We start from the raw sequence: 144,179 nt of genomic DNA on the forward strand, positions 1-144,179 counted from the left end.
TACATGGACCAAGTTTAATTCAGTGGATCTGTGATGCATGTGTCTCTACTCTCTGTTCTCTCTTTCTCAGCCTTTCTCAAAAAGAAAGAAAATGGAGGGCAAGTAAGATAATATAAACTCCAAAGTCCCAGGTACAATCCCCAACACCACTCACTATAAGCCAGAGCTGAGTAGTGAGTGCTCTGGTAAAGAATAAATCAATAGGGCAGGGGCAAGAAGGGGTGCACTAGGTTAAGCACAAGTACCCTAGCAAGGATCTGGGTTCTAGCCCCAATCCCACCTGCAGGGGGAACTCTTAAGAAACAGCAAAGCAGGTTTGCAGGTCTCCATCTTTCTATCTCCCCTTCTCGTTCCTCTTACCTGTCCCCTCTCAATTTCTTTCTGTCCTACCCAAAAATAATAATGTGAAAAAAATGGCCACCAGAATGTAAATTGGTACAGCCTCTGTGGAGAGCAGTCTGGAAGACTCTCAGAAGGCTAGACATGGACCTTCCATATGACCCAATAATTCCTCTCCTGGGGTTATACCCCAAGGACTCCGTAACACCCAACCAAAAAGAGGTGTGTACTCCTATGTTCATAGCAGCACAATTCATAATAGCTAAAACCTGGAAGCAACCCAGGTGCCCAACACCAGATGAGTGGCTGAGAAAGCTGTGGTATATATACACAATGGAATACTATGCAGCTATCAAGAACAATGAACCCACCTTCTCTGACCCATCTTGGACAGAGCTAGAAGGAATTATGTTAAGTGAACTAAGTCAGAAAGATAAAGATGAGTATGGGATGATCCCACTCATCAACAGAAGCTGACTTAGAAGATCTGAAAGGGAAACTAAAAGCAGGACCTGATCAAATTGTAAGTAGGGCAGCAAAGTAAAAACCCAGTGGTGAGGGGTAGACATGTAGCTTTCTGGGCCAGTGGGGGGTGGGAGTGGGCGGGAGGGATGGGTCACAGTCCTTTGGTGGTGGGAATGGTGTTTATGTACACTCCTAGCAAAATGTAGACATATAAATCAGTAGTTAATTAATATGAGAGGGGGAAATCAATTGTATGTCTCAAAGTTTCTCAAAAGACAAACTGAATCTTTTTAATATATAGGCTATGTATTTGATATGCGAACTCTCTCAAGTAGATTAGACCAAGCAGATTAGAAGCTTCCAATAGCACAGCTATACACAAGATACTGAGTACTGTACAGCAAACCATAACAAAGGGACTTTTCAAAGTTAACCCAATTAACAAATAATGTGATGATAATATTAACTATTGATTGTCTTTTTGAACCCTAAGACAGCAGGAACCTCACATCTTCACTATAGAGCCCCTACTTCCCCCAGTCCTGGAACCCTTGGATAGGGCCCACTTTCCCGTACGCATCTCCCAATCCAAACCAAATAATATCGCATCCGCCGATCACAACCTAACCAAAGCAACGATTGCCATCTCAACATGCTTCACCTCAGACTGTATCCAGAGACTTCACGTGTGGAATGACAACCCTTCAGCTTCATTACTCGGGTGAGACCTTTCCTTTAATAGTACACTCTAATTTCATCTCAGGTAGTTCACTTTCTAACAAAGTCCCATAACCTAGATATACACCAGTTTCTGTGAGAGAGAGCTTATGTGCACACGTATCCATAAACTACTGCAAAATATATACCTGAAAGCAGAAGTACACTAGAGTTTGCAGTGAGTACCTCCCTAACACTTCCTCTCCACTATTCCAAGCTTGGGATCCATGATTGCTCAACAAATTGTTTGGCTTCATATGTTAACTCTCTTTTCAATCACCAGGTTCCAGATGCCACCAGGATGCTGGCTAGGCTTCCCTGGATTGAAGACCCCACCAATGTGTCCTGGAGCTCAGCTTCCCCAGAGACACACCCTACTAGGGAAAGAGAGAGGCAGACTGGGGATATGGACCGACCAGTCAACGCCCATGTTCAGCGGGGAAGCAACTACAGAAGCCAGACCTTCTACCTTCTGCAACCCTCAACGACCCTGGGTCCATGCTCCCAGAGGGATAGAGAATGGGAAAGCTACCATGGGAGGGGGTGGGTTATGGGGATTGGGTGGTGGGAATTGTGTGGAGTTGTACCCCTCCTACCTTATGCTTTTGTTCACTAATCCTTTCTTAAATAAAAAATTTAAAAAAAAAAAATTGGCCACCAGAGTGGATTAGTAGTCCAGGCACCCAGCCCCATCAACAACAACAACAAAAAGAATATTTTTAAAAAGAAAGAAAATCTCATTGCTGTCTTTATTTGCATTTCTCTGAAAATCAGTGACCTGGAGCAACTTTTCACGTTTGTTGACCTTTTGGAATATATATAAAATAGACCTACTAGCTTTTTCCAAAATGGAGACCCCCAAATCTTCATCTGCATTATTCTTCCCTTTAGGTTCATAGTCAACAATTTGTTCTGCTTTATATCTTAACTCTTTTTCAGCCACCAGGTTCCAGATGCTATAATGATGCCAACCTGACTTCCCTAGGCAGACAACTCCACCAATATGTCCTGGAGCCTCACCTCCCCAGAACCATGCCCCACTAGGGAAAGAGAGAGAGAGGCTGGTAACATGGACTCGTCTGCCAAAGCCCATATTCAGCGAAGAAGCAATTACAGAAGCCAGACCTTCCACCTTCTGCACCCCATAATGATCTGGGTCCATACTCCCACAGGGATAAAAACTAGAAAACTTTAAAAGGAGGGGATGGGACATGGAGTTCTGGTGGTGGGAAATGTGTGGAATTGTACCCCTTCTTATCCTATGATCTTGTAAATATCTCCATTTTATAAATAAAAAAAAAATTAAAAGAAAATTGAAAAAATGGCCACAGAAATGGTTAAGCTGTGCAAGCACCAAACCCCAGAGGGTAATCCTGATGGCTAAATTAAATACATACATAGATAAATAAAGAAGAGACAAAATATTATGTATTATACACACATATATGAAATATTTTTGAAAACTAATTCATTTTGGTTTTATGAAAATATAATCTAAATCGATGTACAGTAGGACATGGGGTAGTAGCATGTTATATTTATGCAACAAGCTTTCATGTGTGAAGCTCAGAGATACCATGTTCATTCCCTGGCACCACAATAAGCCAAAGCTGAGAAGTGCTTCTACTCAAAAAATTTAATTAAATGAAAAATAAAAGATTCAAAAAAGAAAAGAAAAATATACATCCGTTAAAATTAAAACAGAATGTGATATTTAATTTAAAACAGTAAATTCCAAATGCATTTTGTGGCACAGACATTACTAGTATAGGGAGTCAGGTGGTAGCGCAGTGTGTTAAGTGTACAGTGGCATAAAGCACAAGGACCAGTGGAAGGATCCCTGTTTGAGCCCCGGCTCCCCACCTGTAGGGGAGTCACTTCACAAGTGGTGAAGCAGGTCTGCAGATGTCTGTCTTTCTCTCCCCCTGTCTTCCCTTCCTCTCTTCATTTCTCTCTGTCCTATCTAACAACAACGACGTCAATAACAATGACTACAACAATGATAAAAAGCAACAAGGACAACAAAAGGGAAAATAAATAAAATATTTTTAAAAAAGAAATTACAAGTATATAATTATCTCTGACAGGTTTTTTTGTGAAATAAGTTTGGGAAATACTATACTAAAAATTAAATAGGATTAAATAGGATTGCATTGTGTACTGATATGTTTCTGTATACTGTGAATCTCTCTGAGTAGCAACATAATGTATATTTTCCTTAAATCTAACCAGACAAAATTTTAGGATACTGATTCCTAAAATTAGATACCCAATTCATCTGGGAGAAGTTTAATCAGTATCACTAAACTATTTACACATTTTAAAAGATGTCAGTTCTTGAAATGGCTCCAGCAAGTTTCCTGAGTGCTCAGCAGTTCATCTGCAATGGAATAGACTTGGAATTTTTAAAACAATCCCTAGTACATATAAGCTCCTGTTAAAACAAAGTTAGAAAAGTAACACAATACTAAAAACATATCCAGTTTTCATATAAGTAACATGCACTACCAAATACATAATTTAGTCTAGAAACTAAAGAAGAAATCATCTGACTATAAATCAAGAAAAGAATACATTCCATTCAGACTTATATTAAGAAAAAGTAAGTTAAGTGAATCCTATCACCACTTTCCCCTCTCCTAGATTTTTTTCTGATAACTTGGACATTTTTTTCAAGATTAAATGCCTTTTAAATTTTCTTTTATTTCACATTCCCATGGCAATAAGCACAGACATCTCCAACTTTTTCTTTTCCGTTCTTTTCTTTTTTAACGTTTCCTGAAGTGAGGGGTTGTGGCCATTCGTGGTGTTTTGTGGAACTTCTGCTTATAGCCTCTGGATGGTTAATGCCATAATAGCCTTAGGTCCCAACTCTTAAGAAGCAGGACTCACAGTTGAGGCTGCTGGTTGTTGTGGTCCAAGCTAGTTGCTAAGGACTCTATGGGAGTGGCTCTTACATCCCCAAGGAAGTTCTTAAAGCATCTCCTGACTAGAATTTAACTAATTAGGACCTGTAAGAGTAATTGTGCCTTCCTTTTCCTGTCTTCCCACATTCAAGCTAACTGATGAAATACTATGTGGAAACCATTATTAACTTTGAAATACAATCACAAACCACAAAATCATTATTAGTTTATTTTTAAAGAAATCATTACAAATACCATGGTGTATTGATAATACTGTACATACATTGGATATCCTGCCACAGGAAGCTACTGAAAAGTAGTTTACTATGAGATATTGTATTCTAGCACTGTAAACACCTTCTCCAAAATGCCTACCCACCCCACACACCAGTAATCTAACTTAAAAAAATTTTTTTTAAATCATGGTATCTATATAAAGGTAATTAACTATGCTTTTTGATCAAACTGTTGTTAGTAAATTTAGATTAGCAAATCTGGGCCCTAACCATTCTTCATTAGTACCTAAGCATCCAGGGTGTTTTGTATGTACAATTCAAGGGGGTGAATTTAAACAAAGCAGAGGACATAACAGCATCCAACTAGATTATATATATATGGATATATATCCAATAACATATAATAATAAAACAAATAAATATAAATACATTTAATGTATATAAATATATACTATATATATTGTTGGACAGATATGGAGAGAAATTGAGGGGGGAGAGGAAGATAGAGAGGTAGAGAGACAGAGACATATGCAGCTCTACTTCATCACTTATGAGGCTTACCCCTGTATGTGGAGACCAGGGGCTTGAACCTAGGGCCTTTGCACACTGTAATGTGTGCACTTAACCAGGTGTGCCACTGCCTGCCGCCCCCCGCAACAATATATTCTAATTTAAACACTTTTAAAAGCAGATTACCAGTGAGAGTATATTTGTTGGGAAATAGTGCAGATGTGGTTGAACATTGGCAGGGCCCACAAACCACCATTATTTCCATGCAGGTATTATTATTTACATAACAATCTTCTACTTTGTCTTAGAAATGACTAAAGGTCTCCCCACCACGTTATCCCCTCAGGGTATAGGTAATTCCAGTTAAAACCATCACAACAGTTGCTAAGGAGGCTTCCACCTTCCCATCATGCCTGTTGCCTCTCTCCACCCCCTTTCCTAGCCATCTCCATTCCGACTTGCCACTTAGGGTTTTTGTTTTTAATATTTTTATTTTATTTATTTATTTTCCCTTTTGTTGCCCTTTTTATTGTTGTAGTTATTATTGTTGTTACTGATATCATCGTTAGATAGGACAGAGAGAAATGGAGAGAAGAGGGGAAGACAGAGAGGGGGAGAGACTTGAAAGAAGTGAAAGACTTGTATACTGAAAACTATGAGTCGCTACTCAAGGAGATAGAAACTGATACCAAGAAATGGAAAGATATCCCATGCTCATGGATTGGAAGAATAAATATCATCAAAATGAATATTCTCCCCAGAGCCATATACAAATTTAATGCAATACCCATTAAAGTTCTACCAGGCTACTTTAAGAGAATAGAACAAACACTACAATCATTTATCTGGAACCTGAAAACACCTAGATTGCCAAAACCATCTTAAGGAAAAGAAACAGAAATGGAGGCATCACACTCCCAGACCTTAAACTATATTATAAAGCCATCATCATCAAAACAGCATGGTACTGGAACAAAAATAGGCACACAGACCAGTGGAACAGAATTGAAAGCCCAGAAGTAAATCCCAACACCTATGGGCATCTAATTTTTGATAAGGGGGCCCAAAGTATTAAATGGAAAAAGGAGGCTCTCTTCAATAAATGGTGCTGGGAAAACTGGGTTGAAACATGCAGAAGAATGAAATTGAACCACTTTATCTCACCAGAAACAAAAATCAACTCCAAATGGATCAAAGACCTAGATGTCAGACCAGAAACAATCAAATACTTAGAGGAAAACATTGGTAAAACACTTTCCCACCTACACCTCAAGGACATCTTTGATGAATCAAACCCAATTGCAAGGAAGACCAAAGCAGAAACAAACCAATGGGACTACATCAAATTGAAAAGCTTCTGCACATCCAAAGAAACTATTAAACAAACAGAGAGACCCCTCACAGAATGGGAGAAGATCTTCACATGCCAGACATCAGACAAGAAACTAATCACCAAAATATATAAAGAGCTCAGCAAACTTAGCCGCAAAAAAGCAAATGACCCCATCCAAAAATGGGCAGAGGAAATGAACAAAACATTCACCACAGAGGAGATCCAAAAGGCTAACAAACATATGAAAAACTGCTCTAGGTCACTGATTGTCAGAGAAATGCAAATTAAGACAACACTAAGATACCACCTCACTCCTGTAAGAATGGCATACATCAAAAAGGACAGCAGCAACAAATGCTGGAGAGGATGTGGGGACAGAGGAACCCTTTTACATTGCTGGTGGGAATGTAAATTGGTACAGCCTCTGTGGAGAGCAGTCTGGAAAACTCTCAGAAGGCTAGACATGGACCTTCCATATGACCCAATAATTCCTCTCCTGGGGTTATACCCCAAGGACTCCGTAACACCCAACCAAAAAGAGGTGTGTACTCCTATGTTCATAGCAGCACAATTCATAATAGCTAAAACCTGGAAGCAACCCAGGTGCCCAACACCAGATGAGTGGCTGAGAAAGCTGTGGTATATATACACAATGGAATACTATGCAGCTATCAAGAACAATGAACCCACCTTCTCTGACCCATCTTGGACAGAGCTAGAAGGAATTGTGTTAAGTGAACTAAGTCAGAAAGATAAAGATGAGTATGGGATGATCCCACTCATCAACAGAAGCTGACTTAGAAGATCTGAAAGGGAAACTAAAAGCAGGACCTGATCAAATTGTAAGTAGGGCAGCAAAGTAAAAACCCAGTGGTGAGGGGTAGACATGTAGCTTCCTGGGCCAGTGGGGGGTGGGAGTGGGCGGGAGGGATGGGTCACAGTCCTTTGGTGGTGGGAATGGTGTTTATGTACACTCCTAGCAAAATGTAGACATATAAATCAGTAGTTAATTAATATGAGAGGGGGAAATCAATTGTATGTCTCAAAGTTTCTCAAAAGACAAACTGAATCTTTTTAATATATAGGCTATGTATTTGATATGCGAACTCTCTCAAGTAGATTAGACCAAGTAGATTAGAAGCTTCCAATAGCACAGCTATATACAAGATACTGGGTACTGTACAGCAAACCATAACAAAGGGACTTTTCAAAGTTAACCCAATTAACAAATAATGTGATGATACTATTAACTATTGATTGTCTTTTTGAACCCTAAGACAGCAGGAACCTCACATCTTCACTATAGAGCCCCTACTTCCCCCAGTCCTGGAACCCTTGGATAGGGCCCACTTTCCCGTACACATCTCCCAATCCAAACCAAATAATATCGCATCCGCCGATCACAACCTAACCAAAGCAACGATTGCCATCTCAACATGCTTCACCTCAGACTGTATCCAGAGACTTCACGTGTGGAATGACAACCCTTCAGCTTCATTACTCGGGTGAGACCTTTCCTTTAATAGTACACTCTAATTTCATCTCAGGTAGTTCACTTTCTAACAAAGTCCCATAACCTAGATATACACCAGTTTCTGTGAGAGAGAGCTTATGTGCACACGTATCCATAAACTACTGCAAAATATATACCTGAAAGCAGAAGTACACTAGAGTTTGCAGTGAGTACCTCCCTAACACTTCCTCTCCACTATTCCAAGCTTGGGATCCATGATTGCTCAACAAATTGTTTGGCTTCATATGTTAACTCTCTTTTCAATCACCAGGTTCCAGATGCCACCAGGATGCTGGCTAGGCTTCCCTGGATTGAAGACCCCACCAATGTGTCCTGGAGCTCAGCTTCCCCAGAGACACACCCTACTAGGGAAAGAGAGAGGCAGACTGGGGATATGGACCGACCAGTCAACGCCCATGTTCAGCGGGGAAGCAACTACAGAAGCCAGACCTTCTACCTTCTGCAACCCTCAACGACCCTGGGTCCATGCTCCCAGAGGGATAGAGAATGGGAAAGCTACCATGGGAGGGGGTGGGTTATGGGGATTGGGTGGTGGGAATTGTGTGGAGTTGTACCCCTCCTACCTTATGCTTTTGTTCACTAATCCTTTCTTAAATAAAAAATTTAAAAAAAACAAAAAACAAAAAAAAAAAAATTTTTGTTCCTGGTTTCGCTCTCTTCCTCTCTTCTTCTTCCTCTCTTTCCTCTCCAGCGTCCAGACCTGGAGAAGGGCAGGCATGCAGAGCAGGAGGCGGCCATTGTGGTCCACGTGGCTTAATCAGCTGCACTCACACCCACTCTGGAGCACCCACATCAATAAAGAATCATATTACCACTCTGCCACAAGTCACTGGATCCTCTCTCCCACCCACAACGCTAGCCCAGCATATATTCAAGAAGTTATCAACTCTTTAAAATGGTATGGTAAACTGGGAAAGAGAAATTTTAATTTAAACTGAAACTAATGTTTGTTTTTGTATTTTCATCCCCTACTTAAAACTTTACTAATAAGAAAAAAGACTGGGAGCCTGGCACCGCTTTAAGCATAACCCACTCAAGGATCCCAGTTGAAGCCCCAGGCTCCCCACCTGCGTGGGGGAGGAGTCGCTTCACAAGTGGTGAAGCAGCTCTGCAGGTGTCTATTTCTCTCTCCCCCTCTGTCTTCAACTCCTCTTTCAGTTTCTCTCCATCCTATCCAGTAGCATCAACAGCAACAACAGCAGCAGCAACAAAAAACAATAATGGAAAAATAATGGCCACCAGGTGTTGTAGATTAGTAGTGCAGGCACAGAGCCCCAACAATAACCCTGGAGGCAAAAATAAATAAATAAATTACAAAAGACTAAGATATATTAAAGGAGTGCATGACTTCATCAAAGGGGAGTTAAGAGCCTTAAAACACATGAAGATAAATCAAGGACCACAAAAGGTGGATAAGGGCAGGAGACCAGAATACTTTTAATGATGGCTCTTTTGGTCACTACCAGGCCACCCCATCACTTGGGACCCTAGTCAGGGAATCCTGGGATTCTCACATAGATATGATGGGCTCAGACGTCTAACAGATCCCTCTCTCCACCGATGCTGGTCATCTCCATCAAGAACAGCATTGTGGACCCGCTTGTTCTCAATGTGGAAAAAGAATAGTAGAAACTGCCCCATTCTCTTAAGGGAGGTGGGGTTAGAGAAAGACTGGTCCTGAAATTAGCACAGCATAGAATATTCCTAGCTATGACAACAGAATGTGAGCTCAGACCTACAGGGATGCAGAGATTACACAGGCTCCAAATCAGATCGATGGGGTTTACAGTTAACAGTATTTATATATTTTTTTCCATATTTGGGAGCTACTCTCTTCCCTGATCCAGCTCTCTAGTCCTACTTGCAACTCTTGACACCATATCCCCAGACAATGTTTAGTCCATATGCATGTTAGCTGTTGAGATCAGGCTAAAATTAATAACATCATGGACCCCTTGGAATATACCTCAAATAGACTTTCTAGCTTTTTCCAAAATGGAGACCCCAAATCTCATCTACTCTATTGTTACCTTTAGATTCCTAATTATTAAATAATTTATTCTGCTTTCTTTTTTATTGTTGTGGTTATTGTTGTTATTGATGTCATCATTGTTGGATAGGACAGAGAGAAATGGAGAGAGGAGGGGAAGACAGAGAGGGGGAAAGAAAGATAGACACCTGCAGACCTGCTTCACCGCTTGTAAAGTGACTCCCCTGCAAGTGGAGAGCTGGAGGCTTGAACCGGATGTCCTTGCACTTCATGCCACATGCCCTTAACCCACTACACTACCGCCCGACTCCCTTGTTCTGCTTTCTATCTTAATGGTTTTTAACCACCAAATTGCAGATGCTACCATGACCACCAAACTGACTCCCCTGGGCAGACAACCTCACCAATGTGTCCTGGAACCCTACCTCTCCAGAGCCCTATCCAAGTAGGAAAAGATAGAAACAGGCTGGGAGTATGGCTCAACCTGCCAATGTCCATGTCCAGTGGAGAAGCAATTACAGAAGGCAGACCTTTCACCTTCTGCACCCCATAATGATCCTGGATCCATACTCTCAGAGAGATAAAGAATAGGAAAGCTTCCAGTGGAGGGGTTGTGACATGGATCGCTGGTGGTGGGAATTATATGGAATTGTACCTCTCTTATCCTATGGTCTTGTTGATCATTAGTAAATCAATAAAAAAAATAAAGATAGTTAACATCTAAGATTAACACAATGTTCAGTGGAATCCTTAAGGTCTGGAGCACTGTAAAAATATAGGTGATACTGTCTACAGACAGTATCAACAGGGTATTGTCTACATGTAAGTCCTGACACTTACTTTGGTGTATAATAGTGAAATATGTTGATTAAAAATTAGTAATTTCAGAAATAGATTTTAAGTGATGTAAACTTAAAATATGTCAGTCATGAATTATTTCTATCCACAGTAAAAGCCAACTAAGTATTTTGATTTCTTTAGTACATTTTGATATTATATTCCAGACAATAGATCATTGGAATGTTTGTTGACTGAACTCCTGTGGAAACTATGAGAATGATGTGCCCACTCAGGGCCATCAAATGTAGATGTATCACTCTGGTGGAGGATATTGCTAATAGAAGAGGCTATGTATATAAAAGGAGGGACTCTAAAGGACCCTTTCTTGTAATTTTTTTTTTACCTAAAACAAATAGATTTACTTATTGTGATTAATAGTGGCTTACAAGATTATAGGGTAAAATTATAAAAATGTACTCACTAACAAAGTTCTGTGCCCCCACCTCCACAGAAGTAATCACCATAGTTCTCACAGTCTTAAGAAATTTGTTTGCTTCTGATTTTTTTTTCAAAAAATATTACTGTGAACCTACCTAATGCAGTTCTAAAATTTTATTTTTTAAAAAAAGTAAATTAACTATTTTGTAAGCCTCCTCACCTACAGACATCTAATTTTTTATAAGGGGGTCCCAAACATTAAGTGGAGAAAGAAGAATCTCTTCAACAAATGGTGTTGATGAAATTGGACTGAAACGTGGATAAATGAAACTGAACCATCACATTTCACCACATACACTTCAGATGGATCAAATATTTGGAATTTAGACCAGAAACCATCAAATATTTAGTGAAAAAAATATATCAGAACTCTTTTCATTGTAACTTAAAAAAAAAAAAAACATTTATCATAGCTTCTTTGACAGCTCAAGTCCAACTGGAAGAAAAATGAAAAAAAATAAAAATAAACCAATGGAACTACATCAAACTGAAAAGCCTCTGCACAGCAAAAGAAAGCATCATCATAAAACAGAGAGACTCTCCATGGGATGGGGGAAGATCTTTACATGTGGTAGATCAGACAACGATTAGTAACCAAGACATTTAAGAACTCACCAAACTCAAAAATAAGAAACTAAACAATCCCATTGAAAAAAGGGGAGGAGACCTGGATAAAATCTTCATCAAAGAAGCTATCTAAAAAACTAACAGATATTAGAAAAAATGCTTAAAGTTATGAGAGAAATGAATATAAAGATAACAATGTGATACCACTTTACACCTGTGAGAATGTTATATATTAGAAAAGACAGAAAGTGGTCTGGGAAGTGGTGCAGTAGATAATGCACTGGACTCTCAACCATGAGGTCCCGAGTTCGGTCCCGAGTTCAATCCCCAGCAGCACATGTGTCAGAGTGCTGTTTGGTTCTCTCTCTCCTCCTATCTTTCTCATGAATAAATTCTTAAAAAGCAAGAAAGAAAAGAAAATATAAGAGCAAGTTTTAGTGAGGATGTGGACAGCTAGGAACCCTCCTTCTACACTACTGATGGGAATGTAAATTGGTCCAACTCCTGTGGACCCCTCTTATCCTATGGTTTTTGTCAGTGTTTCCTTTTTATAAATAAACATTAAAAAAATAGAACAACAAATACCAGTTGATCTTGCTCATAGGTGGAATGTAAGCAACTAAGATAGAAAAGGAAATCACAAAATAAAACATGAACTGGGTATGGTGTATTGCACCAAAGCAAAGGACTCTGGGGGAAAAGAGAAGATGAAGAGGGGTGGGAGGGGCACTTTGGGGTCCTGGTGCATGATGGTGGAAAAGGACCTAAGTGTTTGGAACAGTGTTCTTCCAACACCAATACAGGGACAGAAGAAATTGTACCAATCTGTCAAAAACTGTACTGTGATCCATTAATTCTCCAGTAAATAGAAAGGAAAACTTTAAAAAAGTAAATTAACTAATTTTTAAACTAACAGTTATTTAAAAAAAATAAAATTTAATACTTGATCCTAGGCCTCTCTGAAATCCAGTCTAAGAGATGAATAAGTTGAGAACAAAAATAAAAGTGAAATTGAGAAAAATTTAAAAATTTATCTTAGCAGATTCTGGGGTATCAACACATAGAATATACTCAAAATAGAAAGAAAAAAAATAAAGATATGGTAAATATAAATAGGATAAAACTTCTGTTTTTCACACACAAGCACACACACAGCCAGGCTTATCCAATTTTCTTTTTGGTTCTCTAGAACAGTATTTGGGGGTGGGGTGGGGAGGAGGTTCTATTTTTGAATTGGGTCTTCCAGCTATAAGCTAAGGGTATCCTTTTAAATAAATCCCCTTATTAAAAAAAAAAAGATTACACAACGTATGCGTGTATGTTATTTTCTAATGCAAGAATTTTCTATGTGATATACTCATTTTTGGAATCACTTCTGGCAGTCTTCCTCTACTGGTTTTCCTCTCTCTTAGGGTAACTTAAGGGTCACGTTTCCTTAGCACAGTGAGTAACATTCTTACATAGATAACATTTATCAAATAGTACTTAAATGTATAATTTATATATTGAGTGTTCACTAGCTAGTTATTAGAGAGACAATGAAATCAAACATAATCATGGTGCCTAGTATCACATAAAGGCAAACATTGTCACACAAGCTTTTGCATAAAGCGAAGAATGCTCATTTAATTGTTATTTGAACCTTCAACAGAGGCAGGAGTTATAACTTAAATCAACCTTCCTGATCCTCCAAGAAGAGAACAATAGTTTATACCAGAAGTGGGAGTGACATGGAAAACCAGGATCTGGATTTTGGGACAAGTGGGAAGGCTCAGAGGGCTTCAGATCTTCTTTTTTCTTGGAGTATAGCCTCATTATTCTTCATTATTTCAAAAAGTTAAGGTCATTTACAAAGTTAGAAACCTGAATTTCTGGGAATCGGGCGGTAGCGCACTGGGTTAAACGCACGCGGTGCAGAGCGCAAGGACTGGCATAATCCCGGTTCCAGCCCGCCTCCCCACCTGCAAGGGGCATGGCTTCACAGGCTGTGAAGCAGGTCTGCAGGTGTCTATCTTTCTCTTCCCGTCTTTTCCTCCTCTCTCCATTTCTTTCTCTCCTATCCAACAACGAACGACATCAACAACAATAACTACAACAACAACCGCAACAAAAGTGGGGGGTGGGGGGGGTGGGAATGGCCTCCAGGAGCAGTGGATTCATAGTGCACGCAAGCCCCAGCAATAATCCTGGAGGCAAAAAAAAAAAAAAAAGAAATCTGAATTTCTGATGCTGTCCTTCTATCTCCAAATTCAGTTTTAACTAACTGTTGGCAGAAAACAGTCCCTTACCCCTACCTCTCAGCTACACCAGAGAGCCCCATCCTTTTGAAGCCTCAGTTTCAATGAAACAATGAGAAGTTGAACCATTTTAAAGCGCATATTTATTTTCTTAATCATATGCCTCAAACTTTACTATATTCTAATCAAGAGCATGAGCATCTTCACTGCCTTATTTCAAACTGCACTCATCTAAAATATTCATTTTACCAGCAAGTTACTTTCACATCATGTGTAATTTGATTTATATTTTATGTGTTTATTTGTGTGATAGTTTATTTATTTATTTATTGTCAGCAGACTAGGCCTCAGTGTTTGCTTGCATCATGACCTCTCTACAACTCCCACTTACTATATATATATATAACTTCTCTTTTGGTAGAGGGTAAAATAAAGAGAGAGGGAAAGAGACAGAAATAATTAAAGACATCTACAGCACTGCTCTATCACTCACGAAGCTTTCCCTCTACCAGGTTCAATATAGGTTTTTGTTTTCTAATATCCTATAATGAATATTTAAGAAATAAAACTGAGGAAAGAAAAATCGTTCACCTGGAGAGTGTATTTGCTTTGCCTTGCCTGTGACCCATGTTTGAGCCTGACACATGCCAAGTTGGAAAAAAACTTCAGTACTATGGTGTCTTTCTCTTTCTCCCACCCTCTTTCTTCCTTCCTCTTTCTCCCTCCCCTTCTTCCTCTCTTCTCCCTATAGAAATTATCCCTGCAGTGGTGAAGTCTTTAGTGATGACTAAATAAATTAATTGTATGTGAGAGCTCATCCAGGTTTGGTGCCCAGCGTTGCTTAAGACTGCTCTGGTGAAAAAAACATCAAAATGGACCAATTAAAAGTCTGCATATTGCAGCACAAGAGGTTGAATAGCTGTTAGTACTCTGGACTAGCATGAATGGGGGTTAGGGGGAGTAGGAAGATGGGGGGGTGGAACCGGGATCCTTTGGAGAGCGGTGGAACTCGGATCCTTAGGCCTGTCTTTGTGCTTTGTTAACCCCTTTAACAAGCTGTGCTACCGCCCAGTCCCCACTAGATTCCTTTTTTTTTTTTTTTAAATTTATCAAGCTGAAAATGAAATTTAAACATGGTCAAACTGATTAGTTATTTTCACATATGGCTTTAAACTTTGCTGACATTTTTTTTAAAGCTTTTCATTTCACTCTTAAGAAATATTCGCCTATTGTTTGCCTTTCTTTCTTTCTTTCTTTCTTCCTTTTTCTCTTTCCTTTCTTTCTCCCTTCCTTCCTTCCTTCCTTCCTCCCTTACTTTCTTTCTCTCTAGGGTTATTGCTGGGGCCTGATGCCTGCACTATGAATCCACAAATATGGCTATTTACTTTTTCTTTTAGATAGGAGAGAGAAACTGGGAGGGGATAAGAAAGTAAGGAGAGAGAAAGACACCTGCAGGCCTGCTTCACTGCTTGTGAAATGACCTCCCTGCAGGTGAGGAGTCGGAAGCTCTAAGCGGGATCCTTGCGCTTCACCTATTGTTTTCTTCTAATATTCAATCATTAAAATATAAATAATATATTTATATAAATAGAATATAGTCATTAAAATACAAATATAAATATTAAAATATAACACAGCTTTAACTTATTTGGATGTGAGATGATGGACTGTCATTGTTTCTTTCCCAGTTTACTCAACTGCTTTCCATAGTCTACTGGTGATGCAGTGTAATTGTAGGATTCCAGAGCTTTTATACTAAAGCTTGCACTTACGTTTTTTTCTCCTTTTCCTATGAATTAACAATGTTTTCAATCTGAGTCAATTTTATCCGAGTCAATTATTCCTAAATAACAGGAAAAAATATTTTAATTACCTAGATCAGAAACCAATTTGGTATTGATTATCCAGTACTTTAGTATTAGTACTTGAGTAGTACTGGGATACACTTAAGAATTTCAAGACACAGGGAATCGGGCGGTAGCACAGTGGGTTAAGCGCACATGGCGCAAAGCACAAGGGCCTGAGTAAGAAACCCAGTTCGACGCCCGGCTCCCCGCCTGTAGGGGAATCACTTCACAGGCGGTGAAGCAGGTCTGCAGGTGTCTGTCTTTCTCTCCCCGTCTTCCCCTCCTCTCTCCATTTCTCTCTGTCCTATCTAACACGATGACATCAATAACAACAATAACTACAACAACAATAAAAAACAAGGGCAACAAAAGGGAAAATAAATAAATATATATATATAAAAGAATTTCAAGACATTTGCCCAAGCCCCATCATAATCTGATTTAAGAATGTCAATCCAATCAAAACTAACTTGATTATCTCTTTAAATAACGGTCCCCTTCTAGAAGGCTGAGAACAAATAGTACCTAAGTGTTCTTTTCTGAAAGCTCTCAGAATCCTGGGTGTCCAGTGGGGAAGAAGGGGAGCAGGAAGAACCCATGGAAGGCTCCATCAGATCTAAGGAGGTCAACTTGGCTCAAAGAGCTCATGGAACTCATGAAAACAGGTAGTAGAAGTCTCTACACAAGTTTATACTTAATTTTAACCAAGGTCTCGATTTTGTACCATACTGCTAGGATTAAAGTGGCCTGAATGACTGGCAGGTGCACCACACACACACTCTTACTTATGGTTGCTTTCTAGTCTTAAAAAGCAAAATGTTTAATTTCTAAATCAAAGAGAGTTGTTTCTAAGATGCAGGTGGCAAGAGAGGATTGTTTTTCCCTGGTCACTTGAGTTTTTCTAATGCTTGCCTGCTGCAGTCTTCCAGCACATCGCTGCTCACAAGTTGAAAACGTATTTCCAAAGACTGTACTTAGAACACTCAGTGCAGGAGACTAAAACTAGATATTTTATGCACACTGCGATATTAACTTCAAACAGTCCTCTTTTGGGAAAGGAGGCCCCAGGCCAATGTGGCATAAGACCCTGATATGGGATCTTTGTGGACAGAATATGGGCCTGAGTTCTTACCGAGTCAGTAACGCAGGCCTGTTGTCTTCTACATTCAAACATCATTCATTATGTGTCTTATGATCTAGGGGGATGCCATCCCAATTATGGAATCCTTTAAGTACTGCGTCCCGTTACCTCTACAGTTAGTTTGCCACCTTTTCTTTCACTGAGACAGTTTTAAAGTTTGGTCCTTTGAGTCAAGTTGCCTTAGCAACCGTGAAGCTTAAAGTCACCGGAAGAGGAAGTGACCGCGTGACCCGAACACTTCCGGATCTATAACGTGATTTCCGGTTGTCAGAATTTCTCCAGACGCGGCCGCGGCCCAGCAGAAGGTGTACTCCCCGCCCTAGGTGGCCGGGGCGCCAGCGGTGTGGGGCTCCGGGTGGACACGCCTCATCCTGCCCCGACTGCAATGCATCCGCGACGACCGGATGGGTTCGACGGCTTGGGCTATCGGGGTGGGCTCCGGGACGAGCAGGGTTTTGGCGGCGCTTTCCCTGCAAGGTCTTTCAGCTCCGCCTCGGACCTGAGCCACTGGGTGACCACTCCTCCAGACATCCCGGGTAGCCGCAACCTGCACTGGGGCGAGAAGAGCCCTCCCTACGGCGTGCCCGCTCCCTCCACCCCGCTCGAGGGCCCTGCGGAGGAAGCCTTTCCTGGGGGCGGCAGCAGCAGCGTGGCGGGAAAAAGCAGCGGTGAGGGGCCGGTGACTGGGCTGGGGGCTGGGTGGAGAGGCGAGCCGGATGCGCGGGACCTGCAGACCCCGGAAGCCGTGTGGAGGGTCCCGCCCCCTGCCCGCTGGGCCAATCGCTCGCCGCACCTTCTGCCCTCCTCCTTGCGTCCTCTGCCCCTGCAGTGGCCTTCTTCCTCTCCTCTTTTCTAACGTTTTCTCTGGGATCGTTTCCAAAAAAAAAAAAAAAAAAAAGCCTCCAGCCCTAGCTAAGGGTACATGATCGAAATTACGAAGGGTTTGGGGTATATTAAATCTCATGACCCGAGTTGAAATTAGGTTCGATGTTTGTTAGGAATCGGAAATGGAATCTGATTCATTAGCAGCTGTGTTTCCTTGATTTGATGTATTTGTGTTCTGGAAAGAGTTTTCCACTGTGAGCAGACGGGGCCTCAAACCTGTCTCTTGCATTCACAAAAGATGAAAGACTTTAAACAACAGCTCTCAGGCTTCTCGTGTTGAGGTAGATAGGAGACTAAGGCTTCATTGTTTTTAAAGTATGGAATGTAGTTCTTGCACAGTGCAGCACCGAGCACATGATAGGCAAACACACACACATTTTCTTTCTTTCCCCCTTTTATTCATAGTTGTGTCTATTTTCTAAATCACAAAACTGCTACCGTACATCACTCCATATCACCCACCCTGTTTTTTTTTATTTTATTCACCTAAAAGCCCATAGAGTACAAAACACTGGTAACATTGCAAGATAAAACTCTGAAATCAAGATGTCGTTATTCTCTGTAGAGAATATCAGAAAACTAGTGTTTTAGCTGCGTGTTGTGTCATCTAAATATTCTGAATATATTTAAGATGGAAACATTGGCTACCTCATTCCATTCTCCTGAAGTTATTAGAATAATAGATCTATTATTTATTATTTTTTCAATTTTTGTTGTTGTCATCAGGGCTTCGCTTTCCCAGTCAAGAGTTTTTTCATATAGAAAGAGGGAGATGGGGAAAGATACCACAGCACTCAGGCTTTCTGAAGAGCAGTGAGGGCCATACTCCAACCTTTGAAGGTTACACTATCCAAGTGAGCTGTTTTACTAACCTATGAAGTGTCTAAGGAAGCAAATGGGGAGGTGTGTGTGTGTGTGTTTCCTACTCTGTCACACAATTCGCTTTTTTACTGTTAGATTTTTCTTTTTGTTGGACCCCAAAGAAGTGAAAGATTATAAATTAAATCATTCAAGGTATATATACAGTTGCTACACAATTACTTTATCTTTTCATAAATGTTTTGATGGTTTTAATTAGGAAGAGTTCTTAAAATCAAGAGGTTTTGCAGAAGTTACTAGTCTGATAAAGAGGGCTAAAAGTCTGACAGATGTACACAATTGGTGATAGTAAGCCTTCCCATTATCTTGCAACAAACACCAGTATTTTCTGTTAGTTTTAGGAGATGATTTGTACATGCACAAAGAGGAACACTGACAGTAGCTTAATGGGCCAAATGAAACTACTCTTTGGCTTGTACATTTTTCAAGGTAAGGGTGAACCAAATACTTTCCGCCAGAGACATTGACTACATGACCTTTTTCTGACTATAGGGAAGTTGTAAGATCATTTGTTTCATTTGAAAAATAACAGATGAGGATGGGGAGATAGAAGACGTGAGTAAGAAAAGTCATGTTTTGTGAATATTGTGTGACAGCTGAAATGTAATGTCTTTTCCCTTGTAGTTGTGATATTTCTCCACTATGAATTTGAATTATTTAGTCAAGAAGATACTTTTTTTCCCTTCTGTTTTGAATTATTTAGTCAATGAGAAGATACTTTTTTTCCCTTCTGTTTTAACTTAAACATTGGAATGTCACTACTAGTAAACTTTTGTAATAACAGAAATGCCATCAACATAGTACTCAGTAGGCTAGTACAGAGACCCAATAAGTTATAGCTACTCTAAAAATATTTACAGCTTGAAATAGAGAAGAGAGCTTTATTATTATTATTATTGATTTATAAAATTTCAAGTCAACAGGTATAATTCCACACTGTTTCAACCACAATAGTTCTGAATCCCTTGTAAGCTATAGTTTTCCTAAGGTTGCAGATACAGGTTAACTATTATTTCTACAGCTATCTGTCTATATTTGTATATAACTAACTGCCCCCCCCCCCCTTTAAGTTCCAGTCTTCTCTTCCTTTCCAAGTAACACATAACTCTATTACTACATCCAAATGTCCCTCACTTTTTCCTTTTCTGTCTCCGGATCCCGATGGAGTTGGAGTCTAGAGCCCTCATATCCTCTACCCTCAGCATATTTCCCCCAGTGGGAGTATGGATCAAAATTATTTTTGGAGTGTGATGGTGGGAGTTCTGGCTTCTGTAATTGCTTCTCCACTGGACATGGGCATTGGCATGTTGATCCAAACCCCCATCCTGTTTCTATCTTTCCATAGTGGGGTAGAGCTCTGGAGAGGTGAAGTTCAAGAAAAGAGCTTTTTAATTTTCATTTTTATCCATTTTGATTACCCCCAAGTATTTTTTTAGTATAATAATTTTGAGGTGCTTTATGTGCAACTATTTGTTTAACACAGAAGTTCTACATCGATAATGGCAAGTGATTTAATTTTAACAACATGGGCATACCACCCTGAACACACCTACTCTGTTCTTGTCACATCTCAGAAGCTAAGCGGGGTTGTACCTGATTAGTACTTATATTGGAATAACCATATAAAGAATATCTATTTTTTAAAGTGCTTATATAGTCAGAAGTTGAAAACTGGTATCCCTTGAGTTAAGATAACTTTGTTAAAACAAAGCTTAAGCCTTTTAAAAATGGTTACTGTTGTTTTTAAATCGAAAGATACAATATAGAAATGATTTTTTAAAAGAATATCACAGCTTGGAAGCCTTGGACCAGACTGGAGAACTAGCGCAGCAGTAGTACAAGAACTTGCTTGGAGAGGTCCAAGGATATATGAGAGATCTCAAGCTAGATCCTTTTATCTCTTTCACCAGCATATGCCAGAGCTCTGATTAAAAGTGGAGACAAAAAAAAAAAAAGTGGGGAAGAAAGTAAACACTGAGCTCACCATCTCATATGGCTAAAAGAGCAGTTACACATTTTGTAATTTGCCACAAATCCAAATATAGCCCTTCACTTATTTAAATGATCTGTCTGATCTGTATCACACTTTAACTTTGGGACCTGTAATTTATCATGTGAAGGTAATTTTTTATGTGTTTTTGCAGTGAATCTACATATTGATTATGAGTAATCCTATTTCTTCTCTTTTTAGAACAGTTGAATAGATTTGCTGGATTTGGCATTGGACTTGCGAGGTAATGTTTTTATCTAAACATTTTTAACTTAAGCTTTTTCTTCATTTTAATTTATAATATTAAATGATTAATATGCCTTTAGATTGATTCTTTTGATCAGCATATCAAATATTGCATAATGTTTTGAAAAAAGTCTATAATTTGATTTTTCTTTCTAGAAAGAATATAGAATAGTCAGTCAGTCGATTTTATAATAAAAGTTGTGTTAAGGAATGTTGTAACAACTTTCTTTTGTCTATCAAATCTGATCTTACCTTTCCATACAAAACAGATTGTGCGTTGAACCTTGTACTTTTAATAAGCCATTTAACAACCTAGATACTAGCTCTCATTTTACAGTGAGCAATTAAGACACATCGTCATGTTAACTTTTCTCTAATGATTAGTTTATGTCTTGAAAAAGTCTTTATTTTTATTACATCATCTCCGGTGTACACTGTTTCAAAACTATCTAAATTGAACAAAGGTGTATATTTAATGCCAGGACTCACTGCTTTAGATACTTTAACCTAGAAAAAAAAAAGCATATTTGCATACTTAAGCTTGATTATTCTGTCAGCAGAAAAACATTGGTCTACTAAATTTTCCTTTTTGTCAGAGTTAATTTTTCTTTAGCTTTAGTATATATACTTAATGCACTCCTTTGACTTACTAATGATGTACATATGCATTTGTATGTGTAAGTGCATATACATCACTGTCAGTGCTTAAACTCATCCTTGAGTTTAAAGCACTATCAGTGCTTAAACTAATAAGTTTGTGGAAAGATGCTTTCAGGAGAAATAAATATTTGATGTATAAAGTAGTTCATTAACATAATCATTTGAATCATTTCAGTGTAAAGTACATTTAAAACAAGTTTAAGTGTAGAAAACATAAAGAATAGAGCTCTGCTGATAGAACTTTTACTCAGAATATCTTCTTTTAAAAATGGGAGTTTTAAATTGTTTAGGAAAGGAATTTCCCATATTAGACATACAGAAAGGCAGTTTCATCTTTGTGTTATCTTTATATTGTACATACTGACATTTAGTGTTGTTTTCTTTTCATAATGAATTTTGTTATTGATAGGTTGATTTGCAAACATGTCAGACTTTAAGCTTTTTTAATTCTTAAAAATGGGAAAAATAAAATAATGTATAATTAATGACATGTATATTGCAAATTAAATTTATCTAGATAATATACAGGTATATGCATATATAAATTATTCTCATATAGTCTCTTTACAGAGAATGTACTGGCCCATCCTTGCATTGTTTTACGTCGCCAATGTCAGGTAAATGAAATCTCTGTGACCTTTTAAAAAGTAATACTAACTTTGATTTGATATCTAGAACTCAGGCTGAGACCATGGTAGGTACTTTATTTTATGTATATATTTATTTTGTTTTCTTCAGAATTTCACCAATGTGGACCAACTTTTTTATTTTTTCAAAGAGAAAGAGATCCAGAGAGAAAGAAATGAGACCATAGTACAAAAGCTTCACATGTTATAATACTCCCATATGGTGTATTGGGGTGTATGGTGTATGGTGTATTGGGGGACTTGAACCTGCACTGAATACATAGCAGAGAAGGTGCCCTCCCAAGTGAACTATGTTGCCAGACTCTGGATCATAGGCATCTTTTTTTTTCCTTAACAAAATTTGTTCTTTTTTATTATTAAAAACATTATTGATTTGTAGTACTGTAATATTTTTAAAAGTATGGGAATATGTGACTTATCAGAGCCAACAAAGAGGAAAGCCGGGCCAGGTGGGCATGATTAGTAGATGTCCTTAGAATAGGCATAACAACTCTAGAAGTGTTAACTCAAGAAAACCTTTGATGAAAACACTTCCTTTCCCCCATTTTGCCTTTTCTGTCTGGCTCTGGCCCCTTTGCTCTCACTGGATCCATACTCACCTGGGTTCTGGGAATGCACGTGCTTGACTGAAGATAAAACAAAGACTAGTGATTTATGAAGCATGGTAAATTTAAGCCTTTTTCTCAGTGTAACCTAGTGTTATTTAGGAACTTAATAAGACTGCTGATTTTAAATACCCCCCAAAAGGTCTTTTTAATTCTTTTTTAATATAAGTGTCTATACAACTTATCAGATCTGCCACCAAAATTCCTGTCCCTTTATACCAAATAGAACCCTATAGCTATGTACCATTCTCTCCCTCACCCCAATTTTCCCTGCTATAATCACCACCATATGAGTCAGTTTGGTTATTATTTTTTTGTAAGTCAGTTTGTTTTAGCTAACTATATTCTGCATTTGAATGGAATTACCCTGTAGTTGGCTTTTTACTTAATTATCTTCAAAAACTGGGGCAATAAAAACATTATGTATTTAATTTGTCAGAAATAATCAGTGGGGCAGGCAGTAGCACATCTAGTTGAGTAAACATGTTACCATGCACAATGACCTTGGTTCAAGACCCTGGCCCCCACCTATAGGGGAAAGCTTTAGTAATGGTAAAAATAGTACTGTAGGTGTCTCTATATCTTCCGAGGGCCCTCCTCTCTCAATTTCATACTGTCCTATCAAGTAAAAAATAATAAACTATTAGATGTAGTATTCATATTTTTATGAAAAATAAGTATTTTTCAAATATTTTCAAGTAGTTGGCACAACAGAAGATACATTTTAATATCTGCTTTTGTATTGTTATACTACATTGTTTATGAAGAGCAAAAAATGTCTAGCATTATATACATATAAACTTGTAAAAAAAGGTATTTTATATCTTTTTTTTCAGATAATCAGTTATTATTAATACATGAAAACACACACAAAAAAATAATTTCTTAAGTGTTATTTACAGTGTGAAAACTGAAACCAGATCAAGGAACTTTTTATATTGTGTTACATTTAAAATGTATTGCCTTTTCTTGAGTAGATTTTTTTATCCATGTCAGTATTTTTAACTTCTTGATTACATTGCTTATTTTATTTTAAGAATATTAATTTACTGGGTACGTAGATTTTCTAAATGTTAAAATACTTATATAATTTTTAAATAAGAAACACCATCACTAAAATCACTACTGATTTTATCAGAAAAGTACTTAACTTATGACAAGCTTTTGATTATGAACATAGGTTTTTCCAAATTTTATTTTTTGCTTGTAATCTAAAATTATCATTAGCAACAAATATTGCTATTTAATGTTTAAATCAGCAACTGTCTTGTTCAATTTTAAATACAAGTCTACGTTGAGAGTGAATGCTTACAATCCTGTAGAAATGCAATTTATAAAGATAGTATTTTAGTTTGCAACTCTGCCATGGAAATACAGAATACTAATTAGAAAGATGATATATACTCAAGGGAAGATAGTTAATAAAATTAAAATCTTTTGGGCTGGAGAGTTAGCAACAGAGTTATGCAAAAAAAAGAAGAAGAAAAAGAAAAATTCATACCTGAGGCTCTGAGGTCCTAGGTTCAATACCTAGCACCAACATAAGCCAGTGCTCTGATAATGAAAAATGCAAATTGTGCTTTGGAATCATTAAGAAAATCTGAACTTTTCTATCCTTAACAAGGCTAAGGAGATCCTAGCTGTAGGGTATCATTGGACCATACTCTGGTAAAAATGTCTGTATTGTAACTTTATCTTCTTTGAAAATTGAGCTAAAAACAAGGTAATCTTATACTTATCAAAATGTGTGTGTGTGTGTGTGTGTGTGTGTGTGTGGTGTAGGTATCTAGAGAGAAAGGCAGAGTGAATAAGAGAGAGAATTCTAAGTAACCGTTTAAATAGAATGGCCAATGGCTTGGGATGTGACCCAACAGTAGAAAACAGAATTTGAGTGCATGAAGTCCTAGTTTTAATCCCACGTAAAGTAAGTAAATACGTTTGGGGGGAGGGGAGAATAAACTTTAAATTAAATAACATCGATAGTGTTAGGTTCCCTAAATCATATATGAATGTCTATGGAGATATGTAATTCTCAAAAGTGTTCTATGAAATAGTATCTTTGCCATGTGTGATGTGTAGTTCTTTATTTTTTTTATTTCACTTAATAGTTATGACCCCTTTGTATTCATAATTTATCAGTTGATAATAACTTGTAGTGTGAAAAATATTGTTGTTAGAAATTAATCTCTGAGTTCTCCCTAGTTTGAGTTCTCAAATGGAGTGTCAAATGGAATGATGATTTTGCCACAGTGAATATAATGTTGAATTATTTAAGGAAACATCAATACCAAACAGCAAAACCTTCTTTGTTATATGTTCCATATTACTGTGCATATTGTGTACTACTTTTTAGGAGTATGCATACTTTTAATAGGTTACGTAAGTCAATTTTTAGACTAATTTTACTTATTTATAATTTATATTGATGTTATCATTTAGCTTTTGTTCATTCTTTGATTTCATTAGAGGCCTTTCATGACTTTATCTCTTGACAAATCAGCATCAGAAAATAATCTCGAAATTTATTTTTCACAGGTTAACTACCATGCTCGGAATTATCATCTCACTCCATTTACAGTTATAAATATTATGTACAGTTTTAATAAAACTCAGGTAAGAATTTGTCAGTCTAAAAGATTCTAGTCCAGTTATATTGAAATGCCACTTGGTGTTAATAAATAAATGGAACAAGAATGATTTCTTTTAATAGAGCTAGTAAACTTGTCTTTACTCTTATACAAAAACTTGTAACTAAATTCTGGTCATTCTTGCAACATACTAATACAATACATGTATTATAACATGTATGCTATATTAGGTATGCCACTGCCCAACCCCTAGGGTTATTTAATTAAAGTCTTTGTTTTGGTCTAAATATAGGCTACATGCAGATATTTTAATAGTGGTATGAAATACCTTAGTAACAGTTCTCTGTGGAGTTCTTTGAGTAGTCTCTTATTGGAAATAATCAGTAGTTATTTGCTATCCAGATTTATTAAGACCTTTATTTTGGTATTATCAGAAATAATACATTTTGTTCATCTTAGGGACCAAGAGCCCTTTGGAAAGGAATGGGAAGTACATTTATTGTACAGGGAGTCACACTTGGAGCAGAGGGAATAATCAGTGAATTTACACCTTTGCCAAGGTACCTTTTTTCTTTTTGGCATTTCTTCAATGTTAGCTTCTTACTAAATTTAGGAGAATATGCTTGTTTGAAAAATATAATGAACCAAATCATAAAGTTAATTAACTATGACTTATTTAAGTAGTATATGACAAAATTTTTCTTAGTCTCATGTTTATCGTATTTTATGACTCCTTTTTTTTTTTTTTAATTTTTTATTTAAGAAAGGATTAGTGAACAAAAACATAAGGTAGGAGGGGTACAACTCCACACAATTCCCACCACCCAATCCCCATAACCCACCCCCTCCCATGGTAGCTTTCCCATTCTCTAGCCCTCTGGGAGCATGGACCCAGGGTCCTTGAGGGTTGCAGAAGGTAGAAGGTCTGGCTTCTGTAATTGCTTCCCCGCTGAACATGGGCGTTGACTGGTCGGTCCATACTCCCAGTCTGCCTCTCTCTTTCCCTAGTAAGGTGTGTCTCTGGGGAAGCTGAGCTCCAGGACACATTGGTGGGGTCTTCAATCCAGGGAAGCCTAGCCAGCATCCTGGTGGCATCTGGAACCTGGTGATTGAAAAGAGAGTTAACATATGAAGCCAAACAATTTGTTGAGCAATCATGGATCCCAAGCTTGGAATAGTGGAGAGGAAGTGTTAGGGAGGTACTCACTGCAAACTCTAGTGTACTTCTGCTTTCAGGTATATATTTTGGAGTAGTTTATGGATACGTGTGCACATAAGCTCTCTCTCACAGAAACTGGTGTATATCTAGGTTATGGGACTTTGTTAGAAAGTGAACTACCTGAGATGAAATTAGAGTGTACTATAAAAGGAAAGGTCTCACCCGAGTAATGAAGCTGAAGGGTTGTCATTCCACACGTGAAGTCTCTGGATACAGTCTGAGGTGAAGCATGTTGAGGTGGCAATCGTTGCTTTGGTTAGGTTGTGATCGGCGGATGCAGTATTATTTGGTTTGGATTGGGAGATGCATACGGGAAAGTGGGCCCTATCCTAGGGTTCCAGGACTGGGGGAAGTAGGGGCTCTATAATGAAGATGTGAGGTTCCTGCTGTCTTAGGGTTCAAAAAGACAATCGATAGTTAATATTATCATCATATTATTTGTTAATTGGGGTAACTTTGAAAAGTCCCTTTGTTATGGTTTGCTGTACAGTACCCAGTATCTTGTATATAGCTGTGCTATTGGATGCTTCTAATCTACTTGGTCTAGGCTTTTGAGAGAGTCCGCATATCAAATACATAGCCTGTATATTAAAAAGATTCAGTTTGTCTTTTGAGAAACTTTGAGACATGCAATTGATTTCCCCCTCATGTTAATTAACTACTGATTTATATGTCTACATTTTGCTAGGAGTGTACATAAACACCATTCCCACCACCAAAGGACTGTGACCCATCCCTCCCGCCCACTCCCACCCCCCACTGGCCCAGGAAGCTACATGTCTACCCCTCACCACTGGGTTTTTACTTTGCTGCCCTACTTACAATTTGATCAGGTCCTGCTTTTAGTTTCCCTTTCAGATCTTCTTAGTCAGCTTCTGTTGATGAGTGGGATCATCCCATACTCATCTTTATCTTTCTGACTTAGTTCACTTAACACAATTCCTTCTAGCTCTGTCCAAGATGGGTCAGAGAAGGTGGGTTCATTGTTCTTGATAGCTGCATAGTATTCCATTGTGTATATATACCACAGCTTTCTCAGCCACTCATCTGGTGTTGGGCACCTGGGTTGCTTCCAGGTTTTAGCTATTATGAATTGTGCTGCTATGAACATAGGAGTACACACCTCTTTTTGGTTGGGTGTTACGGAGTCCTTGGGGTATAACCCCAGGAGAGGAATTATTGGGTCATATGGAAGGTCCATGTCTAGCCTTCTGAGAGTTTTCCAGACTGCTCTCCACAGAGGCTGTACCAATTTACATTCCCACCAGCAATGTAAAAGGGTTCCTCTGTCCCCACATCCTCTCCAGCATTTGTTGCTGCTGTCCTTTTTGATGTATGCCATTCTTACAGGAGTGAGGTGGTATCTTAGTGTTGTCTTAATTTGCATTTCTCTGACAATCAGTGACCTAGAGCAGTTTTTCATATGTTTGTTAGCCTTTTGGATCTCCTCTGTGGTGAATGTTTTGTTCATTTCCTCTGCCCATTTTTGGATGGGGTCATTTGCTTTTTTGCGGCTAAGTTTGCTGAGCTCTTTATATATTTTGGTGATTAGTTTCTTGTCTGATGTCTGGCATGTGAAGATCTTCTCCCATTCTGTGAGGGGTCTCTCTGTTTGTTTAATAGTTTCTTTGGATGTGCAGAAGCTTTTCAATTTGATGTAGTCCCATTGGTTTGTTTCTGCTTTGGTCTTCCTTGCAATTGGGTTTGATTCATCAAAGATGTCCTTGAGGTGTAGGTAGGAAACTGTTTTACCAATGTTTTCCTCAAAGTATTTGATATTTTCTGGTCTGACATCTAGGTCTTTGATCCATTTGGAGTTGATTTTTGTTTCTGGTGAGATAAAGTGGTTCAATATCATTTTTCTGCATGTTTCAACCCATTTTTCCCAGCACCATTTATTGAAGAGAGCCTCCTTTTTCCATTTAATCCTTTGGGACCCCTTATCAAAGATTAGATGCCCATAGGTGTTGGGATTTACTTCTGGGCTTTCAATTCTGTTCCACTGGTCTGTGTGCCTATTTTTGTTCCAGTACCATGCTGTTTTGATGATGATGGCTTTATAATATAGTTTAAGGTCTGGGAGTGTGATGCCTCCATTTCTGTTTCTTTTCCTTAAGATGGTTTTGGCAATCTAGGTGTTTTCAGGTTCCAGATAAATGATTGTAGTTTTTGTTCTATTCTCTTAAAGAAGCTTGGTGGAACTTTGATGGGTATTGCATTAAATTTGTATATGGCTCTGGAGAGAATATTCATTTTGATGATATTTATTCTTCCAATCCATGAGCATGGGATGTCTTTCCATTTCTTGGTATCAGTTTCTATTTCCTTGAGTAGCGACTCATAGTTTTCAGTATACAAGTCTTTCACTTCTTTGGTCAACTTTATTCCTAGGTATTTGATTGATTTTGCTGAAACAGTAAATGGTAGTGACTTCTGGATGTCTTCTTCTTCAGATTTAGTGTTTGCATAAAGAAATGCCACTGATTTTTGTACATTGATTTTGTAGCCTGATACCTTGCTATATTGCCTAATAACTTCCACTAATTTTCTACTGGATTCTTTAGGTCTTTCTATGTATACTATCATATCATCTGCAATAGTGAGATCTTGACTTCTTCCCTTCCAATCTGTATCCCTTTGATTTCTTTCTCTTGCCTGATTGCTATGGCAAGAACTTCCAATACTATGTTGAAGAGTAACGGTGACAGTGGACAGCCCTGTCTAGTCCCCGATCTGAGGGGGAATGCTTTCAGCTTCTGTCCATTGAGTATGATATTGGCTGTAGGTTTGCTATATATAGACTCCACTATCCTGAGGAATTTCCCATCTATTCCCATTTTTTGTAGAGTTTTGAGCATGAACAGGTGTTGGATTTTGTCAAAGGCTTTCTCTGCATCTATTGAGATAATCATGTTGTTTTTGGCTTTGCTTTTATTGATGTGGTGAACGACATTGATTGACTTACGGATGTTGAACCAGCCTTGCATTCCTGGGATGAATCCCACTTGGTCATGATGAACAATCTTTTTGATGTGTTGCTGTATCCGGTTCGCCAAGATCTTGTTTAATATTTTGGCATCTATGTTCATCAGAGATATTGGTCTGTAGTTTTCCTTTTTTGTTCTGTCCCTATCAGCTTTTGGTATCAGGGTGATGTTGGCTTCATAAAAGGTGGAAGGGAGTATTCCTGTTTCTTCAATCTTATGGAATAGCTTAAGAAGTATGGGTATTAACTGTTTCCTGAAAGTTTTGTAGAATTCGTTTGTGAAGCCATCTGGTCCAGTACTTTTGTTGTTGGGGAGATTCTTAATAACGGTTTCAATTTCTTTGTCTGTGATTGGTGCATTTAGATTTTGTAGTTCTTCTTGGTTCAGTTTTGGAAGTGCATAGGTTTCTAGGAATTGTTCCATTTCTTCCAGATTCTCTAGCTTGGTGGCATATAGTTCTTTATAGAAGTTTCGCAGGATTCTCTGGATTTCTGTGGTGTCAGTTGTGATATCTCCTGCATCGTTTACAATTCTATTAACTTGAGTCTTCTCTCTTTTTTGTTTGGTGAGTCTGGCTAGGGGTTTGTCAATTTTGTTTAATCTTTCAAAGAACCAACATTTGGCTTCATTGATCTTTTGTATGGTTCTTTTATTTTCGATGTTGTTTATTTCTGCTCTAACTTTAGTGATTTCTGTCCTTCTGGTTGCTTTAGGGTTCCTTTGTTCTTCTTCCTCTATGTCCTTGAGGTGTGCAGTAAGGTCGTTCATTTGGGCTTCTTCTTGGTGTTTAATATGTGATTGTATGGCTATAAGTTTCCCTCTCAGTACTGCTTTAGCTGTGTCCCAAATATTTTGATAGGTTGTGTCTTCATTTTCATTAGTTTCCAGGAACATTTGAATTTCCTGTTTGAGTGAGTCTCTGACCCAGTGGTTCTTAAGGAGCATGTTGTTTAGTTTCCAAATTCTATGTCTTTTAATAATTTTCCGTTTGTTGTTAAATGTTAGTTTTACTCCACTGTGGTCTGAGAAGATACTTGGGATGATTTCAATGCTCTTGAATTTATTGATGCTGTCTTTGTGGCCTAACATGTGGTCTATCCTTGAGTATGTGTTATGTGGATTTGAAAAGAAGGTGTATTCCAGTTTTTTGGGGTGGAGGAGTCTGAAAATGTCCAAGAGGTCTAGTCTGTCAATCTCTTCATTTAATTCTCTTGTATCTTTATTGGTTCTCTGCTTTGTTGATCTGTCTAAGTGTGAGAGTGGGGTATTGAAGTCTCCCACTATTATTGTATTACTATTGATGTATTTTTGAAATTCTTTCAGTAGATGCTTAATGTATTTAGATGGTCCCTCGTTGGGTGCATAGATGTTAATAATTGTTAAGTCTTCTTGGCTGATTGATCCTCTAATCATTATGTAATGTCCTTGCCTATCTTTTATTACTTTATTTAATTTAAAATCTATCGTGTCTGAGATGAGAATGGCTGTTCCTGCCCTTTTTTGTGGTCCATTAGCCTGTATGATAGTTTTCCATCCTTTCACTTTAAGTCTGTTTATCTTGTTGTGACAGATGGGATTCTTGCAAGCAGCATATGGTTGGGTTATGTTTTCTGATCCATCCCCCCACCCTGTGCCTTTTGATGGGTGAGTTTAAGCCATTGACATTTATTGATATTATGTATTGTAGTGCCATTGATATTATGTATTGTAGTGCCATTGTTCTAAAAAACAATTTGTTTACTCTGATATATTGCAAGTATTATAGTGATGTTCTTGTTCATAAGAGGTCTTTTAGTACCTCTTTCAGGGCCGGCTTGGTAATGGTTGCCTCCTTTAACTGTTGTTTGTCTAAGAAGGTTTTGATCCCTCCATCTAGCTTGAATGAAAGTCTAGCAGGATATATTATCCTTGGTTGAAACCCTTTTTCATTCAGGGCTTGATAGATATCTTGCCACTCCCTTCTGGCTTTTAGAGTTTGAGTGGAGAAATCTGCAGATAATCTTATGGGTTTTCCCCTGTATGTGACTTTTTGTTTTTTCTCTTGCAGCCTTTAGGATCCTTTCTTTATCCTTACTTCTTCTCATTGTGACTATGATGTGTCTTGGTGTCTTCAGGTCTGGGTTGATTCTGTTTGGTACTCTCTGGGCCTCTTGAACCTTGATATCCTTTCTGTTATTCAGGTCTGGGATGTTTTCTTGTATTATTTCCTCTAGAATGTTTGCTTCCCCTTCCTCTCTTTCTTCCTCTGGCAGGCCAATTATGCGAATGTTACTTCTTTTTATATCATCCCATATGTCTCTGTTGTTGTTTTCAGTGTCTCTCAATCTCTTTTTAAGCTCTTTCACCTCTTTCTTAGTTTTCTCTAACTCATCCTCTGTCTGACTAATTCTGTTTTCTGCTTCTGTTAGTCTGCTTTCCCTTTGCTCAGCTTCTTTCTTCATTACAGCTATTTCAGCTTTCAGTTCTCTAATTGCCTCAAGATAATCAGTATTTTCCTTGGGGGTCACAACTGTTGTTTCCCTAATACTGCCATTCCTTTCCTCCAATGTTGTTTTCATTTCTGTGATTAATAAGTTTATTATTGCTTGCATACTTTTCTTATCTATGGTTACTTCTGACTGATTTGTGGTTTCTTCTGGGCTCTTGTCTTCATTCATTGGGATAGCAGTTTTATTTGTTTTTAATCTACCCATTTTTTTTATTTATGTGTTTCTCTCTTTTTTTTTTATGCTCTGTTGTTCCTCAGTTGTTGTGTCTTGAGTACAAGTAACACTGTACTAAATACCTTTATGACAATTGCACTCACCAACCTCCGGAATTACAGTAGCAACTGAAGTAAGTATTGAAGTAGTTTAATCGTTACCAGTTAGCCAAACAATTTCTCCAGTCCGTGAAAAAATAGTAACCAAATCCCAGTGATAAAGAGAAAAGAAAGAGAGGATAGCAAGAATAGACAGTTATGCAAATCTACTATCCAATGTATATTCTAGGGGTAACAAGAGGGGAAAGGGAACTAGAGCAGAGATACACACATAGAGAGTCCACTCTGAGTCAGATTTCTTCCCCAAAGTAATTCACAAATTCAGAAAGGCAAAGAAGAAAGAAGTGTATGACAAGATTAAAAAAAAAAAGAGAGAGAGAGAGAGAAAAGGGAGAAGATAAGAAGAAGAGTTGTAATTAAAGAGCAGTGCAAGGAACTTCCCAAATGTGTATCAGTGAATTCAAAAAAAAAAAAAAAAAAACCCTGTTTGGTGGTATGGGGTATCCTGCTAGGAGCTGGTCCCAGGGACTGCTTATGGGGGGGGGGGGCAGCGGGAAGGATGTATGCTTGAAAATTAAAAGGAAGAAAAAATAATTTTTTTCCCTACTCTAATTCTTAACCCAAATTAAGTTATAGTCACCTCCTTGGTGTCTAAGGACACCTTATTGGCTGGCCTGCTAAAGGCAGAAAATCCTATTGTCTCCAGGGGAGTGTGTTTGGAGCTCAGCGGCTAGCAGCTTCTCCGTCCGCCATCTTCCGGGAAACCCCCCCCTCCAGACTTTTTTAAAGGATTTCTCGAAAATGAAAACTAGCTCCAAGTCCTTTGATCCAATGAGAGCTATACTCAAGAAGTCTTTGGATCCGCCCTCAGGGTCACGGTGGACCCTGGAGACTCCCAAGAGAAAGCCCCCGAGCTAAAGTGCTCTCTCTCTCCGGGTCCTCTGCCCGCCGTGCTCTGCAACCGGCGGAGGAGCCGCCTTCCCAGGCGGAGGACAATGCCCGGCGCACTTGCCTTGCCCGGCACCGCCTGGGAATTCTGGAGCCCCGCTAGTCCGTGTCACCTTTACTCTAATTCTTAACCCAAATTAAATTATAATCACCTCTTTGGTGTCACCCCTTATTGACTGGCCTGCTAAAGGCAGAAAATCCTACCGTTGCCGACGATGCGATCAGAGCACTCGCTGTTAGCAGCTTCTCAGTCCGCCATCTTCCTCCTCCCCCCCGTATTTTATGACTCTATATCAACATTCATAAGCTAAGGTATATACATGAGTATGTGAGCAACTCCAGCTCTTAAACAGCCACTTTATTGGAAAAGGCACATATGAGCAAGTTAATTGTATATTTTGATTTAGTTCTAAAACCCCTTTTACAGCCTCACTTTACATGGGGTTACTGGCAAGAATTCCAAAAACTACTGGAATCCTGATTTTGAATTATGAGTAGGAATTGAATTAACAGATTTTTCTTTCTGTTTTGAAAATATTTATTACTAAAAGCTGTCTTTTTTAATTTTATAGGACAGAGAGAAATTGATAGGGAAGGGGAGATAGAGAGGAAGAGAAACACCACTGCAGCACTGCTTCACCACTTGTGAAGCTTCCTTATACAGGTGGGGGCTGGGAGGGTTTGAACCAGGTCTTTGTGTATTGGTAACATGTATGTTCAGATTCGGAGTTGGGAGTGTAAGGGTTTTGTTTGTCTGTTTGTTTTAAATAGGTGCTTTAATTAATTCAAGGATATATTTAAGGATATATTTAATTTAAGGATATATTTAGGGGCCAGGTGGTGGCGCACCTGCTTGAGTGCACATGTTACAGTGCACAAGAACCGGGGTTCTAGCCCCCCAGTCCCCACCTGCAGGGGGAAGGCTTTGCGAGTTGTGAAGCAGGTCTGCAGGTGTCTCTCTGTCTCTCTCCCTGTCTGTCTCCCCTCCTCCTCTCAATTTCTGGCTGTCTCTATCCAATAAATAAATGAAGATAAAAAAAATTTAAGAAAAGATATATGTAAGTAGCAGTGTAAAAAATAGATTAGTATAGACAGAAATTTGTGCATAATGTTATAAGCCACACTGAAAAGGGTCAGACCTATGAAATATAAAAGAAAGAAAGCAGTTGGGTAGTCACTCTGAAGTATTGATAATTTGTTTTGTTTTGATTTTAATAGTTATTTACTGGCGTGAAACAAATTGAGAAGGAAGGAGGAGATAGGGCGAGAGGAGAGAGACCTGCAGCAGTTTCACTGCTTGTGAGTCTTCTCCTCTGCAGGTGGTGCCTGGGGACTTAAACCTGAGCCCTTACACATTGAAATGTTGTACTCTACCAAGTGTGCCACCACCCAATCCCAGTCCTGGTCATTTATAATGAGCAAAGAACGGGGGTTCCTATGAAAGAATGAAGCGTAAGCAGTGATTGAGATTTTTAGATTGGAATCCAGTTGGAGATTCAGGAGGAAGAATTTGGTGTAAGAAGAAAGATAAAGAGGACTGGGTGGTGGTTTGCCTGTTGGGGTGCACATGCTACAATGTGTAAGGGCCTGGGTTTAAACCCAAAGTTCCCGTCTGCTGGGCAAAAGTTTCACAACTGGTAAAGCAATGTTCTATCTCTCTCTCTCTCTCCATTTTCTATTGATTTATGTCTGCCTCTACCCTATAAATAAATAAATAAGAAAGAAGATAAAGAATTTAACTTTCAATGATGAAATGAGTCTTAGACACTGAGGGAAATATGTGTAATAAGTGGTTGAAATCATGAATCAGAGTCTTATAGGAAAGTGAGGGCATAGGTTTACATGTTAAAAAAATGTCCTCACCAATGTATCCTGGAGCCCCGCTTCCCCAGACCCCTGCCCCACTAGGGAAAGAGAGAGACAGGCTGGGAGTGTAGATTGACAAGTCAACGCCCATGTTCAGCAGGGAAGCAATTACAGAAGCCAGACCTTCCACCTTCTGCATCCCACAGTGACCTTGGGTCCATACTCCCAGAGGATTAAAGAACAAGAAAGCCATCAAGGGAGGGGATGGGATACGGAGTTCTGGTGGTGGGAATTGTGTAGAGTTGTACCTCTCTTATCCTATGGTTTTTGTCAGTGTTTCCTTTTTATAAATAAAATTTTTTTTAAAAATGGGCCTGTGTGTTAGAGGCAGTCGAGAGTAGTAAGAGATGCTCAAAACAAATTGAAAATAGCAGTAACATATAGGAAAAATGTTCAAAAATCAACATATAGAGTTGACATATAGAGAAATTAAAACTGAAAATAATAAATTGATTTATGATTTTTCTCTCTTCCTACTGCTCCTAGTGGCAGTTTTAAAAAAGAAAAATCCTAATAGTCATGTGCATCACTGCTTTACCACTAGTGAAGCTTCCCAACTGTAAGTAAGGACAGGGAGTTAAACCCAAAGAATCAATCCTCAGGCATAGTAATACTTGCTTGCATTCTGTGGAGGGTCACCACCTGACCCAGGTCTGCTAGATTTTAAATGTGATAAGATTGCCCAGGAAGCCAGAGTGGCTTATACAGTAAAAAGAGGTCTTTAGGACTTTTAAAATAGGTGGACAGGTTGAGAAACAGGCTTTTGACAAAAAGTAAAAAAACAGAACAAAAAGGAGGGGGAAAAGTTTGAAGTGGGATAGAGCCCAAGGGTACTTCAGGAAGAGAGAAACATGGGCATCTGGTGGCTGCTGAAAGGGCAGATACGGTACTGACTTAAAAGTATCCATTGGACTTTGTGGCATACAAGTCACAGGGAACTTGGCAAGTACTGTTTTGTAGAATCATAGAGTAGAAGCCAATTTGGAGTGGGTTCAGAAAAAGAGTGAGAAATTAGGACATGGAAATGGCCAGCATTGAAAGTTGGCTATGAAGAGGAAAGATGAAGGGAAGTAGCTGGGAGATAAGACATTTGGGTTGAAGTTTTTTGTTTTTTTTTTTTTTTTTTTTTTTTTTTTTGAGAAGCTTTGAGCATATGAAAATGAAAAGCAAATGTAAGTAGAGATTCTTTAAGTATAATTATTTTAAACTGTGCTTTTGAAGGCCAGGAGATGGCTTACCAGATATATACCAATACATTTTACTGTGCAGAAGGACCTAGATTTGAGTCCCTTCTACCTACTACATGGGAGTACAGGCAGTGGAGAGTGTCTCTTCTGTCTTTCACTCTCTCTTAAAAAAAAAAAAAAAGAAAAAAAGGAAAAGAAAATGTTTACCAGGAGTGGGAAAGATTGTGCATGAGTACCATCTAGAACATTGGAAGCAAAATAGAAACAGTTTTTTTTGTGTGATTGTGCATTAGGATATGTATATTAATATAGTAGGTAGGTAGATAGCTATTTTAAAAACAAGCAAGTTACTTAATCTTTGGTTCATTGTTGGAGGAGTGGCTTTTTACTTGTGAAAATAGTGAGCTCAAATATTTTTTTATACTATCCTCTTTCCTGAAACACTAAAATGGTCTAACTTAAATTTCTAGAAACGTAGCAGTAAGTTTTACTCATTTTACTAAGGAATAGAGACATATATAGGAAAAAAAATTGACAGCCATATTCTGACATCATAATAAAATGATAGCAGTGCCCACGTGATTTATAAACCATCTAGCTTAATCATAAAGTCACTAATAAGTCTAATCACTTAAAATTTTTCATCTTAATCATTGAATATTATTTTAACTATATTTTTTTCTGTGACTAGGTCTGGTTTACTACTCAAGTATTTATTTAATCAGAATGTGACCCAGAAAGTTCTTTTTTAAAAAATTATCTTTATTTATTTATTTGAATAGAGACAAGCTCCTTGAAATTGAAAGGGAAGGGGGTGATAGGGACAGAGACAGAGAGACACCTGCAGCACTGCTTCACCACTTACGAAGCTTTCCCCCTGCTGGTGAGGGTATGGGGGCTCGAACCCAGGTCCTTGCACATTGTAACCTGTGCGCTCAACCAGGTGTGCCACCACCCAGCCTCCAGAAATTTCTCTAAAATGTTATAAATTAGAGATGGTTATTGTATTTTTTTTTTGTTTGTGTGTTTGTTTTGCCACCAGGGTTATTGCTGGATCTTGGTGCTGGTACTGTGAATCTGCTGCTCCCGGCAGCCATTTTTTTCCATTTTATTTTATTTTATTTTATAGGACAGAGAGAAATTCAGAGCGGGGAAACATAAAGGAAGAGAAAAAATCATATACCTACAGAACTGCTTCACTGCTCATGAAGTACCACCCCCCTCTACCTGCCGCTCAAACCTGTGTCCTTGAGCATGGTGTTATGTGCAATCAACTGGTGTGCCACTGCCCAGAATCACCACCAACCTCCCCCCCAAAAAATGGTTATTCTATATTCTATTGTATAAAAACTTTTCTGCAGGCCTATTTGTCTCCTGAAAAAATATGGAAAGCTTACCTACCACCTAAAGCTGTAATTGTACTTTTTTTTTACAATTGCTCATTTATCTCCTTGGAAGGAGCTTGTCATATGCACTCAGATACAATATGTTTTTTCTCAGCTTCTTTTGCTGTCACCTTCATGCAATCGATGCGCATTTCATACAGACAACTACTGCTCCTTTATTATTTTGCTTTCCTCTTTTCTCCACCCTCCCCGCCCTCCTCTATTTTCATTTTCTTTTCTTCCTGCCTCCTTACTTACTGTATTTGTTACTCTTCACATTCTTTTCTTTTCCTTGATTTTCCCGTTGATGTGACTTAGAACCTTTTTTGTTCTTTTTTTCAGCTTGCTTCTGTTTTCTCCACTCTTGTCTAGATTCTTAAAAAAAAAAAAGAAGTAAACAGAAAGAGCCCACTGTCCTAAACCTTAGCTCCATACCTAGTACTTTGCCTATTTTTTAACATGTCCAAGATATTTCTGTCACTATCATTTTTCTCAAAAATAAAACAAATATGACAGTACTTGCTTTGTTTCTCTCATGGGATGCCTTGTATCAAAGGTGATGAGAGACAGTATAGGTAGAGGCTACAGACTTAAAGTCATAGAGACTAGAGTTTAGGTTCCATTTCTATACTAACTAGTTGCATGCCTTTGAATAAGTCACACAACCTTGTTATGCTCAGTTTCACATCTGTGAAATGGGGTAGTAGGTTTTCCCTGTTATGATGGTCAAAAATCATTCATTCCAAACACTTTTCTCATGCTTAGTATACAGTAGATACTCAGAGATAACAGAATATATAATAGAGGCCACAAAATGTTCATAATATGTGAAGACATTTGGAAATTAGGTGCTGCACAAATCTAGTGTATCATTCTGCATAGTTACCTAATTTTGTTGGCTTTTTAAGTTCTCATTCTTATGTATGTTTCAATGATTTTCTGTGTTGTATTTCTTGTTTCCCCATTCATTGTTATATTAGCTCTCTTAATTTCTCATGCTTATCTTTGTACTTAGTTATAACTCTTCCATCAGCTCCTTCTGTCAGCACATACAAAAAACATTTTTCTTTTCTTTCTTTTGAAGATTTTTTAAATTTTGTCTAATTTGATAGGACAGAGAGAAATTGAGGGAGAAGGGGGATTGAGATGGAGAGACAGAAAGATACCTGCAGCACTCCTTCACCACTTGTGAAGCTTCCCCCATGCAGGTGGGGAACAGGGGCTTCAACCTAGTTCCTTGTGCTTTGTAACGTGCACTTAACCAGGTGTGAAACCATTCAGCCTCATTTTTTTTTCTCTTTTCAAACCCAGTTGTTTGAAGTATATACCCGAAAGGAAAATATTCACCACTAGACTATATCTCTTTATATCTATGGGAAAAAATTACTATATTTCTGAAAACTGGGCTAATTTCAATTTGTCTTCACTGAGTGATACGTATTGCATTGGATAGAGCTCTGATTTGGCAAGCTTGAGGTCTCATATATGCCAGTGTAATGATCTGTTTTTTTTCTCTCTTTAATGTTTAAATAAATCTTCAAAAATAAATTTGTTTTTATTTTTAGGGAGGTCTCACATAAATGGAATCCTAAGCAAATAGGAGAACACCTTCTGTTGAAATCGTAAGTATCAAAAATGACATTTATATTGAAAAATTTCAATAAGGTGTTAGCACCGAACAAAAAAAGCTTTAAAAATAAATTAAGTGAAATAAATTAGAAGAAATACTTTTAAGATTACTGCTTCAAAAGACAGCAAATTTGGAATAAAATTCTGAATCGAGTATTTGAGCTATATTTTTGAAATAAAGCTTTATAGTTTGAAATTTCAACGAGAGTCACAACTTGAGTTTTCTTTGTCTTCTTACTCATCATATTTTTATTTTTTTTATCTTTATTTACTTAAAGGATAGAGAAAGCTAGAAATTGAAAGGAAGAGAGAAGTAGAGAGACATCTGCAGCCCTTCTTCTTCACCACTCGTGAAGCTTTCCCCCTGCAGGTGGGGACTGGAGGCTCAAACCTAGGTCCTTGCATACTGTAGCACGTGCGCCCAACCAGGTGCGCCACCACTGGCCCTCTGTCTTATGAAATTAGCAAAGATCTTCAACCTGTTCATCCAGCAAAAGTATTATTATTTTATTACAAAACATTAAAAATTATTTTTATGGTTGGTAATGAGCAAACTCAAAACTTTAATGTCATTAAAACATAGTCATAAAGGTACTTAGTGTTTTTATAACACACCATTTTTGTAGATTAGAATTTTACTCTTTACTTTTTAATTTTTTTTTTTTAAGATTGTGAATTGGAAACCCCCCAGCTTGCTGGTTCCCTCTGTGGGACATTCCAGCATAATATTATTTAGTGATGTTCCATTCACCTTGAAAACCACTACTTACCAGGACCTGGCCCATAGGGTTAGGTAAGTCCCACCTTGACCTCATTTTAAATAACTATATTTTGCAGGATTGCAAAGTTGTAATACTACTATGTCTAAATGTGTTAGCAAACAACTTTGCAAAGCTGTACAATATTGTTTTTTAATGAACAGGGGACTTCACTCCCATTGATGTTGCAAACTAGGTTTGCAAACTTAGTTTTATAGGTGGGAAATCTGGGAGTAAATAATGATAATAAATAGGGTAGTAGCAGATACATTGTACTTATTCAAATATCACTGAAAGGCAAGTAATGAACTAGACCCTTCATCCTAAATTTTTAGTATCAGATTTCTAGGCTGCTATTAGCTGTATTCAAGGTAGATATCTAGATAATGAATCATAAACAGGCTTACATTTTATTGGTTTAAGAATCTAATTTCTTTGAAGACAGTCCCTGTATTATTTTCATCTCTATTTTTTTAGTAAAACATCCTATGTTATAAGTCTTTGAAATAAGTACCTTTAGGCTATAAGTTTTAGTAGCTAAAAATGTTAAAAAATACTGCTCAGATTTTAATATAAATTGTATGTTAAAAAAGATTTTAAAATTAATGTACACATCTTGATTATGTTTATTGATGCATTTGTTTTAATTTTCACAGACTAACTTATATGGTGGCAATGCCTTTTTACTCAGCAAGTTTAATTGAAACAGTACAGGTAAACTATTTTTAATTTAATTATCTTTTTAACATTTTGGGAAGATTTTATGTCTTATTGCATAATAGACAAATATAGTATCCCACAGTATTCACAGCTTCTGGGTATGTACTAAAAATTTTAATTTAGTGACATTGCTGGTGTGTAGGTTTCCTTTGCAAATCTATTTCACATTTCTGGTGTTAATTATTTTATCTCATCCATAGACAGCTATACATTTTCATCAGATACTCAAAACCCCAAGTATAACTTTTCTCTGAATGCAAAGATTCTCCACTTTTTTTTTTAACCTTCTTTAAAATTTATTTATTTATTCATTTATTGGATAAAGCCAGAAAGAGACTGAGAGGGAAGGGGGGAAGGCAGGGAGAGAGAAAAAGACATCTGCAGACCTGTTTTACCACTTGTAAAGCTTCCTCCCTACAGGTAGGGAGTAAGGATTTGAACCTGAGTCCTTGTACATAATAAATAGTGTGTTCAAATAAGTATGCAATCACAGCCCCATTTATCAAACATTTTAAAAGACCCTATGTAAAACTAAAATGATTACAATTTATCAAAGAACAACAGTTAGTAATAATATAAAAACATTTGTAATGAACATAAAAATTTTTAAGTTATCCTTATCGGTATTTTACTAACACTCTTAAAAAAAAATAAAGGGTGGTTGAAACTGTTGGTAAGTACTGCAAAATAGGAATAAATTGCCTCCTATAAATTTTAACTTTTCTAACCACATGGTGGCGCCTCAAGTACATCAAAGTAATATTTCTCAGCATATCATTTCGACACTTAAAACTAAGATGTATGGGAGGTGGGAATTGTGTGGAGTTGTACCCCTCCTACCTTATGCTTTTGTTCACTAATCCTTTCTTAAATTAAAAATTTAAATTAAAAAAAAAAAAAAAAACTAAGATGTAGAGTTTTAACTTCTCCCATACAAAAATTCCAATTAATTGTATACCACCTGTCTTGTACCTCCAATATCAGATGCTCTAACATATTTTTTAAAAATGTTAGATTTTCTTCTATATAAAATATTACTGGAGGACTGGCAATTTAATACTGTGTTGCTTCATCACATTGATCATATTGATGGAAGCTTTGGTGCTGTGGTCCCTTTCGCTTTCTGTCTGCCTCACTACCTTTTCTATCTTAAAAAAAAAAAAAAGAAAGAAAAAGAAGATGAAGAACACGGACGGGGAGATAGGATTTCACTGGATCAGTCTTTTCTTTTCATGTTGCTTTGTTCTGCCTCATTGCTTTTGTGGACCCATTGTTGATTGACAAAATATGCATATATCCATATATAAATGCTTGTTAATTAGGATTAACTTGTTAGCTGAAATGAATATCTTCTTACCCAGATATATTTTCCTTTCTTGTTGTATTTGGCATTGTGTTAAATACATGATATGGCCTTTGTGTGGTTTTGTAGCATCATAATAGCTAAACATCATGTTACATTCTGGAAAAGCAAAATTTTGCTTTGAACAGGACTATATAAAAATTACATTTCCCTACTTAGATTTGTGACTTTAATCACAAATTAAATGCCATCTGACATTTCTGAATCTGAATATTTTTATTTACAAAGTGGTAATAATAGTTTACTAATTGATTAAATGAGTTATTAATGTGCAATATCCAGTTCACTGTATGTTGGCTTTTTGATCCAGTGTCTAGTATCTTCTCCATATTTACTGTTACCCCTAAACCTAACCCTTTTTTTGTATCATTTGTCTTTTTTTCTATCTTTTAACTCTATTTTCCTTTTTTAAACTTCTACTCTTTGGAACAGTTTCCTTATCTTCCTTAATTAACCTCTTTACCATCTCTACTGTACTTCAGGTTGCAAACTCTATGCTGTTTAATTTGACACTAAAATCAATTTATCCTGTGAGTACAAGAACTAGAGAATTCATTTTATCTCATGATTGTTTTAATTTTTATTATTTTTAAAAGATTTATTTTACTGTTTGAGAGAAAGACAGGATAAAAGAGGGGAAAGAAGAGCAAACAGATGAGCCAGAATACTCCTTAGCCCTGGCATAAGGTGATACCAGAGACTAAATCTGCAATCATGGGACCTCAGCCTTACAAGTTGGTATACTAACAGGTTGAGCTCTTTTCTTTGTGCCATTCTGCCAGTCTTTTTGTGAATTGAATTACTGTTAACTCAAACTCATGTAGTAAGACAATCTCATATTATTCTCTTGGAAAGTAGCTTCCTTTCAAACCTCTTTTCTTTTCACTGTCAATGATATTGTTTTCTGTAGCCAAAGATTCAAAACTTTAATTATACTTTTTTTTTTAGAAAGTCTTAGTATTTGTATTTCTTTTATCCTTTCTAGTTCTAATTCAATAAGTATCTAAGGTTTATAAAATGTTTCTCCCTACTAATAGCCATTCTTGTTCTGTATTTACCATCCCTGCCCCACCTTGTTAATTTAGCGTCTTTTACCATCCCTGCCCCACCTTGTTACTTTAGCGTCTTTCTATTCCATGTTCATTGTTCTTTGACCTTCTGAGGATTCTCAGATCTCTAAGAACATTCTTTCCTTTGGAAATGTGTTCGGTTATGTGTAGGCCTTTGGAAGAATACCTCTAAAGCCCTTGAATATGAACTCCCTAGTTATTCATTAAGTCTTCGTTAAGAATCCTTATTCTTATTTTATCACTTTATTTGAGGCTTAGTTGTTTGTAGTATATTTAACACCTGGATACTTTCTCATCTCCCTGTGATAGGTGTCTACAGAAATGTTTCACTCCCAACTTAGGGCCTTTTCCATCATCATGCACCGTGACCCCAAGACCCCTTTCTCCTACCCCCCCCCCCCAGCTCCCTCCTGCCATTCTCCAGAGTAGTTTCCTTTGGTGCAGTACACCAGCCCCCCCCCAAAAAAAAAAGGAAGGAAGGAGAAGAAACATATTCATTCAGTTTCCAAGATGGCTGGAAAGTAGGGGTATATGCAAAAATATTAATCCTTCATTGATGATTATTGATGCTGAACATAACATATATTGGGTTCATTGTGCAATTCTGTCTGGTGGTATATAAATTTAGGAATTTCATCATTAGTTTTTACTGTAAATATGCTATTGAAGTTGGGAGTCAGAAAAAGAAAATCATTCTAGACCCTACATTTTCTCTCTTTCTCTCTCTCTCTTCTTAATAACTATATCGGAAGCTTAGCTTAATGGTTTACAGTATAATTGCTGAAGCATGGATACAGTTCCTCAGCTCCCTGTGATAGGTGTTTGCAAAATACCCTCACCTCCAACTTAGGTTCATTGTCATAATTACGCATTAGGACCCCAAGACCCCTTCTATACTCTCTCTTCCTCTCCCTTCCCAGGTTAATTTGCTTTGCTGCAATACACTGTACCCAGTTCAAGTTTTATTCTGTTTGTCATTCAGTCCTTGTGTTTTATTTTTTAAGTTCCATCTATGAATGAGGCCATCTATTACCAAGCCCCCTCTTTTTTTACTTACCTCACTTAACTTGATTCCTTCAGGTGCCATCCAAGATGAGACACAGAAGATTATTTCATTTTTTTTTAAACAACTACAGCGTGTTTGGGGGGGTGCGGTGGGGGGTGGAGGGTAGGAGGAGGCTATCCCAGCCATTTTTATCTGTAGTTGGGCATTTGAGTTCCTTCCCAGTTTGGACTATTGCAAATTGTGCTATTATGAATATAGGTGTACATAGTCTATTTTTGAATAGTTATTTTTACTTCCTATGTATAAATCTTCAGGAAAGAAATTGCCAGGTTTTCCACAGGGTTGGGATGATTCTACATCTCCAGCAGCAGTGAGGAAGGGTTTCTTTCCCCCCATATCCTCTAAGGCTTGTGTTTTGTTATCTCATTGTTATCTTACTTGCACTTCTCTGATACAAGCAATGACTTTGGGCATTTTTTTTTGTCTGTTAACCCTCTGCATCTCTTCTTTGTGAAGAGGTTTAGCCCCTGCATTTTAAAGTTTATGCTCAGGACTCAGTAGAAAGTTAATGTTATTAAGTTCCAATGCTTATACTGTTATATTGAGTAAGGATTCATGTGAACTCGTATTCCCTAAGATCAATTTCAAATTTCACAATAGTATTAAATCAGGGTTCTTACTGCCTTCACACTACCTTTTCAATTAATCTTAAATGCTAAATTTATTTTTAGTTTATTAAATATTTGTTGAATACCATCTTATATTAGCACTGTTGTAAACTTTAGGAATAGAAGAGCAAATAAAAAAAAATACTCTGTCCTTAAGACACACACACTTGTGGAGCAGTTAGATGTAAATAAGACATAAAAAAAATTGCTATATATTAGATGGTGCTAAGTTCTAAAGAGACCAAAATAAAGCAAGAAAATTAAGATATGTAAGGAAGGATATGGAAGTAAATAATAATAGCTATTATTACTAATTTTAAGATTAGGAAGCCTTCATTAAGAATGACATGGGGGGGGGCAGGTGTTGGTGCACCTGGTTGAGCACACATGTTACAATGTACAAGAATCCAGGTTCAAGCCCCCAACCCCCACCTGCAAGGGGAAAACTTTGCAAGTGGTGAAGCAGTGCTGCAGGTGTCTTTTTCTCTCTCCCTATCTATCATCCCCTTCCTTCCCTCTCTATTTCTGGCTGTCTCTATCCAATAAATAAAAGATAGTAAAAATTTTAAAAAGAATGACATCTCAGTAAAGCTCTTAAGACTAACAACTACATGGGTATTAAGAGACAAATATTTTAAACAGAGAGAAAACAAAAACAGATTCTATCTTAATATATGTGCATAACAGAAAGGAAACCCATATAGTTAGAGCTAACTAATTAGCAGAGGAGAGGCTTAAGAAAAGCTGAGGCCCAAGAAGTAAGAGGGGGAGAGATCATACTAGGACACCAAAGATCATGTAATTGTTTTGACTTTTACTTTGAGAGAAATGGAAAGTATGGTGGGTTTGAGCAGAAGAGTCATGTGATTGGACTCAAGTGTTTATTAGGATTTCTTTGGCTGCTCTGTTAAAGATAGACTGGAATGGGAAAGGGGCCAGGGTCTGAGGCAGGGAAATGGCTTCATAGGATAAGTGAGCTTATTCTAATCTTAGAGGTTTTAAGTATAATTTGTTTATGGAAAACTAACATAATATATACAGCTTAGACTTCTTCCTTATAATCTTGACTGTAAGCACCATTTCGTTTTTTTTTTTTTTTCATTTAGTGTTTCACTCCTTAAATTTAACATTTCTGAACACTGACTCTTTTCCTCTAAAATAATGCCCTAGCAATATTTTTCAGTTTAGTAAAAGGCATTACTGTTCTTGTGCTCAGTAGCTTTGAAATCATGCTTGACTTTTTCCTTTCATACTTCAAATTCTGTTTACCTTCCTTTAGTACTCCAAATCAGTCCACCCCCGGTGCTTGTATTTCAGAATATAAGCACAAGTGAAGCACTTTACTTCCATGCTGCCTGCTAGCCCAATCGACTGTCATCTCTTTTCCGATTATAAAGCAACTTTTTCTTGGACTTTATTTTTATCCCCTTCTGCACAACATGTCTGTCTTCTGCTTAAAACCAATCAGTTATTTCTCTGCTGACTAGAAATAACTAGTATCTAAGCACTGACATGATACCCCCCCAACTACCATTTTAACTTCATTTTATACCATTTTCTTCAGTTCATCACTCTTATCATGCAAATGGACCTCTAAGCTACTCCTTTGATGGCTCTCCCTCTACATACTCTATGACAAACATTGTGCATGTGCCCCTGTCAAAAGGCAGATACGTTGTAAATGATGATGGCTAATATTTATTATCTACTGGGTGCCCAAGCTTCTTTATTAATACTCTCAGCAACTGTGCATAAAAATTAGGTAGTACTAGTTATCTAAAGTATTAATATTTTATAATGGTAAACTCTTAGTTGACGCTAGCTTACTCATGATCACACAGTCAGTAAATAGTAGAGGCATGGTTTAAACCCATGCTTTAAATTCTAAACATACGCCTACCACCTCTTTATGTGTCATGTAGTCGTTATTTTTGAAAATGACTTCTAAGGAGCATCTTGATGGTGAAGAAGCCAGGATGTCCTCATGACATTTTCCATTTCCATTCCCCAATTCAGAATCTTGCCTAAGTAGTACTTGAAGTGTTCTACAAACTACTGATGTTTTCCCTCCATATTTAGTAAATTAGGATTTAAAGTACACCTAACTAAAGTTATTTCTATAGAGAAGCAACTGCTAACTTTTACTCATTTTATTTCAGAGTGAGATAATCCGAGACAATGCTGGAATTTTGGAATGTGTTAAAGAAGGAATTGGAAGAGTGATAGGCTTGGGAGTGCCTCATAGCAAACGACTACTTCCACTTCTTTCCTTGATCTTCCCCACGGTGCTGCATGGGGTTCTTCATTACATCATCAGCTCAGTCATTCAGAAGTTGGTCCTTTTTGTTCTAAAGAGAAAGACTTATAATAGCCACTTAGCTGAAAGCACTAGCCCTATGCAGAGTATGCTGGATGCTTATTTTCCAGAACTCATTGCTAACTTTGCTGCCAGTCTTTGCTCTGACGTTATACTTTACCCATTGGAAACAGTCTTGCACCGCCTTCACATTCAAGGAACACGTACAATAATTGACAATACAGACCTTGGCTATGAAGTACTTCCAATTAATACACAATATGAGGGTATGAGAGACTGTATCAATACCATAAGGCAGGAGGAGGGAATGTTTGGTTTCTATAAAGGATTTGGTGCTGTTATAATACAGTACACACTGCATGCAGCCGTCTTACAGATAACTAAAATTATTTACTCTACGCTTCTTCAAAATAGCATTTGAAATTTAGGTTAAACTAAAAAGATATGATTTATTATGAAATTATGAGAGATTAAAATTAGATACTGTGGGAAAGATGAATTAGAAAGTGAGAATGGCTAAAAGAAAAACAAAGTCTATGCTGATTATATTGACATTTTTTTTTAAGGGCATGGACATATATTTTGGGCCAGAAATACTCCAAATTTGAAGACTCAAAAATAAAACTCATATGAATTGAATTTTAGCTATTGTAGCACTTTTGGAGAGCTAAAAATAAATCCAGGAGCAGCAAAATATTGTCATCTATTCCATCTGACTTCAATATATTTTTACATGTTGATTTCACCTATTGGTTTGATAGTGGTGTATCATCTTAATAGTGTATGATATCAAGGAGTTAGTTTGCCTTAAAGCAAATAAATATAAAATCAACAATAAAGACTAGGAGGGTTATATTTGGCAGTCAACAAGGAAACATTAAAGAGTTTTAAATTGCATTCTCCCTATATAATTATTTTTAATTGTGTACATTTATTTTATGAAGTCATAATGTACACACAGAGGACTTGGAATTTCCTTCATCCCTACACATTTCCTAGTTTTACATCAGTTTGTTGCATAAAATACAGTCATGCACTTTCTGTTTGAATATCAGAATAACACATTAAAAGCCAAGGTATAAAAGATTTAAAACAAACAGCATACTTGTTCATGTCTAAACCCAGCATTCAGTGCTAGCTAGTAAGTTACAATTCATTGTATGTTTATAAAGTTTGATTTACTTAACTAGTTATGTGAATCACCAAGCTATTTTTAGAGTGACTCTTAAGACGCAGTATATAAAATAATCATGACAACTATTACTGTTACCATGTTTACAACTTGTGTGCTAAAAAGAACGTCATTTGCCTTTTATTTCTGAATGACTTGTCTTAGAAGAGACACAATTAAAATCCACCCAGGAATTTGTGCCTATTGCCTTCTGTATAGTCGTGATTAGCTAATGACTTCAGCTTTTATTTAAAGTTTCCATTTTCCAACCTTCATAAACATAAAGGGAAAACAGGTTTATCCTTCCTTGTTTGGATGAATGTTGAAGAAATTATGCAAACCTGAAAGAAGATTGGCATTGTTTTGTTTCATTATGAATGAGAAAAAACAGTTCATGTCAAAATGCATTAGATAAAATTTTTCAATCAGTTTCATAAGAAATTATATCTTCCTACAAATTCAATTTTCTGGGGAGGCTTTTTGTATATTAAAATGATATGCATTTGACTGACCCGTCATTAAACATTTTTTAAGTTTTTTCTTGTATGTGTGACCATAGTCTTAATACAAATCTTTCAGTATACTAAGTATAATGATTTGACACTAATATTGTCCCACCTAAAATATATACAAAGAATTATTTTGCTGGCCAAGTGTCAGAAAAAAAAAAATAGGTTCTGTTCTGTGATGAATATTGTTGGAAACAAACATGTTAGCCAAAAAGTATAAACCAGTATAGAAGTAGCAACCCTCTTGACTTTTTTATGTATGGTCTGTTGTTTTCAAGCACTAAGACATCAGTTTTCCATGTTTTCATTTCACCAAAATGGGGGAAATAAAATTAAACACACAGATCATATGTTTTTATTTTGTGATCAGTCTTTAAGATTCAATGGTTTGTCTTGCTCAGCTTATGTCATTTAAATTTCATTTAAATGGCTAATTTTCATATGCCTATATATATCCAGATTCCTAAATACCTTCATTTTTTTCATAAATAAGATGGTTTCAGGCCAGAGAGAAGCCAAAAAAATTCTAAAACAGAATCTGCATTAAATTTTCTAGAATCAGAATCATGTATAAATGAAAAACCTATGGGGCGGGTCCCTTATCTGCCAAAAAATTAGGTGTTTCAAAATTTAATGGAAGTTGGCATAAATATCTAGTTATATAAAAATCTGTTTCATCGTGGATTATTACAAGACTGGTAGACTGAACCACATACAAAGGTTGACTTTATTTCTCTTTGGATAAATAATACATGCAGATGCACACTAAAAAAACCATTTATCTCTTAATCCCATTTAAAATTACTTCAAATGTCGAAATCATTTAAAAGCAGGCATTTAAATGTTAATCAACTATATTTTTAAATTTATTGATTTAATAATGATTGGCAAGACCGTAGAATAAAAGGAGTACAGTTCCCACCACCAGAATTCTGTATCCCATCCCCTCCATTGGAAGCTTTCCTATTCTTTATCCTCTGGGAGCATGTACCAGAATCATTATGGGGTGCAGAAGGTAGTAGGTCTGGCTTCTGTAATTGCTTCTCTGCTGGACGTGGACATTGGCAGGTCCATACTCCCAGCCTGTTTCTCTCTTAGAAGGCCATCATAATCATAACCAAATATTTTACTGGTCTTAGAAATAAATGAAATAAACATTGAACACACTCTCTTAAATATGCTGTTTCTTTAGTAAGTATCAAAATTAAATCTCCATGTACTACATTCCTTAAAACAATGATAGCTCATAATATTTTAAAAATTCAATATAGTTGATAGAATTGTGTACAAGATTGTATTTAAATGTTCTAAGGGTCCAGTGATTATTTTTTCAAAAGCTGAGCTTTGACATTATATGCTTTCTTTACATTATATAGTTTCTTGATTTGAGTTAAGTAGTTTGAAAATAAAAACTAAAAAGAAGTGGCAAATTCTAAGTTACTGTGTTATATGAAATTATGAGTTGATTTGCTAAATCTGTATTAAGTATTTCCCTTGAGACATCTTTTTCTATATTATGACCCCGGGGGGAGAGGGGGTTGGGAGGACTCCCTGGGTTTATAAGACTCAAACTTCCCAACTCTTAGCACCGGATATTATAAAATAGAGGAAACAAGCTAATTTCAAAGTGGCCTTGGACAGAGAGATTTAATAACTCAGCTAGAGGTTCTAGAAACAACACTGGTAGAGGTCCAGGTCCTTTTTGCAAACTTGCATAACTACTGACAACTGTCTTTTAGCACTGGTTACTAATTACAGTCAGTTTTACTGATTGGTTCTACATTCTTCAATACATCTCTGCACTCACACATTTGGTCAGAAAAAAATAAAAGGAAAAAACAAAAGCATACTACTTTGACTTTTTTCCTAACTAAAATTGTAAGATATATTTGCCTTCAGATGGCTTACTTGTCAATCTTTTGGAATATAAATGACTAATCTCCCATTTCTTCAGTCTCTTGAATGTTGGGTTTGAATTAATATTTCAACAGTATATAATTAAATAAAATTCCCTTTTAATTCATACTGCATTAGAATTTGAATGATACTCTGGCATACCTGTTCTCTTTTGAATACACATTTATCTTGTGCTCTTTCTATCATAAACTGGTTATATAATGTCTTCAGGTACTGAATATCATTGGTATGGTACCAAGTTGTATAGTAAAGTAACAAAAAGTTATGATTTGACAATGAGTCTAATAATACAGTATTACCTCAGATGAGATGTTTTGTCTGTATGTGTGTGTGTGTGTGTGTGTGTGTGTTTTAAGTTGTTTTTGTCTCAATGTTTTCAGTAAACTGTATAGATTCAATAAAGTGTTGAAGTAAAATGAATATTTTTCTCTTCCTGATGCTAGACAATTCAGATAAGGTTTCTTAATAGTAATTTTGTTTATTAAGCCTTTTGGATATTTTGAGTAGTGTTATTTAGGGAATGACTAGACGTAGCCTGTGGTTTACCTAAGCAGTGGAGATAGTGATGATTATAAAAACACAAGTAGGTAGCTCTTAATTTGTATATCCCTTCATAGAAACAGGAAAAACAACAACCACCAGAAAGTACTCAGAGTTGTTTGGTCAGAACTCTGGGAAACAGGTTTACAAAAATTTAGTGAATGGGTCAAATGAAAGACAACTTAAAGTTAAGAAAACTGTTGTAGTATTCTACTTGTCTTTGCCCCCAGTCTTTCACAATGTGATAATCTTGAAAACCTAAGCCCTTGTGCTAGTGTGAGGCCTAGTCCTTGGTTCTGGAAGGAGCAGAGCAGAGATTAATCATATATTGTGTTCATTTGTACTATCCTCTCTAGAAGGTACCTGTAAAATAAATGCAAAGTGCTAACCTCTCTTGTCTAACTTTATTCAGGAAAGAAAAGTGATGAGCATTGCTTGCAAATATTTTAAGGTGGTAAGAAAAACTCCCAGTAGTCTACAACACAGAATTGTGAGATGTACAAGGAACTGCCTAAAGACAGGCAGGGAATTTGGAATTACAAAAGTGGTATCCTTGGGGATTTGGGAAAACATACACATTCCAAAGACAGGAAAACAAAACTAAATTTTCATCACTGGCAGATCTACAAACTCTGGCACCTGACACCCCAAGCATTCAAGCCCTGTGCTCTAAGACTGTCATTGCTGCCAGCAAGAAACACCACTATTCTCACTGATTGTTTCTCAGAAGTGTGAGAGCTCTTAGGCTGCTCATCCCACAGTCCTCACCATTCCTATCCTCCAGAATGAAAACAAAGTCTCAGTTTTTCCTTATGCTTCCATAACTTTTTAAGTTTTTTTTTCTTGTGATACTTGAATCCTTGTAGTTATCTAAAAGCATTTCTTAAATTCTATAACTTAAATTAGAGATTGTTATCTCCCCACTCCAATTGCACAGGCATAGTAGACATAATTTATACAGATGTAATATATATTGAATAATAAATGTATTTTGTAACAGTCTATGTAAACTTGTCTATATATTTTGAAATATATTTACTGTGAGCTTAGAATTTCAACTCTGAAAATGACCTTTGGAAATCCTCTTCACTAAACCTTTCATCCATACATTTGTTAAGTAAGTCCTAGACTTGTTTGGTGATTTTACTAAGCCACAGAATGACAGCTGGTGCCACAACCTAGCTTCCCAATCCTAAGCCATTCCCCCCACCCTAAACCACCCAGCTGCCTTTTCTTCATTTAATACGGATTTCCTCCTTTTCAGCTACACATAACTACATATGAAAACCTAAAACCCTTTGAGCTTTATAAGGACTTGATATACTCTACTTAAAAATGGGAGCTCTCTGCACCAGTTGAGAGGATGTTACCATGCACACAAGGACCTAGGTTTAAGCCCTTGCTCCCTACCTGCAGGGAGGATGCTTCAGGAGTAGTGAAGCAAGTCTACAGGTGTCTATCTTTCTGTCTTCCTCTCTACCTCCTTCTCAATTTTGTTCTGTCCTATCAAATAAAAAAAAAAAAAAAAGAAGAGGAAAGAAATGGAAGGGAAAGAAAATGACCACCTGTGGATTTATATTGCTGGCCCAAAGCCTCAGCGATAACCCTGGTGGCAAATAAAATCTACTTGCATATTTCTTATTTTACTTGTCACTTTTTGTCCTGCTTTGCCTTTTGTCTTTAATAAAAAAAATTTATTTGGATAGAGAAGAGTGACATTGAGATAGAAGGGGGAGATAGGAAGAGAGAGAGGGAGAAGAAAAAAAAAACACCTGCAGCACTGCTTCGCCCCTCTTGAAGCTTACTTCCTGCAGGTGGGGACTGGAGGCTTGAATCCAGGTCCTTGCACATTGTAACATGAGCTCTACCAGGTACACCACCACACAGCCCCCTTCCTTAGAAGTTTTATAATTCTGTTCAAATGCTTCACTTTTGTGTACCTAGGACATGTTATCAATTGCTAGTTTTACTATTGGCTTTTCAAGGTTTATCTTCAGTCCTCCTTTTCCTGTAAGCTCCAGACCCACATCTCTAATTATCTCATGTAGTGACATTTATCTCCTCTGACCTTGCCATTACCTTGAATTCAGTGTATTGAAAGTTAACTTCAGTATCTTTTGCAAATTGGTTCTTTCCTGTCAATGGTGTCTATTTTTGTAATCATATTCAATAAATTTGAAATCATCTTATTTCTCCCCAAACATTTTATGCTTATCAAAAGCCTATCAGTAAAGATGATGTCAGGAATCTGGACATCCTGGTTTTGAATCCTAGTTTTGTGGCACACTAATAATTCCACTGAGCCTCAGTTTTTTGCTCTGTGAAATGAAGATATGCTTTTTGTCACTGAAGGTTAGATGAAATAGTGTCTTCAAATAACCTGCGACAGTAACAGGCACCTCTCTGTGCATCGCTGTACTATTTATAATAATCAAAATACAGAAGCAAATTAAATGATCAACAGAAAAGTGGATAAGGAAGTTATCGAACACATTCAATGGTACAACGAAGGTAAGAGTGAAACATTTGGGACAAAATGTCTAGAACTAAAAGTAATTATGCGAAGTGAAATTAAGCAAGAGGTAAAATACAACTACTGATGATTTCAGTTATATATGGACCAGAGATAGCTAAAACAAGTGAACTTATAATGAAAAAACAGTGGCTAAAAAAAAACTCAGAAAAGTCTGAGTAGGAACTATAATGGTAATGATGTGGGGAACAGGACTTTGGTGGAGAGTGCAGTACTTAAACACGCCAGATGTGAGTGTGAAACGATACTCCTGGAGTCCTAGAAGTTTGTAAATACCTGTGGAATCTCTAGTAATAAAAATGTAATTAAAATAGGGCTCTAATCTCCTTACTACTACTGGAATATACATCCTCATCTCACAGATGAGCAATAGTTTTTTCCTATCACCTTAACTTTTAATAACTGCATGACTATGAGGTTTTACTCAACTCATTTTATGAACATTGCTTCCTTGCTTGCTTACTTTTAATCACCATCAGTTATAAAAATTAAGCCCCAACACTAGTTTGCCAACGGCTTCCCATCTCTTTTTTCTGATTCCTTGCTGCACCACATGAGCAATGGTTGCTTTCTTCTTTTGTCTTCCCAACATTTGTACTTTTGTTCCTCTGCATCATTGCTCATTTTCTGTTTTACCAAGATTGTTTATTCTCATCTTCCCTGCACAGAACCCAGGTATCTCTGGAATTCCTAGCTTAAGCCCTAAGTCACTCAAAGAACTGCTACTTAGGAAGCACATTTTCTAAGTTCAGTGTCCTCACATACTAGAAGAGAAGCTCTGAATGAGGCATGGTCAGTGCACAGGATATGTTAAGCCAAGCTTTCTCTAACTTCTCCCATATCTATCTGTCCTTGTTGGGAGTCTTATGATGGTATATCTTTGAGCAGGTATCCTTCCCCCTCCAGGGTTATCACTGGAGCTCAGTGCTGGTACCCAAAGTCCACTGCTCCTGGCAGCCATGTTTTCCATTTTACTGGGTAAGACAGAAATATAGGGTAGGGAGACAGAGAAGGAGAGAGACACCTTCAGACTTGCTTCCCCACTGGTAAAGCATCCCCCTGGTGAGGAGCCAGGGGTTTGAACCCAGGTCCTTGCATTTTGTACTATGTGTACTTAACCAGGTGCACCAGCTCCTAGCTCACAGATACAATTTTTAAAAATTCAGTAGCTCTGATTCTACCTCAAGAAGACTGCAAAGTCCAAATTAATAGCTGTTAAAAATGGACCAGAAGTGTAGCTCACTTGGCTATTACACTGCTTTGTTATGTGCAGGGCCTAGTTTTGAGCCCAGTACACACTGCATTCATTGGAAGAAACTTCAGTGCTATAATTTCTTTCCCTCTCTCTGTTTTGTGTGTGTGTGTGTGTGTGTGTGTGTGTGTGTGTGTGTGTGTGTGTGTCTGACTGAAAAGGTTATACTGGAGAAGTGAAAACCTGGGGTAATGAGAGAAAAATTTTTTTTAAAGGCTAAATTTGTACTGAATGTTGAAAGTGTTCTAAACACTTGTCTAAATGTTTTGCAAATATTATTTAATGTGATGTCAGCATATAAACCCAATCTTTCATGCATGTGTACCACCACTTATTTACAACTATTATCTCCCTATTAAAGTTAAAACCTCATTTATAAATTTACAGTTAACCCTTATTTGATATCTTCTGAGTTACTTTCCTCAATTTTACACACTGTTATATAACACTATAACTTCACTGTAATATAATGGTTTTATTGATGTAATATCATATTGGGATAATTTATGCTTACCTCACTGTAAATAAGAAACTGAAGCTTAAAATACTGTTTATTACTTTGTGAAAGTAACATACCTGGCAGGACCTCCAGCTAACTAGTTGCAACTACATTATTATTACTGTTACTGTTAACTTGGGAGGCTGGAAAGGCCTCTTACTTATTTTGATTGTAGATATGTTTAGAATTTCATCCCAATTCAATATCTAGCACACTTATATATTTCAGTATTTATGTATTTATATTATTTTTATTAGTGATTTAATACTGATTTGCAAGATTATAAAGTAATAGGGGTATAATTCCACACCATTCCCAGCACCAGAGTTCTGGTTATTTTTATATACTTTATTTGTTGTATTATAATGACAGAAATACATAGAGAGATATAAAGAGAGGAGTGAAAGAGAGACTAGTGTACTATCCCGCTCTGGCTTATGGTGATGTGAGGGATTGAAACTGGAACTTTGGAACCTTAGGCATGAAAGTCTTCTTGCATAGCCATTATTCTATCCACCCCATTGTCCATATTTTAGTATTTAAAAATACAAATTATATTTATTAAATTTAAATAACCACTTACATTAAGAAAGGATCATAATTTTACAGCTTAGAAAAGACCCTTTAGGGAGTCGGGCTGTAGTGCAGCAGGTTAAGTGCAGGTGGTGCAAAGCACAAGGACTGGCATAAGGATCCCGGTTCGAACCCCGGCTCTCCACCTGCAGGGGAGTCGCTTCACAGGCGGTGAAGCAGGTCTGCAGGTGTCTATCTTTCTCTCCTCCTCTCTGTCTTCCCCTCCTCTCTCCATTTCTCTCTGTCCTATCCAACAACGACAACAACAATAATAACTACAACAATAAAACAACAAGGGCAACAAAAGGGAATAAATAAATAAAATAAATATTTTTTTTAAAAAAAGAAAAGACCCTTTAACAATCAAATTCTTACATGTAGAAAATGAATTGGGAATTTCTATGGTTGCCAATTAGAAACCCGAACCTAAACTCAGACTCTATCTTGAGGAATTGTTGGTATGCATGAGACCCTTTCTGTTTCATTTGGTTTAAATCCCCCCTGCTTAACACTATTCTATTTACATAACCACTTCATTTTATTTACTGTTAACAAGTTCCACCCTCCCTCCAGGGCATTTGTGGTTCAGTGATAGGATTCTCGCCTAATCTGCCCCCTCTTTGTCACACTCTGATTTTTACCAGTCACTTTTTTCTCCACCCTCTCTATGTCACATCTTGTTTCCACCCTACTTGGCAAGTATATATAAAGACAGCATTGTGAGTTTTACTATACTTTAGTTTAGCTTAGCTCGGCTTAGATTGTGCTGCGTCCTGCATGAATAAAGAGATACTGCCTACAGCTCAACTATGAGTCCCTGGTCGTCTGTTACCTGCCCGTGAAGCCAGCCCGGCGAAAACAACCTAACCCGTCGAAAACGACAAGGAATGACTCACCATCTCAGAGCAAATCTTAACTTTTAGGACTACTACTCTCTACCCCTACAAATCAGATTCTGTTGGAACCAGTTGAAACTATTTTTAAGCAAATGTATAAAGTGTGCTAAACAAAGTCTATTTCTGGCTGTTGTAATACTTATTCATCTGAACTAACCTGTTGATAGAAGAAAACTTTCCATGCCTCTATCCAGCATGCAGTGCCCAGGGAAAATATGTGTTTGAAATACTGACTTCCTTAACTACTGATGTAGTCACAAGATTTCTGAATCCAACAATGAAATCACATGACCCAAGTGTATTCTGTTTCTTTAAATGGCTGGGAAATGCCCTGCAACTAATAAGCAGCTACTTGTGTGTATGTGTGTGTGTGTGTGTGTGTGTGTGTGTGTGTGTGTGTGTGTGAAGAGCTATGATTGGAGAGAAGATAAACTTGGCACAGTAAAGTCTTAGGAAATGAAAGATGCCCATTTTGAGTCACAAAGTTTGTCATCATTGCTAGTGGATCCATAGCACTGATACCATATCCAACTTTGAATAGACCACAGACTAAAGACAAAATAAATAGAAAAACTGTCTTAGGTGTAATTTTAAATATTTCATTTCCTTAAATGACACCCAAAACTGTTGACCTTAAAAAGGACAACAAAATGATTCTCTTTATGGTTCTACAAAGCTATCTAATCAGATAAAATAAAATTGAAATATTTACAGTAGTGTGTCTATGTACATATTATCCATGTACACATGTACACACACATATATAATCAATCAACAATTGTTGCCAACCATAGGTATATATGAACACACATACTTCTCTTATACATCCTTTTACCTCTTTGCTGCCAACTTAATGTACAAATGTTGATGTACTACTTGGATTTGTCAAGAAAGAGATATGTTCTTTTTCTTTTTTTTAATTTATTTTTATAAGAAAGGATAAATTAACAAAACCATAGGGTAGGAGGGGTACAACTCCACCCAATTCCCACCACCCAATCTCCATATCCCATCCCCTCCCCTGATATCTTACCCATTCTCTATCCCCCTGGGAGCATGGACCCAGGGTCACTGTGGGTTGCAGAAGGTGGAAGGTCTGGCTTCTGTAATTGCTTCCCCACTGAACATGGGCGTTGACTGGTCGATCCATACTCCCAGTCTGCCTCTCTCTTTCCCTAGTAGGGTAGGTCTCTGGGGAAGTGGAGCTCCAGGACACATTGGTGGGGTCTTCAGTCCTGATGGTATCTGGAACCTGGTGGCTGAAAAGAGAGTTAACATACAAAGCCAAACAAATTGCTGAGCAATTATGGACGCAAAGGTTGGAGTAGTGGAGAGGAAGTGTTAGGGGGGTATTCACTGCAAACTCTAGTGTACTTCTGCTTTCAGGTATATATATTGCAGTAGTTTATGGATATATGTGAACATATGCTCTCTCTCACAGAACCTGGTGTATATATAGGTTTTGGGACTTTGTTAGAAAGTGAACCAATGGGATAGAATTAGAGAATATTATGAAAGGAAAGGTCTCACCCAAGTAATGAAGCTGAAGGGTTGTCATTCCACACGTGAAGTCTGCGGACACAGTCTGAGCTGAAGCATGTTGAGGTGGCAATCGTTGCATTGATTAGGTTGCGATTGGCAGATGCAATATTATTTTATATGGATTGAGAGAGGCATGCAGGAAAGTGGGCCCTATCCTAAGGTTCCAGGAATGGGGGAAATATAGGCTCTATAGTGGAGATGTGAGGTTCCTGCTGTTTTAGGGTTCAAAAAAACAGTGGATAGTTAATGTTATCACATTATTTGGTAATTGGGTTAACTTTGAAAAGTCCTTTTGTTTGGGTTTGCTGTATAGTACCCAGTATCTTGTGTGTAGCTGTGCTATTGGTTGCTTCTGATCTACTTGGTCTAGGCTTTTGAGAGAGTCTGCATATCAAATACACAGCTTATATATTAAAAAGACTCAGTCTGTGTTTTAAAAACTTCGAGACATGCAATTAATTTACCCCTCTCATATTAATTAACTAGTGATTTATATGACTACACTTTACTAGGAGTGTACATAAACATCATTCCCACCACCAAAAGACTATGTCCCATCCCACCCACCCACCCCCAACCCCCACCAGCCCAGGAAGCTGCATGTCTAAACCTCACCACAGGGTTTTTACTTTGGTACCCTACTTTCAAATTAGTAAGATCCTGCTTTTAGTTTCCCTTTCAGATCTTCTTATTCAGCTTCTGTTGATGAGTGGGATCATCCCATACTCATTTTTATCTTTCTGACTTAGCTCACTTAACATAATTCCTTCTAGCTCTGTCCAAGATGGGTCAGAGAAGGTGGGTTCATTGTTCTTGATAGCTGTATAGTATTCCATTGTGTATATATACCACAGCTTTCTCAGCAACTCATCTGTTGCTGGACACCTGGGTTGCTTCCAGGTTTTAGCTATTATGAATTGTGCTGCTATGAACATAGGAGTACACACCTCTTTTTGGTTGGGTGTTATGGAGTCCTTGGGGTATAACCCCAGGAGAGGAATTACTGGATCATATGGAAGGTCCATGTCTAGCCTTCTGAGAGTTTTCCAGACTGATCTCCACAGAGTCTGGACCAATTTACATTCCCACCAGCAATGCAAAAGGGTTCCTCTGTCCCCACAGCCTCTCCAGCATTTGTTGCTGCTGTCCTTTTTGATGTATGCCATTCTTATAGGAGTGAGGTGGTATCTCAATGTTGTCTTAATATGCATTTCTCTGACAATCAATGACATAGAGCAGTTTTTCATATGTTTGTTAGCCTTTTGGATCTCCTCTGAGGTGAATATTTTGTTCATATCCTCTGCTGATTTTTGGATGGGGGCATTTGCTTTTTTGTTAGTAAGTTTACTGAGCTCTTTATATATTTTGGAGATTAGTTTCTTATCTAATGTATTACATGTGAAGATATTCTCCCATTCTTTGAGGGGTCTCTTTGTTTGTTTAATAGTTTCTTTGGATGTGCAGAAGTTTTTCAATTTGATGTAGTCCCATTGGTTTGTTTCTGCTTTAGTCTTCCTTGCAATTGGGTTTATTTCATCAAAGATGTCCTTGAGGTGTAGGTGGGAAAGTATTTTACCAATGTTCTCCTCTAAGTATTTGATTGTTTCAGGTCTAACATCCAAGTCTTTAATCCATTTGGAGTTGATTTTTGTTTCTGGTGAGATAAAGTGGTTCAATTTCATTCTTCTGCATGTTACAACCCAGTTTTCCCATCACCATTTATTGAAGAGAGCCTTCTTCTTCCATTTAATCCTTTGGGCCCCCTTATCAAAGATTAGATGTCCATAGGTCTGGGGATTTATTTCTGGGCTTTCAGTTCTGTTCCACTGGTCTGTGCCTATTTTTGTTCCAGTACCATGCTGTTTTGATGATGACGGCTTTATAATATAGTTTAAGGTCTGGGAGTGTGATGCCTCCATTTCTGTTTCTTTTCCTCAAGATGGTTTTGGCAATTCTAGGAGTTTTCAGGTTCCATATAAATGATTGTAGTGTTTGTTCTATTCTCTTAAAGAAACTTGGTGGAATTTTGATGGATATTGCAATAAATTTCTATATGGCTCTGGGGAGAATATTCATTTTGATTATATTTATTCTTCCAATCCATGAGCATGGGATGTCTTTCCATTTCTTGGTATCAGTTTCTATTTCCTTGAGTAGCAACTCATAGTTCTCAGTATACAAGTCTTTCACTTCTTTGGTCAACTATATTCCTAGGTATTTTACTGATTTTGCTGAAACAGTAAATGGGAGTGATTTCTGGATGTCTTCTTCTTCAGATTTAGTGTTTGCATAAAGAAATGCCACTGATTTTTGTATATTGACTTTGTAGCCTGATACCTTGCTATATTGCCTAATAACTTCCAGTAGTTTTCTGCTGGATTATTTAGGTTTTTCTATGTATAATATCATATCATCTGCAAATAGTGAGAGCTTGACTTCTTCCCTTCCAATCTGTATTCCTTTGATTTCTTTCTCTTGCCTGATTGCTATGGCAAGAACTTCCAATACTATGTTGAAGAGTAATGGTGACAGTGGACAGCCCTGTCTAGTCCCCGATCTGAGGGGGAATGCTTTCAGCTTCTGTCCATTGAGTATGATGTTGACTGTAGGTTTGCTATATATATATTCCACTATCTTGAGGAATTTCCCATCTATTCCCATTGTTTGTAGAGTTTTGAGCATGAATGGGTGTTGGATTTTGTCAGAGGCTTTCTCTACATCTATTAAGATAATCATGTGGTTTTGGCTTTGCTTTTATTGATGTGGCGAATGGCATTGATTGACTTACGGATGTTGAACCAGCCTTGTATTCCTGGGATAAATCCCACTTGGTCGTGATGAACAAGCTTTTTGATATGCTGCTGTATCTGGTTGGCCAAGATCTTGTTTAATATTTTGGCATCTATGTTGATCAGAGATATTGGTCTGTAGTTTTCCATTTTTGTTGTGTCCCTATCAGCTTTTGGTATCAGTGTGATGTTGGCTTCATAAAAGGTGGAAGGGAGTATTCCTGTTTCTTCAATCTTATGGAAAAGCTTAAGAAGGATGGGTACTAACTGTTCTCTGAAAGTGTTATAGAATTCATTTGTGAAGCCATCTGGTCCAGGACTTTTATTGTTGGTGAGATTCTTAATAATGGTTTTTATTTCTTTGTCTGTGATTGGTCCATTTAGGTTTTGTAGTTCTTCTTGGTTCAGTTTTGGAAGGGCATACGTTTCTAGGAATTGTTCCATTTCTAACAGTTTCTCTAGCTTGGTGGAGTATAGATCTTCATAGAAGTCTCACATGATTCTCTGGATTTCTGTGGTGTCAGTTGTGATAGCTCCTCCATCGTTTACAATTATATTAATTTCAGTCTTCTCTCTTTTGTTTGGTGAGTCTGGCTAGGGGTTTGTCAATTTTGTTTAATCTTTCAAAGAACCAACATTTGGCTTCATTGATCTTCTGTATGGCTCTCTTATTTTCGATGTTGTTTATTTCTGCTCTAATTTTAGTGATTTCTGTCCTTCTGGTTGCTTTAGGGTTCTTTTGTTCCTCTTCCTCTAAGTCCTTGAGGTGTGCAGTAAGGTCGTTCATTTGAGCTTTTTCTTGTTGTTTAAAATGTGATTGTATGGTTATAAGTTTCCCTCTCAATACTGCGTTAGCTGTGTCACAAATATTTTTATAGGTTGTGTCTCCATTTTTATTTGTTTCCAAGAACATTTGAATTTCCTGCTTGAGTGACTCTGACCCAGTAGTTCTTAAGGAGTATGTTGTTTAGTTTCCAAATTCTGTGACTTTCATAATTTTCTGTTTATTGTTAAGTGTTAGTTTTACCCCACTGTGGTCTGAGAAGATACTTGGGATGATGTCAATGCTCTTGAATTTATTGATGCTGTCTGTGGCCTAACATGTGGTCTGTCCTTGAGTATGTGTTATGTGGATTTGAAAAGAAGGTGTATTCCAGTTTTTGGGGGTGAAGGACTCTGAAAATGTCCAAGAGGTCTAGTCTGTCAATCTTCATTTAATTCTCTTATATTTTTGTTGATTCTCTGTTTTGTTGATCTGTATAACTGTGAGATTAGGGTATTAAAATCTCCCACTATTATTGTATTACTACTGATGTATTTTTGAAATTCTTTCAGTAGGTGCTTGATGTATTTAGATGGTCCCTCATTGGGTGCATAGATGTTAATAATTGTTAAGTCTTCTTGGCTGATTGATCCTCTAATAATGATGTAGTATCCTTGCCTATCTTTTATTACTTTATTTAATTAAAATCTCTTGTGTCTGAGTTGAGAATGGTTGTTCCTGCCTTTTTTTGTGTTCCATTAGCCTGTATGATAGTTTTCCATCCTTTCACTTTAAGTCTGTGTTTTTCTTGTTGTGTCAGATGGGATTCTTGCAAGCAGCATATAGTTGGGTTATGTTTTCTGATCCATCCCCCCACTCTGTGCCTTTTGATGGGTGAGTTTAAGCTATTGACATTTATTGATATTATGGATTTAATGTGTTGTAGTGCCATTGTTCAACAAATTTTTGTTTGCTCTGATACATTGCAAGTATTATAGTGATGTTCTTGTTTATAAGAGGTCTTTTAGAACCTCTTTCAAGGCCAGTTTGGTGATGGTTTCCTCCTTTAACTGTTGTTTGTCTAAGAAGGTTTTGATCCTGCCATCTAGTTTGAATGAAAGTCTAGCAGGGTATATTATCCTTGGTTGAAACCCTTTTTCCTTCAGGGCTCGATAGATATTTTGCCAGTCTCCTTTGGCATTTAGAGTTTGAGTGGAGAAGTCTGCTGATAGTCTTATGGGTTTTCCCCTGTATGTGACTTTTTGTTTCTCTCTTGCAGCTTTTAGGATCTTTTTTTAATCCTTACTTTTTCTCACAGTGATGATGATGTGTCTTGGTGTCTTCAGGTCTGGGTTGATTCTGTTTGGAACTCTCTGGGCCTCTTGAATCTTGATGTCCTTTCTGTTATTCATGTCTGGGAAGTTTTCTTCTATAATTTCCTCTAGAATGTTTCCTTCCCTTTCTTCTCTTTCTTCCTCTGGCAGGCCAATTATACGAATGTTACTTCTTTTGAGATCATCCCATATGTATCTGTTGTTGTTTTCAGTGTCTCTCAATCTCTTTTTGAGCTCTTTCACCTCTTAGTTTTCTTTAACTCATCCTCTGTATGACTAATTTTGTTTTCTGCTTCTGTTAGTCTGCTTTCCCTTCCCTCAGCTTCTTTCTTCATTACAGCTATTTCAGCTTTCAGTTCTCGAATTGCCTCAAGATAATTTTCCTTGGGGGTCTCAACTTTTATTCCCTAATACTGCCATTCCTTGCCTCCAATGTTGTTTTCATTTCTATGATTAATAAGTTTTTATTGCTTGCATAATTTTCTTATCTATGATTACTTCTGGCTCATTTGTAATTTCTGGGCTGTTGTCTTCATTCAGTGTAGTAGTTTTATTTGTTCTTGATCTACCCATTTTTTTTATTAATGTGTTTCTTATTTTTATGTTCTGTTGTTCCTTAGTTGTTGTGTTTTGAGTACAAGCAACACTGTACTAAATACCTTTATGACAAATGCAATCACCAACCTCAGAAATTACAATAGCAACTGAAGCAAGGATTGAAGCAGTTTAATCACTACCAATTAGCCAAACAATGTCTCCAGTCTGTGAAAAAATAGCAACCAAGTCCATGTGAAGAAGAAAGAGAAAGGAAAGAAGGGATAGCAAGAATAGACAATTATGCAAATCTACTATCCACTGTATATTCTAGGAGTAGCAATAGGAGAAAGGGAAGTAGAGCAGAGATACACACATAGATAGTCTACTGTGAGTCAGATTCCTTCCCAAAATAATTCCCAAATGAATATCAGTGAATTCAGAAAGAAAAAGAAGGAAGATCGAAATGGAAGACAAGATAAAAAAAGAGAAACAAGATAGAGAAAAGAATAAAGATAAGAGAAAGAGCTGTAATAAAAGAGCAATGAAAGGAAAGGTTTAAAATTGATTAATTTATTTTTATTTTATTTTTTTAATTATCTAGGAGGAGGGAGAAGGGGAGAAACTGTGGAGGAGGTAGGAGTAATGAAACAAGTTCCTCTCACAATGGATAAGATGCCCAGTCCCCTATCAATGAAAGATACCCTAAGAGTTAATTCTGGTCAACCTAAAGGAGGGTGGAAAGAGATACACCTTTATAATATTAATAATAAAATAGATCAGGGTAAAAAAAAAACTGTCCCAGATTCCCTCAAGCCTCCTGAGCAGAGGCAGCTGATTGTTAAGAAATTGAAAAAAAAAAAAAAAAAACCTCAGGACTAGACAAGAATAGCAGGAATAGACAGTTATGCAAATCTACTATCCACTGTATATTCTAGTGGTAGCTAAAGGAGAAAGGGAAGTAGAGCAGAAATACACACAGAGAGAGTCCATTCTGAGTCAGATTTCTTCCCCAAAATAATTCCCAAACGTGTATCAGTGAATTCAGAAAGCTAAAGGAGGAAGGAAGAAAGGATGACAAGAATGAGAAAAAGAAGAAAAAAAGAGATGTGTTCTTTTTCTTACAGATTAAATCAGTACAGTATATCTGGTTACCAACATACTTGCATAAATGGACGATTTGAAGTGGTAAATATCCATAGTGTGGAAAATAATGATATATAACTATGATCTGAATTACATAAAAATGGATATTTAGTTGCATAGATACACAGATGACCTGGGGGACACATCAAATTGTAAACTATTTGTATTTGTGGATGGTTTTTGTTCTTTGATTGTTCTATTTTTCAGTTTCCTATTATGTATATGTTAACCTTTAAAAAATAAATACTACATGAACTAGTCCAGAGGCATGGCTATGGAGTAGCAGCAGCTATATGTTGCTCTCCCCAGTTGTCGGGTTGCGTCGTGGGAGAGAGAGAAGAGACCGGCAACTTGTGGCAGAGTGGGAACACAAATCTTTATTCTCGTGGATGCTCCAGAGATGTATGTGAGCACAGTGGTTTAGGCCACATGGAGCTAGCAAAATGGCCACCTCCCACTATGCCCACCAGCCCTTCTCCAGGACTTCTCTGGGTCAGGACATGGAAGATAAAGGGAGCATAACCAGAACAGCAGTGGGATTTATAGGATAAAGACGGAAGTGGCAAGTCGGGAATGGGATTGGCTAGGAAAGGGGGTGGAGAGAGGCAAAAGGCATGCTGAGAAGGTGGAAGCATTCTTAGCAACTTGCGATGCTTTTAACTGAATTAGCAGTACCCTGAGGGGGTACTGTAGTGGGGATATTTCAGGCAAAACAATAATTATGTAAGCCTCCAGGGGGGCTGGCTTTAAAGCCAAACATCTCCCCCTTTCTTTTTACCTAATAGCCATAGTATCAGGAATGCAGGGTGCTCTCTGAGGCAGGGAGTCTGAAAGGACGAGGCAAACCTTTGGGGTTACTAGTGTCCCTTCTTGTTCAACCTCTCGGTAGAGAGACAGACTAACAGGATTGACACACTCCTCAGGTTCAAGCCCTGCCAAGCTCAACCACATCCTCACAGTTTCCCAATGTCTCCCTCTTTCCAATGGCCATATTTAAATGGGTCAATGTCTGTAAAAGACTCCATCTCTGACAGAGGAATACTAATATAGGGGTGAACAGAAGCCTGTTGGGCAGAAACCTAAATGATATTGTGCAGGTGTTTTTAAAAGAACTGGAATAAGACAGGTAGCAATAAGTAAGAGTAGCAAGGGACACCATGAGACTGAAGAGAGGCCTGGTAGGTGGAGAGGGGCTGCCTGATGGGTAGAAAGGGGGCACTGCCTGATAGGTGGAGGAGTGAGGGCCTGATAGGCTGAGGGGCGAGAGGGGTGATCTGGTGTTGCAAAGTCCCAAGACAGCTGGATGCAAGGTCCATGGACTGCTACAGTCAATCCTCAAGAAGTCCAGTAGTGTAAAGGGAGTGTCAAAAGGTGTACCAGCAAGTCCGATAGAAGCATCAGTCCAATGCCAATGACCAGGGGAAGAAATACTGCACATCTGTCTTGATGGGGGAGGAGAGCCATTGGAACTTTGCTTCTCCGTAGAGAGTGAGCTGGAACCACCAAAAGGTGACAGGTGAAGCAGAAGCAGGAAGGGCAGACAGTGATGGGTGAGAGAAAGGCAGTAAGAAAGTTCTGTCCTTGGAGTCTGTGAATCAGGTTCTTCAGATCATGTCAGGTCACATCACGGGCTTCAGGGGGTGCACTGTAGTCATGTCATCTTGTGGGTGATGTCAGAGGACAGGGTTCCAAATGTATTTCCAGGGATTCCTGTGAAAGAAACACAAACAAATCTGCTTCCCGTGGTTAGCAAGGCATCTGGTTCAAATTTTTATAGATATTAAAAGAGATTTAATGTAGTTGGTGCCTTAGCCAACTGAATATTGGGGGCATGTATCCCCCTTTTTTCTTTACTTAATTGGGCCTAGGTGTTTGGTTGGCCTTTTCAACAATCGTTTGTCTTTGGGGGTTGTAAGTGATGTCTGTGGTATGGGTGATGTTAAAAAGGGAAAAAGTCTTTATATTGTTGGCTGACAAAGGCAGGCCTATAGCGGCAAAACGAGATACACCAGTTGAGTGTAGAAAAATATGTGAATGTTGTTAATTTACTTAAGTTGTATTTGGAGGAACTTCTTATATAGTTTAATATCTTACCATATGAGCAGATGCTTCTTCATGTGAAGGCTTTGACATAGTTGTAGTCAATTACTTGGGAAAAAACTTTTAACAAGTTAGAAGTTTACTATAACTGATAACTCGATGATTATAGTTGGTTTAAGTATTTTTATAATTTTTTTTAAAGGCCATTTTATGTGATCTCATATAGCAGTCTCTGTACAGCAGGATCTTCAGACCAAATTTAGTTAAAATATATATTAATTTTTAACTACTTTTTACTTTGGACTTTAAACAAACTCAGGTTACTTAGAAAGTTGTTTTTCTTTCTTTTTTTTAATTTACAATGTCAGATTGATGCCAGATTTGTTGTGGATTAATTTTCACAAGAGTAGTTTACAGGGCCCTCCAAAAATATCCTGTATAGAGAATATGTATTTTAATTTTGGAGATGAACCATCACGTTAAATATTTAGACTTTACCTTAAATACTCAGTTACTTTAGCAAATTACTTTTACCTTTAGAAGAATTGTGTTGAAAACTCCTTCATTTAACTCTACCTGGTAAGAACGTAGCTTCAAAGTTACACTTTTAACGTTAAGTTAATGTTTACCAAACTTGAAACACACACATAATAAACATGTAGTTTATAACACACAGTAGAAAAACTTTTGTTATGAAGACATATCATTTTAAACACAAATTTAGATCTTTACTGTCCTAGTTGAATCATTTCTACTCAGTTTAAGACTAAGCATTTCACATTTATACCAAGACTTTAAAAAAAATCAAAAGAGGAAACAACAAATTTTTTGGACTGTTTTTAGACATCTCCAGAAACCATGGCTGTGTCCAGAATTTTTATATAAAGTCAATTAAGTTTCAGAGTACTCTGAGCAAAATGAGTCGTACAAAAATTTTTGGTCATTCAACTCACTCAAAAAATTTTTTTAGTCATTCAACTCACTCACAAAACACAACTGGCCAGTCATAGCATAAGATATTCAGAGAAGGGGGGAAGAGAGGGGGCTCTTTGAACTAGATTTTTCATATTCCACCATGTCATATTATGGGTCCTGGAGTGAATCCTGCAGCCTGTCCTCTTGCAGTGTTTCTTGTTCTTCAGGGATAGCAGCACCATAATGCAGGTATTGCTGGACATGGCGGGTAGGAACCCAGACAGGTTTTGAGTAATTCTGCGGAAACATGCATGCAAAACCCTTCCCCATGGTCAATAGGGGGTCAGGCCCTTTCCAAATTTTATCAAGTGGGTCTTTCCATTTGACCTTAATAGCTGGGATGGTGGATGGTGTTTGCCAATGAAGAATAATAGGAGGTTGGTTTGAGTTTTTGTAAATATTAAAGAGATTTAATGTAGTTAAGGCTTTTGCCAGCTGGATATTGGAGGGGTCTATTCCCCCTTTTTTTTTATTTAATTGTGCCTTAAGGGTGTGATGGTCCCTCTCGACAATGCCTTGTCCCTGTGGATTATAGGGAATGTCTGTAGTATGAGTAATGTTCCAGAGGGAACAAAAATCTTTAAATTGTTTGCTGGTAAAAGCAGGTACATTGTCTGTTTCAAGTTGAAGATGAATGCCCATTATAGCAAAACAGGAGAGCATATGGATTATAAGCTTTTTTTGAGCTTTCCTCCATCTGAGCTGTAGTCCACATAAACTTAGAGAAGGTATTAATTGAGACAGACACATATTTTTGTTTGCCAAATTTGGGTAAATGGGTGACATCAATTTGCCAAAGAGAATTGCCTTTTAAGCCTCAGGGGTTAACCCCAAGAGTTTGAACACCAGATGTCTTTATTAGACCTGCACAGGAGGAGCATGTAGCAAGAATACATTTCAACTGTGCCAGAGGAATATCAGGAAATCAAGCTCAAAGGCTTTTAAGATTAACATGGGTTAGGGTATGAAAGTCAGCAGGATTAGAGACAGAGGCTAGGAGAATTTCTGTGGAGGTGAGGTGGTCAGCTGCAGCATTCCCTTCAGACAGGGGACCAGGAAGAGGGCTGTGGGAATGAAGGTGCTGAACATACAGTGGTTGGGTTTGAGAACAGAGAATAGAGACTATTTGAATTAAGAGAGGAGAAAGTGGGTTGTCATCAATTCTCACATAAGGATGAGTAAGCCATGGAAGTAAGTTAACAGTATACACACTGTCATAAAAAAGGTTGAAGGCTTATGGTACAGCTTTTAATGCAAGGAAAACAGCATTAAGTTCTTTGTACTGAGGGGAGTTATCAGGAAGCTCAGTAAAGAGAGATTTGGGATATTGCTTGTCTGGATAATATATAAGGGCAGCAGCTCCCTTTTTTCCACCATCAGTGAAGATTGTAGGAGCAGAGGGGATGGGATCTCAAGAGAAAAGTTTAGGTACTAGTAGAGGCAAAAGAGGTAAAGAAAGTGTCAATTTATTAGAAAGAAAATGATTATCTAATTGTCCTGGAAAACCCATTAAACTTATGGCAAAACAAGAGTGGTGGCACATGAGCCACTCTGTATCTGTGAGAGAAAAAGGAAGAATAATTGAATCTGGTTCCTTTCCTAAGACCTGAATTGATCTGTTTCTTCCTTGGTGAATCATAGATGCTAAGGCATCAATCTCGGTAAGAAGTCTTGGAGCTTCCCCTACTGGTGTTATGAAGCCATTCGAGAATGCCATACTTCTGCTCAGTGCCCCCACTACCGTGGGGGTGGAATTAAAGATTAGAAGATTTACTGGAGAGGAGGGGGAGAACCAAATGAGGTGCATGTCCTGGAAAGCCTCTTCAACTTAAAACAGACAATGAACCTGCTTTTACTAGCAAATAATTTAAAGATTTTTGTTTCCTCTGGAACATTACTCATACTATGGGCATTTCCTATAATCCACAGGGACAAGGCATTGTTGAGAGGGACCATCACACCCTTAAGGCACAATTAAATAAAGAAAAGGGGGAATAGACCCCTCCAATATCCAGCTGGCAAAAGCCTTAACTACATTAAATCTCTTTAATATTTACAAAAACTCGAACCAGCCTCCTATTATTCTTCATTGGCAAACACCATCCACCATCCCAGCTATTAAGGTCAAATGGAAAGACCCACTTGATAAAATTTGGAAAGGGCCTGACCTCCTATTGACCACGGGGAGGGGTTTTGCATGCATGTTTCCGCAGAATTACTCAAAAGCTGTCTGGCTTGCTGCCTGCCATGTCCAGCAATACCCACATGATGGCGCTGCTATCCCTGAAGAAAAAGAAACGCTGCACCCAGTCAACTACAAAATGCAATTATAATCACCTAAAGGTTCAACAATTTATGACCAGAACTCACCAAGGTACAGGTGAGTACTAACATGTATGACTCGTGGACAGAATAGGGCTGAAGGAGCGATTCCTGGGACTAAAAGACCTTATTGGGGAATGGCTAGTGCTCGTCTGGGAGTTTTCCAGATGAGACACAACACTCCAGGTCTGAGTTTTAACAAAAAAAGACTGTTAAAATTTAAAAAAGAAAAGAAAATTATCTAAGACTCACCAATTTACAACACTGGGTTCTAAGTCTCCATCACAACTCCTCAAAGACTGGAACCCCTATATTTGTATCAAGGGCACAGAGCAGGCCACTGAGTCAGAATGAAATCTAGCCCCCCAGTGATCCAAAGGCATGGATGTGGAGTAGGAGCCTTTCACATAGCTCTTCTGATAGACTGGGAAGAACAGAGAAGAACCACTCAACAGAGTATGACCAGCTTTCTTCAGGGACAGCTGGACTCTGGCTAGCAGTGGAGTGGGAGATTGGGGCTGGGACTTTGGACCCTCAGATAGGAATCTCTTTGCATCTACAACCATACCACCCTGAACACTCCCCATCTCGTCTGATCTCAGAAGCTAAGCAGGGTCGGTCTGGTTAGTACTTGAATGAGAGGAATCTCTTTGTATAACTACTGTGGTATCACTCTATTTTATCTCTTGGCCACCTGTGAGTGATTAAGCTTAAAAAAATCTACTTACAGTTAAAAAGCCCTCTTGTTGGCTCAGGTTCACATAGCCTGCAGGGAAGATAAATTACTGACAATCCATTGTCAACATTATAAAGGTTTAACAGCCAGTGTACTTCACTTCAGGGACTGAGAAAAAAAAGATTTCATATTGGTAACCTGATTTAATTTTAACAGTGGGCTTAAATTGTTAATACATTTCTAACAATGACTCTTTCATTGAAATATTAAATCATCTATAATCTTAGACCAGAGAGACCAGAAGCAACTGCTTGTGTCACTATATTAGATACAGTTATATATAAATAGCATTAAATGGCAAAAATAATGATAAGGTCTTGTATGATACAGTAAATCTTAACCATGGGATTTTCGAAGTAAACCAAATTCCCAAATAACTTGGCTACAATAATAACTACCAATTGCCTTCTTAAACTCTAAGCAGGAACCTTCTCCATTCTCTATAAAACCCATATTTCTCCCAAGTCCTGGAACCTCTATAGTGTGACTTGTTTTCGTGCATGCTTCTCTTGATCCTTATCATTTGATACTGCATCTGCTGAGCTCAACCAAATCAATGCAATCAGTAACACCTTGACACATTTCACTTTGGATTGTATCCAGAGATGCCAGGTGTAGAATGTCAACTTTCAGCTCCAGTACTCTGGTGAGAACATTCCTATCTCATAGGAGTCCTCAATTCCATAATGCCTGCTGCACTTCCTAACAAAGCCACAGAACCTAGATATAGACCATGGCCCATGAGACAGAACACATGTGCACATGTATCCATAAGTTAAGGACAAAATATATACCTTAATGTAAAAGTGCATGATAGTTTGCAGTGACCCAATAAGTGCAGCAAGCAAGTATAAATACCTAAAAAGACACTTTTTAAAGTAAATTCCATAGGACTTAATAAAATAGTTTCTACTTAGACCTAGATATCCCCCTCACTGACTTCCAATTTCACTTCCCTCAATCACTCCAAGGCCAGCCTTGTCAGACAAAGTAAGGACTACAAAAACTGGATAAGGGAAAGAGATTAAAATACTTTAATGATGGCTCTTTTGGTCACTACAAGGCCATCCCATTATCCAGAACTCTAGTCAGGGAACTCTAGGGTTCTCACATTGACATGTGGGAACTAGGCCTCTAACAAGTCCCTCTCTCCACTGTCACTGGCTATCTCCATCAGGAACAACATAGTGTACCCTCTTGTGGGCCTCTACAGGAACTTGCCCTCAGTGTAGGTCAACATTGGTAGGGACTGCCACATTCTCTGAAGGGAGGTTGGATTAACATACTCTGCCACTCCAGAAAAATGGGTCTTGATATGAGTGTAGCCTAGAATGTCCCTATCCATGACTACAGAATGTGAGTTCAGACCTAAAGGGATGCAGAGTTTACACAGGCTCCTGTGCTGAATATAGGCCCTAGATTAGATTGATGAGGTTTACAGTTAACAGTATTTATATACTATTCCCATAATTGGGAGCTACTCTCTGCCCTGATCCAGCTTTGTAGTCCTATTTCAAATTCTGATACCATCTCCCCAGACAATACCTTTAGCTTACCTGCATGTTAGCTGTCAGGCCCAGGCAAAAATAAGTAAAATCATGGGCCCCCTTGGAATATACCTAAAATAGACCTACTGGCTTTTTTCACAATGGAGACCCAAAATCTAATCTCCTATATTCTTGCCTTTAGGTTCCTGGTTATTAAACAATTTGTTCTGCTTTATATCTTAATGTTTGTTCAGCCACCAAGTTGCAGATGCTATCATGACACCAACCTGACTTCATTGGAGAGATGACCTCTGTTGGGGTCTGCTTGGCCTCGATCTAGGCCCAGCAGACATTCCTTAAGCCTGGCTTGAGTGTTGTTAAAATTTCGGACTCTTGCTGGCCGGGTTGGCTTCGCGGGCAGGTAACAGAGACACGGAGACAATGGCTGGGCAGGGCAGCTGTATTTCTTTATTCAGGAACAACGATTCACAAACTAAGACAAACTAATCACCAAACAGAACTCTGCTGTCTCTGCGGCGGCACAAGCACTCCCTCTCTTACTCTGGAAGTCAGGAACTCTCCAACTCTGGCACTCTCGAACTCAGGAACCCTCTCCTGGGGTCCCTTTGGGGCGGGGCCAAGCGGGCCCACGAAATTAGCAGGCCTGATCCAATTCTCTTGGCGGGGGGAGGGCTAGAACAAGCCAATGTAAAGCATACGACAATTCCCCCTTTTCTTTTTAACTAAATGACTATAGTATCAAGGGTGTGGGGTGAACAGAAACATATATAACAAAAACCAGCATGTTGCCAAGGGAAGGCCTGAGGGGGCCATATCTGAAAAAAAAAACATTTCTTGCCTCTGGGGGGCTACTTGCCTCCTCGGGCAATTGCATGGGGGCAGGGAACGGCCTAGGGTCCCACAGGCAGCTGGCTGCAACTTACTTACTATGAAACAAAACTTGTTATTAGCATATCTACTGCAGGATCCAACGTTTCTAATAGAGAAGGAATTTGAGACTTTTACATATCAACAACGTCTTTTAACCTTTTGTTACACCCATTCAAGATGGAGACACACCCTAGGTGTGGGCCGGAGAGGAAACCTCAGGCATGAGAATAATTAGCATAGCCATTGTGCGATCTACCATTTCTAATAGAGAAGGTAGTGTTTTACATATCAACAAGTCTATTTAACCTTTTGTTTAGACCAACTTAGTTAAAATATATTGATTGTTAACTAATTTTTACCTTAGACTTTAAATGTAAGTTAATTTTATCTTTATGAGAATTATATTGAAAACCTTTTTCATTTAACTTTGACTAGTAAGAATTTAGCCTTAAAGCTACTGTTTACCAAACTTTAAACATACACATAAACATGGTCATTAATACACAAGGAGAGAAACCTTTGTTACGAAGAGATGTCATTTTAAACACGAATTTAAGTCTGTACTGTCTTAGTTGTTGGGGGGGGGGGTTCACCATCCGGAGGTGGCTTCCCGTGCAGCTCCATTTCCGAGCAGCTCCACTTCTAGGAATTGCAGGTTGTGATCTCTGCACAAGTCTCTGCGTACTCCAGCTTGTCTGTCTTCAGACCGGACCGGCGGCTGGAGATCTCGTGTGCCCAGTTTCGGCAGGGAGCCCGGGAGTCCGGGAGGCCCGGGATGGTTCCAGAATTCATAGAAAGAGGGCAGGCAGGCCATCTTTGTAGAAGGCGTGGGCCTAGGTGCCCAGGGGTGGCGGCCATGATGGGCCGCCGCGGCCTTGCCTTGTCTGTTGCCCTGTTCGCAGTGGCCGAGCAGCGTGGAGGGATCACACGTCCAGTGCCCTGTGCCACGCGGTGGAGAGCCGGCTCCTGTGGGCTGGCCTCGGGCTCTTGCATGTTGGCATCGGGCTGCAGCATGTTGGCATCGGGCTCCAGCATGTTGGCATTGGGCTCTAGCATGCTGGCATCGGGCTCTTGCATGGTGGCATCGGGCTCCTGCGGGCTGGCGTCAGCCTCCTGCTGGCTGCGGGGCTGCGGGGCTGCAGGCGCAGTGCGTGGGGTTGTCTGGGTGCAGCCAGCTGGCTGGCTGTTTAACCAGGTGGAAACGGCAGCTCCGCGCCTCGTCTCCCGCCGGCTGGCTCTTCCCGCTGGCTGTTCTGAATTCGCCCGAGCGAGTGGAAACCACAGAGTGGTCCAGAGATAAATGTTCCAGAAACAGCAAAACAGTCTCGTAAAGAAAGAGCAGAGGCCTTTGGAGATCTCTTCACAAGCAGAAGAGAAGGCCATAGTGCATAGGTAGCCAAATTGTCTTTACTTATCTGAGAGATGCGCAGGTCAGGTCCACGTGGGCGCCATTTGTTGTTAAAATTTCGGACTCTTGCTGGCCGGGTTGGCTTCGCGGGCAGGTAACAGAGATGCGGAGACAACGGCTGGGCAGGGCAGCTGTATTTCTTTATTCAGGAACAACGATTCACAAACTAAGACAAACTAATCACCAAACAGAACTCTGCTGTCTCTGCGGCGGCACAAGCACTCCCTCTCTTACTCTGGAAGTCAGGAACTCTCCAACTCTGGCACTCTCGAACTCAGGAACCCTCTCCTGGGGTCCCTTTGGGGCGGGGCCAAGCGGGCCCACGAAATTAGCAGGCCTGATCCAATTCTCTTGGCGGGGGGAGGGCTAGAACAAGCCAATGTAAAGCATACAACACTCGAGTTTTGCTGATGGTCACTAACTTCTTCAGAGTGACACAGCATTTCCTGTAGGCTGTGCCTGAATACACCTCTGCCCTCCAGCTGATGATGAGTAAAGAGCATAGGCCCCATGGATGGTGACGCCACCTCACACCACCTCTAACGTCACCTCACCCTACCTTTCCATCCATGCCTCTACCCCCTGCCTATAAAAAAATGGCCTTTTCCTCAATAAAGCGAGTCACTGCCTTGACGGAACTCCCGACTTGGTGTGGTGTCTTTTCTCAAGTCGTCAACACTCTCCCTCCCACTCAGCCCCAGAAGGGGTGTCCGGCTGGTCCAGATCTCCCTCCTCGTGACTACCTGTCGGGGAGAACCCCGAAAGACTGGTCCCCCATGTGAGGATGCTCAATGGAAGAATGCTGACGGGCCAATCGGTCTGCTGGTGAGTGTATCCCATAAATTATGGGGCAGTCCTCTTCTCTTTCTTTCCCTTCTCACTTTGGCAATGCATGAAAGAATTGCATTTGTCACGACAACTGACGGGCTGTGATCAGGGCTACTCTCCGGTGAGTCTTGAACGTCTGACTTAGGATAATCAAGTAACGGTGGCTGGTCTGGTCATTGCCCCTGCCTTGACTGAAAGATTGCCTCTGTGTGATTGTGTGCGAGCATGTTGTGAGCCTCACGACCTTCATGGCTACGGGGCGTGAATGGGCTCTCTACCTGCGTGTCTGTGGGGTCATTTCAACTCAGTGGAGATTCTTGGCCATGCCAAGACCAGGTAGGGGCTTATATGACTACTCCTAAGCTAAGACCCCTTAAGGTCCCGCGAGGGGCCCAGCCAGGTGAGCACAGTTGATTGTCTGTCATCCGTTGGATGAAAGTTCTTTTTCACCCCTTTTTTATTTCTAATCCTATCATGGGTTCCACCTCATCCAGGGGGCAGCCAGATCCCTCTCTTGAATCCTTGCATATTTTACTTAAGAGTCAAGGCTTGACTCTTTCTGATAATCAAGCCCTTCAGGCCTGGGGGTGCCTACTTAAGTTCACCTCTTGGTTTCCTGTTGCCAACCTCTTCGACTGTGACACCTGGGACCAAGTAGAACAATTGATCACTCGGGCCCAGGTTGACCAAGGAGAGATTCTGCCTCTCAGGGTACTCCCTACTATCTCAGCTCTAAAAAGCTGCTTTCCACCCAGGCCTCCCAAGGAAACCAAAGAAAAACGGCCACAAAAGGAGACAGAGATTAAGATTGACCCAAAGATAGATGTACCCGATAAATTGCCCCCACCTTCCTCAGAGCCCCTGTAACCCTCTTTAGACCCCTTTGGTTGTGCTCCCTGGCCCAACATTAATCCCTGTTCCTCCAAGTCCCTGACTCCTGAATCACTCACTAACCCTTTCCACACTCCTGGTCCCTTGCCTTCAGGGCCTCCTCCCTACACAGGAGGGGCCTGCGGCTTAGGAGAAACTCCCCACCTTTACCCTGTCAATCTTAATCCCGGGGGTAACAGACCAGCCACCTGGTATCCCTGGGACCCCAGAGAATTAAAAGAACTAAAAAAGGCTGTGGCCAAAGATGGACCCAGCTCACCCTGGGCAGATACTATTCTTGAGGGCCTAGCCCACTAGGCCTGTGTCACCGGGATTGGAAAGAATTAGCTAAAGCCATCCTGCCACATTTCTTAAATTTCTGGCATATTTTAACAAAGAATGCCGAGCCCAGGGAGAAAGAAAACAAAATGTCCAACCCCCCATTCCTATCACCGTTGGCATGCTCTCTGGCACCTCTGACCAATTTGCCACGGGTGCCCAATAGGCAGCTATTCCCCCCCTTATCAAGATCAAATTAGAGCTATTGGCCTCACAGCCTGGCGAAAGCTTGATGAGGGACCCACTGAATCCCCCATAGCAGGCATTAATCAAAAGGCCAGTGAGGACCTCCCCTCCTTTATCGATAGGGTCCAGAAGAGCTTGCAAAGAAAATTTCCAGCAGGTGAACTTAGGGACCGCTTTGTCAGATCATTGGTTTGGGACGGCATGAACTCTGACCATAAAATTGCCTGTGTCAGGCTATGCCAACAGAGTCTTGGTCGTTGGATTAATGCCAACGATCAATACGTTGGATTGTTGCAAGAGATGTTGGCTCTTCCTCCCACCAGACTAGGGCCTTGGTGGCCGCCCTTAAAAAAAAAAAAAAGACATAGCTGTCCTAGTTAATACCCTCCAACAAACTTTAATTAGCAAAGGGCGCACTTGCTTTCATTGCAGCAGAGAGGGCCACTTTAAGCGAGAGTGCCCTAACCTGGCAAGAACCCCCCCTAACCAATCCACCGGGGGGCCTCGCACACCCTGCCCCAAGTGCAGAAAGGGCTTTCATTGGGCCCAAGATTGCAAATCTAAATTCAGTCTCAACGGCCAACCTTTAAACTCCCTCAGTGGCCATCCCCATCCCTGTTAAACAAGGGGAGGGGTCATGTCAGGGCCCACTGGACTGTCTCCCTGGTTCCTGGACTTAGACCTAAAATGACCCTTACCATAGGAGAAAAGACCTTCAGGTTCCTCATTGACACTAGAGCTGACTGGACAGTTATCTGAAAGGAGGAGGTTCCCCCTTCCTGGCAGTTGTCCCCAGGACCCCCTCTATTGGGAGTGGGAGGACAGTCCACGTCATGGGAAACCTCCACCTGGCTCCCTTGGGCTGATTATGAAGGCAGTCATGGAGAGGTGCGCCCCTTGGTGGTCTCTGGCCTTACGGCTAATCTCCTGGGCCAGGACATCCTCAGAGAAGCTGAGGCATTCATTACAACAGACCACAAGAGACTCTATTATGACCCCTTATAGAGGAGTATCAACAGTCCTTTGAACAGGGAAAGAAGATTTTCCCTAACTACAGGGGAAATCCCCATTTTGAACCATTTCACCCCCAATCCTAAGGGCCACTGCTCACCCCCTGGTACCAAAAATTCAGTGGAAGCCAGGAGACCCCCATATGGGTTGAGCAGTGGCCTCTTCCAACCCAGAAATTACAACAATTACGTCAACTGGTCCAACAACAGCTAGAACTGGGTCATGTGAGGACTCCTACCAGCCCTTGGAATTCCCCCATCTTTGTGATTAAAAAAGCAAATGGCTCATGGAGGCTCTTACATGATTTAAGAAAGATTAATGAAAGAATGGTCCTCCTTGGGACCCCTCAAAGAGGGCTACCCTGGATGCCATCAATTCCCAGTTCATATCATTTGACCATAATTGATATTAAAGATTGTTTTTTCTCCATCCCCCTACACCCCGAGGACTGCAGTAAATTTGCCTTCTCTATCCCCTCCACCAACTTTGGGGGACCTGACTCCCGTTTTGAGTGGACTGTCCTGCCCCAGGGCATGGCTAACAGCTCACCAATCTGCCAATATTATATGTGCTCCATTTTTTCTGCCCTCCAAAAAGACTCTGACGTCCTGTTTTACATTTATATGGACGACATCATCCTGGGAGCCCCTAACCCTGCCGCCCTCCATAAGCTCACTGCTCAGTGTCTCTCTATCCTTAAACAAAACCATTTCCAGATAGCCCCTGAAAAGATCCAAAAGATACCCCCTTTTAAGATTCTTGGGTCTATATTATGCTTAGATTCGGTCTCCCCGGTCAAACCTCAGCTCCAGATCTTATACCCTCCCTCAGCTGCAAAAGCTGTTAGGGGAAATTAATTGGTTGAGATCTTAGATTCCCATCACTACCGAAGGGCTCCTCCCCCTCTTTGACCTCCTAAGAGATGGTGATCTCTCCTCCAATATACCCCTGGGACCTGATCACCTAGAACTGCTTGCCAGGGTCCAGGCTGCCATTGATTCAGCAGTTCTTAAATGCTATGACCCCAGTCTGCCCCTCATCCTTTACATTTTCCCTGGAAAAATATTGTCCACCACCTTGCTCGGTCAAAACGGTGAACCTGTTCATTGGGTTCATCTTTCTGTGGGAGGGGCCCCCCAGGTCTATTCCATGACCTACAAACTAGCTGATTGTATTGTTAAGGGTAGGGACCTTTCTGTCCAACTCTTTGGGGTCAAACCTTCATCTCTTATCACCCCCTTCAAAAATACTGATTTCCTCTGGTTACAGAGGAACAATGGCTGGATTGCCCTGGCTCTAGAAGGCTTTCTTGGAAATATAAACTGTCACTATGGCCCTTACAAATGGATGAGCTCCTTTTCTAGACTTGAGTGGAGGCCTCCCTGTCTCTTCCTCTCCCAGCTGGACCCTGATTATCTCACCATCTTTACTGATGGAGGATGCTCGGGATCTTCCATAGTTATCCCCGCCCCCAGACGAGACAATCTGCCCACACCCATAAAGACAGATGTTCACGCTGTTGAGGGGTCGGCTCACTTTAAAGAACTGTATGCAGTTGTCATGGCACTCGATGCCGTGCCTGAGCCATTTAATCTATTTTCTGATAGTCTTTATGTTGTCAACCTGCTACCCAATCTGGTAGAGGCCCATATCAGGCTTGACTCCAATCCCATTACTCCCTTGATGGTCCAGACCCAAAATTTGCTTGCTTAAGCAAAGAAAAAACCCCCTGTTCATCCAGCATCTTCGGGGACACCAAGGCCTTCCAGGACTCCTATCCCAAGGAAACTACATTACTGACCAATTGGCCTCTACATGATTTCATTCCTTAACACATCTCAACTGGAGAGGCCTCCACCATAGGTTCCCGCATATCCCCACTAGAGACCTCAAAAAAATAGTGTGTACCTGCAAGTCCTGTCAGCCCTTTCTATAGGTGCCCTCTCTTCAGGCTATGCGAAGTAACCCCCAGGGGCTCTGTCCTAATCATTTATGGCAAACTGATGTTACCCACTATCCTCCTTTTAGAAAACTTAAATATATCTTTTTAACAATTGATACCTTCTCCCGCACGTGCTGGGCATCTGCCCACTCTGGAGAAAAATCTAAACATGCTATCAGTCACATGCTTCAGTGCTTTGCCACCCTTGGACTTCCAGACCAGATTAAAACTGATAATGGCCTGTGCTTTGTCAGCAAATCTTTTTCACAGTTTCTCCATACATGGAGAATTTCCCACACTACAGGTATCCCATACAACCCCAGAAGACAGGCAATTGTTGAAAGACAAAATCAGGCCCTCAAATCTCAATTACAAAAACAAAAGGGGGAGTCCCTACCCCCACATGACCAACTAAAAAAGGCATCATTCACCCTAAATATATTAAATTTTTCAAAAGAAATCCCTCAGCTATCCCCCTTCCAGAAACATTGGACCTCCTCTGTCTCGTGTAGCTCAATCTGGGTCCAGTGGAAAGACCCACTCACTGGAGCCTGGAGAGGGCCAGACCCACTTCTCACAGCAGGTAGAGTATTCAGATGTGTGTTCTCCCAAAATGAAAAAAGACCAATATGGATACCGGCCAGAAATATAAAATATTTGCCCCAACAGGGGGATGATGACAATGATCTTTCCAGGGTAGCTCTTGGCCCTGAGACCCTCCCCTCTGCTTCCTCCACAGAATTAGAAGGAGAAAATGAAGGCCCTCCTGTTGATCGTGATGACGACACTCCCCAAGATGTGTGACGGAGGATTTGGTAACTCTCGAGAAGCCTGGAACCACCTCAATAAGATCATGGGTAAACCTTGTGATTGTGGGGGAGGCAGAAGTAAGACTACCCCTTCCCTTTCCCAGGGTTTCACAACCAAAACTGTCGATTGCCCCTCTGAAATGACCTTTTAAATGAACAACATAGGACACCCAGGTGGGTGTGTGTCACAAAGCCCAAGATTATTCCCACTATCAATGGGCGCCTGGGGCCTTGCCCTTGCACCAACTTCTACCCGACTATGCATTCCACATGCTATGACCAGGCCTAACAATGCACGTGGGTGTCTGATAATAAGACCTTTTGGACAGGCACCCAGAACATCCTTAATCCTACAGCCAGGTTAGAGGGAGGAAATATAGCCTCCTCCCCTTGCTATGGTGCACCAGGAGATACCCTCTGTTGGGACCTCACAGCACCCATGGGGTTTTCCGATGGAGGAGGGGTCCAAGACAGAGTTAGAAAAATAGAAACTGAACAGAGGATTGAGCGGCTCATCAGCTCCCAATATCCTGAGCTAAATCACCATCCTTTGGTCCTCCCTGAGGAATGGGGAGAACTGGCCCTTGATCCTCAGAACGAGGGGGTTCTTAAGACTACCTTTGCTCTCCTCAACCAAACCTCCCCTAACCTTGCTCAAGCCTGTTGGCTCTGTATAAAAACTGGTCACCCACTACCCCTCACCTTCATTTCCAACTATTTGGGGTTCAGCTCATCAATTGATCAGAAGTCCAACCCAGCTAACCCAACCTACCTTCTCCCCCTGACCAACTGCACTCTATTTACACCCATGGAGGTCCAGGTACTCCCCCTTGGTAATCCAGGGATATGCCTTCACACGTCCTCCCAACCCAACATTTCCTGCATAGATGTGGGAGAGATCCACCCCTCTTTATGCCATGACAAGATTAGCTTAAATCCAGGTGATGGAGGATGCCCTCCAGCAGGAATGGTCTTTACCTGCGGCAATAGACTTGCCCACAGTTTCTTACCAACCAACTGGGAAGGCCGTTGTGCTCTGGCCTTTCTCTTGCCAGACACTGACATCATCCCTGGGGATGAGCCTCTTCCCATCCCCTCATTTGACCTCATCGGAAGGCAACATAAGAGAGCCATTGTCATGATATCCCTGTTAGTTGGTCTTGGTGTGACAGCCAGGGTGGCCACTGGGACCTCAGGTATTGGGATGGCATCCCATTTTTATAAAAAGCTCTCACTCCAGCTGGTAAACGACATGCAACTTGTCTCCAGTACCATTCTAGACCTCCAGAGATAGCTTGACTCCCTTGCCGAAGTGGTCCTGCAAAATCGTAGGGGATTAGATGTGCTTACAGCAGAAAAGGGAGGCCTCTGTTTGTTCTTACAGGAAAAGTGCTGTTTCTATGCCAACTGGTCTGGGATCATCCAAGACAAGATAAAGAAGCTTCAAGAAGATCTAGAAAAAAGGAGGAGAGAGTTCCAAGACAACCCTCTGTGGACTGGCCTCCATGGCCTGCTACTCTATTTCCTCCCTTTTTTAGGCCCCCTCCTTCTCCTTCTTCTCTTCTTAACCGTGGGGCCTTGCTTGCTCAATAAAAGCACACAGTTCATCCAGCAAAGGCTCGAGGAAATACGGCTTCACCAAGTTGAGGTCCACTATCACCGACTCAGGACTCTGGAGCCTGAAGGCTACGAACCCTCCCCGGCACTCCAGTAGACCAATGATGGGTAAGATCTCAGAGAGACTGGGACAACCTAAGACAGGTCATGGAGCCAATATCCAAAAGCCAGCAGAGGCATGGTATCCAATTACGGGTAAGATCACTGATGCGGTGACAACCTAAGACAGGAGCTATGCGACCTGGCATTACAAAAACAAAGAAGGGAGACATGTTGGGGTCTGCTTGGCCTCAATCTAGGCCCAGCAGACATTCCTTAAGCCTGGCCTGAGTTTCACTGATGGTTACTAACTCCTTCAGAGTGACACAGCATTTCCTGTAGGCCGTGCCTGAATTCACCTCTGCCCTCCAGCTGATGTTGCATAAAAAGCATAGGCCCCATGGACAGTGACGCCACCTCACACCACCTCTAATGTCACCTCACCCTACCTCCTACCTTTCCACCCCTGCCTCTACCCCCTGCCTATAAAAAATGGCCTTTTCCTCAATAAAGTGAGTCACTGCCTTGACAGAACTCCCGACTTGGTGTGGTGTCTTTTCTCAAGTCGTCGACACTCTCCCTCCCACTCAGCCCCAGAAGGGGGGTCCGGCTGGTCCAGATCTCCCTCCTGGAGACTACCTGTCGGGGAGAACCCCGACAGACCTCACCAATGTACCCTAGAACCCCACCTCTCCAGAGCTTTTCCCCACTAGGGAAAGAGAGATAGGCTGGGATTATGGTTTGACCTGTGAAGTGAATGCCCATGTCCAGCAGATAAGCAGTTACAGAAGCCAAACTTTCCACCTTCTGCACCCCATGATGATCATGCTCCCAGAGGAATATAGAATATGAAAGTTTCCAATGGAGGGGTTGGGATGCGGAACTCTGGTGGTGGGAATTGTGTGGAATTGTACCCCTCTTATCCTGCAGTCTTATCTATCATTCTTAAATCAATAAAAAAAGAAAATAGAAGAGAAAATAAAAGAAAGTAAAAGAGAAGAGGAGAGGAGAGACATAGCAGAAGGGGAGAAAGGAAAGGACAAGTTTTGGACTGCATGCATGAGCAGCACCTCTCCCTCTCCCCACATGTATACACACACTGGAAAAAAAAAAAAGAAAATATTTTCCTAAAATCCCCAAGAGTGGTCAACAATTTTTTTGGCTTTGTATACTAACTCTTTTCAACCACCAGGTTCAGAATGCTAGCATGATGCTGACCACACTTCCCTGGACAGACAACCCCACCAATGTGTCCTGGACCTCTGCTTCCCAAGAGCCCTTACCCACTATGGAAAGAGAGACAGGCTGGGAGTATGGATCAACCTGTTAATGCCCATGTTCAGTGGGGAAGCAATTACAGAAGCCAGACCTTCCACCTTCTGCATTCCACAATGACCTTGGGTCCATACACCCAGAGGATTAAAGAATAGGAAAGCTATCAGGGGAGGGGATGAGATACAGAGTTCTGGTGGTGGGAATTGTGTGAAGTTGTACCCCTCTTATCCTATGGTTTAGTCAATGTTTCCTTTTTATAAATAAAAAAAAAATCCCCAACAGATTTTCCCTATTACTCATTGATTTCCAGTTTTTTCAAATGGTGACTCCTTATTGCAAGTAATAGTGGATGCAATGACATGTTGGGTCTGATTAGTGTTTGGTTACAAAGCAGGAAGACTGGGATTTAGGGAGGCAGCCAAGATTCCCTTACAGAGTTTTGATCATTTTTCCACAGTATTCTCATTTGAATAGTTTTTTTTTTTTTTTGAAATTTTCCTCTCTTGATCCTCTCTCTCCTAGACAGAATCCTTTTTCAGGATCTCTTGCATCAATGGCAGAATTTAAACTTGTTATGTTTGTGGCTAGTACTTAAAATTGCAATGTTTGTAAGATAATTCTAGAAAATATGAGCATCATAACCATCTTATGTGAGGATAAAACCATTTTTTCTTAGTAAAAGAATTGTATCATTGTTGTGAACAATAAGGTCCGATTCCAGTATTCACATGTCACAACCTGCTGACATGATGAGATCATTTGGCTTGTATATTAGTTCTTACTGCATGACCTTACATCCTGTTTCTTTGGCTTTCCATAATATGATGAGAAGTATATTATAAATTAAATGAATTATTTCTTTACACAAATGATTTATTTATTAATTAGGTACCATAAGCATATGATACAAATGATATATCACATAAGTAAATCTCATTTGTTTATATATGACTTAGCATTATGCAAATAATTATATGTAAGTATATGTTTATATGTGTTAAACATATATGCATATATGTTAAATACATATGTATATATGCTATTTCACTTTCTACAATGTTAAGTCTACATGAGCAGGAATTTTTTTTTCCTTTTTTTCACGCTCTCCTTAAAGCCCAACATAGATATTGGTATAAAATCGATAAGTGTTTACTGAATGAGATTAGATAATTTATACTTTGAAGTGAAAGTGAACAAGAAATAATAGAAAAATAATAACTTTGATATTTTTGTAGGTAGGATGGTGAAAAGCTTATGAAAGGTTAAAGTTCTAAAATGTATTTGAACAGTTATCAGTTAATCCTTAGGAATTGGAAGATATTAAAACAAAACTGAGGGTGTTGGGAAATAGCTCATCAGTTAGAGTGCACATTTTGCCATATGGGAGAAACAGGGTTCCAGCTGCTGTTCACCACATGGGATCACTGGTTTGAGGACTGACTTACAAGTGATGAAGTGGTGTTGTTGTGTCTCTCCTTCTCTATCACCAGGTGGTGGGTGGGACTAAAAGGCCCATTGTATCTATGTGGGTACCATAACTTTCCAATTATTAATTATGCCATGTGAGGTGGCCCCTCCACTGTGGAAAGCACCAATCTTTCTCTGTATTTTAGGGGGAATACTAAAGGAAGTGGTGTAGATAAAGGGGAAAACATTTTTTCTTATTGGAGCCTCCTGAAAAATTCTGCATTGCTGATATTGCTTGTTCCATTATGATCAGTCTTACAGAGTGTAGTGCAGGTTTTGTCATTACTTTTGTTATTGGTCAGGCTCTGAGCCTGGCCATAGGTAAATATTATTAAGATCACACAGAGCTTAATCCCAAGTCCTATACATGGCAAAAGGCAAGATGGTTTCAGTTTGGCCTGGAGAGTCCAGCCGTGCTGAACTTCCTGCGAAGCTGGTAACGTGTCAAGCGGCTTGCATGGTGGTGCCTGCGGCAATTCTACTAACTGATAAAATAATTCACCAACCAGACTCACAAAATCAAACAGAGACAAAGCTACAATAAAAGCAATCAGGAATGACAGCGAGAAAATTACAACTGAAGATAGGGAGATACAAAGAATAGTATCTGAATATTGTGAACATCTTTATGAAAATAAACTGGAAACTCATGAAATTGATGCATTCCTAGAATCATACAACCTGTCAGGCTCAAGCCATGAAGAAGCATTGCATTGATTTGAAAAGTCATGATCTGTTTTTCTATGCAAAAATCTATCATGACTTTTCTGACAACCCACAGATATCTTGAACAAGAGAATCACTAGTGAACAAACTGAATGAATAATATAAAAATCTTTCCAAGAATAAAAACTCTAATCCAAGTGGATTTTACTAACAATTTCTATAAGACATTAAAAAATAACTAATGTTTAACCTCCTAAAACTCTTTCAGGAAACTGAAAAAGGGGAATCACTCCCAAACAAATTCAGTAAGGCTAATATCACTTTGGTCCCCAAAGCATGAAATGGTTCTGCCAAAAAAGAAAACAGACATATAACTCTGATGAAAACTGATGCAAAGATCTTAACAAAATCTTGGCTGTTTTCATTCAGTGCATTAAGAAAGAATAGGGAAGTGGATGGGTGGTGGCACACCTGGTTGAGTGCATGTATTACAATGTGCAAGGACCCGGGTTCGAGCTCCTGGTCCCCACCTGCAGGGAGAAAGCTTTATGAGTGGTGAAGCAGGGCTTCAGGTGTCTCTCTGTTTCTCTCCCTTTCTATCACCCCCATCCCTCTTGATTTCTGGCTGTTTCTATCCAATAAATAAAGATAATAATAAATAAATAAATTAAAAAAGAACTTTCAAAAAAAGAAAGAATAGGAAAGTTATCATGGGAGGGGATGGGATATGGAGTTCTGGTGGTGGAAACTGTGTGGAGTAGTACCCCTATTACCCTACGGTTTTTGTCAGTGTTTCCTTTTTATAAATAAAAATTGATAAATTAAAAGAGAGAGTAATTCATCAAGAGCAAGTGGGGTTTATCTCTGAGACATAATGGTGGTTCAACATTTGAAAGTTAATCAATGGAATCCACCATACCAACAAAAACACAGTTAATATTCACAGGTTGAATTTTACTTGATGCTAACAAAGCATTTGACAAGATCCAAAATCCATTTATTATAAAGATGCTCTAGAGATGGAAATAGAAGGGCAATTCCTCAACATAATGAAATCCATTTATGAGAAACCCATACCTACATTCATTTTCAATGAGGAAAAGTTGAAAGCTTTCTGCCTAAAATCAGAAACTAGAAAGGATGGCAATTATAACCACTATTAGGGAATTTTAATTTATCTTACAAAGGGCACAGCTGGTTAAGTTCACATAGTACTATGCTCAAGTACTTGGGTTTGAGCCCCCTACTCCTCCCTTGCAGCAGAGATGATTCAAGAGAGGTGAAGGAGGTCTGCAGGGATCTGTCTCTCCTTCCCCTTTCAATTACTCTCTGTCCTATCCAATAAAATGGAAAAAAATGGCCACCATGAGCAGCAGATTCAGAGTACAGGTACTAAGCCCCATTGATGACCCTGGATGCAATAAAAAAATTGGGGAATGATAATTAAACAGAGTGGGGGGCCAGGCAGTGGCACACCAGGTTAAGTGCAGATAGTACAAAGCACAAGGACCACCACAGGGATACCAGTCTGAACCCCTGGATGTTAGACTGGAAACTACCAAGTACTTAGAGGAAAATATCAGTGGAACTCTTTCCCATCTAAATCTCAAGGGAATTTTTGATGATTAGGACACAATTACAAGGAAGACTAAAATAAACATAAACTAATGGGACTACATCAAATCAAAAAGCTTCTGCACAGCAAAAGAAACCATCACCCAGCGACTCCTTACAGGATGGGAGAAGATATTTACATGCCATATATCAAAATATATAGGGAACTTATCAAACTTGGCAACAACAATAAAATGACCCAATCCAAAAGTGGGGAGAGGATATGAACAGAATAATCACTACAGAAGAGATATAAAAGGCCAACAGACTTGCAAAAATTTGCTCCAACTCACTGATTGTCAGAGAAAGGCAAATAAGGACAATACTGAGATACCACTTCATCCCTGTCAGAATGTCATAATAAAAAATGACAGCAATGGAAGCAACCAGTGGCATTACTCCATAAGACACAGCTATATAAATGATGTCAAAGGACATAAATTATGGTGATGTTCAATTGAAATTCAGAGAACCTAGCTAGGATCATAGTATTGTCATCCACCAGCTTTAACCACTTTATTAAAATTGCAAAAACTCAATTCCAACAGTATAAAATGAAATTTAATGTTAACATTTGTTATAGAATATTAAAGATAATTAAATAATATTTGTGAATTAAAAATTGTAACATCAGTGATAAAATTCTCAGTAAATGTTGATATTTCATTATTATTTAATATTCATTAAAAAATAAAAGTTGATGGACTCTACTTATTCCATAAGTTTCTGGAGAAGGAATGTAGAAAAATAATAGTGAGCAAGAACAGAGATTATAAAAGTACTTCCCTAGCCTCTGTACACAACCTGTCCTGCTTTCCCTTTCTTTCTTTATCTAATAAAATTAATTTTAATATTTTAATTAATTTTCTCTAAATACACTGGTGGTACCTTCACTTGGTAATTTTAATTGGGACATGGATTAGAACTAACTATAATTCATATATTTAAGAAGAGGTTTCATCAAAAATTGGGAAGAAACAGTATGTCTGAAAAATACATATCAAAAAATTAAAATATTCTTTACTCCACTATATATTTAAACTATTTTACTGGCATTTAGCTTTTACTCTTTTGAGAGAAAGTTGCTTTATTTCTTCACTAATGACATACTTTACACATCTTTTTCTAGGTTACACTTTGAAATAAGAAACCTGACTTTCAGTTCTACAGCAATGTGCACAGACTATCTAAATTCATAATGATCTAGAAGTAATGTGTCATATCTATAAAGATTTGCTCAAGTTCTCCAGGCAAAGGAAGCTTATTTTTTCTGGATTCCCCTAAATAATAGTTTATAACTATTCCTGAGTGTCCTAAATATTTATTTACATAGTTCTTTCATCCACTAGAGGGCATTAATATCAGAAAAACAAAGTAATCTTTCTACTCCACAGAATGAGGTATACATATATTAAATGAATTAAGTTATGATAGAAATAAATTTTACTCTATACAGAATGAAACATTAAACATTCATTATACTGAAATGTAAAACTACATGGAAATCTAAGGGAGATATATGATATTTGGAAAATAGTCTCTTTTTTTGCCTCCAGGGTTATTGCTGGGGCTCAGTGCCTGCACCATGAATCCACTGCTCCTGGAGGCCATTTTCCCATTTGTTGCCCTTGTTGTGGTAGCCTTGTTGTGGCTATTATTGTTGTTGTTGTATTGGACAGAGGAAAATTGAGAGGAGGGGAAGACAAAGAGGGGGAGAGAAAGATAGACACCTGCAGACCTGCTTCACCACCTGTGAAGCAACTCCCCCTGAAGGTGGGGAGCCAGGAGCTCAAACAGGGATCCCTATGCTGGTCCTTGTGCTTTGTGCCACGTGCGCTTAACCCGCTGTGCTACCACCCCACCCTGGAAAATAGTCTTATTCCCATGCCAGACCTCTGGTAACATATGATGGTGCGATGAAGAGTGACTGATACCCTGATGATTCTTTGTGTTTCCAGATAGGTTTTGCAGCTGCTATTTTTTTGGCAGTTGCTCTTAACTGGCTTCTGGTACAAGATTCTAACAACAGCTGTTCCCATATGCAAGGACTCTTTTTTTGAAATGATTCCTATTAGCAGTGAGTTTCATAGATGATAGTCTAAGGCAGCAGAAGTTCATCCTGTCTTAATGGTGCACTGCCTTGTTCTTTTTGTTGTTCATTCTTGCTCTCTTAGTCAAATTCGTAAAGGCATCTATCAGAAAAAGCCATGTAGAGTACTGCAGTCAGTTACTGAGCGAATTTGTTCTTTCTAAAGGATGATCTCAAAAAGAACAAGGCAAAGTCAAGAGCAACTGCCAAAAAAAAAAAAAAAGAAAGAAAAGTGCCTGGCTGGCATGAGACATATGTCTCATGCCACTCTGTTTTTTTGTTTATTTTTTTTAATGTGTAAGACCAGACCAGCATACGTGAAGACTCAGCAGCCCACACAAAATCAAATTAATTAACGATAAGCAATTGGAAAGGGATGTAAGGAACCCTTTATAAACTCTGAAGTCCCTGAGAACAGTGCATACCCTCTTCTGCTTATTCTTCCTTTCTTGAGGATATACTGCTTCTTGTCTAGTAAATTTTCTCTTAAAACATGGACAGCTGCTGCACTTGATCATTTTCTTATGGCATGGCTAAAAATTTGTAAAGCTAACAGAGAGGCTTATGAATTCAGGCAATAATATCTGACTCTTTGCAAAGGTATATACATAAAACCTAGATTCAATTGGAAATAGTAGAAATTCATGGAAATATAAAGTAAAAAATATAAATCACATAGCTATTTTTACATTTTTAATCAAAACTAAATTTTACCAGAAGTTTATTTTCTTAAAAAGTTTCAGTTCTGGAGGCGGAGCCAAGATGGCAGACTGAGAAGTAGCTTCTGGTCTGAGTTCTGCTGGAAACAGTAGGATTTTTTTGCCTTTAGCAGGACAGTGATGTCCTAGCTGTGACACCAAGGGGGTGAATATAGCCCAGTTTGGGTTAGAATATAGAGGAAAAAAGAAAGAAATTTTTTTTTTTATTATTCCCGAAGCGCACCATAACCAGACACTGGGTGCCAGAAAGCTGCTCCTAGCAGGCTTCCCTGCTGACCTTCTTTTTTTACCAAGATTCATAGCTCAACAGGGGTTCCATTCCAAGTCTATTCCTTTCTGAAACTCTCTGCCCTCTTTTTTCTAAATGGTAAATTGGATCTACAAAAGGGAAAGACTGCCCTGAGGATTTTTTTTTTTGATTGATTGTTTTACTTTCTTAACAATCAGCTGCCTCTGCTAAGGTGGCTTGAGGCAATCTGGGACAGGGTTTTTTTTTTACCCTGCTGTATTTTATTATTAATATTATATAAAGGTGTATCTCTTCCCCCCACCTTTAGGTTGACCGGAATTAACTCTTAGTGTATTTCCCATTGCTAGGGGACTAGGCGTCTTATCCATTGTGAGAGGAACTTGTTTAACCACTCCTACATCCTCTACACATTCTCCCCTCCTCCCTCCTCCTAGCTAATTAAAAAATAAAATAAAAAATAATTAGTTAATTAAAAAACCTTCCTATCACTGCTCCCTTAATACAGTTCTTTTTCTTACCTTTTTTTCTTTACTCTCTCTCTTGTTTTTCTTCCTTTTTTTCTTTTTTTCTTGTATTCCATTCTTGCTCCATCTTTGGCTTTCTGAATTCAATGATACTCATTTGTGAATTATTTTGGGGAAGAAGTCTGACTCAGAGTGGACTCTCTATGTGTGTATCTCTGCATAATTGTCTATTCTTTCTATCCCTTTTTTCCTTTCTCTTCTTCACTTGGACTTGGTTGCTATTTTTTCATGGACTGGAGACATTGTTTGGCTAACTGGTAGTGATTAAACTGCTTCAATACTTGCTTCAGTTGCTATTGTAATTTCTGAGGTTGGTGATTGCATTTGTCATAAAGGTATTTAGTACAGTGTTGCTTGTACTCAAAACACAACAACTGAGGAACAACAGAAAATAAAAATAAGAAACATATTAATCAAAAAAATGGGTAGATAAAGAGCAAATAAAACTGCTACTACATTGAATGAAGACAACAGCCCAAAAGAAACTACAAATCAGCCAGAAGTAACCATAGATAAGAAAAGTATGCAAGCAATAATAAACTTATTAATCACAGAAATTAAAACTACATTGGAGGAAAGGAATGGCAGTAGTAGGGAAACAACAGTTGAGACCCCCAAGGAAAATACTGATTATCTTGAGGCAATTAGAGAACTGAAAGCTGAAATAGCTGTAATGAAGAAAGTAGCTGAGAGAAGGGAAAGCAGACTAACAGAAGCAGAAAACAGAATTAGTCATACAGAGGATGAGCTAGAGAAAATGAAGAAAGAGGTGAAAGAGCTTAAAAAGAGATTGAGAGACACTGAAAACAACAAAAGAGACATATAGGATGATCTCAAAAGAAATACCATTCCTATAATTAGCCTGCCTAAGGAAGAAAAAGAGGAAGGGGAAGGAAACATTCTAGAGGAAATTATAGAAGAAAACTTCCCAGACCTGAATAACAGAAAGGACATTAAGATTCAAGAAGCCCAGAGAGTTCCAAACAGACTCAACCCAGACCTGAAGACACCAAGAAACATCGTCATCACTGTGAGAAAAAGTAAGGATAAAGAAAGGATCCCAAAGGCTGCAAGAGAAAAACAAAAGTCACATACAGGGGAAAACCCATAAGACTATCAGCAGACTTCTCCACTCAAACTCTAAAAGCCAAAAAAGAATGGCAAGATATCTATGGAGCCCTGACTGAAAAAGGGATTCAACCAAGGATAATATACCCTGCTAGACTTTCATTCAAAATAGATGGAGGAATCAAGACCTTCTTAGACAAACAACAGTTAAAGGAGGCAAGAATCACCAAACTGGCACTGAAAGAGGTTCTAAAAGACCTCTTATAAACAAGAACTTCACTATAATACTAGCCATATATCAGAGCAAATAAAAATGTGTTGAACAATGGAACTACAATACATTAAATCCATAATATCAATAAATGTCAATGGCTTAAACTCACCCATCAAAAGGAATAGAGTGGGAGGATGGATCAGAAAACATAACCCAACCATATGCTGCTTGCAAAAATCTCATGACACAACAAATTAAACACAGACTTAAAGTGAAAAGATGGAAAACTATCATACAGGTTAATGGACCACAAAAAAAAGCTGGAACAGCCATTCTCATCTGAGACGCAATAGATTTTAAATTAAATAAAGTAATAAAGGATAGGCAAGGACATTACATCATTATTAGAGGATCAATCAGCCAAGAAGACTTAACAATTATTAACATCTATGCACCCAACAAGGGACCATCTAAATACATCAAGCACCTACTGAAAGAATTTCAAAAATACATCAATAGTTATACAAAAATACTGGGAGGTTTTAACACCGCCCCTCTTACTCATAGACATATTAACAAAGCAGAGAATCAACAAAGATACAAGAGAATTAAATGAATAGATGGACAGACTAGACCTCCTGGATATCTTCAGAGCCCTTCACCGCAAAAAACTGGAATACACATTCTTCTCAAATCCACACAACACATACTCAAGGATAGACCACATGTTATGCCACAAAGACAGCATCAATAAATTCAAGAGCACTGATATCATCCCAAGTATCTTCTCAGACCACAGTGGAGTAAAACTAACATTTAAAAACAAACAGAAAATTATTAAAAGTCACAGAATTTGGAAACTAAACAACATACACCTTAACAACCACTGGGTCAGAGAGTCACTCAAGCAAGAAATTCAAATGTTCCTGGAAACAAATGAAAAAGAAGACACAACCTATCAAAATATTTGTGAAACAGATAAAGCAGTATTGAGAGGGAAACTCATAGCCATACAATCACCTATTAAACAACAAGAAAAAGCTCAAATGAACGACCTTACTGCACACCTCAGGTACTTAGAAGAAGAGGAACAAAAGAACCCTAAAGCAACCAGAAGGACAGAAATCACTAAAATTAGAGCAGAAATAAACAACATCGAAAATAAGACAACCATATAGAAGATCAACGAAGCCAAATGTTGGTTCTTTGAAAGATTAAACAAAATTGACAAACCCCTAACCAGACTCACTTAACCAAAAATGGAGAAGACTCAAATTAATACAATTGTAAACGATGGAGGAGCTATCACAACTGACACCACAGAAATCCAGAAAATCATGCGAAACTTCTATGAAGAACTATATGCCACCAAGCTAGAGAATCTGGAAGAAATGGAAGAATTTCTAGAAGCATATGCCCTTCCAAAACTGAACCAAGAAGGACTACAAAATCTAAGTGCACCAATCACAGACAAAGAAAATGAAACCATTATTAGGAATCTCTCCAACAACAAAAGTCCTGGACCAGATGGCTTCACAATTGAATTCTACAAAACCTTCAGGAAACAGTTAGTATCCATACTTCTAAACTTTTTCCATAAGATTGAAGAAACAGGAATATTCCTTTCCACCTTCTATGAAGCCAACATTACCCTGATACCAAAAGCAGATAGGGACACAACAAAAAAGGAAAACTACAGACCAATATCTCTGATCAACATAGATGCCAAAATATTAAAAAAGATCTTGGCCAACCAGATACAGCAGCATATCAAAAAGATTGTTAATCATGAACAAGTGGGATTTATCCCAGGAATGCAAGGCTGGTTCAACATCCGTAAGTCTATCAGTGTCATTCACCAAAGCATTAAAAAAGCAAAGCCAAAAACCACATGATTATCTCAATAGATACAGAGAAAGCCTTTGACAAAATCCAACACCCATTCATGCTCAAAACCCTACAAAAAATGGGAATAGATGGGAAATTCCTCAAGATGGTGGAATCCATATATAGCAAACCTACAGCCAACATCATACTCAATGGACAGAAGCTGAAAGCATTCCCCCTCAGATCAGGGACTAGACAGGGCTGTCCACTGTCACTGTTACTCTTCAACATAGTATTGGAAGTTATTGCCATAGCAATCAGGCAAGAGAAATAAATCAAAGAAATACAGATTGGAAGGGAAGAAGTCAAGCTCTCACTATTTGCAGATGATATGATAGTATACATAGAAAAACCTAAAGAATCTAGCAGAAAACTACTGGAAGTTATTAGGCAATATAGCAAGGTATCAGGCTACAAAGTCAATATACAAAAATCAGTGGCATTTCTTTATGCAAACACTAAATCTGAAGAAGACATCCAGAAACCACTCCCATTTACTGTTGCAGCAAAATCAATAAAATACCTAGGAGTAAAGCTGACCAAAGAAGTGAAAGACTTGTATACTGAAAACTATGAGTCACTATTCAAGGAAATAGAAACTGATACCAAGAAATAGAAAAACATCCAGTGCTCATGGTTCGGAATAATAAATACCATCAAAATGAATATTCTCCCCAGATCATATACAAATTTAGTGCGATACCCATCAAAGTTCCACCAAACTTCCTTAAGAAAATAGGACAAAAACTACAATAATTTTTCTGGAACCAGAAAACACCTAGAATTGCCAAAACCATCTTGAGGAAAAGAAACAGAAATGGAGGCATCACAGTCCCAGACCTCAAACTTTATTATAAAACCATCATCATCAAAACAGCATGGTACTGGAATAAAAATAGGCACACAGACCAGTGGAACAGAATTGAAAGCCCAGAAATAAACCCCCACACCTATGGACATCTAATCTTTGATAAGGGGGTCCAAAGGATTAAATGGAAAAAGGAGACTCTCTTCAATAAATGGTTCTGGGAATTCTGGGTTGTGACATGCAAAAGAATGAAACTGAACCACTTTATCTCACGAGAAACAAAAATCAAATGGATTAAAGACCTGGATGTTAGACCCGAAACAATCAAGTACTTAGAGGAAAACATTGGTAAAACACTTTCCCACCTACACCTCAAGGACATCTTTGATGAAACAAACCCAATTGCAAGGAAGACTAAAGCAGAAACAAACCAATGGGACTACATCAAATTGAAAAGCTTCTGCACAGCCAAAGAAACTATCACACAAACAAAGGGACCCCTCACAGAATGGGAGAAGATCTTTACATGCCATACATCTGTAAAAGACTAATCACCAAAATATACAAAGAGCTCAGCAAACTTAGCACCAAAAAAGCAAATGACCCCATCCATAAATGGGCAGAGGATATGAACAGAACATTCACTCCAGAGGAGATCTAAAAGGCTAACAAACATATTAAAAACTGCTCCAGGTTGCTGATCGTCATAAAAATGCAAATTAAGACAACATTGAGATACCACCTCACTCCTGTGAGAATGGCATACATCAAAAAGGATAGCAGCAAAAAATGTTGGAGAGGCTGTGGGGTGAGAGGAACCCTTTTGCACTGCTGGTGAGAATGTAAATTGGTCCAGCCTCTGTGGAGAGCTGTCTGGAGAACTCTCACAAGGCTAGACATGGACCTTCCATTTAACCCAGTAATTCCTCTCCTGGAGATATACCCTGCCAGGATAGCCTGAGGGTACTTCTTCCTGAGCTAGTGCTCTCTGGCTTGGAGAGAACTCAACTGGAGCCGATCTAGGCTGCTGCGTGGGAGAGGGATCAGGAACTCGTGCCGCACTAACTTCCGCAGGAGATACACTCTGGAACTCTCGGAGCCGGAAAGCAATTTCCAAGTGTCTTTAATCAGAAGAGCAGCTGTTTTTATACTCTCCAAGTAGGGTGGAAACAGGATGTGATATAGAGAGGGTGGAGAGAAAAGTGACTGGTGAAAATCAGAGTGTGACAAGGAGGGGGCGGAACAGGCGAGAATCCTATCACTGAACCACCAATGCCCTGGAGGGAGTGCTTTATGTAAATGTAAAAGTGATTTATGTAAATAGACCAAAGCTTTGGATCAGTAAATCCCTATATAGGCATATGGTTAAGCAGAAGCCAGGGGGAGGTGGCATACTACCCAACAATACCCCAAGGACTCCATAACACCCAACCAAAAATATGAATGTACTCCTATGTTCATAGCAGCACAATTAATAATAGCTAAAACCTGGAAGCAACCCATGTGCCCAACAAAAGATGAATAGCTGAGAAAGCTGTGGTATATATACACAATGGAATACTATGCAGCTACTAAGAACAATGAACTCAACTTCTCTGACCCATATTCGTCAGAGCTAGAAGGAATTATGTTAAGTGAGCTAAGTCAGAAAGATAAAGATGAAAATGGAATGTCCCCATTCATCAACAGAAGTTGAGAAAGATCAGAAAGGGAAACTAAATGTAGGTCTGACTAAATTGAAAGTAGGGCATCAAAGTAAAAACCCTGTGGTGAGCAGGAGGGTGGACATGCAGCTTCCTGGGCTGGTGGGGGTGGGGGTGGGGGTGGGGGTGGGGGTGGGGGCGGGTGTGTGGGATGGGATGGGACACAATCTTTTGGTGATGGGAATGGTGTTTATCTACACATCTATTAAATTGTAATAATATAAGTTGCTATTTAGTTAATATGAGAGGGGAAAATTGATTGTATGTCTAACAAAGGGACTTTTCAAAGTTAACCCAATTACCAAATAATGTGATGATAACAGTAACTATCCATTGTCTTCTCAAACCCTAAGACATCAGGAACCAACCTCACATTTCCACTATAGAGCCTAAATTTCCCCCAGTCCTGCGACCCTAGGGTAGGACCCACTTTCCCATATGCTTCTCCCAATTCCTATCAAATAATATTGCATCCACTGATCGCAACCTAATCAACACATCGAGTGCCACCCCAGCATGCTTCACTTCAGACTGTGTCCAGAGACTTCAGGTGTGGAACGACAACCCTTCAGCTTCATCAGTCGGGTGAGACCTTTCCTTTCATAGTATTCTCTAATTCCATCCCAGGTGGTTCAATTCCTAATAAAGTCCCAAAACCTAGATATAGACCAGGTTCCATGAGATAGAGTTCACAGGTATCCATAAACTAGGGCAAATATATACCTGAAAGCAGTAGTAAACTAGAGTTTGCAGTGAGTACCCCCCAACACTTCATCTCCACTATTCCAACCTTTGGGTCCATGATTATTCAACAATTTGTTTGGCTTTGTATATTAACTCTCTTTTTAGCCACCAGGTCCAGATGCCATCAGGATGCCAGCCAGGCTTCCCTGTACTGAAGACCCCACCAATGCATCCTGGAGCTCAGCTTCCCCAGAGACTCATCCTTCTAAGGAAAGAGAGAGGCAGACTGAGAGTATGGATCGACCAGTCAACGCCCATGTTCAGTGGGGAAGCAATTACAGAAGCCAGACCTCCCACCTTCTTCAGCCCACAATGACCCTGGGTCCATGCTCCCAGAGGGATAGAGAATGGGAAAGCTATTGAGAAGGGCATGGGATATGGAGATTGTGTGGAATTGTACCCCACCCCCCATCCTATGATTTTGTTAATGTCTCCTTAAATAAAAAAAAATAGTTCTGGGAGTTGGACGGTAGCACAGCAGGTTAAGCGCAACTGGTGCAAAGTGCAAGGACTGGTGTAAGAATCCCAGTTCAAGCCCTGGGCTCCCCAACTGCAGGGGAGTCGCTTCACTAGTGGTGAAGCAGGTCTTCAGGTGTCTATCTTTCTCTCCCTCTCTCTGTCTTCCCTTCCTCTCTCAATTTCTCTCTGTCCTATCCAACAACAAGGACATCAATAATAAGTACAACAATAAAACAACAAGGGCAACAAAAGATAATAAATAAATAAATACTAAAAATAAATAAACAAGTGTTAGTTCTAATTTTTAACCTTTTCTTGGAAGGAGTAAATAAATTAGTTAAATACTTGAGAGAAATTAAAACTTGGCTTTGTTTGTTTGTTTGTTTGTTTCAACTTCTGTTGTTACTATACTGATTTGATAAATAAATATTAAGAGATTTCCAGTGACTGGGCTTTCTCTTAGTCCCTACAAAGAAAAACAACTGTTAGTGAAGCCTCTCACACACAAATATATCATAGAGAAAGAAAGAAAGTCAGGTGCTATTTCCCTTACCTGATAGGGGAGAAGAAGGAAGGACACTTGGAAGCTCTAATAGGTGTATATATTACTTAGAAAGGAAGTTAAGGTAGGACCTTAGAGGTTAAAAAAAAAAGTGGGCATCAACTTCCATATGGCATCAGCCATCTTTGCTCAAATAGCTCATGTGTTTCTCTGGTAATGCCTTTTCGTTTTCCCAATTAAAAGTTTAAAATATTGGGTGAAGAGAAAACCCTATTAGGAATACTTAAAGGGCTTTTTTTTTGGGGGGGGGGAAGCCTTTAAAAATGGAATTAAAATAATTGATTTGAGTCTTATAAATACAAAAAAAAGTCATGGGACTTATACTCAATTAAGTGCTACTCAGCACTTTTTTAAAACTTTTTATTTATAAAAAGGAAACATTGACTAAACCCTAGGATAAGAGGGGTACAACTTCACACAATTCCCACCACCAGAACTCTGTATCCCATCCTCTCCCCTGATAGCTTTCTGTTGGGACCATGTGCAAGCCTGATAGAGCTTAGGGAGAACCACCCCCATCCTTGGATGGATGTCTGAGAAGATAACCTCTTGGTAAGTCTCTCTCAACTGAGGTGAGCATAAGGGGGGAAACTCAGACTTGGTTCTTTCCTTCTTGACTCTCAGGCCCACAGAAACCCCAGTACTTCCCTCCATTAACTGCAGGCCACATGGCTGCAGATTCACTTATTCAAAGTCACCTTCTGATCACAGAAGAACACACCTTATCACACACTTCATCACACACCTCAGAGCCCAGACAAGAGAAATTCCAAACTATATGGCTTTTTGATATCCATCTTCTCTCTGTTTCATCCTACAGGTTTAACCCCTATGGACCTCTCAAATACCTTTGGATAATTAAGTTGCTTGTGTCATGGAGAATAACTGTCTTGTATCTCATCAATTCCTGTCATACCAGCCCCCTACCTTAGGGGCATGCCAACCGTTAAGAAACCTGTAATTTCTGACATATTTCAGTAATATTCCCTTCGTTTGTTTTTCTTTCTTTTTTTTTTAATTTTTAATTTAAGAAAGGATTAACGAACAAAACCATAAGGTAGGAGGGGTACAACTCCACACAATTCCCACCACCCAATCTCCTTAACCCACCTCCTCCTATGATAGCTTTCCCATTCTCTAGCCCTCTGGGAGCATGGACCCAGGGTCATTGAGGGTTGCAGAAGGTAGAAGGTCTGGCTTCTGTAATTGCTTCCCCGCTGAACATGGGCGTTGACTGGTCGGTCCATACTCCCAGTCTGCCTCTCTCTTTCCCTAGTAAGGTGTGTCTCTGGGGAAGCTGAGCTCCAGGACACATTGGTGGGGTCTTCAATCCAGGGAAGCCTGGCCAGCATCCTGGTGGCATCTGGAACCTGGTGATTGAAAAGAGAGTTAACATATGAAGCCAAACAAATTGTTGAGCAATCATGGATCCCAAGCTTGGAATAGTGGAGAGGAAGTGTTAGGGAGGTACTCACTGCAAACTCTAGTGTACTTCTGCTTTCAGGTATATATTTTGCAGTAGTTTATGGATACATGTGAACATAAGCTCTCTCTCACAGAAACTGGTGTATATCTAGGTTATGGGACTTTGTTAGAAGGTGAACCACCTGAGATGAAATTAGAGTGTACTATAAAAGGAAAGGTCTCACCCAAGTAATGAAGCTGAAGGGTTGTCATTCTACACGTGAAGTCTCTGGACACAGTCTGAGGTGAAGCATGTTGAGGTGGCAATCGTTGCGTTGGTCAGGTTGTGATCGGTGGATGCAATATTATTTGGTATGGATTGGGAGATGCATATGGGAAAGTGGGCCCTATCCAAGGGTTCCAGGACTGGGGCAAGTAGGGGCTCTATAGTGGAGATGTGAGGTTTCCTGCTGTCTTAGGGTTCAAAAAGACAATAGATAGTTAATGTTATCATCACATTATTTGGTAATTGGGTTAACTTTGAAAAGTCCTTTTGTTATGGTTTGCTTTACAGTATCCAGTATCTTGTATATAGCTGTGCTATTGGATGCTTTTAATCTACTTGGTCTAGGCTTTTGAGAGAGTCCGCATATCAAATACACAGCCTATATATTAAAAAGATTCAGTTAGTGTTTTGAGAAACTTTGAGACGTACAACTGATTTTCCCCCTCTTATATTAATTAACTACTGATTTATATGTCTACATTTTGCTAGGAGTGTACATAAACACCATTCCCACCACCAAAAGACTGTGACCCATCCCTCCCGCCCACTCCCACCCCCCACTGGCCCAGGAAGCTGCATGTCTACCCCTCACCACAGGGTTTTTACTTTGGTGCCCTACTTCTTTGTTTGTTTTTCTATTTAACTCATGTCCACTTTTCTAATAAATAGATTCTACGGATTCTAGGATTCTATACATGCTAAGAGTCCCCTGGTGTCTTTCACTTCGTGTCACCCCTGTCGTTAGCGAGAAAGAACCAGTCCATTACCTTTCCCCTGGAGACCACCCCAGAGAGAGAGACCCCAAAAGCTTTCCTATTATTTAACCCTCTGGGTGTATGGACCCAAGGTAATTGTGGTATGCAGAAGGTGGAAGGTCTGGCTTCTGTAACTGCTTCCCAGCTGAACATGGGTGTTGACAGGTCGATCCATACTCCCAGCCTGCCTCTCTCTTTCCCTAGTGGGGAAGGGGTCTGAGGAAGCAGAGCTCCAGGACACACTGATGGGGTTGTCTGTCCAGGGAAGTCTTGTTGGCATCATGCTAGCATCTGGAACCTGGTGGTAGAAAAGAGTTAGCATACAAAGTCAAATAAATTGTGGACCTAAAGGCTGGAATAGTGCAGATGAAGAGTTGGGGGGTCCTCCATTTTGTAGATAGTTAGTAGGCATATTTTAGTTATATTCCAAAGGGCCTGTGGCTACACCAGTGTTTTTTTGTTTGTTTGGTTTTTCTTGAGCCTGAAATCTGATATGCAGGTGGATCCTACTTATTGTCTGGAGACATGATGTCATGGCTGGAAGAAGCACCATAAAGCTGGATGAGGGAAGAGAGTAGCTCCCAAATATGGGAAAGGTGTGTAAATATTGTTGACTGTAAACCCATAGATTTGATATGATCTGGGGCCCATATTCAGCTTTGGAGCCTATGTGACCTCTGCATCCCTGTAAATCTGAGCTCACATTCTGTGGTCATAAGAAGGAGCATTCCAAGATGCCCCAATATCAGGACCCATCTTCCTCAGGTGTAGCATAGAGTATATTGTCCAGCCTCCCTTTGGAGGATGGAACATTCTCTACCATTGTTAATCCAAGTTGAGGGCAAGGTCCTATGGGGGCCCACAAAGGGATCTATTTTGTTGTTCCTGATAGAAATGACTGATAACAATGGAGAGAGGGATTTATTCGAGTTCTAGAACCATCAAGTCTGTTTGGGAATCTCAAGATTTCCTGTTTAGGGCCCCAGCTGATGGAATGGCCTGATAGTGACTAAAGAGTCATGGTTAAAGTATGCCAGTCTCTTGCTCAGGGAAATCAGGATGGAACCATAGTAGCATCTTCAACTGGGTTGCTGGGAGGCAGTAAGATATACAGCAGGACAAGTTGTTTAATAAACAGGAACCAAAAGGTGGGAATAAAACAGATGAAATTAGGGGGTCTTTGGATTGGAAGAAACTTGGAAGTCTATTTTAAGTATGTTCCAAGGAGCCCATTACTTTACTATTTTTTGTCTGAGCCTGATAGCTAACATGGAGATGGACTAAAAATATTGTCTAGGAAGATGTGTCAGAAATGAGAAAAAGCCTGTAAAGCTGGCTTTGGGAAAAGAGTAGCTTCCAAACACAAAGAAAGTGTATAAATATTAACTGTAAACCCCATTGATCTGACCTAGGGCACATATATATATCCATATTTAACACAGAGCCTGTGTAACCTCTGAGTTGCTCTCAGTCTGAGCTTGCAGTCCATGGTCACATTCCTGATGGAAATGACCAGTGATGTCAACCAAATTTTTCAGAGAATAGAAGAAAAGCTACAAAAGTTTATCTGGGGCCAGTAAACACCTAGAATTCCCAAAACAACCTCTCACTTCTGAATGATTTTATCACAACTTTCTTTCCTTTTCTTTTGGTGAGTCTAGTCAGTGGTTTATATATTTTACTTATCCTATTAAAAAACCCACTCTTGGTTTCATTAATCTTTCTGATGGTCTTTTTATTTTTATTTCATTAACTTCTGCTCTAATTTTAACTATTTTTGTTCTCTTGATACATATTGCCAGCATGTTTCTATCTTTCCCTCCTGGGGCCCAAGCTCTGGAGGTGTAGAGTTCCAGGACACGTTGGTGAGGTCATTTGCCCAGGGACATCAGGTTGGCATCATGGTATCATCTGCAACTTGGTGGCTGAAAAATCATTACGATATGAAGCAGAACAAACTGTTAAATAATAAGGAACCTAAAGGTAAGAATATAGCAAATGAGATTTGGTGTTTTAAATTGTTGATCATTTTCCTATTTCTGTCATATTGTGTGGTTGGATTTCTATGATGATTTCCTCACTGATTTCACCTGTACTTTCTATAGGTCCTTGTTCCATGTTTTTTATTGCAGTTACCATGGTGTTATAACTAATTTATCACATTTTTAGAAGTGTTTTTTTCTGAATAGATTGTTTAATTTTTCTCAAGACATCATATATTGAACCAGTAGAGACAATTCCAAAATTGGCAAGATTTTCTTCAAACAGTAAATGGAACTAAGGATTCATGAGTTAAGTGGACTTCACTTATAGGCCATAAAACATTATACGCTTGAACACAGAACTTCTGTTATTCTCGCTGAACCTTTTGCTTGTTTGTTTTCTGTTTATGAACTGCCAGTAAGTGCTCACAGAGATGCAAAGTTACCTGAGATTGACTTAAAAAACACTATCCTAGATAAACTTCTTTTTTCAGCCTACTTCTCCACTGTTACTACATATTTTTTGTGTCCTGACTCTGAAAAACCACTTTTAAATATTTCCCTTATTCTATCCCATTACTGCAGCCTCTTAATTTTAATCAGCTTAAAGTCTCCCTCCCTTTAAGCACGAGGGCTATTGTGATCAGCTTTCTATCCCAATCCCTCTGTTTTTGCAAGACATTTACCAGCTAGAAAACTAAATGAGAACTAGAGGTGAGAACTAGTAAGAAACTAAGAAATAACATAAAGCAACACTTGACAACAAACTACTTCAACTCCTTTTAGAAGAGGAAAAAGAAAAGATGGATGTGGAAGATAACTCAGCAAATTTGTGGCTCTACAGTTTTAATTATCCTCACTGAGTAAGAGAGGCTCTTCATACCTAGTTTTCCTCATATTAATGTAAAAACAAACAAATAAAAACAGCAAGTTACAGAGGCCCATAAACTTACTAACTTCCAATACCTATTGCACCTAATGAATCTGAACTGGTGGCTCTCCCAGTCCTCACCCTGCATGCCATTTGTTTGTGTTTACAGTGGAATAAATACTGGCAACTTAAAGCACCAATAAAACCAACTCAGTCCTCACCATCCAAAAGAAGCCACTTCCACCTTTCCCTACTCATTGAGTAAATCCATGTGTTGAATGCATTTGGTAACAAAGGAAGTCCAAGCTCTATGACTTAATCTTGGCTGACAGAATTCTAATATACAGTTTCTGCAGTTGATAAATATGACAGGATACATCCTAGGTATCTCAACATTTTTAACTTTGGTTGGAGTATTTTTGAAATATTTATATAAATGTACATACATATGCACTTTTAAATATAGAACATAGCCTATAATTAACAAATGTTAGTCAAGGAAGGAAGTTGTGAATAATGCCAGATAAGGTGCAGTCTGCCAAGTATGGAGTCCTAGTTGCAGAGACAAGTTGTGAGGCACCAGCCTTAATTGAAAAACTCTCAAGATTGAAGAACAACATGCAGAAAGAAAAAAAGGAGGGGAGAAAACAGAGAAGGGAGAAGGATGGAAGAAGCAAGGAAAGGGAAAAGGAGGGTTGGAAGAAAATTCCATTTCCAACTGGCTTCACTAAAGTAATTTTGTTTGTTTGTTTTGTCTTTACATAGGCTTCAGAAAAAAAATCTTTAAAATAGTACCACTCTATTATTCTTCCCCCTTTTCCTATTTTATTGTTCTTTCCTGTTGACTTTGCATTCTTAGTTCTATTCTACTGCTGATTCCTTGTTTAGAATGTGTAATCCTTTTGCCTCTTCTTTTCTTGTGGAACTTCTTTCAGTAATTCTTGCAAATCAGGATTCATGTTGAAAAATTCCTTTAGCTTTTGTATGTTTGAGAAGACTTTCATTTATTCCTCATATTTGATGGATAATTTTGCAGGGTAGAGTATCTGTGACTGGCAGTTCTCTCTCTTTTAGTTCTTTGTATATATCATTCACTCCACTATTTTCTTGTATCTAGTGCTTATGATGATAAGTCTGATGAATGCCTAATAACTCCTTGTATGTTACTTATCACCTTTCCCTAGCAGCTTGCAATGTTTTCTCTTTGCCATTTAGTTATAAAGTTTTATTTATTTATTTATTTATTTTTATTTGAGAAAGGATAAATTAACAAATCCATAGGGTAGGAGGGGTACAACTCCACACAATTCCCACCACCCAATCTCCTTAACCCACCCCCTCCTATGATAGCTTTCCCATTCTCTATCCTGGGAGCATAGACCCAGGGTCACTGTGGGTTGCAGAAGGTGGAAGGTCTGGCTTCTGTAATTGCTTCCCCACTGAACATGGGCATTGACTGGTTGGTCCATACTCCCAGTTTGCCTCTCTCTTTCCCTAGTAAGGTGGGTCTCTGGGGAAGTGGAGCTCCAGGACGCATTGGTGGGGTCTTCAGTCCAGGGAAGCCTGGTCGGCATCCTGATGGCATCTGGAACCTGGTGGCTAAAAAGAGAGTTAACATACAAAGCCAACACAAATTGTTGAGCAATCATGGACCCAAAGTTTGGAATAGTGGAGAGGAAGTGTTAGGGAGGTACTCACTGCAAACTCTAGTGTACTTCTGCTTTCAGGTATATATTTTGCAGTAGTTTATGGATACGTGTGAACATATGCTCTCTCTCACAGAAACTGGTGTATATCTAGGTTTTGGGACTTTGTTAGAAAGTGAACCACCTGAGATGGAATTAGAGAATACTATGAAAGGAAAGGTCTCACCTTAGTAATGAAGCTGAAGGGTTGTCATTCCACACGTGAAGTCTCTGGACACAGTCTGAACTGAAGCATGTTGAGGTGGCAATCATTGTGTTGATTAGGTTGTGATCGGCAGATGCAATATTATTTGATATGGATTGAGAGAGGCATATGGGAAAGTGGGCCCTATCCAAAGGTTCCAGGACTGGGGGAGTAGAGGCTCTATAGTGGAGATGTGAGGTTCCTGCTGTCTTAGGGTTCAAAGAGACAGTGGATAGTTAATGTTATCATCACATTATTTGTTAATTGGGTTAACTTTGAAAAGTCCTTTTGTTAGGGTTTGCTGTACAGTACCCAGTATCTTATATATAGCTGTGCTATTGGTTGCTTCTGATCTACTTGTCTAGGCTTTTGAGAGAGTCTGCATATCAAATACACAGCCTATATATTAAAAAGACTCAGTCTGTGATTTAAAACTTCGAGACATACAATTAATTTTCCCCCTCTCTTATTAATTAACTAGTGATTTATATGACTACACTTTAGTATGAGTGTACGTAAACAACATTCCCACCACCAAAAGACTGTGACCCATCCCTCTCACCCACCCCCACCCCCCACCGGCCCAGGAAGCTGCATGTCTACCCCTCACCACAGGGGTCTTACTTTGTTGCCCTACTTAAAATTTAGTCAGGTCCTTCCTGCTTTTAGTTTAATTCCTTCTAGCTCTGTCCCAGATGGGTCAGAGAAAGTGGGTTCACTGTTCTTGATAGCTGTATAGTATTCTATTGTTTATATATACCACAGCTTTCTCAGCCACTCATCTGTTGTTGGGCACCTGGGTTGCTTCCAGGTTTTAGCTATTATGAATTGTGCTGCTATGAACATAGGAGTACACACCTCTTATTGGTTGGGTGTTATGGAGTCCTTGGGGTATAATACCAGGAGAGGAATTACTGGATCATATGGAACGTCCATGTTTAGCTTTCTGACAGTTTTCCAGACTGCTCTCCACAGAAGCTGTACCAATTTACATTCCCACCAGCAATGCAAAAGGGTTCCTCTGTCCCCACAGCCTCTCCAGCATTTGTTGCTGCTGTCCTTTATGATGTATGCCATTCTTACAGGAGTGAGGTGGTATCTTAATGTTGTCTTAATATGCATTTCTCTGACAATCAGTGACCTAGAGCAGTTTTTCATATGTTTGTTAGCCTTTTGGATCTCCTCTGAGGTGAATATTTTGTTCATATCCTCTGCCGATTTTTGGATGGGGGCATTTGCTTTTTTGTTAGTAAGTTTGCTGAGCTCTTTATATATTTTGGAGATTAGTTTCTTATCTAATGTATTGCATGTGAAGATATTCTCCCATTCTGTGAGGGGTCTCTCTGTTTGTTTAATAGTTTCTTTGGCTGTGCAGAAACTTTTCAATTTGATGTAGTCCCATTGGTTTGTTTTTGCTTTAGTCTTCCTTGCAATTGGGTTTGATTCATCAAAGATGTCCTTGAGGTGTAGGTGGGAAAGTGTTTTACCAATGTTTTCCTCTAAGTATTTGATTGTTTCTTGTCTAACATCCAGGTCTTTGATCCATGTGGAGTTGATTTTTGTTTCTGGTGAGATAAAGTGGTTCAATTTCATTCTTCTGCATGTTACAACCCAATTTTCCCAGCACCATTTATTGAAGAGAGCCTCCTTCTTCCATTTAATCCTTTGGGCCCCCTTATCAAAGATTAGATGTCCATAGTTGTGGGAATTTATTTCTGGGCTTTCAATTCTGTTCCACTGGTCTGTGTGCCTATATTTGTTCCAGTACCATACTGTTTTGATGATGATGGCTTTATAATATAGTTTAAGGTCTGGGACTGTGATGCCTCCATTTATGTTTCTTTTCCTCAAGACGGTTTTGGAAATTCTAGGTGTTTTCAGGTTCCAGATAAATGATTGTAGTGTTTGTTCTATTCTCTTATAGAAGCTTGGTGCAACTTTGATGGGTATTGCATTAAATTTGTATATGGCTCTGGGGAGAATATTCATTTTGATGATATTTATTCTTCTAATCCATGAGCATGGAATATCTTTCCATTTTTTGGTATCAGTTTCTATTTCCTTGAGTAGCGACTCATAGTTTTTGGTATACAAATCTTTCACTTCTTTGGTCAACTTTATTCCTAGGTATTTTATTGATTTTGCTGAAACAGTAAATGGGAGTGGTTTCTGGATGTCTTCTTCTTCAGATTTAGTGTTTGCATAAAGAAATGCCACTGATTTTTGTACATTGATTTTGTAGCCTGACACCTTGCTATATTGCCTAATAACTTCCAGTAGTTTTCTGCTGGATTCTTTAGGTTTTTCTATGTATACTATTATGTCATCTGCAAATAGTGAGAGCTTGACTTCTTCCCTTCCAATCTGTATTTCTTTTATTTCTTTCTCTTGCCTGATTGCTATGGCAAGAACTTCCAATACTATGTTGAAGAGTAACAGTGACAGTGGACAGCCCTGTCTAGTCCCTGATCTGAGGGGGAATGCTTTCAGCTTCTGTCCATTGAGTATGATGTTGACTGTGGGTTTGCTATATATAGATTCCACTATCTTTAGGTATTTCCCATCTATTCCCATTTTTTGTAGAGTTTTGAGCATGAATGGGTGTTGGAGTTTGTCAAAGGCTTTCTTTGCATCTATTGAGATAATCATGTGGTTTTTGGCTTTGCTTTTATTGATGTGGTGAATGACATTGATTGACTTATGGATGTTGAACCAGCCTTGCATTCCTGGGATGAATCCCACTTGGTCATGATTAACAATCTTTTTGATATGCTGCTGTATCCGGTTGACCAAGATCTTGTTTAATATTTTGGCATCTATGTTCATCGGAGATATTGGTCTGTGGTTTTCCTTTTTTGTTCTGTCTCTATCAGCTTTTGGTATCAGGGTGATGTTGGCTTCATAGAAGGTGGAAGGGAGTGTTCCTGTTTCTTCAATCTTTAGTTATGAAGTTTTAATATATATATTTTGGTATTTATCATTTTGGAATTTAGAACATGTGTGTTTGGATGCCTATGCCCTGAGGTTTTCCTCATGAGGAAAATTTTCTGCTGATTTCCTTGAATATGGTCTCTATTCCCTTCACCCTGTCCTCTCTCATAGGAAATCTAATCACTCTTCCATTCAACTTTTTTATGGGGTTTGCTGTTTCACAAAGTGTTGCTTCATTCTTCCTAAACCTCTCTTCATCATTTTTAAATTGACAGAGTTCATTGTATCTTCTACTCCAGATAGTTTCTCTGCATGGTTGAGTCTACTTTCTAAGCCTGCTACCTGAGCCTGTACTGCATTCAAAGTGTCTTTCACACACCATGAATCTCTAAAGGTTTTCTTTTATGCATCCTAACTCCTTAGTCAACTCTGTTTGGAGTCTTTCTTTCATATTTTGTAATTTCTTAATGAACTATGTTTGGAGCTTTAGTTTTGTGTTTCTTAACTCCTTAATGAATTTTCTTTCAATTCTTGAATATGATTCCCTGTGCTAATCTTAGATTCTTGGATAGTGACTCATAGTGACTTCTCTATAGTCTTTTTCTGATAAGTTCTCCAGGCTATAATTTCCTTGAGTTCTTGTTTCATTTCTGTTGGTAAGGTCTGTCATTGGGGGTGGGGGGTGCTCTGTTTTTAGAAATTTTCTGTTGCTTGTGCATTTAGTGTTTTTTTTTCCCTTCCACCCTGCCCCTGTGTTGTTTTTTTTTTTGGGGGGGAGCAGCAAAGTAGTACTGTGTATATAGTGCTGGGTTTTACTTTATGTATTGGGTGGTGGGGTTGGGAGTGGGATTGTGTTTCCTGCTATTTCCTCAAACTGTGTGGTATATATAGTGCCACTCTGTACATGTTCAGACTGTACCCAGACCTTTAGGACTAGCTGTGTAATGGCTTCTTTCTTCTCTGTGCTTGAATAATCAGAGCTTAGTGATCCAGCTTTCTAGTCCCATTTCCAATTCTGACACCATCTCTCCTGACAATATCTTTAGCCCACCTGCATGTTAGCTGTTGAGATCAGGCAAAAATTAGAAAAGTCATGGACCCTTGTAATATACCTAAAATAGTATTTCTAGTTTTTCCAAAATGGAGATCCCAAATTTCATCTGCTCTCTTCTTACATTTAGGTTCTTGATTATTAAACTATTGTTCTGCATTCTGTCTTAATGCTTTTCAGCCACAAATTTGTAGATGCTACCATGATGCCAACCTGACTTCCTTGGGCAGATGACCTCACTGATGTGTCCTGGAATCTTACTTCTCCAGAGCTTTACCCCACTAGGGAAAGATAGAGACACACTGGGAGTATGGATCAACCTGTCAACATTCTTGTCTAGCAGAGAAACAATTATAAAAGGTAGACCTTCCACCTTCTGCACCCCATAATGATCCTGGGCCCATATTCCTAGAGGGATAAAGAATAGAAAACCTTCCAATGGAAAGGATGGGATATGGAATTCTGGTGGTGGGAATTATGTGGAATTGTACCACTCTTATTCAACAGACTTGTCGATCATTATTAAATCAATTGAAAAAAAAGAAGCTTAAAGTGAACTAATCACGGGCCATTCTTTGACTCTAGATTATAGAGTGGAAGTAAAACAAATGACAGTGAAACAAAGAGACAAACAAAAACATATGATAGTGAAAGTTAAGTACGTAACTAGAATGTTAAAAAGTTTGACTTATGGAAGGGCTTTCCTGTAAACCAACTAATGAAGATTGTATTTGAAGTAATTATTGGGAGTCTTCTAGAGGCCTGGCTATGGAGTAGGAGCCCTAACAAGTGGCTCTATAGGAAAAAAATCACCTAAAAAATCAACAAAATACAACCAGAACTTCTTCAGAAACTTACTAAGACACAGCCACCAAGTTGCTGATACTACAGTGATTTCATTCTGAACACCCTGGGCAGATGACATCACCATGTCTAGTAATTTTACTTCTTCAGAGCCCTCTCCCACTAAGGAAAGATAAAAACAGGCTCAGAGTATGGATCAATCTGTCAAAGCCCATGTTAAGCAGAGAAGCAATTACAGAAGCCAGACCTTCCACCTTCTGCATCCCATAAAGAATTTTGGTCCATACTCCCACAGGATGACTAGAGAGAGCGGAAAGGTGACTCAGAGAGAGGGGAGAGAAATAAAGGAGTTTTGGCTATCCATCTCATGATAGTTTTTCTCCTGGGGTCTCCATCTGACCCAAACCTGCCTCTAACAGCATGAAATATTGAATATTTTATATTTATATATTGAGATATCTCTATAGCCTTAAGCATATAAATTAATGCTCCAATAGACTGAGCTATTTCCAAGTCCTCTGTCATGGTTTTAGATGATAGGATTATACAGTGTTTTTCAAAAAAAAATTAAGATAATAAATTCCTTTCCATATTGGAAAATATTCCAGAACAATAATTCAAATAATGGATGGTTCTAGATGATGGCAAAATTCTGCCAGCAATAATAGGAACAGGCAGTAGAGATAAAAATCTCTTAAACTAAATACATCAGAAAATTTTGGGCTGAAGCTACAGAGAACATTTCCAATAAGAATATCATTGAAACTGAAATAGCCAATTGAAATTTACTAAGTTAAAGATGGAGCTACAAGCATTTGGAAAAAAAAACATGGACTAGCAAGATTAACTTGACAGAAAAGGTGACTGCTTTACCTTGTTCACTACTCAGGATAAACCCTGGCTATTCTATAGGGCTGGGAGAAATCACCTACTTTTTTCCCTGTCTTTCTGTGTCTCTCTCTATCTGAAAAAGTCAGCCTCAGAATAGTGAAATTATGTATTTAACAAAAAATAAAAGGAAAGAAAAGAAGAGAGGAAAAAGAAAGCAAAAGAATTAAGGAGAGAAAAAGAATGCCTGGAAGATGGAAAGGAAATTTAAGAACTAAGAGAGGGCTGTAGACAAGACAAGTCTTTGAATCATTATCAAGTCATATACAAACTTTGCCTGCATAGTAGTCTTTGTGGTATTTTTAACAAGTCTTGAATGAAAATCCAACTTAGGCTTCAAACAAGCATTCCCCATGGTTTAATATTCTCATGAGCCAAGAGCTTGAAATGTAACATTAAACCCACAATGGGAATGTTACATATGCTCCTGCACTTGCCATTTCCTGGGAAATAATTCTGACATCATGACTGAATTCCTACATCCCAGCATTTTGGTTTCTCTTCAACATCAAAAGGGAAAGTGAACAGGAAGGTAAGACAATAAGCTGCAAGTTATGCCAAGAGAATCATGCACATTTTTAAAGGGAGCTACCTGAATTGAGATTTAAAAGAAGTGCATTTCCTCTGACAATATGTCCTCAAACTTTAATCATCTCTGAGTAATTCAATAAAAATGTGTATCTTGTAAATCAGAATCTTAAGAATATTCTGTAAGCATGGGAATGGAGAGGCACATGGGAGTGTCACTTAATGAACCATATAAGTGAAATATATTTCTAATTTTAGGACAGATGGATCTGAATTAACAAGTCACAAATGAGAAATGCTAATTAAAAATATTACAGAAGAACTTGAGGAAATAACACAGTGGTTATGCAAAATGTCTTTCATGTTGAGGTACCAAAGGTCCCCAGTTCAGTTCCAAGCAACACCACAGGCTAGAGTTTATCAGTATGGTCTGATAAAAGAAAAATTAAAGTGAGAAGAAAAGAAATGATATTTTGGGCTGTGGAGGAGACAGCAAAACTCTTTTTTTCCTGAGGCTCTGAGGTCTCAGATTCAATCTCCAGCACCACCATATACCAGAGCTTAATAGCAGGTGGATATAGGTACATGTGGTCAGTGAATTGAAAAAGGGTAAAGGAGAGACTTAAGAAGTCATACTTAGTGGCAGTGGGCCAATATTGGTAGTTACATAACAGAGTACATTGTTGGTGGCAGGAAAGCAGTTAATTCCTGGATTCTTAACCTATGAACTTAGGGGCAACAGGACACTGAACTTTGCACAAGGACTAACTAATGCTTGAAGAAAAAAATCTAGTGAAGAACTAAAACACTGTTGTCTCGTCAGGAAAATAAGTCCTAGATAATTTCTTGTGGTATAACCACTGCCACACTTTGCTCACCTGGTCTACTAGTTAAAGAAATAAAAAAATCACCTACAAATGGTCAGATTTCAAGTAAAATCTCTTTTTTCAATTTAACTTTATATTTATTAGTGATTTAATAATGATTGACAAGGTTGTGTGATACAATTCCCACCACCAGAGTTCTGTATCACATCCCCTCATATGGAAACATTCCTATTCTTTATCCCTCTGGGAGTATGGACAAAAGGTCTTTATGGGGTAAGTGGTGCACTTCCTAATAAAGCTACAGAATAGATATAAACTAGGGCCCATCAGATAGAATCCATGTGAATATGTATCCATAAATTAGGGGAAAACATACCTTAAAGTAAAAGTGCACAGTAGTCTGCAGTGACTCAATAAGTGCAGCAAGCAAGTTGAAAGAACTACAAAAGACAACATAAAATACTTAATCAAATATTTTCTACTTGGACCTAGATGACCTCTTCAGCTATATCTCCTATTTCACTTCCATCAGTCACTCTAACTCTAACCCTGTTAAATATAATAAGGACTACAAAAGCTGGATAAGGGCAAGAGACCAGCGTACTTTAATGATGGCCCTTTTGGTCACTACTAGGTCATCCCATCATCTGGGGCTCTAGTCAGAGAATCACATAGATATGATGGAACTAGACCTCTTAACAGATCCCTCTTTCCACCACTGCTGATCATCTCCATCAGGAACAGCATCATGGACCTACTTGTGAGCCTCTAAAGGACCTTGCCCTCAGTGTATAACAACAATGGTAGGGACTGCCCTGCTGGGAAATTGTGCTGATGCAGTCACATCTGCCATGTTGTCCCCTCAGGCTACTGCTAGTTCCCGCAAGAGTTGGGACATTTTTGGAGTGCCTGTTCAGCCATGTTTGTCCTCAGGGCATTGTCTATATCCCCACAAAATTTGGAGTGCTTTGGTCACTCCTCCCCCCTCCCATTCTCACAAGAGTTATTATCCTATCCTGGAGTGCTATGGTTACTCCTCCCCCTTCCCATTCACGTGAAAGCTACTCCTATAAAAGCCCTTCTTCTTCCGCACCTCGCTCTCTTGCCAGCGCTTCACTCCGGTGTTCAGATGCAGGAAAGGTTACTGCGTGAGGTGGCCATTTTTCGCTACCTCCACGTGGCCCAACCTGCTTCTCTAGCACCCAACTCTGAGGTGCCAGCGCAAATAAAGATTTGTGTTTCCTCTTCTCTCCTGACCCCTCCTCTCTCTCTTCAACGCGGCCCGCACACAATACTGCCCCAGTCTCCAAAGGGAAGCAGGGTCAACATACTCTGCCACTGGAGGAAGGCTGGTCCTGAAATTAATGCAGCCTAGAATGTTCCTAGATATGACCATGGAATGTGAGCTCAGACAACAGGGATGCAGAGATTACACAAACCTGTGGTAAATATGAATAGACATGGGCTCTAGGTCAGATTTCTGGGATTTATAGTTAGTGGGTATTTATATACTTTCCCCTTATTTGGGAGCTACTCTCTGCTCTGATACAGCTTTCCAGTCCTGTTTCCAACTCTGACATCATCTCCCCAGACAATAAATTTAGCCCACCTGCCTGTATTGGACTCAGGAAAAACTTAGTCAAGTCATGGGCCCCTTGGAATATACCTAAAATAGACTTCCTAGCCTCTTACAACATGAAAACACCAAATCTCATATGCTCTAGTCTTACTTTTAGGTTCCTGATTATTAAACAGTTCATTTGGCTTTATATCATAATGCTTTTCATCCACCAAGTTGCAGATGCCACTATGATGCCAACCTGATTTCCCTGGGAAAAAAAACCTCACCCATGTGTCCTGCAACCCCACCTCCCCAGAGCCTAACCCCACTAGGGAAAGATACAATTACAAATTCTTTTTTTAAAATTTTATTTATAAAAAGGAAATACTTAATAAAACATAGGATAAGAGGGGTACAACACCACAATATTTCCACCACCAGAACTCCATATCCCATCCACTCCCCTGATAGCTTTCCTATTCTTTATCCCTCTGGGAGTACGGACCTAGGGTCATTATGGGGACCAGAAGGTGGAAGGTCTGGCTTCTGTAATGGCTTCCCTGCTGAACATGGGCATTGACAGGTGGATCCATACTACCAGCCTGTCTCTCTTTTTCCCTGGTGGGGCAGTGCTCTGGGAAAGTGGGGTTCCAGGACACATTGGTGGGGTCATCTGCCCAGGGAAGTCTGGTTGGCATCACAGTAGCATCTGGAACCAGGTTAACATATAGAGCCAAACAAATTGTTAACTAATCATGAACTGAAAGGCTGGAAGAGTTTATATGAAGAGTTGAGGGGGGTCTCCATTTTGTAGATAGTAGGCCTATTTTAGTTATATTCCAAAGAGCTCATGACTATACTAGTTTTTTTTTTTTTTCCTGAGCCTGATATCTGATATGCAGGTGGATACAAGTTATTGTCTGGGGAGATGATATCATGGCAGGAAAAAGGACCAGAAAGCTGGATGAGGGAGGAGAGTAGCTCCCAAATATGGGAAAGGGGTATAAATATTGTTGACTGTAAACCCCATCAATTTGATCTGATCTGGAGCTCATATTCAGCTTAAGAGCCTATGTGACCTCTGCATCCCTATTAGCTGAGCTCATATTCTGTGGTCATGAGTAGAAATGTTCCAAGCTGCCCCAATTTCAGGACCCATCTTCTTCAGGTGGAACATAAGAGACTCACTTATCCACAAGTGAGTGCAGCTATATGTGGTCAGTTGATGGGAAAAAGGTGAAGAATTCTCAGGACTTAAGATCCTGGGCTTAGTGGCAGCTGGTGCCAATGCTGGTAGTTACACAGCAGAGAACATTGACAGTGGCAGGAAGGCAAATAACTACAGCCATGGGGAATGCTCTGGCCCTAGCAACTGGTTAGGAAAATAAATCCATTTGTTCTTTGAGTAATCAGGAGAAAGCAATTTTCCCATGCTGTTAATTTCTAGAGGCTGGAATCACAGCAGCAAGACCCTATATTGACATCATGGACACTATACTGGTCTAATGACACATGATAGAATTCCCCCTTCCCCAATATAGAAAAGGAAATACACCACAATGCCACCTGATGGTTCCACAACAGAAGCCATGCTAAATGTGAAAGTTTAGAGATATAGTGATAGCTGAAATTAACCAGACACTAATCTAGACAAAATAACAGAGAGATTTCAGAAAATTCATGATGAAGGCAATTGAAGAAACTAATTTTTTTCTTTTTCTTTTGGATAGACAGAAATTGAGAGGGGAGGAGGAAGACAGAGAGGGAGAGAGAATAGAAACCTGCATACCTGCTTCACCACTTGTGAAGCGACTCCACTGCAGGTAGAGAGCCAAGGGCTCGAATGGAGATCCTTGCACAGGTCTTTGTGCTTTGTACTATGTGGCTTAAACTGGTGCACACCCCCATTACTCCCTTCCATCTCAATTTCTGGCTGTCTCACCTTTTATTAGACTATTCCTTGTCTTTTTTGTTGAACTATATGAACTATTCATAGATTTTAATACAAACCACTTGTTATATGTGTAATGTGAAAATATCTTCTACCATTTGCTGGATTGCCTGTTTATCCTCATGGAGTTTTCATTTTTTTAAATATACTAATCAAATTTAAAATGAATAGTAACCTAATTGTTAACATCAGTAGCAAATTAATGAAATAACTATGTTTTCTTCTTCTGAGATACTATTTATTTTTAAGAATTTAATATTGATTTATAAAATTATAAGATAATAGGGGTATCATTCCCACCACCAGAGATCTGTATTGCCATCCCCTCCATTGGAAACTACAATAGTTCTCTCAGGGTCACAGAGATGTTGACTTTATTTCTATCACCATCAATCTATATCAATATCTATATTTTTATGACTATTTTTAAAAATATTGGGAGAATGGAGGCATGGAATTTGGTGGTAGGCATGTAGAATTATACTATGTAATCGTACAATCTTGTAAATCACTATTATCTAATTACAAATAAAAAGTGGCTTATAAGAAATAAGAAACTAAGATAATATTTCATCCTTTGGGACAAAGTGGATGAAACTTGGGGTGATTATGCTTAGGGAAATAAGTGTATAACAACTATCAGATGATTTTACTAATATGTGCAATGTAGAGAATTAAAACACATAAACTTGTAATAAATAAATTAAAAAAACAACCTGTCTCTAAGGCCTTGAAAAGAACTATGGTGATTAACCTTGGGCTGAAGGAGATCACAGAACTTCAGTGGTGGGGGTGGTGTGGAATTATAGCCTTATTATCTTATAATCTTGTAAATCACTAATAAATAAATTTCAAAAAAATTATTTTAAGAATAATGTCAGCAAAAGAGAGAAAAAACTCATTTGGAAAGTCAGCATCTTCAGGGAGTAATGTGATAGAGTTTAATGGTCAACTCAAAAAAATCTTCATACAAGGAATTCCCCTTTAGACAGAACTATTTTTTCATTTCTCCTTTGATAGTTGCAAGAAGCAGAGGCTAAATTAAAGGAAGTCTGTTTATAAATATTTTAGCCTGCTTTTTTATTTGATGATAAGCAGACCTAGTGTATCTTTTGAAGCCTATCTAAAAATTTGACTTCTGAATTGCTGTGGTCAACAAAATTATTCAAGTCACATCTGTGTCCTGGCCCTCATTGGGGAATCCTAAGGGTGACTAGAATGTAGAAAGATAGAACAAGTAGGAAACATGACTATTATGTTCATATATTCAAAGGAAAATTGAATCTGTACTTCTTTCCAACCAGTACCAAATAATAGGTATCATTTTCAAAACCAAAAAATGCTATGAGATCAGATATATGAAGAATATGAAAGATAAAAGTGTGTGGTAGGACAGTAGTTAGCTGACTCCAGCCTGAGATCATCTCCTCTATTTATCCTGTACCAATACTGAAATGAAAGTAAAAGAACAAGGAAAATTCTGTTTGAACTTTTCTTTTTTAATTGTTTTGGTTTTTGTACACTAAGCCTTTGACATGGTCTGCTGTGAACTATATCTTACTAAGATCACTGATAAATAATAAGAAAAAAAAAACAAGTGAAGTTCAAAGGTAGTATAGAGAAGAAAATAATAATAATAAAGTAGAAATTAAAGATAAATTAAAAAGACAATATAATAGTTCAATAACATTAAATTTATTCTTCAAAAGGATAAACAAAAATTGACAAAACTTTTGTTAAAATTACTAAGAAAGAAAGAGAAAAACTATAATAGGATCATGAATGAAAGGGAAAAAGGTACAATATATACTAAAGAAATACTTAAGATCATAAGCAATTTTATGTCACTAAGTTTGAAATCTTGAAGAAATGGAAAAATATTTTTTGACATTTTATTGTATTTCATTTATTTTTACTAGTGATTTATAAAATTATAAAATAGCAGGTACAATTCCATACTGTTCCTACCACCAGAGTTCTGTGTCCTCATTCCTTCCATTGGAAACTGTAGTAGTTCTCCCAAAATCACAGGTATCGCTTGAGTATTATTTCTATAATTATCTGTCTATTTTTTAATGTATTTTTGTCCATTTTTTTCTCTGGGCTTGCCTTCTCTTCCCTTTTTTTTTTTTTTTTAATTTTATTTTTTTGTTATTTTTTACATTTATTTTATTTATTTCCTTTTGTTGCCCTTGTTGTTTTATTGTTGTAGTTATTATTGTTGTTGTCATTGTTGTTGGATAGGACAGAGAGAAATGGAGAGAGGAGGGGAAGACAGAGAGGAGGAGAGAAAGACACCTGCAGACCTCCTTCACCGCCTGTGAAGCGACTCCCCTGCAGGTGGGGAGCCGGGGTTCGAACCGGGATCCTTATGCCGGTCCCTGTGCTTTGCGCCACGTGCGCTTAACCCGCTGCGCTACAGCCCGACTCCCCTTCTCTTCCCTTTTAAGTCACACCTACACCTATTACTACTTTTGAATATCTTTCCCTTTTTCCTCTTCTCTTTTGGGTCCTGGTGGGATTGAGTTTCAGAGTTTTCTAGTCATCTTCCCCTAACATTTCTCCTCCTCTTGGAGTAAGTATATTTAGAGTAAATACATTGAATAAAATAATTCAAAGGTTAAAAGTATTTCAGTGGTGTAAGATCATTAGGAAAAGTTATCCTTACTTTTTTATTTAAGCAGTCATGTAGTCACGTGTTAAAAAAATGGTAGTGGGAGTTGGGCAGTAGCTCAGCAGGTTAAGCGAACATGGCCAAAGCACAAGGACCGCATAAGGATCCCCTTTCAAGCCCCTGCTCCCCACCTGCAGGGGAGTTGCTTCACAAGCAGTGAAGCAGGTCTGAAGGTGTCTGTCTTTTTCTCTACCTCTCTGTCTTCCCCTCCTTTCTCCATTTCTCTCTGTCTTATCCACAGCAACAACATCAATCATAACTATAACAATAAAACAACAAGGGCAACAAAAGGGAATAAATAAAAAAAAATTATAGTAATTTTCAATCTAAGGATTATGAGAGAACAGAAAAACACATCAACATTTATCCCTTGACTCTTTGTTCATAATTAGCTTTTGTTATTCTTTATTATTTAAACATATATTGACTACAAAGATATGTATTGATGTGTAACATGTAATTTAAACATGCTATGATAAATGATAAGAATCATTCATTTAAAATTTGAAAGCACATAATATTGAAGGATTTAGCAGACTTGGCAGGAACTAGTTATTCCTACTTACTAATTTTAATTGGTTTAGACTCCCTAAGTAGAGAAGTACATAGAGTTTACTATAGTGTATCTTCTTAGGAGCTTTATTTGTAACATTGTACTCTCCTCATGCTCCAGTTTATCATTTAATTCAGCAAATATTGTCTGTGGCTCTTTTATATTACTGTAGTCAGAATGGGAGCATATATGTATGTGGGAATGTATATGTACACATTTGCATACATGTACACAAACACCTGATGATCTCAAATCTTCAAAGAAGACTATAAACATACACAATGTGGAAACTTCAACTGAAGGTAACTTGTATCAAAAAAAAAAAAATCCTAGATGTGTCCTTTTGTCACACTTCATGAGTCATACTCTTCCTAATAGTTTCTAACTGATTTACACATGACAAAAAAACATGTCCTTGCTTGGTCAAGGATTCAAAAAAACTTCCCTTTAATACTAAGAAGACTTGAAAAAATATGTCCTGTTTTAATGTGATTGGAATTCACCTAAAACACTTATCATTAAAGTCTAAATTTATCTTTCTTTTAAGTTTAATGTGTTCCTTCTATCCACTTACTCTGTGATTGCTATTTCATGCTCCCACTTTGTTGTGTAAATAAGTTGTCATACTGATTTGAGTATTTCCTCTAAGTAATTATTTATATACCAGGTATGCTTTCTTTTTTCAGCCAGCTATACTTTTATTCAAAGAATTATCCTACTATAAGTGGAAATTAGAGTGTATTGTATATCTAGATAACTGCTCCTTAACTCTTTTTTTTTGAGTTTTTTTTGATATTTATTGATTTATTTGGTAGTAATAGTATATTACAGGAATGTAAGATTACAATATATACTTACAAACCACAAAAGTTGTTCTTTTCTTTTCTCTTTTCTTTTCTTTTTTTTTTAATTTTTAATTTAAGAAAGGATTAATGAACAAAAACATAAGGTAGGAGGGGTACAACTCCACACAGTTCCCACCACCCAATCTCCATAACCCACCCCCTCCCATGATAGCTTTCCCATTCTCTAGCCCTCTAGGAGCATGGACCCAGGGTCGTTGAGGGTTGCAGAAGGTAGAAGGTCTGGCTTCTGTAATTGCTTCCCCGCTGAACATGGGCGTTGACTTGTCGGTCCATACTCCCAGTCTGCCTCTCTATTTCCCTAGTAAGGTGTGTCTCTGGGGAAGCTGAGCTCCAGGACACATTGGTGGGGTCTTCAATCCAGGGAAGCCTGGCCAGCATCCTGGTGGCATCTGGAACCTGGTGATTGAAAAGAGAGCTAACATACGAGGCCAAACAAATTGTTGAGCAATCATGGATCCCAAGCTTGGAATAGTGGAGAGGAAGTGTTAGGGAGGTACTCACTGCAAACTCTAGTGTACTTCTGCTTTCAGGTATATATTTTGCAGTAGTTTATGGATACGTGTGAACATAAGCTCTCTCTCACAGAAACTGGTGTATATCTAGGTTATGGGACTTTGTTATAAAGTGAACTACCTGAGATGAAATTAGAGTGTACTATAAAAGGAAAGGTCTCACCCAAGTAATGAAGCTGAAGGGTTGTCATTCCACACGTGAAGTCTCTGGACACAGTCTGAGGTGAAGCATGTTGAGGTGGCAATCGTTGTGTTGGTTAGGTTGTGATCGGCGGATGCAATATTATTTGGTTTGGATTGGGAGATGTATACGGGAAAGTGGGCCCTATCCAAGGGTTCCAGGACTGGGGCAAGTAGGGGCTCTATAGTGGAGATGTGAGGTTCCTGCTGTCTTAGGGTTCAAAAAGACAATCGATAGTTAATGTTATCATCACATTATTTGTTAATTGGGTTAACTTTGAAAAGTCCTTTTGTTATGGTTTGCTGTACAGTACCCAGTATCTTGTATATAGCTGTGCTATTGGATGCTTCTAATCTACTTGGTCTAGGCTTTTGAGAGAGTCCGCATATCAAATACACAGCCTATATATTAAAAAGATTCAGTTTGTGTTTTGAGAAACTTTGAGACATACAATTGATTTTCCCCCTCTCATATTAATTAACTACTGATTTATATGTCTACATTTTGCTAGGAGTGTACATAAACACCATTCCCACCACCAAAAGACTGTGACCCATCCCTCCCGCCCACTCCCACCCCCCACTGGCCCAGGAAGCTGCATGTCTACCCCTCACCACTGGGTTTTTACTTTGGTGCCCTACTTACAATTTCCTTGACTCTTATAACCAAATAAACTCACAAATAATCATCCATATATTAGAGCATCCAGCCAATACTTAATCAGAAACGATTATGTAGCAAGTAGTTTGCTGATCTGTATAGATTCAACAGTTTACTAACAAAAATATTTCAGCTTTCTCAGAACTTTGAACATTATTGAAAATGTGTCCTGGAATACCATCTCTCCAGAGCTAGCTCCACTAGGGATAGATAGAGACATGCTGGGGGTATGGATTGACCTGCCAATGCCCATGTCCAGTGGAAAAGCAAGTAAAGATGCCAGAATTCCCACTATATGCATCCTATAATAATCCTGGATCCATACTTCCAGAGGGATAAAGAATAGGAAAGCTCCTAATGGAATGTAGAAATAGGAAATCTTCCAATGGAATGTAGAAAGCTTCCAATGGATGTAGAACTCTGGTGATGGGAACTGTGTGGAATTGTACCCCTTATCCTAAGGTCTTGTTGTTCATTATTCAATCAATAAAAATAAATAAATAAAATGAAATAAAAAAGACACACTCAGTAACTTTCAAATATGCAGCACAGTAATGTTAAATATACTAATAAGATTCAATTACAATGATTATATAATTACTCATTATCCAAATGAGGATATTTAGCCTATTACCAGATACTTAAATAACATTTTTTGAATATATATATACACATCTTTTAGACACATACCTTTTTGTTTATTTTGAGTAGATACCTAAGAAAAGTTGTTCAGTTATAGTAATAAAAAGATTCAGTGGGATTATAACTTGACCATCATAGTGTTTTTTAGATTTTTTAAAAAAGATTTATATCTTAATGCAGTAGGTATGTAGAGACAGAGAGAAGTAGAGCATCATTCTGACATACCTAGAAAAGGAATTGCTGGCTTGTGTCTAAGTAAGGTACGTAAAGAGTTCACAGTTGTGGAAATTAACATTTGTTTCAATGTTATCTCAGTTCCTGAGCTGAAGCACAGTGGCTGTTAAAACCTCTTTTGTTCCCTTTTTCTTCCCTGTAGGCTATGAGAGCCTGAGGGCTTTTTAACTATAAGTAGGTTTTTTAGCTTAATCATTCACTCCTGACCAAGAGATAAAGCAGGATGGTGGAGAGATAGCACAATGGATACGCAAAGAGACTCTCATGCCTCAAGGATCCAAAGTCCTTGGGTCAATTCAACTGCTCTTCCAGCAGCCAGAACCAATCTAGGCAGCACTCTTTGGCCCTGTGAGTTTCTAAACAAGTACTACTTAGGGTTTGTGGGTTCTGAGGCAATTATTCACTGTATTCTCATCAGAACAATGTGGAAGACTCCCATTATACAGCTCCACCTCTAGACCACTGGGGTGTAGATCTTCTCCTGAATTTTCCCCATCAGTCCTCAAACCCTTGATGTCTGCACAGGGCCTCCCCACTATTGCTCCAGCCTCAGAAGAGCAGTAGCAATGGAGACTCCTTTTTGCATTTTGTGAGCCTTAGGCGAGTCCTCTCCTTGCAGCAGTATTTTTGTTGATAAAACAGACTGGAGGTGGTGGTGCCTCAAATGGCAAACTGCTGGACTGTTACCAGCTGCTCAGGAGTAGATATGGGCTTTAGCCCCAGAAATCTCTCCTTAGTTTTCTCTCTGTCCACAAACTACACATGTTTGCATTCACTGGTGACTTGGTGGGTACCCAAAGTAGTCCTAGTCTCCTCTTGTTGCAGTTTCATGTGATCTTCTTTGTTATTTCTAGTTGACCAGGGAAAAGAAAGGAGAGAAACACAGCAGCCACTACTCTGTAATCCTTCCTCCAGATGTCTCCTCCACTGAGTTTTATGAGTTTTTTATGTATCTTGGGTATTAGCCCTTTGTCTCACTATGTAATGTATACATCTTTTCCCACCCTGTAGGATGCCTATCTGTTTTGGTAATGCACATCCTTTTTGCTATTCAGAAGCTTTTTAGTTTAATGAAGTCCCAGTAGTTTGCATTATTTTATTTTATTTTCCTTGCTGTTGGCCTTAAAATTTTGAAGATATTTCCAACACAGAGAAAAATTGAAAGTCAGCCCATATCTGTGATCTTGGGAGAACTAATGCAGTTTTCAATGGAAAGAATGAGGACACAAAAATCTGGTGGTGGGAAAGTTGTGGAATTATACCTCTGTTTTCTTATAATTTTATAAATTAGTATTAAATAACTAAAAATAATAATAAGGAAAATAAAATTTAGTTTTCACATGGGTACAGTTTCCCTTTTTTTTGCCTTGATAGGGTTTTTCACATCCTCTACAAACCAAGGGCTTTATTTTCAGATAGAGACAGAGAATTAATGACTATAGCACAAGAGTTTCCCATTTGCTGTTAGGACTAAAACCTGACTACATACATGAAGACCTACATATCCTGTCAGAGGAGCTATCTTCCTACCCTCTTTACTAGTTTTAAAATGGATTTCTTTGTCTTAGTATTTTTCCCTGGACCCTCTGGACATTCTGTCAAGACCTACATTTGTGTGTATTTTTAATTTTTATTGGGGGATTAGTGATCTACAGTAAATATGGTTAGTGCATGTGCAAAATTAATTAATTTTCTGCAAAACACTCTCACTCCCAGCCTAGGTCCTTCTCCACCAAATTGCACCAGAACACCATTCCCTTGCTTCCCAAGTTTTTATTTGGTACAATACACCAAAACAAGTCCAAATTCTGCTTTGTGTTTCCCTTTCTATTTTTAACTCTTAACTTCTGTCTATGAGTTAGTATTTTTAAGTTGAAAGAGATATTTATACAGTTTTGATACAAAACTACTTCAAATAAATGAACTGTAAACATTTTCACGTAGGACTTTCATTTATGTGTTTAAAAATGTACTCAGTTGGGGCCAGGCTAAGTGCTCACATTACGGTGCACAAGGACCTGGGTTCAAGCCCCTGGTCCCTACCTGCAGGGGGAAAACTTCACAAGTGGTGAAGCAGGTCTGCAGGTATCTCTCTGTCTCTCTTCCTTTCTATCTCCCCCTTTCCTCTCCATTTCTCTCGTTTCTATCCAATAATAAATAAATAAATAAATAAATATCTTTGAAAAATAAAAAAATATATTCTATTTCTTTAAAAATGTACTCAGGTAAAGAATATACATTCTTCAATTTGAAGAAGTCCATTTTTTCTATACTTCCCTTTGTATATACTGACTTTTTAAATTATTCAAATGTTGTGAAGACATTTTTCTATTTTCCTGCTTGCTTTATACATCCTGTTTTATGTGTGGTTTTATAGAAACTACCCTCACTCAAAATATTTTATTCATGTTGTGAGGTACAGGTCAAGATTGTTATGACTACTTACAATAACAAAATATATTTGACTACTTTAATTCTTCTATACTTCCATATATATTGTAGAACAGCTTGTTAAATTTCACAAAAACCTGAAGGGGCTTCATCTGAGATTGTTTTTGACTGATTACTTCTGAAGAATTGACATCTTGAATGATAGTTTTCTATGAAAAAAAGTCATTTATTTCCATATGTTTGGAGCCTCTTTTAGTCATATCCATAAAGTTTTATTATTTCAGAGTATTCAAGTTTAATTTTTTTGCTATTCTATTCTTCCCTAAGTATTTAAGGTTTTAAGACTACACAAAACTATGATCATTAAGATTAAACTATTTATTTGTTACTTTTGTAAAAACACTGCTCATTTTGACGTGAATTCTCTCAAGTGTGGATTTGACATTTTTGCAAAAAAAGGGGAAAATATGGAGTATATCAGTTTATACTGCAACACAATAATAATTAAACAGTATGGTACTAGAATTTAAAAAAATGGGTACTTGGATCAATGAAGCAGAATCAAAAACCCAGAAATGATAATATATGACAAAGGGGCCAAAACCATTCAATGGAGTAAAGAAGTTCTCTTCAACAAATGGTGCTGGGGAAATTGGACATATAGAAAAAGTGAAACTAGACCATCACTTAAAACTGTACACTAAAGTAAAATCAAAATATATCAAAGATATGGATATTAAAGACTAAAATTTATAGAAAAAATCAGTGAAATTTGCAATATCTTCATCTCAGCAATGTATCTGACTCAGCCCCTGGACATGACAAATGAAAACAAGAGTAAATAAATGGGACTAAATAAAACTAAAAGTCTTCTGAACATCAAAAGCAAACCACACATGGATAACTAGGCATTTCAATAAATGGAGGAAGATATTTGTACACAACAAACTAGACAAACAGTGATATCGAACATCTATACAGAATTGGTACAGATCTATAAAAGAACTAAGAGTGACCCAATAAAAAAGTAGGCCAAGGAATTAAACAATATTCTAAAGAGGAGATAAACATGCCCCACAGATATTTGAAAAAATGCTCCACTTCACTTACAGTTACAGAAATGAAAATTAAAATTATGCTGAGATTCTATCTCACGCCTGTGAGATTCAACAAGTCAAGAAATGATAGGTATTGGAGAGGTTGGAGAGAAAAAGCCTCTACTGCAGTACTTGTAGCAGATGGCATCAAGAGTCCTTAAACAAATAAAAATGAAATTACTTAAGATACAGCAATATGGAGCAAGGTGCTGGTGCACCTGGTTGAGTGCATGTGTAACAATGTGCTAGGACCCAGTTTGGAGGCCCCAGTCCCCACATGCAGGGGAAAAACATTGTGAGTGGTAAAGTGTTGTAGGTATCTATCTTTCACCCTTTCTATCACCCCCTTCCCTCTCCATTTCTGGTTGTCTCTATCCAGTAAATAAAGATATTAAAAAATTAAGTCCACCAATAGCATCTTAGACATTTATCCAATGGACATTTAAACACTAATTAGAAAGGACAGTCCCATGTTCATAGCTGCACTATTCACAATAGAGTAAAAGCAGGCTAGATGCTCATCAACAGATGGCTTGCTAACAAAGTTGTGGGATATATATTCCATGGAATACTACTCTGCAGTTAAAAAAGATGATATTGTGTCCTGTGGGGCAAAATGGATGGAAATGGAAGTGATTATGCTTAGCAAAGTAAATAAATAGATGAAAAACAACTACCATATTGTTTCATTCCTATGTGGAATCTAGGTATCTGATACATATGAACTTGAAAAGGAAAAATTAATTACTTTTACTATTGCAACAAAAACAATAAAATATCTAGGAATAAACCTAACCAAAGAAGTGAAAGACTTGTATACTGAAAATTATGAGTCACTACTCAAGGAAATCGAAAAAGACACAAAGAAGTGGAAAGATATTCTATGTTCATGTGTTAGAAGAATTAACATCATTAAAATGAATATACTACCCAGAGCCTTATACAAATTTATTGCAATTACCATCAATATCCCAACTAATTTTTAAGAGAATAGGAAAGCTACTTTTTTTTTTTACCTGGAACCAGAAAATACATAGGATTGCCAAAACAATCTTAAGAAGAAAGAGCAGATCTGGAGGCATTACATTTCAAGATCTCAGATTGTATTATAGGGCCATTGTGATCAAAACTGCTTGGGAATGGCACATAAATAGACACAACGACCAGTGCAATAGGACAGAGAGCCCAGAAGTAATTCCCTGCAACTATGGACATCTAATATTTGACAAAGGTACCCAGAATATTGAATGGGAAAAGGAGAGTCTCTTCAACAAATGGTGTTGGAAAAATTGGGTTGAAACATGCAAAAGAATGAAACTGAACCACTATATGTCACCAAACACAAAAGTAAACTCCAAGTGGATCAAGACCTTGGATGTTAGACCAGAAACTATCAGATACTTAGAGGAAAATATTGGCAGAACCCTTTCCATAGGATTTTTAAAGGCATCTTTAATGATTCAAATCCAGTTACAAAGAACACTAAATCAAAAATAAACCAATAGGACTACATAAAATTAAAAAGCTTCTACATAGTAGAAGAAACCACCACCCAAACAAAGAGACCTCCCACAGAATGGGAGAAGATCTTTACAAACCAAATATCAGACAAGAGGCTAATAACCAAAATATATAAAGAGCTCAACAAACTCAATAAGAAAACTAATCATCCCATCTGAAAATGGGGAAAGGATATGAATAGAATGTTCACAACAGAAAAAATCCAAAAGGCCAACAAATGTGAGAAAATGCTCCAAGTCACTGATTGTCAGAGAAATGGAAATAAAGACCACAATGAGATACCACTTCACTCATGTGAGAATGTCATATACCATAGAAGACAGCAGCAACAAATGATGGAGAGGTTATAGGGATAAAGGAACCTTCCTGCGCTGCTGGAGGGAATGTAAATTTTTCCAACTTCTGGGGAGAAGAGTCCAGAAAACACTCAGAAGGCTAGAAGTGGACCTACCTTGTGACCCTGCAATTCCTCTCCAGGGAATATATCCTATGGAACCAAACATACCTATCCAAAAAGATTTGTGTATACCTATGTTCATAGCAGCACAATTTGTAATGTCCCAAACCTGGAAGCAACCCAGGTATCCAACAAGAGATGAGTGGCTGAGTAAGTTGTGTTATATATACACATTGAAATACTACTCAGCTATTAAAAATGGTGAATTCACCTTCTTTACCATTTCATTTCTTGGATGAAGCTTGAAAAAATCATGTTAAGTGAGATAAGTCAGAAGCAAAAGGATGAATATGGGATGATATCACTCATAGACAGAAGATGAAAAACAAAATCAGAAGGAAAATCACTAAGCAGAACATAGACTAGATTTGGTGTATTACACCAAAGTGAAAGACTGGGGTGGGAGGGAGGGTTAAAATCCTGAAACATGATGAAGCCATTATCACCCTGATACTAAAATCAGACAGAAATACAATAGCAAAAAAAAAAATCAAAGAAAACTACAGACTAATATCTCTGATGAGCATGGATGCTAAAATACTGAACAGAATCCTAGTCTACCAGATACAGAAGTACAGTAAAAATATTGTTCATTTAGGATGGCAGAGGACCTAGTTGTATTGTTGTGTGTAAAAATGAGAAATGTTATGGCTGTACAAACTTGTATTTACTGCTGACTGTGAAACATTAATCCCCAATGAAGAAATAAAAAAGTATATTGTTCATCATGACCAAATGGAATTTAGTTCAGGAATGCAAGGCTGGTTCAATATACATAAATCAAACAATGTGATTCACCATATCAATAAAATCAAAGCCAATAACCACATGGTTATCTCAATAGATGTGGGGTCTTTTTATTTCTTGTACTGAATTGTGTCCTCCCAAAAATGTATGTGTTGAAATCCTAATAGATGTAGTTATATTTGGAGTTAGAGTTCATTAATAGGTTACTAAAATTTTATGAAGTCATAGTTGTGAGACCCTTGTCCAACAGAACTGGGGTTCTTAAGAGAAAATGAGGCAACACAGGATTGTAAGCAAAGGAAAGGGCATGCGAACAAGTATGCCAGCAAGAGAGTTCTCACCAAAAACTAACCTTTTGGTATCTTCAATTTGAACCTACCAGAACTGTGAAAAGTTAAATTTATGTGTATTAATTACTCAGCCAAACAGACTAATATAAATCTCAGCTGAATGCTCAATAAACTTGGTGAAGTCTTTCCATTCTGACTGATTGAAATAGTCGTTAATTACTGGCAGTGTCTGACTGCAGGCATTTTCTTTGAGCTTTCAGCCCATCATCACTTTCCCCTAGACTTTGCAGTCTTCTATACATTCACAACTTGGTTCACAGGAAAAGTCTTAGGAGAAAAATGTAAGAATACTTTTTAAACTTGTCTCTTCACTATTCCCCTTTTTGAGATACCTTCCTGTTTCATCTGGCTATCACTCCACTGTCACCCCATTTCAGTAGGATCACTTCCATTGGCTTCAATTACCTTAAACTCTGATCTGGAAAATGCCCCTAGGTAACTGAATAATGTAGAGCTTGTCTTTTATGTTACTGTTTTCTTTCTTTCTTTCTTTGTGTAACAGCCTGCCTAATATATAATAGAGTAACTCAACTCAAGTGGACAAAAAATGCTGACAGACATCTACTGCTGAAAACTTACCAAATAAGGCTCCAAGTTGTTACATAAAAACAATAAATCACCCACAGATAATATCTGTTTAGGTTTTATTTACACATTGTACATTTATTGTTATTATTGTTGTTATTTATTGTCACCAGGGATGTTTCTGGGACTCAATGCCAGCACTACAAATCCACCACTCCCATCAGCCATTTTCCCTTTTTGTTTTTATTTCTTATTTTTTTATTTGATAGGACAGAGAGAAATTGAGAGAGGACAGGGAGATAGAGGAAAAGAAAGACAGACACCTGTAGATCTTCTTCATCTCTTGTAAAGCAGACACCCTGTAGGTGGGGAGCCAGGGACTCAATTCCAGTTCTAGAGCTTGTTAATATATGTGTGCTTAACCAGATGTGGCGCTGCCTGGTCCCCCATTATACTTTATATTGTCTGACTTTTTGGTAGAAAATTAGGTACACACAAATCCCACCTACTAATGGTTATCTCAAACACTTTAAATAGCAACAGTCACATGATTTCACGAACTCACTAATAAAGTATACGTTATTTCCAAGAGTCACAGACCTACATGATATAAAAACCAGGACTAAAAACAATTGCCACATGATTTTTGTCCAGTTTTAGAGTTATTTGGGAAAAGAGAGTTAATTTTGATGCCAGTTACATCATCATGTTGAGAAACAATGACTTCATAATAATTTTCCCACTTAAAGGTCATACTATATAAAGTGTAAGAAATGGAATGTGTTCTTGCTATAACTGACAGCTCATTATCACACGCTTGAAGTTGAGCAGTATGTCAGGAGACTGTGGTAATACTCAAACGTAACACATAAAATAACTTACAAATTTTATATGCCTTAGTCCACACAGTAGTATATGTAGAAAAATATTATAAGTGATATACCATGCAACTTATTTTCACTTTTAAATTACTATCACAGTTCTTTAAATAGAAACTGGCACCAAATAAGCAGTCATAACTAAGTTTAGATCTCCAACCACAATCCAGTCATAAAACCCAGCACTGTTAAGGTTGTGCTTTAATTTTTAAATCATGCTGGGGCCAAGCAGTGGTGCACCTGGTTAAGTGCACACACTACAGTGTGCAAGGACCTGAGTTCAAGTTGCTGGTCCCCATCTGCAGGGGGGAAAGCTTCACAAGTGCTCAAGCAGGTGTTTCTCTGTCTCTCTCACTTTCTTCTGCTCCCCTCCCAATTTTTCTGTCTCTATCCAATAAGACATAAAATGCCTACTAGCTATCTACAAAGTGGAGACCCCCGCCAACTCTTTATCTGCACTATCCCAGTGTTTAGGTCCATGATTAGTCAACAACTTGTTTGGATTTAAGTGTTAACTCTCTTTTCAGCCACCAGGTTGCAGATGCTAGCATGATGCCAACCAGACTTCCCTGGACAGACAACCCCACTAGTGTGTCCTGAAGTTCCAATTCCTCAGAACCCTGTCCAACTAGGGAAAGAGAGAGGCAGGCTGGGAGTATGGACTGACCTGTCAATGCCTATTGTTTGTTGGGACCTGCTTGGCTTCGATCTAGGCCCAGCAGACACTCCCTAAGCCTGGCTCGAGTTTCACTGACTGTCACTAACTTCCTCAGAGTGACACAGCATTTCCTGTAGGCCATGCCTGAATTCACCTCTGCCCTCCAGCTGATGATGTATAAAGAGCATAGGCCCCACCAACGCTGATGCCACCTCACACCACCTCTAACATCATCTCACCCTACCTTTCCATCCCTGCCTCTCCCCCCTGCCTATAAAGAATGGGATTTTCCTCAATAAAGTGAGTCATTGCCTTGACAGAACTCCCGACTTGGTGTCTTTTCTTTTCTCAAGTCACCAACACTCTCCCTCCCGCTCAGCCCCAGAAGGGGGGTCCGGCTGGTCCACATCTCCCTCCTCATGACTACCTGTCAGAGAGAACCTGACAGACTGTTGCCCTGTGTGAGGCTGCTCAATGGAAGAACACTGATGGGCCAATCGGTCTGCTGGTGAGTGTACCCCCATAAATTATGGGGCAGTCCTTTTCTCTTTCTTCCCCTTATCACTTTGGCAACACGTGAAAGAATTGAATTTGTCACAACAACTGATGGGTTGTGGCCGGGGCTACTCTCCAGTGAGTCTTGAAGGTCTGACTTAGGATATTCAAGTAACGGTGGCTGGTCTGGTCGTTGCCCCTGCCTTAACTGAATGACTGCCTCTGTGTGATTGTGTGTGAACATGTTGTGAGCCTCATGGCCTTCACGGCTACGGGGCATGAGTGGGCTCTCTAACTGCATGTCCGTAGAGTTGTTTCAGCTCAGTAGAGATTCTTGGCCATGCCAAGACTGAGGTTGGGGATTATATGGCCACTCCTAAGCTAAGACTCCTTAAGGTCCCTCAAGGGGCCCGGCCAGGTGAACACAGTTGATTGTCTATTCCCCACTGGGTGCCAGTTCTTTTTCATCCCTTTTTATTTCTAGTCCTATCATGGGTTCAACCTCATCCAGGGGGCAGCCAGATCCCTCCCTTGAATCCTTGCGTATTTTACTTAAGAGTCAAGGCTTGACTCTTTCTGATAATCAAGCCCTTCAGGCCTGGGGGTGCCTACTCAAGTTCGCCCCTTGGCTTCCTGTTGCCAACCTCTTCGACTGTGACACCTGGGACCAAGTAGAACAATTGATCACTCGGGCCCAGGTTGACCAAGGAGAGATTCCGCCTCTCGGGGTACTCCCTACTATCTCAGCTTTAAAAAACTGCTTTCCACCCAGGCCTCCCAAGGAAACCAAAGAAAAATGGCCACAAAAAGAGACAGAGATTAAGATTGACCCAAAGATAGATGTACCCGATAAATTGCCCCCACCTTCCTCAGAGCCCCTGTACCCCTCTTTAGACCCCTTTGGTTGTGCTCCCTGGACCAACATTAAGCTCTGTTCCTCCAAGTCCCTGACTCCTGAGTCACTCACTAACCCTTTCCACACTCCTGGTCCCTTGCCTTCAGTGTCCCCTCCCTATATGGGAGGGGTATTCGTCTTAGGAGAAACTCCCCACCTTTACCCTGCCAATCTTAATCCCGGGGGTAACAGACCAGCCACCTGGTATCCCTGGGACCCCAGAGAATTAAAGGAACTAAAAAGGGCTTTGGCTGAAGATGGACCCAGCTCACCCTGGGCAGATACTATTCTTGAGGGCCTAGCCCACCAGGCCTGTGTCACCTGGGATTGGAAAGAATTGGCTAAAGCTGTCCTGCCTGGGCCCACATTTCTTAAATTTCTGGCCTATTTTAATGAAGAGTGCCGAGCCCAGGGAGAAAGAAACCAAAACACCCAACCCCTCATCCCTATCACCATTGGCATTCTCTCTGGCACCTCTGACCAATTTGCCACGGGTGCCCAACAGGCGGCTATTCCCCCCCTTATCAAGATCAAATTAGAGCCATTGGCCTCACGACCTGGCGAAAGCTTGATGAGGGACCCACTGAATCCCCCATAGCAGGCATTAGTCAAAGGGCCAGTGAGGACCTCCCCTCCTTTATTGATAGGGTCCAGAAGAGCTTGCAAAGAAAATTTCCAGCAGGTGAACTTAGAGACTGCTTTGTCAGATCATTGGTTTGAGATGGTATGAATGCTGACCATAAACTTGCCTGTGCCAGGCTACACCAGCAGAGTCTCAATCATTGGATTATTGCCGCCAGAGATGTTGGCTCTTCCTCCCACCAGAGTAGGGCCTTGGTGGCCGCCCTTAAAAAATCCCATAAAGAAGATATAGCCATCCTAGTTAATACCCTCCAACAAACTTTAACTAACAAAGGGCGCACTTGCTTTGGTTGCAGCAGAGAGGGTCACTTTAAGTGAGAGTGCCCTAACCAGGCAAGAAATGTTTGATTCCCTGTTACCTTTCTCTTCTTCTCCCTATCCTTCATGCTCCAGGAAAGCTCGTGGAGTGGACGCAGAGAAGGAACCTCAGCAGATCAGAACCCTGGCCAGGCTCTGAGAAACTGAGTGTCCTTCCCCTGTTTAATCTTAACGAGTCTGACCTAATTTTTCCTCTCCCACTTTTTGTGGCATTTGTTCTAGACTCTCACCTAATTTCTGAGTCAAACAGACATTAAAGTGGACCTAGGCATTGTCTTAAAACTGCTATTTCCTGCCTAAAAAGAAAAAGCATTTTTCCTCTACTCTCAGAAAGTGTTAAACCATTTCTGAGTGAGATCTTATCTGGCTAGCAAGCTATTCTTCAAAGAAAGAAAGAAATCAAACAAGACATTCTCTCTAACCTAAAAGTTATTAATCAGAGAACCAGCACACACTTTTGGTAGTAATTTAATGATTTGTTTCTTTAAAAATCTAAAATGTACCTTAGCCCAGAAAAAAAACTTCCAAAGATTTTTCTCCACGTGTGGCGGTAAACTAAGCCCGCCTGTACCATCTGCACAGCCAATCACATCATAGAGCTCCTGCTCCACAGATTGGCAAAGACTTCTGTCAGTCATTCCCCTAGCCACACCCGCCCCTCCTGGGGGAGTGGCTGTGAGCTAGAAATCCAAAAACCGCTTTTCAAAGGGAAAAATTTCTTTTCACCAAGAATGTCTATTTTAAGTCTGTGTGCTAACCTTGTTTTCACCAATGTGTGTTAACCCTCTAAAATAACTAGAGTTTGTTTTAAGTTTTTAATAAGATTTAGTTAAGATAAATGTGATTTTAAAGATCCTGACTCGTAGAGTTGACACACCTTTACCAGACTAGAATATAGGACAGTTTTGTCCTTCTGATAGCTAATATCTGCATCAGTTCATTAGTTAGAAATTTATGAGATCTCAAGGTGTGGTAAGATGCCTCTGCAGTCTCTCTCACTCTTGTGAGAATTCTAAATCTTACCAGCACCCCAATACCAACTGCCACTGTTTGTTACAAATTCCATGTTTGGACTGGCTTTCTAATGACCCAGTCAGGGTAGAGCAGTGGCCTTGCCAGGAAAGAAGGTTTAAACATGATATTCCTGGCCTGATAAAAAATTTTTATTCAGCAGATATGATTCAACCAAATTATTTAGTGTAAAATTGTCGTCTAAAAGAAATGTAACAGTAAAAAGGTTATTTTTGAACATTTAAGCTATGAGGTTTATCTTAGCTTTTTAAGTGAAAGATCAATTAAGCTGTGTACCCAACCTTGTTCATAGCTGTCCTAAGGATGTGATAAGCTTTGTGATAAAGATCCTAACAAACTAAGTTTAAAATTGTTTAAGTGATTAAATTAAAAAAATGTAAACATTTTATCATGTCAACACATTAGGTATTGACTTTCTATAACATACTGGTATATTTTAATAAAGAGCCTTCTAAAATCATATGAAGAAACTCAAGCCAATTCTAACCATTAAACTTCTAACTTGGTACACATTATTTTCTCTCTTAAGGAAATAATTATAGGTACAATCTGCACATGAAGAACCGACTGTTCATAGGGTAAGATTTAAAATGAAACATTTTTCTTTTTTTTATTTATGGGTGTGTGATGACTCCTAAAGACTCATATCCTAAAATTTTTCTCATTTTTTATAAGCGTCTTAAATTTTAATGCTTGACCTGCCATAGTGAGAGCACTTTACTTGCTCCTACATTGTTTAATTAAGATCCTGCTATTCAGACTTTTAAGATTAATCCCCACTGATAAAAGCCAATGCTCTCTGGCAGATTGATGTAACTCACCTGCACATGTTTGGTAAACAAAAATATGTTTTTTGTTGTTTTTTCTCAATTGGTACTTTTTCTAAATTTATGTGGGCTACAGCTCAAACAGAAAAAAAGCTCAAAAACCTTATGAGCCATATGCTCTCCTGTTTTGCTTCAATAGATATATCCATTCCATGTATTTTTGTTTCCTTTAAAACATTACTGTCATTACAGTAACCCCTATACTATAACCCTTAAGCTCAATTAATAAAAAAAAAAGAAGGGGAATGCACCCCCCAATATTCAGTTGGCTAAAGTGTCAATGAAGTAACTATACTAAACCTTTTTAATATTTACAAAAATTCAAATTGTCCATTTATTATATCTCATTGACAAAGCCATCCATTTTTCCAGTCATAGAGACATATTTTTTTTCTTTTTCTTTTAAACACTGGATATCCATGTTTTGTTTTCCTTTTATTATGGTGGATGCCATTATTGCTCTTGCAAAATCCACAGAGTTCCTTGTTGACAAGTCCTTACCATAAAGGACACCATGCCAGTATATACCCAGCTAACCCAAACTACCTCCTCCCCCTGACCAACTGCACTTTATTTCCACCTGTGGAGGTCCAGGTACTTCCCCTTGTTAATCTAGGTGCCCCCTCCTTCTCCTTCTCCTCCTCTTGACTGTGGGGCCTTGCTTGCTCAATAAAAGTGCACAGTTTATCCAGCAAAGGCTCGAAGAAATACGGCTTCACCATGTTGAGGTCCACTATCACAGACTCAGGACTCTAGAGCCTGAAGGCTATGAACCCTCCCCGGCACTCCAGTAGACCAATGACTGGTAAGATCTCAGAGAGACTGAGACAGCCTAAGACAGGTCATGGAGCCAATACCCAAAAGCCAGCATGAGGCATGGTATCCATAAAGTAGGGCAAATATATACCTGAAAGCAGTAGTACACTAGAGTTTGCAGTGATTACCCCCAACACTTTATCTCCACTATTCCATCCTTTGGTCCATGATTCTTCAACAATTTGTTTGGCTTTCTATGTTAACTCTCTTTTCAACCCCCAGGTTCCAGATGCTATCAGGATGCCGGCCAGGCTTCCCTGGACTGAAGACCCCACCAATGCGTCTTGGAGCTCTGCTTCCTCAGAGACCCATCCTTCTAAGGAAAGAGAGAGGCAGACTGGGAGTATGGATCGACCAGTCAATGCCCATGTTCAGCAGGGAAGCAATTACAGAATTAAAACCTTCCACCTTCTGCAACCCACAATGACCGTAGGTCTATGCTCATAGGGGTAGAGAATGGGAAAGCTAGTGGAGAGGGGACGGGATATAGAGATTGGGTGGCGGGAATTGTGTGGAGTTGTATCCCCCCATCCTATGATTTTGTTAATGTCTCCTTTCTTAAAAAAATATATTTTAAAATAAAAAGATTAAACATCTCCATAAAGTGAATCGCCCCAAGTGCAATTTAATTAACTAGTAAAAGTGAAACTGATGACTCACATAAAAGAAGTGATTCATATTTTCTTCTCCAAAAGGAAGTGTAACAATGATGAGCTAAGGAATCTACTGAAACACTTAAAGACGTTTCAACAGGTCCATGTTTCTTTGATGAAGTATGTATTTGCTTTATGGGATAATCCATTAGTAACCCAGCATTCCTAGGCTCTGACTTCTGACTTGTGACATAACATCATGTCATGATCAGTTTATCCTTTTGAAATTACCAGACTCAGATCCTCAGAATGGCTCTACGTTGGTGGTTTTAATATTATGTAGATATGCATTAGAAGTTAAATACAAGAGTTCCACTTGCTGAAGGCCTCTGGTTATCTTCTATAATTTATCTCTTTGGGAGTATGGACCAAATTTCTTTTTAGGGTGCAGAAACAGGAGCTCTAGCTTCTGTAATTACTTCTCCACTGGACATAGATGTTGGCAGGTCCATCCATACCTCCAGCCTGCAGAATGCTTTTCAATCTATGTTTTACAGATGTTTTCAATGACTCTGGTCCATTAATAAAAACAAAAGCAAAATAAAACAACAGAATACAATGAAATGAAAAGCTTCTACACAGGAAAAAAAACACTACTGAAACAGAGAAACTCTTTACGGACACTTTTTTTTAATTTACTTATAAAATGGAAATATTGGCAAGACCATAGGATAAGAGGGGTCCAAGTCCATAAAATTTCACTGCCAGAGTTCTGTATCCCATCCCTTCCCTTGAAAGATTTCCTAACATTTATGCCTCTGGAAGCATGGAACCATTATGGATAATTATGGGGTGCAGAAGGTAGGAAGTCTGACTTTTATAATTATTTCTCTGTTGGACATGGGTGTTGGCAGGTCAACCCATACTCCCATCTGTTTCTATCTTTCCCTAGTGGGGCAGGGATGGGGTTCCAGGCTACATTGGTGCGGTCATCTGCCTGGAGAAGTCAGGTTGGCATCATGGTAGCACCTGGAACATGGTGGCTAAAAAAGCATTAAGATATAAGGTAAGAATATAGCAGATAAGATTTGGGACCTCCATTTGAAAAAAGCTAGTACGTCTATTTTAGGTATATCCCAAAGAGCCCATGACTTTACTAGCTTTTGCCTGAGCCTGACAGCTAGCATGCAGGTGAACCCAAGGGATTGTCTGGGGAGATGGTGTCATAGTTGGAAAAAGGACTAGAAAGCTGGATCAGAAAAGAAAGTAACTCACAAATATTGGAAAAGTATATGAATATTGTTAACTGTAAAACCCTTCAGTTTGATCTGGAGCCTATATTCAGCACAGGAGCTTTTGTAACCACTGCATCCCTGTAGGTTTGAGATCATATTATGTGGTTGTGGCTAGGAACATTCAGGCTGCACTAATTTCAGGACCCATTTTCCTCAGGTGGTAGAATAAGTTGCCCATCCTCCCTTAGGAGAATGGGGCTGTCCCTCCCATTGTTGATTCACATTGATGGCCAGGTGCTGTAAGGGCCCACAAAAGGGTTCATTATATTGTTCCTGCTGGAGATGACCAGTGACAGTGGCAAGAGAGATCAGTTAGAGGTCTAGGCCCATCATATCTGTGTGGGAATCCCAAGACTCCCTGATGAGGGCCCTGGGTGATGGGGTCACCTGCTAATGACCAAGTGGCATCATTAAAGTATGCCAGTCTCTTGCCTTTATTCCACTTTTATGGTCCTTATTTTGTCTGAAAAGGCTAGCTTTGGAGTGTTGGGGTCTCTCTGGAGGGGTGATCTCCAGGAGAAAGGTAACAGACTGGTTCTTTCTCTCTCATGACAGGGGTGACATGAATTAAAAGACACCAGGGAGCTCCTCAGGGTGTTAACTCAGAACTCAGAACTTGGAAATCGTTTATTAGCAAGCTAGACATGAGTTAAATAGAAAAACAAACAAAGGGAATATTACTGAAATATGTCAGAAATTACAGGTTTCTTAATGGTTGGCATGCCCCTAAGGTAGGGGGCTGGTATGACAGGAATTGATGAGATACAAGACAGTTATTTTCCATGACACAAGCAACTTAATTATCCAAAGGTATTTGAGAGAAGCATAGGGGTTAAACCCGTAGGGTGAGACAGAGAGAAGATGGATATCAAAAAGCCATATAGTTTGGAATTTCTCTTGTCTGGGGTCTGAGGTGTGTGATGAAGTGTGTGATAAGGTGTGTTCTTCTGTGATCAGAAGGTAACTTTGAATAAGTGAATCTGCGGCCATGTGGCCTGCAGTTAATGGAGGGAAGTACTGGGGTTTCTGTGGGCCTGAGAGTCAAGAAGGAAAGAACCAAGTCTGAGTTTCTGCCCTTATGCTCACCTCGGTTGAGAGAGACTTACCAAGAGGTTACCTTCTCAGACCTCCATCCAAGGATGGGGGTGGTTCTCCCTAAGCTCTATCAGGCTTACACATAGTCCCAACATTGGAGTGATTGAGGGACGTGAAATAGGAAGTAGGTTAAAAGGGTATCTAGGGGGAGTCGGGCGGTAGTGCAGTGGATTAACTGCAGGTGGTGCAAAGCTCAAGGACCAGCTTAAGGATCCTGGTTCAAGCCTCCAGATCCCCACCTGCAGGGGAGTCGCTTCATAGGTGGTGAAGCAGGTCTGCAGATGTCTATCTTTCTCTTCCCTTCTCTGTCCTCCCCTCCTCTCTCCATTTCTCTCTATTCTATCCAACAACAATGACATCAATAACAATAACTACAACAACAAAACAACAAGGGCAACAAAAGGAAATAAATATAAAAAAAAGAAAAAGAAAATAAAATTTTTAAAAAGAAGGGTATCTAGGACTACACAGAAACTATTTGATTAGATACTTTATGGTATCTTTTTTAGGTCTTTCTATTTGCTTACTGTAGTTATTGACTCACTGCAAACTATTATGCACTTTTGCTTTAAGGTATATATTTTCCCCTAACTTATAGATACATGTGTACATTTGTCCTATCTGATGGGCTCTGGTTTATATCTATATTTTGAGGCTTTGTTAGGAAGTGAACCACCTTAAATGGAATTAAGGAGTCCTATGAGCTAGGAATTAAGGAGTCCTATGAGCTAGGAAAGTTCTCACCAGAGTAATGTAGTTGAAGGGTTGACTTTCCATACCTGATGTCTCTGGACACAGTTCAAAGTGAAACATATCGAAGTGGTACTGGTTGCATTGATTAAGCTGAGATTACAAAATGCAATATCAATTGGTGTGAATTGAGAAAAGCATGCAGGAAAGCAAACCCTATCCTAGAGGTTCCAGGACTGGGAGAAATATGGGTTATATAGAGGGTGGGGAAGATTCCTACCATCTTGTAGAGTTCAAGAAGGCAATAGATAGTTATTGTTATAACCAAATAATTTCGAAATTGAGTTGAATTTGAAGATCCCATTGTTAGAATTTGCAGTATAATATATGACCTCACCATAATTTGTCCTTTGATGCTATTTACATATCTTTATTTTATAAAGTAATGCCACTGATGGCTTCTGCTCCTGTGGTCTAAGCTTTTAGGAGAGTCAACATTTCAAAGACTCAACCTATGATTTGTGAATTAAAAAGTTTGAGACATTCAGTCAATTTTCCCCTATCATATTAATTAAATAGTGACTTATTTGACTACAAGTTAGTAGGAATGTACATACACCATTCATACCACCAAAAGACTGTCCCATCCCATCCCCTCCCTTCCCCCAGTGAAGCTGAGCATCCACCCTTACCCTCCACCCAGAGATTTTTACTTTGGTGCCCTACTCCAAACTCAGTCATATTCTGCTTTGAGTTCACCTTTCTGTTCTTCTTTCTCAACTTCTGTAAGACTGGCATATTTTAATGATCACTCTTTATTTTTTTAAATTTTTTATTTGTAAAAAGGAAACATTGACAAAACCATAAGATAAGAGGGGTACAGTTTTGCACAATTCCCACCACTAGACATCTGTATCCCATCCCCTCCACTGATAGCTTTCCTATTCTTTAACCCTCTGGGAGTATGGACCAAAGATCCTTACGGGGTGCAGAAGGTGGGAGGTCTCGCTTTTGTAATTGCTTCTCTGCTGGACATGGATGTTGGTAGCTCAACTCATACCCCCAGCTTTTTTCTATCCTTTCATAGTGGGGTAGGTAGGACTTTGGAGATGTGAGGTTCTAGAAAACATTAGTGAGATTGTCTGTCAAGAGAGTGTCATGGTAGCATCTGCAACTTGGTGGCTGAAAGGCAGTAAGATATAAAGCAAATTGTTCAATAAACAGGAACCCAAAGTGAGGAAAGAGCAAATGAAACTAGGGGCCTTTGTATGGAAAGAATCAATAAAGTACTCAATCAAATATTTACTATTTAGGCCTATAAATTCCCCCTGTGTTAGCCCCTACTTCACTTCACTCAATCACTTTAAGTCTAACCTCCTCAGATAAAGTAAGGATTACAAAAGCTGGGTAACAGCAAAAGACTGGCACACTTTTTGTTTATTGATTTAATAATGATCAACAAGACCATAGGGTAAAAGGGGTACAATTGCACATAATTCCCACCACCAAAGTTCCATATAGCATCCTGTCCATTGGAAGCTTTTCTACTCTTTATCCCCTGGGAATATGGACCCTGGGCCACTATGCGGTGTAGAAGGTGGAAGGTCTGGCTTCTGTAATTGCTTTTCCATTGGAAATTGGTGTTGTCAGATTGCTCAGAGGATAAGTAAATCAAGAGGACTTAGAAATTATTAACCTCTATGTACTCAAGAAGAGACCATCTAAAAACATCTACTGATAGAGCTATATCAATATATTAATACCAATACTGTAATAGTAGGAGACTTCAACATCTCACTCTCTCAATTTGATAGTCTAGGCAGAAAATCAATAAAGATACAAGAGAATTAGTTGAAGAGATAGATAAACTAGAACTATTGGACATTTTAGAGTCATTCACCCAAAGAAACGTAATACACATTCTATTCAAGTCCACATGGGTCATTCTCAAAGGTAAACCATATGTTAGGCCACAAAGACAGCATCAGCAAGTTCACGAGCATTGAGATCATCCAAACCATCTTTTCAGACCACAGTGTAATTAACTAAATGCTTAATAATAAACAAAAACTAGTAAAAGTCCAAAAATATGGAAACTCAAAAATACACTACTTAATAACTACTGTGTAAAAGAGGAAATTAAGAAATAAATAAAAACATTTCAAGAATCCATTGAAAATGAAGACACAAGCTATAAAAATATTTGTGACACTGTTAAAGGCAGTACTGAGAGGGAAGTTCATAGCCACACAAGCACACAGAGATAACAAGAAAAAGCTCAAGTATACAGCATGACTTCAGCCTTAAAGACTTAGAAGAAGAACAAAAGAACCCTAAAACAATCTGAAGGACTGAAATAACTAAAATTAGGGCAGAAATAAATGGCATTGAAAATATGAGAATCATACAAAATATCAACAGAGCTAAATGTTGGTTCTTTTAAAGAGTAAATAAAATCGACAAACCCTTAGCCAGACTCATACACAAAACAAGAAAGAGAAGTCTCAAATAATGGGGTTGTAAATGAAAGAGGAGATATTATAACAGACACCATAGAAATTCAACATACTTTGTGAAGCTTCTATGAACAACTACATGAACCAAGCTAGAGAACCTGGAAGAAATGGATTAGAACCTAGATACATACAAATCTCCAAAATTAAACAAAGAGGAACTAGAAACTATGAACAGGCCCACCACACTCAAAGAAACTGAAAAAGTTACATTTTTTTCAAGAATAAAAGCCCTAGATCAGATGATTTTACAGTTGAATTTTATAAAAACTTCTAAGAAGACTTAATACCTCTACTTTTAAAACTCTTTCAAAAGATTGAATACACAGTAATACTCCCTTACAGTTTCTATGAAGTCAGTATCACTCAGATACCAAAAGCAGATAGGGATAAAACAAATAAATAAATAAAAGAAAACTAGAGACTAATGTCTCTTTTGGACATAGATGCTAAAATACTGAACAAAATTCTTGCCAACAAGATACAATAGTATATTCAACATATTATTCATCATGACCAAGTGGGGTTATCTCAGGGATGCAAGGTTGGTCTAATATAGGCAAATAAAACAACATGATCTACCACATCAATAAATGCAAGACCAAAATATACATGATTATATCAATAGGTGCAGAGAAAGCCTTTGACAAAATCCAGCATCCTTTATGATCAAAACACTACAAAAGAGGGAATAGATGGAAAATTCCTCAAGATAGTGGAGTCCATATATAGAAAACCTACAGCCAACATCAAACTCAGTGGGCAGAGGTTGAAAGCATTCCCCCATGGGTCAGGTATTAGACAGGTCTGACCAATATCACAATTACTATTCAACATAGTGTTGGAAGATCTTGCTATAGCAATCAGGAAGGTGCAAGTAATTAAAGGGATACAGATTGGAAAAGAAGAAGTCAAACTCCCATTTTCAGATGACATGATTATATACATAGAAAAACTGAAAGCAGGAAGCACTTAGAAATTATCGGTCAATATAGTAAGGTGTCAGGCTACAAAACTAATATAGAAAAGTCAGTAGCATTCCTCTATGCAAACACTAAGCAGAAAAAGAAATCAGAAATCAGTTCCTTTTACTATAGCAACAAAAACAATAAAATATCTAGGAATAAACCTAGCCAAAGAAGTGAAAGACTTGTATACTGAAAATTATGAGTCACCACTCAAGGAACTAGAAAAAGACAAAAAGAAGTGGAAAGATATTCCATGTTCATGGGTTGGAAGAATTAACATCATTAAAATGAATA

The 144,179-nt window shown here is 38.8% G+C and overlaps 1 protein-coding gene across 2 annotated transcripts; it reads left to right on the forward strand.

Moving 5' to 3' along the window:
* Nucleotides 1-16,543: 16,543 nt before the first annotated feature.
* On the forward strand, nucleotides 16,544-51,501 carry SLC25A46 (solute carrier family 25 member 46). 2 transcript variants are annotated; one of them, XM_007536489.3, is made up of 8 exons: nucleotides 16,544-16,624; nucleotides 21,056-21,098; nucleotides 22,320-22,377; nucleotides 25,548-25,625; nucleotides 26,060-26,160; nucleotides 39,519-39,575; nucleotides 40,997-41,054; nucleotides 47,327-51,501. In XM_007536489.3, the coding sequence occupies exons 1-8, from the start codon at nucleotides 16,606-16,608 to the stop codon at nucleotides 47,903-47,905; spliced, it is 993 nt and encodes a 330-aa protein (XP_007536551.1). In that variant the 5' UTR covers nucleotides 16,544-16,605; the 3' UTR covers nucleotides 47,906-51,501. The 2 variants fall into 2 exon arrangements, with proteins under 2 accessions (XP_007536551.1, XP_007536550.1); XM_007536488.3 differs by lacking the exon at nucleotides 16,544-16,624 and adding an exon at nucleotides 17,366-17,768.
* The last annotated feature ends 92,678 nt before the right edge of the window (nucleotides 51,502-144,179 follow it).

This window comes from Erinaceus europaeus, chromosome 11, assembly GCF_950295315.1.
Source record: "Erinaceus europaeus chromosome 11, mEriEur2.1, whole genome shotgun sequence".
Classification (NCBI taxonomy): domain Eukaryota; kingdom Metazoa; phylum Chordata; class Mammalia; order Eulipotyphla; family Erinaceidae; genus Erinaceus; species Erinaceus europaeus.

Excerpts from the sequence above, each read along its gene's own strand:
- SLC25A46 (XM_007536488.3), top strand. The coding sequence starts at position 17,486 with ATGCATCCGCGACGACCGGATGGGTTCGACGGCTTGGGCTATCGGGGT. Across the intron at positions 17,769-21,055 it reads CGTGGCGGGAAAAAGCAGCG|AACAGTTGAATAGATTTGCT; the intron begins GTGAGGGGCCGG and ends TTCTCTTTTTAG. Across the intron at positions 22,378-25,547 it reads TTTTACGTCGCCAATGTCAG|GTTAACTACCATGCTCGGAA; the intron begins GTAAATGAAATC and ends TATTTTTCACAG.